This window comes from Eschrichtius robustus, chromosome 20 (assembly GCF_028021215.1).
Source record: "Eschrichtius robustus isolate mEscRob2 chromosome 20, mEscRob2.pri, whole genome shotgun sequence".
Classification (NCBI taxonomy): domain Eukaryota; kingdom Metazoa; phylum Chordata; class Mammalia; order Artiodactyla; family Eschrichtiidae; genus Eschrichtius; species Eschrichtius robustus.
Window position 1 is genome coordinate 53,550,676 of NC_090843.1, and position 101,068 is coordinate 53,651,743.

The 101,068-nt window shown below is 51.4% G+C and overlaps 5 protein-coding genes, 1 long non-coding RNA gene, 1 other non-coding gene and 1 pseudogene across 13 annotated transcripts; 3 read left to right on the forward strand and 5 right to left on the reverse strand.

Annotated features, from left to right (window-relative positions):
• Positions 1-268: 268 nt before the first annotated feature.
• LOC137754392 (scavenger receptor class F member 1-like) lies at positions 269-14,402 on the reverse strand. Of its 2 annotated transcripts, none has more exons than XM_068530027.1 (19): positions 13,959-14,402; positions 13,793-13,886; positions 13,601-13,707; positions 13,267-13,512; positions 12,869-13,014; positions 12,380-12,502; positions 11,610-11,699; positions 11,278-11,347; positions 10,315-10,361; positions 9,981-10,042; positions 9,632-9,733; positions 8,277-8,802; positions 6,762-6,980; positions 6,221-6,349; positions 5,321-5,424; positions 4,704-4,824; positions 3,296-3,420; positions 3,058-3,204; positions 269-2,386 (listed from the first exon to the last, which is right to left on the reverse strand). In XM_068530027.1, the coding sequence occupies exons 1-19, from the start codon at positions 14,184-14,186 to the stop codon at positions 1,527-1,529; spliced, it is 3,546 nt and encodes a 1,181-aa protein (XP_068386128.1). In that variant the 5' UTR covers positions 14,187-14,402; the 3' UTR covers positions 269-1,526. The 2 variants fall into 2 exon arrangements, with proteins under 2 accessions (XP_068386128.1, XP_068386127.1); XM_068530026.1 differs by having other exon boundaries at positions 10,315-10,586.
• A 534-nt stretch (positions 14,403-14,936) lies between these two features.
• PRPF8 (pre-mRNA processing factor 8) lies at positions 14,937-50,354 on the reverse strand. Its single transcript, XM_068529552.1, has 43 exons — positions 50,284-50,354; positions 49,976-50,086; positions 49,298-49,466; positions 46,427-46,591; positions 46,122-46,340; positions 45,778-45,990; positions 45,137-45,262; positions 44,936-45,041; positions 43,779-43,969; positions 43,522-43,641; positions 43,246-43,435; positions 42,993-43,112; positions 42,748-42,882; positions 42,270-42,399; positions 41,696-41,892; positions 41,361-41,567; positions 41,069-41,232; positions 40,805-40,931; positions 40,494-40,686; positions 40,032-40,219; positions 39,645-39,883; positions 39,282-39,428; positions 38,883-39,093; positions 38,570-38,686; positions 24,215-24,462; positions 23,934-24,113; positions 23,596-23,731; positions 23,311-23,480; positions 23,006-23,135; positions 22,745-22,891; positions 22,386-22,546; positions 21,890-22,081; positions 20,618-20,855; positions 20,352-20,480; positions 19,348-19,461; positions 19,090-19,263; positions 18,611-18,804; positions 17,637-17,876; positions 17,395-17,536; positions 16,020-16,160; positions 15,746-15,885; positions 15,438-15,640; positions 14,937-15,266 (listed from the first exon to the last, which is right to left on the reverse strand). The coding sequence occupies exons 2-43, from the start codon at positions 50,073-50,075 to the stop codon at positions 15,112-15,114; spliced, it is 7,008 nt and encodes a 2,335-aa protein (XP_068385653.1). The 5' UTR covers positions 50,076-50,086; positions 50,284-50,354; the 3' UTR covers positions 14,937-15,111.
• Positions 29,007-29,113, forward strand: LOC137755709 (U6 spliceosomal RNA). Its single transcript, XR_011072093.1, has one exon. It is a non-coding gene; the product is annotated as a U6 spliceosomal RNA (small nuclear RNA).
• Positions 37,639-38,051, reverse strand: LOC137754969 (small ribosomal subunit protein uS8-like; annotated as a pseudogene).
• Positions 50,355-62,363: 12,009 nt separating the features above from the next.
• Positions 62,364-67,075, reverse strand: TLCD2 (TLC domain containing 2). Of its 2 annotated transcripts, XM_068531179.1 has the most exons (4): positions 66,872-67,075; positions 66,565-66,647; positions 66,259-66,341; positions 62,364-65,705 (listed from the first exon to the last, which is right to left on the reverse strand). In XM_068531179.1, the coding sequence occupies exons 1-4, from the start codon at positions 67,045-67,047 to the stop codon at positions 65,253-65,255; spliced, it is 795 nt and encodes a 264-aa protein (XP_068387280.1). In that variant the 5' UTR covers positions 67,048-67,075; the 3' UTR covers positions 62,364-65,252. The 2 variants fall into 2 exon arrangements, with proteins under 2 accessions (XP_068387280.1, XP_068387281.1); XM_068531180.1 differs by lacking the exon at positions 66,259-66,341 and having other exon boundaries at positions 62,364-65,701.
• Positions 67,076-68,430: 1,355 nt separating this feature from the next.
• LOC137755339 (uncharacterized) lies at positions 68,431-73,090 on the reverse strand. Its single transcript, XR_011071992.1, has 3 exons — positions 72,931-73,090; positions 71,302-71,362; positions 68,431-70,950 (listed from the first exon to the last, which is right to left on the reverse strand). It is a non-coding gene; the product is annotated as an uncharacterized lncRNA (long non-coding RNA).
• Positions 73,091-79,018: 5,928 nt separating this feature from the next.
• Positions 79,019-90,119, forward strand: WDR81 (WD repeat domain 81). 3 transcript variants are annotated; one of them, XM_068530200.1, is made up of 10 exons: positions 79,019-82,946; positions 83,691-83,798; positions 84,053-84,243; positions 84,366-84,556; positions 84,807-84,972; positions 85,051-85,216; positions 85,902-86,591; positions 87,217-87,362; positions 87,645-87,824; positions 88,882-90,119. In XM_068530200.1, exons 1-10 carry the CDS (start codon positions 79,265-79,267, stop codon positions 89,200-89,202), a joined length of 5,841 nt encoding a protein of 1,946 aa, XP_068386301.1. In that variant the 5' UTR covers positions 79,019-79,264; the 3' UTR covers positions 89,203-90,119. The 3 variants fall into 3 exon arrangements, with proteins under 3 accessions (XP_068386301.1, XP_068386302.1, XP_068386303.1); XM_068530202.1 differs by having other exon boundaries at positions 79,042-79,096; XM_068530201.1 differs by lacking the exons at positions 87,645-87,824; positions 88,882-90,119 and having other exon boundaries at positions 85,902-86,605; positions 87,217-87,356.
• Positions 90,120-90,985: 866 nt separating this feature from the next.
• Positions 90,986-97,543, forward strand: SERPINF2 (serpin family F member 2). Of its 3 annotated transcripts, none has more exons than XM_068531040.1 (10): positions 90,986-91,095; positions 92,249-92,315; positions 92,459-92,497; positions 92,618-92,680; positions 92,960-93,161; positions 93,618-93,761; positions 93,908-94,111; positions 94,553-94,695; positions 96,191-96,395; positions 97,022-97,543. In XM_068531040.1, the coding sequence occupies exons 2-10, from the start codon at positions 92,253-92,255 to the stop codon at positions 97,432-97,434; spliced, it is 1,476 nt and encodes a 491-aa protein (XP_068387141.1). In that variant the 5' UTR covers positions 90,986-91,095; positions 92,249-92,252; the 3' UTR covers positions 97,435-97,543. The 3 variants fall into 3 exon arrangements, with proteins under 3 accessions (XP_068387141.1, XP_068387143.1, XP_068387142.1); XM_068531041.1 differs by lacking the exon at positions 90,986-91,095 and adding an exon at positions 91,612-91,632; XM_068531042.1 differs by lacking the exon at positions 92,459-92,497 and having other exon boundaries at positions 91,009-91,095.
• Positions 97,544-101,068: the final 3,525 nt, after the last annotated feature.

The window sequence follows — 101,068 nt, forward strand, 5'->3', positions numbered from 1 at the left end:
TTTAAGAATTTAAAATGTTATTACTTTAGTTATATTTTGTGCGTGCTAAAATAATGAGATATCTCTTTTAACCTATCAGATTGGGTGTGGGGAAATAGATGCCAACATAATTTATGAGAACACAAAGCCATTCAACTTTTTTTGGAGGGCCAATTGGAGTAAATACTCAAATGTTTAATTTTCTTACCCCATAACCCAGCAATTCCACCTCCAGGAAGCTCTGCTACAGAAAACCTAGCACTGATGCAAAAGGAAACGTAGACCAATGTTGTCCACTGCATCATTTATTGTATCAAAACGATTAGAAACAACCCACATCCCCATAGGCAGGGGATGGTTTAAATAACCTGTATTATTTCCACATGATGGAATCCCATGCAGCCATTCTTTATAAAAAGAGGTAGCTTTATACTTACTGACATCAAAAGATAGCCAGGTTATATTGTTAAGTAAAAAAGCAAATTGCAGAACAGTATGTTCTTTTGTTTTCACGCGCACAGAAAAACATTTGAAAGGAAGCATCTAAACTGTTCATGAGATTCTCTGCACACTGGGACAGAGGGACTTGCTCTTTATTTCCTGACTGGCTAATACAAGTATGTGAGGAGAGTATTCAGAACTAGACCAACAGGCATTCCGTGAAAATTAAGTCTGGCCCCTCCCTCATCCCCCAGAATCCTCTGGGGAGAAGAGAAACCTCATTTTTACTCTAGACATGTCTATAATGTTAGTACTTTTTATTTTTAATGAAGAATATTGCCTATTATAATTTTAAATATTCAACCTAGTGAGAAAAGTAAAAAGAACGTTCACTGTAGAAAATTTGCAAATTATTCAGAAATCTAAGAAGAAAATAAATATCTGCCACAATCTCATCTCCCAGAGAAAAATGCCATTTGATGCCTTTCCCTCAAATCTTTTTTATGCACATACATCTTTTTTTAAAAAGTCTGTAAAACAGTCACAAAATAAACACAAAATGGAAGAACTCTAAACATATATTCTGAGGCCAAAAGGAATGAAATTTGTAAAAAGAAAACTTACTTTTTACACGTAGCAGGATAGTGTGAACATGCTCCCATATTAAATATTCTTACACAACCTGATTTATTATGGTTGTTTAGGAACCTTTCATAAGGAATAGCTCTTTAATTAATCTTTTAGCATCAAACATTTAGGTTGTTTCCCATTGCAGAAAAATGTTTTGCAAATGAAGAAAAGAATAGCCTTTGGGGGCAAACAGAGTACAGGACAACAGAGAAAAAGTCCCTGCAGCCATCTCTTTCCCCTTCCTGACCCCATCCCGTGGGGTCTCTGCCCAGGCCTTCCAGACTGACTCCCAGAGCACGGCCAGGGCCAGAGCCAACTAGCCTCCAGCTCTGACACGTCCCGGTGGAAGTGGAGGGGCTCCAGCGTGTCTTTCCTGGCCCTGGGATCTTTTCCCAGCACAAAACACAATCTAATTTGGGGCAGTTCGGATGCCTAAGCACCATCCACAGTCTTCCCACTCACGAAATTCAAGGTCCTCAGGGTTCTGGTGGCCCAGAGATGAGTACGACATTCTCATACTGGGGCTCCTCCTGCCCTTCCTCGTCAGTCAGCTTCTGGGGATCCTGTTCTAGGGGACCACCCTCAGGGACCAGCTCCTGGCCCCTCCCTGAGCTCTTGATGCCATCCCCTAGCCCACTGGCCACTTCCTCTGGCCCAGTCCCTGCAGACTCCAAGGCCCCAGTCAGCTCCTCACTTGGGGCTGAGCTGGAGCTCTGATTGGCAGAGCCAGAGGCCAGCCCGGGGCTGCCCTTGTTCCGACTCAGGGCCCGGCGTGGAGGCTTGGGGATGGCACTCTTGACCTTGGGCTCTGCCTGGCCTTTCTGGAAGCTACCAAAACGGCGGAGGACAGACCGGACGGGGCCCTCAGATCCCCGGGGTGTCCCTGCCAGCATGTAGATTGTGGTCACAGAGCCTGCACTCTCCTGGACACTGCCCTCGATGGCTTCCACACGTTCAGCCACTGTCCGGCCACTAAGTGGGAGCCGGCGGCGGCCAATGGCTGAATCCCTGGGGCTGGCGGCACCAGGAGGGGCCCCGTTCATTTCTGCTTGCTCTGGGCCTGTGGACTCCTCGGCCTCCTGGCTTTCAGGACCTGGCTGGCCCCCCCGGGAGAGCCTCTTGGGCTTACGGAGAGGGCTGGAGAGCTCCCCCGAGCCTCGGCAACTCTGTGGTGCAAACTTGGTGCCTTCAGCAAAGGAGACCGACGGCCGCTTGGCCCGAGCTAGGCTGGAAGTGCGCGGGATGGCAAACGGCGTGGAGGCGTCCTCAGGGGGAGGGAAGGGACCTCCGGCCAGGCTGGCCTCTGGTGACTCTGCTTGGGCAACAGGGACCATCCCTGGCAAAGGAGACAGAAGAGCTTGGCCAAAGCTGGGCTGGCTACCCCAATCCATCCTGCTTACCCAGCTCAGCATCTTCTGGGAGGCCCCCCAGATGGGGCAAGGGAGAGGGTGAGGATTTAGAGAGGCAGGGGAAGGGCCTATTCAGGCAGATGCTACTGCTTTTACCCTCTTTTCTCACCACCCCCGCCTACTTTGCACTAATGTCACACTCTAACCATGCTAAAACTCCTTCAGTGCCACATGGCCATGTCCCTCTTACCTCTGGGCCTTTGGGTATACTGTTCGCTCTTCCTGAAACATCATTCCCAACTCTCCCTAACTTTCCCTGGGCCAATTGCTACTGATTCTGCCAGGCTCAACTCCAATACCACTAACACCGAGACATCTTCCCTGACTCCAGTCATCCCTCACGTGGCTGGATTCCGAGCCCCGACTTGCATGTCCCCCATGAAAGCACGTGTCACTCTGTCCCACATGTGTCTGATTACTGCCCACCAGACTACAGGCTTGGGGAGGACAGGAATCTATCTTGTTCTTTACTGCATCCCACCGCCAGGAACTGTGAAGGGCATGGAACAGGCGCTTGATACACGTTTGCTGAAGGAATAAAGGAGAGGCTGTGATGAGCAGGGCTGCTCAGGGGCTGAGTGGGCTGTTTGGGGGCTACCTTCTTGGGGCGGCACGCAGTAGGCAGGACCCTCGTCCTCTTCTCCAGACTCGGGATCAGTAGAGAAGGAGTCGTCCGAGGCCCAGCCAGCCGAGGGCGGCTCGATGAAGCTATGGTTGAAGGGGATCTCCGGATCATGGTGCGAGACTGAGGCGGGAGGGGGAGGCTCTAGGTCAGGCGCAGAGCCCCAGGGGAAGCCCTGTCCCCTTGCAGCCCCTGACCATCAGCACCCACTTACCTGTCACCCAGGGAAGCTTGTGGCTGCTGAGGGAACCGCAGGGCAGTGCAGAGCCCAGGCTGGAGGTCAATGCCCCCCAGACCTGCAGCTTCATCCTGGACATAGCGGTTCCATCTCTCGCTGGCCTGAGGGCACAGGAGAGTTGTCAGTGAGGGAGACCCCGGTTGGGGTGGGGCAGGGGCAGCAGAAAAGGGCCAGGACCATTCTGGTCCCAGGATTCGTGTGACAGAGTGACTGTGTCTACTTCAGTGACTCTCTATGACTACAGAGTAAAGTCCAAACTACTGACCCTGAGATCTGGGCCTGTCGTAGAGGGCAGCGCGGCTCCAGAGTCACGAGGTAGCAACTGTGGCTCAGACTCTGCCTCTCTGGGCCTCAGCTTCCTCATCCGTAAAATGGGGACAACTGCTATCTATCAGAACTTTTTACAGGACCCAGCACAGCACCAGCTACCTGGTGGGGCTGCCCCAAAATGCAGCAGTGTGTTATTATCATCCCAGCTGAGCCCAGCTCACCTACCTTTCTGGAAGTGGCACCACCTCCAGGAAGCCCACTCTTGTCCCTGCCCCGAAGCTGGAAGTGACCGCTTCACTCATTACCATTCCTCAGACAGTCTGTGCACATGTCCTGGTCTTCCTGTGAGGGGCTTCTCCCCACCTCCAGGCTCTATGCCCCGGGGTTGCGGGGAGGCTACTGGGTCTGCTGGTCTGAGGATGCCCCCCAGCACAGAGGGGGACATGATCAAGGGGTAGTGCGTGAACTAATAAGAGCACACAGGACAAAACAAAGAGTCCAGAGAACCGGCCACGGGCTCTGCGCGTGCCAGTGACTAGCTGGGTCACCTTGGGCCTGTGTCCTCCTGGGAACTGAGAACGCTAATCCTCCTGCCCCCACGTGCCCTGCTCCAAACCTCCACGCTGCTGTGAGCCTCCAAGGAGCTGAGAAGTACGAAGAGACTTTGTAAAGGAACAAAGCTCTGTGCAAGGAATATTCCCCGCTTCCCCACAGCAGCCCGCAAGCCCAAATCCCTCCTCGCCTCTCCTTTTCTCGAAAAGCCACATTCTCTGCCAAACCACTGCTCAGGCTTTTATGGCACTCTCCCTTCTGAGGCCTGGTCTCTTCCCCTCCCTGCCCAGAGCTGTCCCGTTGCTTCTGCCTTCTGCCATCCTGGTGCCCGGGGCCCCCTGCTCACGCGTGACTCAGAACCTCCCCCACTGAAGGCTTCTGAGGAGGGCAGAGGGCTGACCTGGTGTCTCCAGGCCACAGCCACTGCCAGCTACCTCGTTACCTCTGACCTACATGTGTGACAAGGCCAGCCCATCCCCACCCCTGAAAGGAAACCAGATGCCACCTTGCTTCCACCCATGTCCTGAGCTGTGGAATCGGGAAGGAAGGGGCCAGGGTTCACCTGTCCTTGGGGTCCAACCGGGCAGCCCAGCAGCAGCAGGCACAGCAGGCGATGGCCAGGAGGAGAAGCAGCAGAGGCACAAGAATGCCCGCAATGAGGGCGGCATCCTGACTATGAGATCCTAGGGAGAGCCAGGGACGGGCAACTATTCAGGGCCATCTTGTCTCCCGTACATCACGTCTCATCTCTAGCTCTGAATTGCCTACTCTGGGGAGATTCTGGGAACCTTCCACCTGTGGGTCCCTCCCGCTCTTCTAAGAGATGTAGACTCTGCTCAGCCTGGAGGCCCCCTCCTCCAGGCAGCCTCCCCACTGGTCTGTCCTCTCCCGATGGTCCACGGCCTGTTCCGCAAACTCTTGCCCTCAGTTCTCGGGCCTGATGAGACATCCCAGTGTCCAGCCCTGTCCGCTCATTTCCTGGGTGCTAGCCTGGTTTCCCAGGGGACAGAGGCTCTGTCACATCTTCAGGGGGCCCCAAAGCACCCATACAGATTTCAAGTAAAGAGAACATCTCTGAAGAGGGCCCAGCCTCTCTGGCAAGAGATGAGGCCCCGGAGCCCATGTAAAGGGCCACTCTTTCCCCGGTTACTTCTCCCTGTATCCTTCTTTCCACCTTACCCAGCTGGCAGGCCCCAGAGACAGGGTGGCAGTTTCCCTCTGGACATTCGCAGGGAACAGAGCAGTTGTTTCCATGGAAGCCAGATGGGCATGAAGCGTTGCAGCTTTGGGGTGACAGGAGAGACAGGCTGAAGGCTGGGTGAGAAGGCATGGAGGTGGGCAGGGGACAGGGGAGGGTAGATTTCCGGGCACTGCTTCCCACCCCCTGCCACACAGGCTTCCCTGGATGATGCCCACGCAGAGTCCTCTGACCTCTCAGCCACATTCTCAGCACGCCTGGCAGTGTTTGGAAGAATCCCTTAGCCCCTAAGCCCATCTTCCAGAGAGACCACCCACAAACTTCCCCCTGGCTCCCAGGCCCCCCAGGGTGTAAGCCACAGTCAGGGCCCACCTCTCATGATCCTCATCCCTTGCCCACCTGGCACTAATGTGAAATAAGCAAGATGCCAATGGAATCCAGAGACACTTCCTCAGGGTTTGGAGGTCTGAGCCATCCCCAGCCCTGCCCCTAACTCTCTGGGCCTCGGTCCTCTCCTCTATAAAATGAGGTCTCTTCCAGTTGATACTACATTCTATCCTACAGGTGGGAAAAACCTGACATTGGAGATAGTGACACTGATTATGTTTTTACCACCTGAAGACCTTAGGGAAACAACAGTGGGGTTTGGCGCCCTCCTCCTAAGTAGCTTCTAGTTCAGGAGCCAGGCCTTTTAGATTAAGCATCACTCTGACCCTCCTTTGGAAGAAGCAGACCCCACAACAAGAGGAATAACTTCTTAGTTATGAGGATGCGGGGTGGGAATCTGGGAGATGGAGAAGCCCAGGAAGGGAAGTTTGGGAAGCAGATTGCACAGAGGCCTGACCTAGGCCCCTGCCTCCTTCCAGGGCCCCAGTCCTCACCTGGGCCCCCAGTAGCCGGCGTTGCAGACACACTCCCCAGTCACAGCATCGCAGGCCCCCTGGACGCAGGTGGGGCAGGTAGAGCCACAACCCTCCCCAAAGGTGCCAATCGGGCAGGGGTCTTCACACCTGAGGTGAGGCAAGACTCAGAATGGGGAGCAGGGCAGGGCTGGACCCCACAGAGGGGCCTCACCCATCTGCCCACACTTGTAGATTCAGAGACCCAGTTGTCTAGTTTGCAGCAGTGAAGCTCAGGTGCAAACAGGGCCTTGAATTTGAGGCCAGACCCAGTAGGTGACAGATTACAGATCCCTGGACGAGAAGAGGGCGGGAAGCCTGAGTGGTGAGGGAGCTGGAGGAAAGCTGTGCCCAGAGCCCCGTTAGCACCCATCTCTCCCACCTCAGTCTTCCCCAGGAGGTGGGCCCCCAGGGCTGTGTGAATGTGTGCCTTGCGGGAGGGGCAGCTCTCCCTGAGGGAGCCCCTGGGGTGAGGATCTAGAAGGAAGGTATACCCTCACCCTGAGCAGGCTGGCCCCCTCACCTGGGCCCCAGCCAGCCAGGGTCACAATGTCGACAGTGCCCAGTGTCTGGCTGGCAGGCCTCCCCAAGCCGGCAGTGGGGGCACTGCTGCCTGCAGCTCTCGCCAAAGGTACCAGGAGGGCAGGGCTCGTGGCACTGAGTCCCATTCCAGCCCGGCTCGCAGGACTCGCAGCTGCCTGTGTCTGCAGAGCATGGCTCATGCTGCTTGCAGTGGCCACAGCTGGGAAGAGAAAGGGTACACGCAGCACTAGGAGGCGGATGGATGAGGCACCCACCCAGGCCGCCAGGGGCCGGACGGCCTCCCGGTGCCAGCTGGGTCACTCAGGCGGGTTTGAGCCTCAGTTGCCCCATGTTGTACAACAAAGAGGCTGGGCAGACTATCTCTGTGGGCTCTAGTAGGATTCCAGCCCTTTCCTAACCCCTGGTACTGAGCCCCATCCTCCCCTGGGTCCCAGGGTCACCAGGAGCTCCCAGCCCAGCCAGGGAAGCCAAGTTACGACCTCAACCTCTGCTTCCCTTCTGCCCAGTGTTCCCCTCCTCCCCTTTTCCCCTTCCTCAATTCCACCCATGCCATCTCGGAGGTCTGGCGTGAGCAGTCCTCAGTAGTGTATCCTCTATGCCATTTTATGCATTATGAAAATGCATAAAGTGTCTGTTTTCACCACTAGAATTTTATCTTACATTTTTTCCAGTTTTACTGAGTTATAATTGACATACAGCACTGCATAAGTTTCGAGTGTGCAGCATAATGACCTCCTCACATATATAGTATGACATGATCACCACAAAAAGTTTACTTAACACCCATCATCTCATACGGATACCAAAAAATGAAAAAAAAAAGGTTTTTTCCTTGTGATGAGAACTCTCAGGATCTACTCTTTTAGCAACTTTTCCAATAAGGTTTATCTTATCTTAATATCTCATTGATCCTTACTTGAAGTTTTTCCCTCCAGAGACTTAATTATCTGGGATCACATGCTTGGATCAGACTCATTAGTAGGGTGAGGAAGGGAGTTCATAAAATCAATTTAGCAGATCCTGACCAGTGTTAAAAAAGAGAGAGAGAGAGAGAGAATAGAAAACATTTCGGTGTACATATGTGTGTTGTCTGGTTAAGTTTTTACTTCAGTTAATATATATCGCATCATATATTATATATGATAGGAGGTAAAACATCTCTTACTGTGGGTGGAACTAGTCAAAGTTTGAAAGCCATTGAGTTTCAGAGGGACCTTGCAATCCTTTTGCCACAATGTTGATTCTGTATCTGTTTCTACGGCTTGCTAGTAGTAGTATTTTGTTTAACAGTAAGCGGATGAAAGTGGTGGGCGAGGCTGGACTTTAGGGCGTCGAGGGTCTCTTTTCCCCCTTTCACCCCAACCTTGTCTGTTTCTGCGCAACATTCTCCCTGCGCCCCCGGCTCATCCCCTTTCCCTCCCGTTCGTTCTCTCCCCTTCCTTCTCACGCCCTCCTCCCTCCCTTCTCTCCCGCATCCCCCGTTGCCCCGGCTCACCTGTCGCGGCACTGCAGCCCGTAGCGGCCTGCGGGGCATGGCAGCTCGCAGCGCGCGCCGCGGAAGCCGGGCGGGCATGTGCACAGGCCGGAGGCGGCGCTGCAGCGGCCGCGCACGCACTCGCAAGGCTGCCGGCACTCGGAGCCCCACCAGCCCGGCCGGCAGGCGCAGCGGCCCGACTCCTGCGCGCACGGCGAGCCGTGGCAGGCGCAGCGGAAGCTGCAGCGGCGGCCCCACCAGCCCGGCTCGCACAGGCAGGAGCCGGTGGCCTGATCGCAGCGCGCCGCCGCCGGGTTGCACTGGCACGGGCGGCGGCACGTGGGCGACCACCAGCCGGGCTCGCAGCGGCACGCGCCGGTCTCGGGGTTGCATCGCCCGTGGGGACCGCAGGCGCACGGGAACTCGCAGCGGTCGCCCCAGCGGTCGGATTGGCAGTGGCACACGCCCGTGGCCGGCTCGCACTGGCCGTGCGGGTGGCAGGGGCAGTTCTCCCGGCAGTCGGGGCCCCAGTACTGGCCCGGGCAGCCTGCGCGGTGGGGGGAAGGGAAGGGGGTCAACGGGCTCAGGGTCAGGCACCACCGATCCTCGCCCTGCGCCCCCTTCCACGAGGAAGGCGGGTGGCGGCCGGGCTCGCCCTCCAAGAGCCGGGTACAGCCTGTCCTCCTGGGGCACAGCTTACTTCCTGCCCCAGACTCTGAACTACACAAATCCCTACCACTGGCCCAGCCTCCCACTTCCACATTCTAGAACACACTTAAAGATCACGAGTGGCAAAGGGCCTTGCCCAGAGTCACACAGAGGTGGGTGTGCCTTCATTCATGCCCCTCCTCCCTCTCATTGGGTTCCCCCACTGTGTCTTCCCCCGCCTGGATGCTGCCCGTCCGGGTCGAAGAAGAAGCCACATTCCGCCCAGTGTCTCCTCTCAACCCTGACTCCTAGCCAGGCTGCCCTCTGGCTAAACTGCCCACCAACCCCTCTCCCATGCGCCACTTCCTGCCAGAGAGGGAGGACATTCCAGTCGCCCTGCACACGTGCACACGGTGTATGCGGGGGAGACCGAGAATGCATCCATTCTGCAGTTAACGGGGATCCACAGCATCTTTCCAGAAGTTGAAAGGGAAGATGAATGGCCCAGAACTGAACCTGTGGGAGGGCTCTGTGGATGGGATAAAAACCAGATGACTCAGGACATCCCCTTAGAGTGCGTCACTTCCTGTCTCGACCTCAGTTTCCTCAGCGAAGCTTGGAGGGATTCTGGCCCTGCTGTTCTAAGATTACATTCCTACATGCTTTGCCTCCCCTCTCCCCCAGTCCTGCCCGGCAACCTCATCCTTCAGGAGAGACTCAGGACTCACGGGAGTTGCACCGGGCCCCGAAGAATCCAGGTTTGCATCGACAGAGGCCTGGTTTCACACATACCTCGTCTTCCCGGCAGACGTCCAGCCCCTCGCAGATGGCTGAAAAACACCCCACCCAGGTTGGAAGGCCTGGGGTGCGGCCAGGGGACACTCTGCCCCTCTCACTGACTCCCGGTGGCCTGCCCCCCTCAAGAGCTGTTTCCCCAGGGCTGGGGGGCTGGGTCACAGCACGGACCCTAGCTCTAGGGCTCAGGAGGGCAAACAGACCCCAGGAGGCTAGGAAGGAAGGGTCACTGGGCTCTGTCCTCCCTTCTCCTCCGGTGGGGGGTGCATCCTGGCTACTCACGGGTGGTGCATTCTCGATCTTTCTGCCTCCAGCCTGGGCAGCACTGGGGCTCAGCAGAGGGGCTGTGGGGCAGAGAGGGGTCAGCGGGGGGGCAGCTTGGCTCTGCAGGTGGATCACTGTCCCTCTGAGACATGGGGTGCTGCCTCAGCCCCATCGGGCAGGCCTGGCCAAGAGTCACAGTCCCCGTGTCCCCGACCCCTTCCCGCTCTGTCCCTGGCCATCCCACCATCTGCCCCCATACCCACCACCCTCCAGGCTGTCCCTGCGCCCCTCCTGCTTTAGCCCCTCCTTCCTCGTGTCCTCCTCCCCCCCATCAGACCCCCAGAAGACCCACCTGCTGGCCATGCAGACGTGCCGCCCATTGGGGTCCAGCTCAGACCCCTGGGTCCCCCGAGTCCAGAGCAGCAGCAGAGGGAAGAGGAGCCCCAGCCCCATGGCGGCCAGTGCAGTGGGAGGGCTTGGGTTAGTCTGGCCCCCACAGCTCCCAACCCCCTCCCTGCTTCCTCCCAAGGCTTTTCCTGAGGAAACCAGGCCGGAGGGGCGGGCTGCCATGAGGCACCTCCCTGAGAGGGTGGGCAGGCGCAGAGAGGACCAGACACCAGAGTACTGAAAGGAAAAGGAAGGCCAATGGCGAGGGCTGAGCGGGGGCTTCAGGGGCTGGTCTCAGTCTGGAGGGGGCAGGAAGATGAGGCTGTAAGTTCCGGGTACTGGGATAGGCGAGGGGGTGAGCCATGGACATCCACGAGGTCACGCTCCCCACCGGAGGTCCGCGCTGGGAGAAGCCTCCCCAGCCAGTGACAACCAAGGGGAACTTCCTGGCAGAGCTGGGCCGGGACAGACCACTGACAGACAGACATGGAGCAGTTTCTGGGTATCACGGGCAGCTGCTTTATTACATTAGCTTAGGCCGTCCGTACAAACACCTGGGAGGGAGGTGGTCAACTCTCCATTTCATGGATGGGGAAGCTGAAACTCACAGAAGCAGCACTTTTATCTGGCCCCGGAGGCTTGGCACAGAGATACAGGAAGGAAGGTAGGTTGAGCTCCCCGTCACACCCCGGCTCAGGCCAGGGTTAGAAAAGAGCCCGGGGAGGGAGGGGAAGGAGGGAGCCCTGTCCTCATTTGAGGTCACACATCCACCCCCAGACAGACTCCGAAGTCAGGCCTCTGGGGCAGCTGGGACCCCAGATGAAGATATTCATCGAGAGCAGAGCAGGGCCGCTCAGGAGTTGGGGGCTGTCAGGCTGCCCACAGGCTCCAAGTGCGGTGGCTGTGGAGCCTCCTCTCCTCCCCGTACCTCACTGGTAGCCGCAATGCCGGCCTCCGCTTCAGGGGCCTCGGTTTCACCCCGATACCACAGGCCCAAGCTGCGGGGAGAGCCAAGAGGTGCTCTGAGCCTGGATGCCAGGGAGGTCAAGGATAGGGGCCGAAGGCAGGGGGTGCTGTAAAAAGGGGACTCAAGAGGATGAAAGGGCAGCATGAGGCAGGGGGAGGTCAAGGGGCCACCAGAGGAGCGGGAGGGGACGGGCATGCTCAGAGCTCAGGGCGGCTGGGTGAGCAGCAGTGGAGCGGGAAAGGTGGGGTCCCTCCACTCCCACCACATTTGTCCTTCCTCTTCCCCCAACATACAAACTCTGTATTCTGGACTCAGGGGGTGGGGGCTGGAGGTGGTCTCCCTTATCCCTGGAGAGCAGGAGCCATGAGCCATCCTCATCGTCACTGAGGCAGAGGAGAGAGGAGTTGTGAGGGTCATTTGTCAAGGCCCTGAGGGACAGCGGGACTCCAGCTATGTTCAGCCTTCTGTGCAGCCCCCAGGAGCAGACAGGGGAGGACAAAGTGACTTCAGGGCCCCCAAAGCTGGAGAGAAGGAAAAGCAGGGGAGACGGAGAACAACTAGAGGATTCTTTTTTCTTTTTGGCCGTGCCCCACGGCATGCGGGATCTTAGTTCCCCGACCAGGGATCGAACCCGTGCCCCCTGCAGTGGAAGCACGGAGTCTTAACCACTGGACCGCCAGGGAAGCGCCCTCTTGAGGCTTTTATTTTCTAGCCTGACACACAGCAGGCCCCTGACAAGACTGCAGATACAGCCTTACCCATCTGAGAACAAACAGATGCAGCCAAGACAAGAAACCGAAAACTGACTGTGGAGAAGCAGAATTAGCAGGTTTCTTCAGCAGGATGTACGGGGAGCATGGCAGGTGGGAGCAGTGCGATCCAGAGAGAAGGGTGGTGCGCTCAGGATGGCAGGCTCAGGGGGTGACCAGGCCAGGTTAGGTTCTAGAAGTGACTAAGTTAGGTGACAGGCTCAAGGTGTGACTAGATTGGGGTGACAGGTACAGTCTGAGGCAACAGGCTCAGAAGGTGACCAGGCTCAGTGGGAATGGAGGCAGGGACTTACCTGCTCTCTGCTTCCTCTGGGGTCCCTAACATCTTGGCCTTGATCTTCTTTCGTTGCTTCCTGATAGCCACCTTCATGGCTTCGAGCAGAAGCCCGGGGACCCGGTGGTCTGTGAGCAGCTCCCTACAGAGGAGGGGGAGGGGCAGAGAAAAAGCAGTGGGGATGCCAAGAGTAGGTCTCGTCCCAAGTACCTGTGCATGTTGTTCCCCCTTTTGGAAACACTCTGCCTTGCTAACCCCCCGACCTTAGTTTAGATGTCACCCCTCCTAGGAATACTTCCTTGATGGCTGCTGTGACCCTTTGCAATGGCCCACCCCATGTGGAAGAAGTTCCAGGAGGGCAGGGGCTTTGTGATTCTCGTCCTCCAGTGCCCGGCACACGACAGCGTGGCTATATCGATGACCCAAAGAATGAGGAGGGTGAACCGAGGCCTGGGAACAGGTGCAAGTGGTGCCCCCAAGCCTCCCGACCCCTGTCCTGCGCCCTCACCGCTGGAAGTAGGCCAACTCCTCCTTCAGCAGGAACACGTTGGCTTTGAGCTCATTCCTCTCCTGAAGGATCTGTTCAACCTCCTCTCGACTGAAGCCGCACTGCCCTACCTTGGGGGGGCGTCCTGGCGGCGGCAGCGCATCCACCTGCGGAAGGACAGGCTTGGTCAGGGGGGCGCCTCGGCTGGAGAGGGACGCTAGAGGGTGACTGGCAGGGAGACTTGGGAGGCCAGGGCGCTACAATAGATGCCAGACCGGTGCTCTGGCTGAGACTGGGGGCGGAGGCCGGCTGGGGGCGCACATTCGTGCCACCTTCCCACTTCCCAGTGGCCCTAACTACGCAGCACAGCAAACCTTTCCCGAGTGCCGGACCGGTCCCTGACCTCATCCGGCACTCACCCGGTCCTCATGGGTCCCCGGGGCTCCTGTGCCCGCGGCTGCCGTCTCGGGCTCCTGCCTCTGCTCGCACCCGGGCGCCGCGGCCTGGCCCAGCGCCTGCTCTGGCGCGGGCTCCAAGGTCGCTTCGCGCCGCCGCTCTGATTCGCTCTCGCGGTCCCGCGCGGCGCGCAACTGGGTTTGTACTGCGGCTAGCTTGTGCCGCAACTCCGCATTCACCAGCAGGAGGCGCTGCAGCTGCTCCTGCAACTGTGGGCGGAGCAAAGGGGGCTGGTGGGCGGGGCGCCGGAGGGCCGGGAGAGCCCCGCCCCCGCACGTCGCCCCGCCCTGCCCTCACCGCTTCCGTCTCCTGGCTGCGCTGCCGCAGGTCGCGGTTGTGCGCCCGGAGTTCATCCCGCTGGCGGTCGGTCACCTCCTTGAGCTGCCGCAGCAGAGCGCGCTCCTCTGAGGAAGGGGCGTTCTCAGCGGCGGCCCGCGGGGAGAGGCCCTGAGCCTCCCGGCCCCCGGGCCCCGGCAGGCCCGCACTCACCCTGTGGCCCAGAGCGCAACTCTTTGCAGAGGCGCTCGTTCTCCTCCCGCAGCCGCCGCAGCTCGAGTTCGGCCTGCTGCGCGGATACCTGCAGCTGGAGAGGCCGCGCCGTCAGGGCCGGGGCCCGCCAGCCCGCGGGCGGCTAAGGGAGGGCGCCATGACTCACCGAGTCCGGGGCGGGCCCCACGGCCGCCTTTTCCAGGAGCTCCAGCGCCTGCACCACCAGCGGCACGAGCCCGGCCGCCGCCTCCGGCCCGAAGCGGCGCGCCAGCTCCTTCAGCTCAGTGCCCAAGGCCCCCGCTAGGTAGTACACGAGCTCCGCAGCCGTCCCCGACCCCGCGGCCACCCGAGGCCCCCAGCAGTGCGCCCCAGGCCCCACCCTCCTGGGCTCCATGTCCCCCGAAGGCGACTAGGGCTGCGACACCCTCCTCCCCACAACTGGGGAAGGAAAAGGCCAACCAGTCCTGGCCCAGGAAGCAGTTTAGGACGGTAGAGGGCGGGGTAGAAGCGACAAGGGAGGAGGGATTAAGGGAAAAAGGCTGGGGAAGGAGAGTCTCAGTGCCCTGCTCCCTGTCCTGTTCAAGCCCCCAAGGTCACAGGAAGCAGGACAGCCAACTTCCAGCCAGGTGTCCAGGAGCTGAGGCTCAGGGCTGTAAGTGGTCACTTTCGTCAAGCCCTCCCCCCAGTGCCCACACCAGGCTCCACCCCTGTGTCTGGAGTCATGGGGCCTGACTTGGCTGCCAACTCTCCAGGCAAGAGGTGAGAGGTAGGAGAGCTGTCACTGGCCTCAACCAGAGGCAGCCAACTGTCCAGCCATGTGCCTGCTTCCAAGACAGATTGAGAGTGACACAAAGCTTAAAGGGCTAGGCTGGGCACCACAGCTGCAGACTGCTCCAAGAGATGTTGAAAAGCGGTGAGTGTTTCCAGGTATTTTGGAGGGAAATTGGCAAATGTCATCATGGCAGCAAGAGTGTGAAGGCCCAAGTCCCCTTCAGTTCTCTGAGTTTAGACTATATTTACCCCCATAGCTCTTGAGTATCAGGGGAGCCTCAAGGATCAGTCCAGCAGCTTGCTGTGAACAAGTCTGGCCTCTGCCATCCTTACACCCAGAATTCGAGCTGAGGGAAAGAAAAAACTCAAAAACTCCTATTTATACAAAATTTATTATACTTTGTTCAGAATTACAAGTCACCATGAGGTCAAAACATAAGCACAAAATAAGAGGAAAAAGGGGCCAAGCTGCTGAATGTCACCAGCTTGTCTGTGAGGGTAAAAGGCTCTGGCCTCTGGGGAGTCTGAAGCAGGAGGTGAGGAGACAACTAGGCATAGAGGTCCTCTCGGTCCGCAGAGTAGACCTCGCCCTCCTGCAGGAGAGCAAAGTTGAGGAAGTGGGAAGGTCTGTGCACCTCGTGATAGAACTCTTTGGGGTTTGCCAGCTGCAGCTCATACTTCATGTTGGGATCATGCCGAACACCTTGGAGTAGAAGGAAAGGGCCAGTGTTGACAAGGTCCACCTGCCTCACCCTGCTGGGTCCTGGGCCATCTCCAAACCAGAGTCCGGCCCCAAGTGCTACAGGGTGATGGCCGAACCCCAACCCCACCTTCCTGTGTGCCCCGCCACCACCCCACACCCTGCCTCACATACCCATAAAGTTGTAGTTCCATGAGGACTGGGCAGGGACCATAAAGAAGCCAAGGAAGCGGTCTGACAGTAGCATCTGGACCCTCTCGTAGTGCGAGGGTAGGTAGCCCTTGGGGTTGTTGCCCTTGTCTGTGTTCTGGCGGCCCCATTCATAGCCACTGGGGGTCAGCTTGTAGGCTGTCAGGGTGCAGGAGCCTGGTGTGAAGCTGCAAGAGGAGTGAGGACAGAGTCAGCGCTCAGGCCACCATTCCTGGGCCCTGGCCTGCAATGCCTGCCCCGTCGTACTTCCTCCCAAGGCGGCCCAACCCCACCTGCAGGTGATGATAATGGTCTTCTCGCCATCCCAAGATGGGTTGTCAGCCATGATCTTGGCATGGGTGGTGACATCCTGGGGTGACAGCTGGGGGGATTCATTGGGCTGAGTGTGGATCCAACCTAAGGGTTCCATCTCCTGTGGGTAGAGCAGTGAAAAGCTATTTAGAGCCCCGTCTGCAGACAGGAATCCCACCCGTGAGAGTAACACCCCTGCCTTCCCTCCACCACCTTGAGAGCAGAAAGCCCCGGTTCTCCCACACCCCCGCTAACCTTGAGGTACTCATGCTGAGGCAGCTGGCCAGGCAGGTGCACAGTCTGGTGAGTGCCCCACTGTGGTACCATCACGATGCAGCGGATCTCCTTCACCTGGGGGTTATCTGGTGGGCTCACCCCATAGAGGTACCCTGCAATCTGGAGACAAGGGTGTCAAGAACCAAAGAGATTCTTAGTACCAGCCCAGATTTGGGGCTGTCAGCGCTGTGTTTAATTCCCTTCTCCAAGAACAAGGACAGAGTTTCTCAAAATGTGGTCAGAATCTCCTGCATCAAAAACGCCTGGGGGTGCTTATTCAAAATGCTAAATGAGGACCTCATCTCAGACTTATCACATCAGAATCTCTTGGGTGGGGTCCAGGAATCGGCACTGCTCACACATTCCCCAGTTGATTATATAAGTATTTAAGTACAGTGTCCATAAACAAATGAGCACACAAGCACAGAGCTCATGCATTTCCACAAACTGAACACATCTATAAAATCAGCACTCGGCAGTACTTTAAATTTTACATTGTCATGAACAAAGTAAGAAAACTTGTGTTCCTATAAACTCACCCAACACAGGATACTAACAATCTTCAAATTCACCAAACTGAGGCCACAGATTGGTATTTTATAAAATATGATTCTCCCTGATTACTAGTAAAGTTGACCATCTTTTCCTATATTTTCCACCTTTAGTTCCTTTTCTGAACTACCTTCATACTCCTTTGCCCATTCTTCTACAGTTATCTTTTATAAAACTCAACTTCTGAGAATTCCCTATTCTAGATCCAAACCCACTATATCTTAGAGTTACGCAAATATTTTCTTCCTGTTTTTAGTTTGTCTTTTGTGGTACCCTTTGTCACGCACAAGTTATTAATTTTGATGATGGCTTTGTGTTTAAGAAGGTTATCCTAACTTTAAGACGATAAACATTTTCTTCTAATACTCAACTACAGTTTAGTATTTTACGTTCAGATTTGTACTCCACCTGGATTTGACTTCTGTAAGTGCTATGAGGCAGGGATCAAGCCTCCTTTTGCTGACTGTTTCAGTATCATAAGGCACGCTTAATCCCACAGATGAAGGGGGATCCTCAAGTGATACAACACATTTATTATATACACATGAATCTGTTTCTGACTATATATCCTCTTCCAATAACTTCTAGGCCAATAATACATCATTTCTCAATTGCCACAGCTTTATAATGTTCTGGTATCTGGTGGGGGCCGAAACCCTCCTCCCTGTTTTGGCTATCCTTGTATATTTACTCATCTATCAATTTCAAAACCAGCACCTCCAGTTCCAGGAAATCTCAGGTGAGTTTTAGGCACATAAAATGCCTGGCACACACTGTGGCCTAGTTGAACAAACATACTCACTTGGGCCCGAAGGTCAGATATGCAGATAAACTTCTTAAGCACATTCTTGGGAAGAATATAGGTATAACCAGTCTCCTTGATGTCATCAGATGAAACATAGATGTGATTGGTCCTTAGGTGCAGGTTGGCGGCAGAAATGGCCCTAAGAACAGGTAGGGAATATTGGCATTTCTCAACTCAAGCACCTCAGGTAGCATCAGTAGGCCTTTCCAAATCCCTACCCCTCTTGCCCCTTATACTACCTGACCCTCCATTCAGTCTTAGATGAGAAAGTCTGGGTCTCATAGTTGCTGGTGGTAGAGGTGATGATTTCGTCACCATGCTTGTTGACAGTACGAGTCTGGGTTGCAGTCAGCTGTGACTGTTCCTTGGTCTGCTTCTCAATCTCAGCTATCTGCTGCCGCTGCTGTGATGGTGCCGAGATCTCCATACCCAGGATGATGTCTCGAATTTCTGATTGTGTCAGTGATGCCACATTCACACTGTGGGGACAGTGTGGGTCACACCACAAGGATCCCTTGCCCTTGGTCACTTATGCCCCAATGGCAAGGTGTAACTTGGTGGGACAGGAGAGCCCATACTCTGACCCCAGATAATCTTCAAGTGACACTTGAAGTGTGAAGTGGAAATACACTAATACGGATAAGATTTGTCACATCCCAGGCTGGCCCTGTGCCTGTACACCTTTCAGCCATGCTCAAACCTGCTCAGCATTCATACCTCCCACTTTTCCTCAATAAAAAGCGCCCTGGAACCGGAAAAACTCTCAAAAACGGAAATCCTAGAACAAGTTCTCAATCACAGTTGGTGTGTCTGCACCCTTACTCGGTGAACATTTTTGGTTGCCACAATGACAGGGAAGGAGAGAGAAGGAAGGTGTGTGTGTGTGTGTGTGTGTTATTAGCTGTGGTACCTGGGGGTCTGGGATGTTAGAACTTCCTACAATGTATGGACAGTAAGGAAATGCCCCGTTCAAAATGGCAACAGTGCCTCTGCTGAGGAATAGCGCCGAAGTGTCAGCCCGAGCCCTGAGACACGGACACTTCCTACACCATCTGAAGACACTGCCTACCTACCTCTCCTCTATAGGCATCTCCAGGACAATTTCTTGAGAAACTTCTGAGCTTAAAATGTTGCAAAAAACCCAGAAGGCATATACTGAGCCACCCATTTTACCCTCTTTGGATCTCTCATCTGTATCCCCACCACTGCTCACTTGTTTTTCTTGCCATAGTCAGCCAAGATAAGGTCCTTGAGCTGCACCTCCACCTTGATCCACTCCTCGTCAGTCAGAGTGGGCCAGATGTGGTGTGGTTCTGTGATCGTAGTCTTGTCTGGCTTCAGGATCACCTTCGCCCGGTCGTTGTTCACATGCAGGGCACGCAGAATCAGGATGAGGCGGGAGAAAGCCTGGGGAGAGATGTGGCAGCATGGGAGGAGGTCAGCTACTTGATGTTCTTCCCCTCTCCTCCATCCTATCCTTTCAGGAGACCCAAGAACCCATTTCAAACCCTACGGTGCTCCCCTCACCATGAGTCAACCTGATATGCAGAGTCACTGGCCCATGCACAGGCTGAAGATGTGAAAATGGCCCCGTAAGAGGCCTGTGGGAAAAGCTAAGGCACAGGACCTTCTTGTGACCCCAAACCCACTCCTCTTAGAGTGACCCTCCCTCCTCGTGAGGTGGCCTCATACCGTGTAAGATGAGATAGTCTTGAGCCAGTCATCATAGAGGTTAAAGAGAACCATCTGCGGCTCAGTGGCTTTAAGGATGAGATCCCCAAACTTTTCCACCTTGAGACAAGCCTGGAAGGGGAGCTGGAGCTCTGATCCTTTGATCACAATATTGGGGAAGTCCAGCAAGTGCACCTGAGACAAGATCAAGTCCAAGTTTAGAAACAGAACCAGCAGGTCTCAGCCCTCTTTCCTTCTACCTCATTCACCACCTCTCACCTCCAATGGATCGAGCATGCCTTTCCTGGTGACAATGATCTGCTTGGGCTGCTCTTCCACTGGCAGAGATCGGATCAGGGCAGCCACCTCCTCAGCTGTCTTCCACTTAGCCAACTAAAAAGCAAGAGAGAAGAACATGGAAACTGAGTCCCCACCCTCCCAGGTCAACTAGAACAAAAAATCCTAGTCTTAAAACAATTAGACTGTTTCTATCGCACACTGCTATTGAATGTTAGGTACTTCAGAGGTACAGAAAAAACGTCCAATGGCCTTGCCCCAAAGGGTGTTTCAACCTAGCTGGCCAGACAAAGCTCACAGTGCCACAAGCTAGTATTTGATTATATACACGCTATGTCAGGGACAAAAGAAATTAAGGCTAAAGGTCATAAAAAGCTGCACAAAGAAAGAAGTCTTAAGGGATGAGTAAGACAGTGATTAACAGAAGAGAAGAGTTCATTCTAGAAGCAAAGACCTATAAAGCAAAGCCACAGAGGTGGAGATGCTCATCAGGGTTTGGGATACCAGGATCCTGGACTGACTGCCAGAGGAACCGTGCTACAGAGGAAGAGGAACTGTGGCTGGACAGGTTACAGGCCAACCAGATATTAAGTATCTAGGAAACCAAAAAGTTAATTCAGCAAAAAGAAAGGGGCTACCAAAGGCTTTGAGGAGGAGAAGAAATTTGGTGAAAATGACATTTTAAGAGTGCTTGTTCCCTTTAGAAAGATGATTTTTCATAGCCCTCTTCAAGATAGGTTAGAGACGGGAGATTCAGGAAGCAGAGACGCCAGCTCGTAGGTAATGAAGGACCTCAAATATTCTTGGACCTCTTATAGAAGAACACTTCCCAAGTTAAGTAATTCAGGAAAAAAGTTTAAATGAGATGTCCTCAATCTTACAAAGAGAGAAACAGGAGATTCTCTCTGTCACATACACACCCCCCACATACCAAAGAGTAAGAGGCAGCAAGGTTCTACAGCCTCTCCACCCTTTAACATGCTCACCTGCCCCAAACGCTTCTGTCCAGCCCACACAGATGTGTGAATTATCTTGAGAAACAGCTGCCCTGTGCGTGGGTTGAAGATGAAGATGGCCCCATTGATGGGCTTGGTGGTCAGGTTCCCTTCAAAGGTCTAAGGAATGATGACATCAGTTAGCACAGTCTAGACACAACCAGACCGCCTTCCTCCCAATATGCACACACTTGTCCGGCTGCCCTCCCACAGGTATATACAGAGCCCCACACCCGCACGCTGCATCTAACTCTCACCTTATGGATAGTCACTCTGTAGACATTCGTGTCATCCACAAACCAGATAATCTGGTTGGAAAAGAGCTCACCATAGTTCTGAGAGGACAGATAGGGCTCAGTGGGCTCAGATGAATAAAGCTGCAGCCCTTTACGGATCCGTTCACGTAACACATACAAGGCAGGGTTTGCCTTCATGATCTTGGCCATGGCCTGCTGTATGAGGGGCTTGCTGCCAGGGAACCAGTTTCCATAGGCACTGTGAGGGTGGAAGAGGCAAGAAAGGTTAAGACCAGGCTGGCAGTCCCAGGAACAAGGCAAACTGCGACTCTACAGAGGAAGAAAAGGCTGTTGGCCAGGCTGAGAATGAGTGCCTGCTCACGTACGTAGAGGCAGGGAAGAAAGAGTCAGTGACCCCAGTGGAGGAAACGGCCAACCTCACCTCACCTGGGCAAACTAAAAAAACACGTGTATATTAAAGTATGGGGCAGCGGGGAGGGATAAATTAGGAGGTTGAGATTAACGTATACATACTACTACATATAAAATAGATAATCAACAAGGACCTACTGTATATATAGCACAGGGAACTCTACTCAATACTCTGTAATAACCTATATGGGAAAAGTATCCTAAAAACAATACATATATATATACATATAACTAAATCACTTTGCTGTACACCTGAAACTAACACAACGTTGTAAATCAACTATACTCCAATGTAAAATAAAAATTAAGGGACTTCCTGGTGGTCCAGTGGTAAAGAATCCGCCTTACAATGCAGGGGATGCGGGTTCGATCCCTGGTCCGGGAACTAAGATCCCACATGCCACGGGGCATCTAAGCCCGTGTGCCACAACTACTGAGCTCTCACTCATTCCTTAGACCTTCGAAGGGAACTTGACCACCAAGCCTCTCAATGGGGCCATCTTCATCATCGAACCTCAACTAGAGAGCCTGCGTGCCGCAAACTACAGAGCCCACACGCCACAACTACAGAGCCCACAAACTCTAGAACCTGCACGCTACAACTAGAGAAAACCCGCACACCACAACTAGAGAGAAGCCCGCGTGCTACAACGAAGAGCCCGTGTGCCGCAACAAAAGATCCTGCATGCCTCAACAAAGATCCTGCGTGCCGTGACTAAGACCCGACGCGCCCAAAAATAAATAAAAATAAATAATAAATAAATCTTTAAAAAATAAATAAAAATTAAAATAAATAAATAAATACAATAAAGTGTGGGGCTGATGAAAAATATCAATACATGCTTCTGAGCCTCAACTTACCTATGCAGGTTATAGGCCAGGTCGATGGCAATGAGCACACCTGTGGGTGAAGGGTAGATACTCATGTTGTCTGTGGTGTAGTCCAAGAACTTGGCCCGGGCGTAGCGCTCAATGTCATGGGAATCATAGTCCCCCCAGCGCAACTGGATGTCAATCCAATACTTCTGAGTGGTGGTGCTGTCCATCACATCCCTGAGGGTGGAAAGGGGTCAGGAGTCTAGGCTTCCAGGAAGACACTGGCACAACCAATATCCCCAGAACCACAAGAACTCTCAATCACTATGTCTAAATCTCAAAACCAACCCCTCTGCCTGTTCCAGATCAGCAAGACCCACCATAGAATTAGGAGACCTGGCTGAGGGTGTTGACAGAATCAGGGGTAGAACTTGTTTCAAATTAGAAAGAAAGGCAGCCAGGGACAATTTCTAAAGCAGTGCTGCTAGAATAGTAAAACTAAGCTTCTTAGATGCCTAGGGCTGGGTCGTAAGGCACTTACTTAGAGTCTGCCAGCAATGAGGGCCGGGAGACATTCCACTTATAGGAGGCAAAGAGCAGGATATCTGCACAGGAAGAGTTCATCTTATAGGACTTTCGGGGGTGGATTGTCTCCTTTTGTACGGTCTCAATTTCCAGTGCATCCAGTTCCTGATCAAACACCTGGAGGCAAAGATGGAAAGGTTATGACTGGTTATGGAAGCCCACTTAGAATGAGGGCATATAGAACTTAAGATAATGTGGCACCTGGGACCACAACAGAAGTCTCATCCTTGGAGCTCTGAGGGTGGATTTCCCATACCCAAAAGAGAGAGCCGACTTGACTTTTTGTGGCATCCTCTCCCCTCGATTCTAGCCCACCTGACACAAGTCCATAACGATGCTCTCGTGGATCTTCTGCCACAAGTGAGCTCGGAAGATCTGGATGAGAGAGATCTTCAGTGTGGGGATCTTGCCGTGCATGAAGATACCTGTCAGGTCCAGCTGCACCTGAAAGCCTACGTATACCTGACAGGAAAAAGAGAGTGACACTAGAGACCGAGAGGTTCTCAGGACATAATTAAGGAAGTAGAAACCCTTGTTTTTAGCTTCCCATCTCCCATGTCTATCAATCACACTCACGTTGGCTCGGTTGATGGTCGGGGACCACCAGAGGGTGAATCTACGATTGGGAATCTGGTTCAATCCTGATCGCTGAGCATTGGTTAGTTTCTTCCACTTCATAGACTCCTCAAAACCACTGGCCTTCTCCCTGGGAAGCAGAAGAGACCAGGTAAAGTGACGTCCTGCCATCCCCCAGAGCACTGCTGACCACCTGGGGTGGCTGTGTGGGCAACACCGCAGGAGAACACAAAAGCACATGAGGGATGAGCTCAGAGGGCTGTGACGTGTGAGAGGTCACTGTAAGGGGAGAACAGAGTCCTCACCAGAAAAGCCCCTCCCAGGTAGGGAAGTAAGTGCCCTTGAAGAGAGTGTGTTCCAGAATGCCTTCCACACCACCCAGGGCCTGGATCATGTCTGTACGGTAGTTGTTCAGGTTCCACAGCTTTCCATCATGCCGCTGGTGTGTCCACCAAAAAGGGTTCTGCTTCAAAACCTAGATGGCAAGGCAGGAACAGTGAAGCTTCTGGGTGCCCACTGCTCCAGGTTCCCAGCATGGCCACAGACTCTCCTAATTCAGGGAAAATCTCTCCACTATCCCCTCCACGTACCTGGTACTGCTTAAAGTCAGTTCGGACACGCCAACCCTTATCATAAGCCAGCGTGTGCCGGTCCTTCTGGAAGAGGGTGTTGATTCGAGGAATGCCACGATCCCATGAATCCTCTAGATCTTCTAGGGTCAGTCGTCTGCCAAGGAAAAAAGATCAAAGTTAAACAAATACTCATATGAAGAGTCCAGCATTCCTCCCTGGCCAAGGATAAATTGGGTCAGACATACAACTTACTTCCTTGACTCCATAAAAATACGGCATGCTCTACTCCTGACCTCCAGGCAGGACTCAAAGGTCACCCCCCTCAACAGGACTGCTATGCCCTCCTGGATGCCCACCTGTTCTGCGCGATGGCCTCTTGTCTCTTGAGTGCATACTCAGCCCAGACCCGCTGAGAATCAATGAACTCACTCTCCCAGGGCTGTATGTAGCGATACAAGTTGGGAATCAGCTGGTCTTCTTCATGGCTCATTCCTGAACGAAAGTGTGTGATACCTACATCTGTCTGCTTGGACCACCTGTTTGGGGACACAACCAAGATTAGAGAAAAAATAAAAACTGAAAATAAAGAAATATCCCCTTCCCTCAGGGTCTAGCAAGATTTTCAGCCAAGTCCTACCTTAGGTCAGATTGGGGGATGAGCACATGGCCCATTGAGAGCATGCCAAGTCCACCCAACTCCTTAGGGGTGTAGAACACGACAGGCGGGAAGCGACTTGGCATCTTGGAGTTGAGGCCAATCTTGATTCGTGTCTGGATCTTGTTCTCACACTTCACCAGCAAGTCCAGGAGCTCCTGGGTGTTCACCACAGCCTCCCGAAAGTATGTCATAAGGCCAATAAGAGCTGTGTTCCACTTATTCACAATCTGAAGATAGTGAAAAAGAAGTAAATTATAGATAAGTCATTGCAGGGACAGGGCGTGTGGCTAGGAACCACCAGATACAATTAGTTATATTCTCCCTAGTTCTCAAGAAAGATTTGTGCTCAATGTCATTAGGGAAGTGTGTATAAATCAAAATCACTATGAGATACTACTTAACACCCACTGCAATGGCTATAAGATAGTTACAAGGATGTGGAGAAAATGGAACTCTCATATACTGCTGGTAGGAATATGAAATAGTGCAGCCACATTGAAACAGCCTGGCAGTTCCTCAAAAGGTTAAAGAGAGTTACCATATGACCCAACAATTCTACTCCTAGGTATATACCCAAGAGAAATAAAAACATATATCCACACAAAAATGCGTACACAAATGTTCACAAAAGCATTATTCGTAATAGCCAAAAAGTAGAAAAAAACCAAATGTCCAACAACTGACAAATAAATAAACAAAATTGTGTACAGCCATATTATGGAATATTTAGCCATGATAAGGACTGAAGTACTGATGTATGCTACAACATGGATAAACCTTGAAAACATTATACTAAGTGAAAGAAACCAGACGAAAAAGGTCACATACATGATCCATTTATATGAAATGTCCAGAAGAAACAAATCCATACAGACAGGAGGTAGACTAGGGGTTGCCAGAGGACTGGGGCAGGGAGGGACATGGGGAGTGAGTGACCGCTAATGGGTATAGGGTTTCTTTGTGGGGTGATGAAAATGTTCTGGAATTAGTGGTGATGGCTGCACAATTTTATGCATATAATGAAAACCACTGAATTGTATACTTTAAAAGTGTGAATTTCATTTCAATAAAAACATAAATTTGGGCTTCCCTGGTGGTGCAGGGAAGATTCCACATGCCATGCGGAACAGCCAAAAAATTAAAAAAAAAAAAAAAAAAAAGCTGAAAGAATTTCCTTTAAGATCAGAAACAAGACAAGGATGCCCACTCTCACCACTTTTATTCAACATATTATTCAAAGTCCTAGCCACAGCAACCAGACAAGAAAAAGAAATCCAGGGACTTCCTTGGTGGCGCAGTGGTTAAGAATCTGCCTGCCAATGCAGGGGACACAGGTTTGAGCCGTGGTCTGGGAAGATCCCACATGCCGCGGAGCAACTAAGCCCATGTGCCACAACTACTGAGCTTGCGCTCTCTAGAGCCCGCGTGCCACAACTACTGAAGCCCGCACTCCTAGAGCCCGTGCTCCACAACAAGAGAAGCCACTGCAATGAGAAGCCCTCACACAACAACAAATAGTAGCCCCCGCTCGCTGCAACCAGAGAAAGCCCACGCACAGCAACAAAGACCCAATGCAGCCAAAAATAAAATAAATAAATAAATATATTAAAAAAAAAATTTCCAAATTGGAAAGAAGTGAAACTGTCACTGTTTGCAGATGACATGATATTATACATAGAAAATCCTAAAGACAGCACCAAAAAACTATCAGAACTCATCAATGAATTCAGTAACATGGCAGGATACAAATCTAACATAGAGAAATCTATTGCATTTCTGAACACTATCAGAAAGAGAAATTATGAAAACAATCCCATTTATAATTGCATCAAAAAACCAAACCAAACCAGGGACTTCCCTGGTGGTCCAGTGGTTAAGACTCCACGCTTCCAATGCAAGGGGCACAGGTTCAATACCTGGTTGGGGAACTAAGATCCCACACGCTGCAGGGTACAACCAAGAAAAAAAAAAAAATAAAAATCTAAAAACCAAAAAACCAAAAAAACCCAACCCAAACCAAACCAAACAACAACTAGGAATAACTCAATCCAAGGAGATAAAAGACCTGTACTTGGAAAACTGTAAGAACTTGGTGAGGGACTTCCCTGGCAGTCCAGTGGTTAAGACTCCGCACTGCCACTGCAGGGGACATGGGTTCGAGCCCTGGTCTGGAAAGATCCCACATGCCACGGAGCAACTAAGCCCGCGAACCACAACTACTGAGCCCGCATGCCACAACTACAGAAGCCCACGCACCTAGAGCCCATGCTCTGCAACAAGAGAAGCCACCGCAATGAGAAGACCACGCACCGCAATGAAGAGCAGCCCCCACTTGCCGCAACTAGAGAAAGCCCGTGCGCAGCAACGAAGACCCAACACAGCCCAAAATAAATACATTTAAAAAAAAAGAGGGCTTCCCTGGTGGCACAGTGGTTGAGAATCTGCCTGCCAATGCAGGGGACATGGGTTCGAGCCCTGGTCTGGGAAGATCCCACATGCCGCAGAGCGGCTGGGCCCGTGAGCCACAATTGCTGAGCCTGCGCGTCTGCAGCCTGTGCTCCACAACAGGAGAGCCTGCGGTGGTGAGAGGCCCGCGCGCCGCGATGAGGAGTGGCCCCCACTTGCCGCAACTAGAGAAAGCCCTCGCACAGAAACGAAGACCCAACACAGCCATAAATAAATAAATAAATAAATAAAAATTAAAAAAAAAAAAAAGAATATTGACCACACCCCCAAGTCCATCTACAAATTCAATGGAATCCCTATCAAAATACCAAAGACATTTTTCACAGAAGTAGAACCAATAATTTTAATATTTGTATGGAAACACAAAAGACCCTGAATAGCCAAAACAATCCTGATAAAGAACAAAGCAGAAAGTATCACACCTCCTGATTTCAAATTATATTACAAAGCTACGGTACTCAAACAGTATGGTAGTGGCACAAAAACAAACCCATAGGTCAATGGATCAGAACAGAGAGCCCAGAAATAAACCCATGCTGTTATGGTCAATTAACCTACAACAAAGAAAGCAAGAATATACACTGGGGAAAAGACAGCTTCTTCAACACACGGAGCTGGGAAAACCAGACAGCTAATGCGAAAGAATCAAACTGGACTTTCTCACAACATATACAAAAATAAAGGCAAAATGGATTAAAGACTTAAATGTAAGACCTGAAACTATAAAACTCCTAGAAGAGGGACCTCCCTGGTGGTGCAGTGGTTAACAATCTGCCTGCCAATGCAGAGGACACAGGTTTGAGCCCTGGTCTAGGAAGAACCCACATGCCGCGGAGCAACTAAGCCCATGCGCCACAACCACTGGGCCTGTGCTCTACAGCCCACGAGCCACAACTACTGAAGCCTGCATGCCTAGAGCCCGTGCTCCTCAACAAGAGAAGCCACTGCAGTAAGAAGCCTGCGCACCTCAACGAAGAGTAGCCCCTGCTGGATGCAACTAGAGAAAGCCCTTGCGCAGCAACGAAGACCCAACACAGCCAAAAATAAATAAATAAATAAAAGCTTTTGCACAGCAAAAGAAATTATCAACAAAATGGAAAGAAAGCCCACTGAACAGGAGGTGATATTTACAAACGATATATCTGATAAGGGATTAATACACAAAATATTGGGTTGGCCAAAAAGTTCGTTCAGGTTTTTCCACATTTTATGGGAAAACCTGAATGAACTTTTTGGCCAACCCAATACAAAGAACTCATACAACTCAACATAAAAAAAAAAAAAACCAAAACCAAAAACCTGATTTAAAATGTCTATTCAGCAGAGGAGCTGAAGAGACATTTTTCCAAAGAAGATATAAAGATGTCCAATAGACACATGAAAAGATGCTCAACATCACTAATCACAAAGGAAATGCAAATCAAAACCACAATGAGATGTCTCCTCACACTTGTCAGAATGGCTATTATAACAAAAAGACAAGTAACAAGCGTTAACAAGGATGTGGAGAAAAGGGAACCCTCGCGTACTACTGATGGTACTGTAAAGTGGTGCAGACACTACAAAAAACAGTAAGTTCTTCAAAAAATTAAAAATAGAACCACCATACAATCTAGCAATTCTACTCCCGGGTATTTATCTGAAGAAAACAAAAACACTAATTCAAAAAGATATGTGCATCCCCATGTTCACTGCAGCATTATTTGCAATAGCCAATATATGGAAGCAACTTAAATGTCTATTGATAGATAAATGGATAAAGGAGATGTGGTATGTGTATATACACATACACACACAGAAATATTACTCAGCCATAAAAAAAGAATGAAATCTTGCCATTTGCAACAACACGGATACTTGGAAGGGTGGGGGAATGAGTGAAATAGATGAGGGAGACTAAGAGGTACAAACTTCCAGTTATAAAATAATTAAGTCATGGGGATGTAATATACAGTATAGGGAATATTATAATAACTTTGTGTGGTGAAAGATAGTAACTAGACTTATCCTGGTGATCATTTTGTAATGTGTAAAAAGAGCAAATCACTATATTGTTTACCTGAAACTAACATAATATTGTAAGTCAGTTATACTTCAAAAAAAAAAGAAAGAGATCTGCAAGTTCCCTGGTGGCCTAGTGGTTAGGATTCTGGGCTTTCACTGCTGTGGCGCCAGTTAATCCCTGGTCAGGGAACTGAGATACTGCAAAAGCTGCACAGCACAACAAAAAAAAAAAAAAGAGAGAGAGAGAGATCTTTGAAGACCCAGGAAGGGATCCCTTTGCAGGCTATAAAACTCCGAGGTCGTGCCTGCTTCGGCAGCACATACACTAAAACTGGAACAAGACAGAGAAGATTACCATGGCCCCTGTGCAAGGATGACACGCAAATTCGTGAATCATTTCATATTTTTTTGTTATACAGCAGCAACTAACACAACAATGTAAAGCAATTATACTCCAATAAAGATGTTAAAAAAAAACAAAAAAACAAAAAACCTCCGAGGTCAAAGAAAGAACCACCACCAGATCAGTAAGCTGAACAAGTCCTACAGCTCACATAAGGTTGACAACAGTTTGTGTTCTCGCCAGCCATACAGAGACTTTGTAATAAATGGGAATTAGGTATAGGCCATAGAAAGTTATCAACTTAGTAGTGGAGATAAATTAGCCCCAGAAGAAAGGGTGCTCTGGATTCACTATAACCAAGAAGCTTAAAATTAAAAGCAAGCCTCAAAAGGATCAGACTAAACCACAAGTTACTGAACTGTACACCAGAACACAACCCAACACTCTTTAAAGGAATATAACAAAATCCATAAATCAATATAAATTACACAATTTCTAGCATCCAATCAAACACTGGATGCATACAAAGAAGTAGGAATAAATTACCCATAAACAGAAGAAAAATCAATCAGTACAAATAGACCTGGAAACAACAGATGATGGAATTAGTAGACAAAGACCTTAAAACAGCTATTAAACGTTTTATAATTATGCTTGAATTCATAAAGAAAAACATGAACATAATGAGGAAAGAAACAGAAGATGTTAAAGACCCAAATGAAACTTTTAGAGATAAAAATTACAATATCTGAAATTTTAAAATGTACAGATGGGATTAACAACATTGTAAAGCTGCAGTAAAAATAATGAAGGCAAAATAAACACTTCTTCTGACAAACAAAAGCAGAGTGTATTCATTGCCAGTACACCTTTACTACAAGAAATGTTAATGGAAATTCTCTAAGCAGAAGGAAAACAATACCAAATGGAAATCTGGATCTACATAAAGTAATGGAGAACACCAGAAATAATAAGTATGTGGGTAAAATGTACAAGACATTTTTTTCTCATTTTGTAATTTCTGTAAAAGATAAAAAGGCTGTTTAAAGCCAAAACAGTAACAAAGTATCACTGCGTTTATAATACAGGTACAGTTAAAACATATGACAAAAACACTACAGGGACTTCCCTGGCCATCCAGTGGTTAAGACTTCTCACTTCCACTGCAGGGGGCACGGGTTTGATCCCTGGTCAGGAAACTAAGATCCTGCATGTCGTGGGGCGTGGCCAAAAAAACAAAACAAAAACAAAACAAACAAAAAAACACAAACACTACAAAGATTGAGGAGGAAAATGAAAGTATATTATTGAAAGGTTCTCGTACAATATGTAACGTGATAGTAGACTAGTGGTCACAGTAAGTCAGAGATATATACTGTAAACCCTAGAGCAACCAATAAAAAACAAAGAAGTGTATTAATAAAAGCGAAGTGTGGAGATAAATTAAAATCATACCAAAACTCCACTCAATCCAAAAGAAGGCAGGAAAATGAGTTAGTTTTCCTGGGTCTCTCCCACATATATATGTTATGAAACTTTCGTTTGATTTTCTCCTGTTTAAAAAATAAATAAAAAAGAAGGCAGGAAAAGAGGAAAAAAGCAGAATAAAGAACAGAGAACGAGATGGCAGATTTAAACTCAACGACACTGACAGTCATATTAAACTTAACTGGAGTGTTTAGACTATTTGTAAGGCAAAGATTGTTAAACTGAATTTTAAAAGCAAGAACCAATTAAATGCAATCTATAAGAAGTTAACTTTCATTATAATGACACAGATTAAAAGTATAAGGATGGAAAAAGACATCCATGCACACACAAAACAAAGCTGGAGGGGCACTACTGATATCAGACAAAGTAGACTTCAGAACAGAGAATATTACAAGGAATAAAGAGGAATATTTCATGATGATAAAGGAGTCAATTCATTAAGAAGATATAATACTCTAAATATACTACATACTTAGGGACTTCCCTGGTGGTGCAGTGGATAAGAATCCGCCTGCCAATGCAGGGGACACAGGTTCGATCTCTGGTCCAGGAAGATCCCACATGACATGGAGCAACTAAGCCCGTGCGCCACAACTACTGAGCCTGCATGCCACAACTAAAGCCTGCAGGCCTAGAGCCCGTGCTCCACAACAAGAGAAGCCACTGCGAGGAGAAGCCCGTGCACAGCAACGAAGAGCAACCCCGCTCACCGCAACCAGAGAAAGTCCGCGCACAGCAACGAAGACCCAACGCAGCAAAAAATAAATAAAATTAAATCTTTAAAAAAATAATAAATATATTACATACCTAATAACAGAGCTTCAAAATATACGAAGCAAAAAATCATGGAACTGTTGAAGCATCAGATTCAAAAAAAAAATTATATAATTATGCCCAACAGTATGAACAATACATATTCCTTGCTGGGGTGTCAACAGAGTTGCTTCTATCTATTGACATGTCTATGTGTGCACCAGTTGTAAAGTTCATTTCTAATTCTAGCTGTATCTTCAGGTACATGATACAGCATTCCACCTGGCACACTCCTTGGTCATCACCCATATGCAGGTTCTTGGACAAAAAGTTTGTCAGTTTGCATTTTGGTCTCAATGAGATGGCTCCCTACTCCCCTAAGCCTGCTAATCTCCTGATGACTCCCTTCTTGGTTTTCCACCTGTAAGCCAAGCCAATTATGCTTTGCCCAACTTTGACTAAATATTTAAAAGATACCAGAGCAGTCTGAACTTCAGACATTCTTCTGTGCTCAAAAAAGATATAAATTTCTGGAAAAATGTCATGTGTCTTTATGTTATAAGCTTGGATGTCTTTAACAAAGTGAATGGTGTCTCTAAAGCCAAAAATAAAAAGAGGAACCTGAAAAGGGAAATAAATCCACGACTTATGACAATCTTCTCTCAGTAACTGATAGAAACAGACAAAAGAAAAAAAAAAGACATAGGACTTGAACAACACAATCACTTGACTAAACTTAAATGACATTTGTAAAACCCAACAAAGCAGAATACAGATTCTTTCTCAAGTACACACGAAGACAGTCACCATATATGCTAAACCATAAAACAAGTCTAAATACATTTGAGAAAACTAAGATCAAAAAGAGTGTTTTCTGACCATAATGGAATTAAACTAGATACTAATAAAAGAAAAATACCTGGAAAACCCCTCAAATAATATTTGAAAATTGAACAACATACTTCTAAGTAACCTATGGGTAAAATAAGAACTCACAAGGGAGGGACTTCCCTGGTGGTCCAGTGGTTAGGACTCCATAGTCCCAGTGCAGGGGGCCCGGGTTTGATCCCTGGTCAGGGAACTAGATCTCACACGCATGCCGCAACTAAGAGTTCGCATGCCGCAACTGAAAGATCCTGCATGCCATGACTGAAGACCCTGCGTGCCGCAACTAAGACCCGATGCAGCCAAATAAATAAAATAAAATAAAATAAAATTTAAAAATACATATATAATTTGAGTAAAAAAAAAAAAGGACAAAAAAGGAACTCACAAGGGAAATTAGAAAACATTTTTAACTGAATGAAAATGAAAACCTATCAAAATTTGAGGGATACAGGGCTTCCCTGGTGGTGCAGTGGTTAAGAATCCACCTGCCAATGCAGGGGACAAGGGTTCAAGCCCTGGTCCGGGAAGATCCCACATGCCGCGGAGCAACTAAGCCCATGCGTCACAACTACTGAGGCCCATGCACCTAGAGCCCGTGGTCCACAACAAGAGAAGCCACAGCAATGAGAAGCCCGAGCACCGCAACAAAGAGTAGCCCCCGATAACTGCAACTAGAGAAAGCCCACGCGCAGCAACAAAGACCCAACGCAGCCAAAAATAAATAAATTAAATTAAAAAAAGAAAATCAATGAAACCAAAAGATCAATCTTTGAAAAAGAGAGCAACCACAAAATACCAAACGATATAATCAACACTTTACGGTAAGGAATATGTTTGCTAGGCAATTGTTGAAGTGAAAGATCACATTGGCTGGAGTTATCACAGGAATTAGCCTTGAGCAAATAGTATTCAGACAGGCAGGATGAAGTGACTCCTGGATGAGCTAACAGCCTGAATCAAATCACAAAAGCAAAACTGAGCATCTAGCTTGTGCTCAGGATGAGACAACCAAGGCAACAGACCTATAGCAACGAGAGCAGAGAGCTGGGGACCAGAATGGGCTAGATCTGGGAATAAAGCAAATAGACTTCAGTAAGACAACTCCGAGTCTTAGTAAGTTCTCTGACTGTATTTGGTCCTTAGAATCACAAGCTGCATGGTTTGTATCACAGAACACTCCAGTTCTGCTGCAGTTACCAGTGCTTTATTCCCAGAAGGGAGTAAGTATGAATTCCCAAGGAGTATCACATTCCTTTAAGAATAGCAGGAGTTCCTGGGGATGAGGGGAGGCAAGAAAGAGAATAACACTGAGTGATTCCATGTACTAGGTACCATGGTAAGAACTTGACACATATTAAGTCTTCATAAAAAAAACAAATTCAATTCACATAACCTGCCCATCATGGCACATGACCAACTTGGACGGGAATGTGGAAAATAAAACTGATGTTACGATGATGGGATTCTGGGTGTTTTCTGGGTTCTGTTAGTATTTAATTTCTTTTTACTGTAAGTGAAAACATAACTGGTAGAAAAATTAATGGGAACTTTTACTGTGTCCTTTTGAACCATGGTACATTAGACAACAAATTTTTTCCATCTAAAACTAAACATATAGCTGGGGCAGGGGAGATGAACAGGCAGAGAACAGAGGATTTTTAGGGCAGTAAAAATACTATGATATTTTAATGATGGATATGTGTTCTTATACATTTGCCCAAACCCACAGAATATATACCACCAACAGTGAACCCTAAGGTAAACTAAGGACTTTGGGTGGTTATGATGTGTCGACATAGGCTCATCCTTGGTAAAAAAAATATACCACTCTGGTGAGTAATGTTGATAATGGAGGAGGCTCTGCACATGTTGGGGCAGGGGTTAATGGGAAAGCTCTGTGCCTTCCTCTCAATTTTATTATAAATCTAAAGGTGCTCTAAAAACACAAAGTTTTCAAAAAATAAATAATGTAAAATAAAAATCAAAACAAAACAAGAACAGAGAAATACATCTACTGCCAGGCAAAGATGTTCTTTTCCTCTTGGCTTTAGACTTTAAGTCATCTACACATGCTTAAAGGGATTCCCTGGTGAAGGACAGAGAGAATGCTGTTTGTGGGAAGACAGGGAACTCAGCAGCAAGGTGGCCTTACGGTCCTTCATAAGCTAAAGCTAAGCAGGCTGCACCTTGTAAGTCAGATGATCTAATGTGGTGCATTTCTATTTTCCTTCTGTTATTCCTGGCCCATATCAAAAGTCTTGTTTAAATGTTCCAGTCTTATTTCATAGCTACTACTAGGTCTGAAGGAGTCCTGGCTCCAAGCCTGGGCTACTGCACTGCAGGTACATAAAGCAAGAATGGGGGTAGCACCTAAAGTGCCCCCATCAGTAATAATTACAAGTGAGTCTGGGGGGAAGGACAAGAATAGCGCCATAAGGTCCAGTCACCTCTAGCCCTACTGGAGATTTCCCTTCTATTATCAACTTTGGAGGACCAAGAAATTTTATTACAAGAACTGCTTTACCTTAACACACCTCAGGAAACAAATTCCAATACTGTACTATCTGATCATAATCTCTGAGATCCCTCTAATCAATGACAGCAAACATTTATTACAAAATCTGTTGAGTAATATAGCTTATTATAAGCATTTGTCGCAAAAGCCCTCTGAGCTAGCTAGCATATCAGTACCCCCATTTTATGGATGAGGTAACTAAGGCCCAGAGTGGGTGGGTGACTTAACCCAGATCCCAAGAGTAATGTGGTAGAACTATGACTAAACCCAGTTTGACTCCAGAACCCATTATTCTAAGGACTATATTAAACTGCCTCCCTGACCTCTGACATTCCTCCTTTACTCAGGCGCTTACCTCTCACACATATATTCCTTTGATCCCTGTACTTTTTCCCAAGGCCACTGGCCTCTTCTGGTCTCTTCCTTCTCTCACTCCCAATATCCAGGATTCCAACAGGGGCCAGCACCCTTGATTCCCCTGCATCCAAACCCTTACCACTCCACAACAGCCCTCTGGCAAAACCCTAATCCTAAATCAGCACTACAATCTATCCACCTTCTCCAGCCCGTTGCTGAGAGCTTGAGAAGCTGAGTAGTTCTGGGAAGAGCCCACACTCACTCACAGTTGTCTTCACTCTCTTAAAACCCTCAGTGCAGTTTCTTCAACAATCAAATCACACCCTCACCACTGTGCTCAAGTCCAGCACCCCCTGCCCCTCACTCCACCCCAGGTGAAGCTGAAAAATGCAAGGTTTGTTATAACTTCCCACTAAACTGATCTACGTTCACAACTATGCAGACCTCTTTCTACTAGGTTCAGAGGATGCTTCCCTCTGTTTTCCCTTTACTCTATGCCTGCTGAGCAGACACCGTTCCGTCACCTACCACACTTCTCTGCTGCACTCTGAACCGCTACTGGCTCCTTACTGTACACATACTCCCATCACTCCCATTTAAAAATACCTGCCTTGACGTCTATCTCCCTCTAGGTGGCGTCTAATGTCCCTCCTCCTCCTCCTCCTGCTCTGGCAAACTGACAGTCCTTGCCGTCTCCACTCCCTCACTTCCCATAAAGCCTCACCCACTGCAATCTGGCATTTATCCCCATGTTTCTGAAACAGCTCTTGCTAAGGTCATCCATGACGTCCTGACTGCCAAATCCAATGGATACTTGTCAGGCCTTATCTGACTGAAACACTCTTAGGCAACTGACACTGTTAAGTGCCCATCCCAATTCCTGACAGGCTTGGCATCCATGGCCCGGCACTCTCCCAGTCTGGCCACGCTGCTCAGTGTTCCCTACGGTTCCAAACTCATCCCTCTGCTCTTCTCGCTCCTGACACTTTCCCCAGATAATCTTGCTCACTCTTGAGTTTTCAACCATCTCCTTTATATTGACAGACTCCTAAATCTATATTTGCAACCCAGACATCTTCCCCAAGCTTCAGATTCCAAAGTTATCTCCACTTGGACATCCTATAGGAACCTCTAAGTTCCCCCTGGTCACTCTTACTTTCTCACCTCATTTCTCTCCCTGGAGCTTCAAACTCATAATGCTTTTCATCAAATCTAAGAGGTACCACTAAATACACACACACATATATTTATTTTGGAATTGAAGAAATACGATATAAATAAGTGCCTGCTGGAACCTCTATCTGGATGTTCTCAGGAACGTCAAACTTTTTATATCCCAAACTAAATCCATTTATCTTCTCTCCTAAACCTGCTCTTCTTCCTGTAGTCTTCCAGTTGATGGCACCAACATTCACCTAATCACCCACGCCAAAAACTGAATGTTATTTTGACTACCTTTCCCTCTGGCATGTCACCAAAATGAAGCTCTGCTGACTGTACCTACTATTTATCAAATCTGTTCCCCTCTGCGTACATTCACGGTTCTCATCATTTCTATCTGGGACTTCAGCGGTAGTCCCCAGACCTCATCTTTCCTCCTCTTTTGAATCCATCTTCCCCACAGCTGCACGAGTGAACCACCTAACACGGAACGGAAACCTGAAAAAGTCACTCCCACGCTCAAGACCCTTATGGGATTTTTTTTTTTTTTTTTGGCCACGCCATACAGCACGCGGGATCTTAGTTCCCCAACCAGGGATCGAACCTGTGCCCCCTGAATTGGGAGCGCAGAGTCTTAACCACTGGACTGCCAGGGAAGTCCCCCCTTATGGGATTCTTAACAAGGCACGTGATGCCCTCCATGATCTAGCTCTTGCTTACCTATCCAGCCTCCATCTCCTCCACAGTTTCACTGCCGTAAACCCAAACTTTTTATGGCCTCACATGTACCACGCTGGCTACCTCTTCATACCTCTGGCTGAAAGAATGCTCTCCCTCACCTGCCTCTCACGTGTTATTTCTTTCAGGAAGTCTTTCTCTCTTCCTCTCCCAGACTGGGCTACAGTCATGAACTTGAGGATTCTCACAGATTCCCAAGTAACACAAGAGCTCTATAAACACATTGTACTGTAGTTCTCGACTATGCATTTGTCTCTCTAACTAGGTAGTGAGCTCTTGGAAGGCAGAGACTGTATGTCACATATAGTGTGTGTGTAATGCCTTGAACACAGTGGCTATCAACAAACACAAATGCAATGAATGAGTTACACAATTCCTGTTATCTGACTCTTGGACGATATAAACCAACCTAAAAAGATAAACACTTTTTCCCTGCACTATACTCAAAAAAGAAAATGTATCATGAGAGACTTGAGGTAAGGAATATTAAGATAAAAAAACTGTATCCTTAACAGAACTATTACTAAAAAATTGGAAACCTTCTTTATATGCTGCATATTTAAAGGTATATAAAGGCCAGAAGGAAAGAAAATGCTACAGCTAAGAGCTATTCTAAGAGAAACCAGGATGATGTGATTTTTTTTTTAATCCACTGAGGCATTTTATTTCTATGTATGCATTACGTTCCTACAAAAAGAATTCCCCGTGTGTTTTTTGTTTGTTTGTTTTTTTCCCCCGTTTGTTTTTATGTCTTGCTTCTCTGTGGACCACAATGCCAGCTGAGCTGTCAGTACAATGAAACCAAACTGATGGGGCAAGAGCAGAATATTCTGCCATTTTTCTAGATCTTTGAGTTGCACAGCAAATCTGGCGCTGATCACATCACTACACTTGTTTAACTTGCCTGTGAAATTCACAGTTTTGCCCGTTCTGTGATCATCAATGATTTCAAATTCACCAGTGTAACCCTGCCTCATTATTAGAGTTAGAAACCGGACAGTGACTTTGGAACACAACCTAGTAACAACCTAGCACTTCCCTCTCTTTTTGGCATTACTGATGCTCTAGAGAGTACCAGCCAGGACATTCACGTGCACCATTAGTGGAACGGGAAGACAGCAGAAAAGAGCAAGGCGACTTTTTAAACCTTGCAGAAACTTAAGCACACACAGTTAACAAATCCTCAGATTACTTTTTTTCAATTCCAGCTGCCTTTGGCTGGGCCTTTGGAAACAACTGAAGGGGAAATAAACACTGAGATATAGCTCATTATACTTGCTTTTTAACATGTACATTATATTACTGGTCAAAACATAAACTGTATGATCTGGATAACAAGCCTGTGGACAATGCAAAAATGGTGATTTTTGTTCAAATTTAAAAATCCAGTTTCTACCCTTACCTTAACTTAGAATCATCACAACTACACAGAAGTAGGCTGTAGATTTCCTACAGGGAATTCTCAGGAAACAACTGTGAGGTGATTCGACACTCTAAGCTGCTGTACCATGAAGCATGGAGACTAGTACACTGGACACAGTTGGGAAGAAAGGAGAGCAAAGGAGGAAAGAGCTGAAAGGGATGTGAGACGGACAAAGGACACTACTGCTGTATGTACCTTGGTGAAGGTGGTGGAGCCAGAGGCCATCAGAATTTGACGCACACGGTTGTGGAAGCGCTGCATTGACTCATCATCCACACGCAGGAAACACTGAGCTGTTCGCTCCTTAGTAACCTAAACCATAAGGTCAAGGTTAACTATCTCTGGAACTGCCACAGGAACAAGAACCACCACTTAGCCCTACCCTCCCAACAGAGCTCAACCGACTGACAATGAAAAGGTGCGCAGTATACCTCACCCCCACCTACGCAGGATGTACAGGCATGGTAATGCTACTCCTACTACCCCCTGGTCCCACTCCAGGCTGTACCTCATTCTGTAGGTTCCAGACCCCATCCTTGTGGGTGAACTCCTCATAGCTGGTGCGGCATTTAGGCAGGATGCGGCACTCAAATCCACACATGTTGAACAGCAGGTTGGGGTTGTCCTTACTGTACACGGACACGAAGCTGTTCTCCCACTGAACTGTAGTCACTGAGCGTGGCAGACGGTTCTTGATGTCCCAGAACACTGCCCGACCCCTGCCCACAGAGAACATAGGGTCACATCAGTCTCCTAGAAGGAACTTCCCTTCAAAGGCCAGACTGATGATATCCTGACAGAGTACACCCTCCCACCCAGGACACCACCTTATAAATTCCCTCTAATTGTCCTCTGGGTCCCTCAGGTTGACATCCTTCCAGCTCCCACGGCCCCAACTTAGACTCACAAGTTGACATCATGCTTCATGAGGCGCATGCGGGCATCTCGGGGCCAGCATTTCTTGTTATTATAGCCAACGATGTTTTCATTGTTGGGGTCAGGGTGCTCTGTCAGGTAACGCTGGATCAGGTCCCGAGCCTCATCTGCTGTGAACCTACACCAGACAAGGTGCATTGCTGAGGGCCAAGTACACTGGGATCTCATGAGGTCTACAGCTCCACAGACGGGGGCCACCCCCAACCTGCACCCTACTCACAGGACTTCATCCCATTTTAGAGCCCCAACCCAGCAGCAAGTACAAGAGCTGCTTCCAGAAGCTGGGCATATACCTCAACACCCTGCAAGGATAAGAATCCAGGCAAGCCCTCACCTGAAAAAAATATGGATGCGATCGATGTATCTGCAGAAGAGACGGATGGGGTGGGCAGCCTCGGTGGCTATGTCTTGGAAACTGAGAAAATCGTTTGGCATCTGAGGGGGCCCAGCCATCTCACTGGCCCGGTGCAATCCCAACACAAGCAAATCCATAACCAAGCCATAGTACTGTACGATGAATGAGGCAAACTGCAGGCCTCTAATGATCCCATATGAATTCGTATGGTTCATGTCCTAGAAAGAAAGACAACTCTTATCCATGGCCAAGTCCCAGGCTTCTCGGGGCCCATCCTCTTTTGCCCTCCCCCCAGCAAATCCCAACTCAGTGGGCCAGACAACCACCCCTCCCCCAATTCCTTGCCACCCTGCCCCCAAGACACACCTTGTAGTTGATGACAACGTTGTTCTTGGCTGTCATGTAGTCGGCTATGTTGTGGTCTACGATGAGGCGCAGCAGCCGATTAAGCAGGGTCAAATCTATCTTCTCATACATCTTCTCAAATCGTGACTCCAGCATGACGTTGCACTCGCCCTCACTTGTCTCCCACACGTCCTGCAGGTTATTGATGCCTGAGGAGTAGGAAACACAGGTCTCCAGCAGGTTAGAAATTCCCTTTCAGAACTAGTGCCTACAGGAGCTATCACATTCATAACCCGATCACACAACCACTCCATTCATTCATCTGTATTGCTAGGAGAGTCAGCTGTGCTCAATGTAACATCAACACCGTTTCCTTGGTACCATGCACCAAGAAAGTAAACTAATTATGCTGACTGGATGAGATTTTTCACACAGAACTTAATTAATCTCCCTTCCTCAAGGGCAATCCCAGAAAAGTTTTACCTTGGCACCACTTGTAAACAAGCAGAGGAGGTGGTTCTGTGTCAGCAGGCTTGATCCAGGGTGGGAAAAGGCGGCGCTTGTCAGCTTCATACCACAGGTACTGGTCCAGGTAGGCATCAGTTATCTTCTCCAGTGGCTCCACATCATACACTGGCACCAGGTGGCTATAGAGATCCATGAACTCAATGCCCACCTGTGGGACAAGGAAGCTGGCTCACACCAACCCACCAATCATCTGAGGCAACCTGCCACCCTGGGTGCCATGAATGAATCACAAAGCCAAAGGAAAACGTGGCGGGTATCTGACTCACTTCTTTAAAGGCTCTCTGTGTGAGGAGGTGACGCTTGATGCGGGACAATGCCTCGTGGGGGTTGTCATAGGCTTGCTCGATCAGACCTAGCTCCTCCCTCTGCGACTGGTTTAACCGAGACTTCACACTGACAAGGCAAGAGTAAAGGTGAAAGGGAAAACCAAGAAGAAGCCATCCCCAGAAAGGCCTTTCTTTGGACTCTGACGCTGATGCCATTCTCCCCCCGTCACCTCCCCACAGGAGCCTGTCTACTCTACTTCTCACCTGTAAGCTTCCTTGAGCCGCTCCAAGGCCAAGATGAGCAACTTGGTGTCGTGCTTGTAGGAGAGTGGGGGGAATGGGATGGGTGAGAACCTACGGCTTTCCAGCCAATGCACAGTGGTGGTATATACTGCCACCGCTTCTTCTGCTGTGATGTAAGGCCCGTCCTGCAAGGTGGACATGAGAATTAGCTATCCACCACAGCCCAATCCCACCAGGGCAAGGTACGGTCCCAACTTTGCAGTCCACCCTCCTGCCCACCCCCGCACACCAAGCCCAGCCTACTCTGCCCAACCTTTAGGTAGTTGTGCTGCCGCTCTTGTTCTGCCTTCAGGTAGAGCCGAGTGAGGCGTCCCAGGTTCTTTTTGCAAACAGTCTTGTCTACAGTGGCCCCACGGCGGATCCGTTCTCGGTTGTAGTGCGCAGTGTTGGTCCACCAGTCAGCCTTGGCCTTCACGTATCGAAGGATCATATTCTCTATAGGTGTTGGCAAACCAGGGACCTAAAAGTGCAAAAGGCACAATGAGAAAGTGATGGGAGCCACATGGCCCCCTAAGACATTCCAGAAGTGGTCATCCTGAGCCCAGGAAGATGATGTCTATGCCTCCTCGGAGTTGGGGAGACACCCACCTTCCAGGGAATATTGGCCTTCCAGCAGCGCCAGGCTTCACTGAGGTGCTGCAGGATTGTCCGGGCCTTGTTCTGTTTGATCCCCTCAGGCATCATGTCCAGAATGTCATGCATCACAGCTGCCCGAAGCTCAAGGTCAAAATGTGACTCCACTCGCTGCTTTGTTACGGTCTTTGCCACCCCCTTTGAGTGTCGGCCTAGAAGTGAAAGTGAGTAAAAGCAAGATTTGTTGCTCCTGATAAGCGTCTCTACCTTCATGCTGCTGCTTACCATGGTTATAATGAAATCAGTAAGTATAAACAAAGCCCAGCACATGCAAGACAAGATACGTCAGATATTCAGAACTACGCTTCTGAGAAATTTCCATCCTGTAAATGCTCGATAGCCTCAAGGCCCCAAAGCGAAGCCCAAGACCCAGAATACGAGGTCAGACTCATTGGAGACTGGGTCTTAGAGGCAATCCAACAGGAAGGGATTCTCAGTCTCGAACAAAGACAAGGGACAGAACAGGAACACACATGATCTACCCTTGAAGTGATAATGGGAGAAGCTGGACACAGAGAAAACCACTTACCTTCAAACTGCCGGGCCAGGAGGTTACCCAGCCATCGCTCCAACAAAGGGGTGATGCCACGCATGAAAAACAGCCAGACCCGCCAGCCAGCAGCCCAGAAACCGCAGCCAGGGCCCTTCCCTACCGGGCCCTAGGATTCCAAGCAGAAGTCAAGAATACAAGTTAGCAATTCATTCAGACAAACAACAGAAAATTGGGCAGAGGTGGGGCAAAGAGCACATATATGGCAGTTAAGGGAAAAAATGGGAAAACTCTGAGACCTCCATATCTAAAATGGAGTAAATGAAGAAACCAGTCACTGAGATTCTCTATTTAGACCTAAAAGTGGGCTTTAAGCGGAAGTGTTGAGATTCACAACATGAGGGCAGTAATGAAACACTCAGAGCCTCTCTCCGAACAGGTGCCTGGAAAGAGTCCTGACTAGATGTAAAAATTAAGATGCATCTGAGAACATGAATATACGAGGGCAGGGTCCTACCGTGTTGAAGCGGTAATAGATGAGATGCTTCAGGTCCTTGCACATGCGAATCTGCCGCATCAGCTTATATTTGTACCGGTACATGCCTGTCAGCTGCCCCACGTGCGCAAAGATATACTGCAACCCATCTGCCAGCTGCAACACAATTGCCCCATCAGGCTTTAAGCTAGAGCCAGATCCACCATCAGCCCAGGCTTCACCCAGCTTCCCCACCTGGAGCCAGGACTGGGAATTCCTAGCCTCACCTGGAAGGCATCCACATTGCCCAACCGATACTGCACATGACTGTCCACCACCAGCTTAGTTAAGCGCAGAACCTCTCGACACAGATGGAAAGCATTCCCAAAACGAGATTTCTTTCGTTCCTGGAAAAGAGGCCAAGGACAGAAACAACGTTAGTCAGCAGTAGTCTGGACTGGATGTATGCCCTCCTTAGCGGCCAGGGCAAAGCCAGTCTACCCCTCAGCCCAGGAGACCCCTAAGGTCCAAGGCAGGTACCTTGGTGGTGAGCGTCTTGACGGGCTTGAGGTTGAAGTTGTAGTCCAGGTGCAGATAGTTGAGGTTTTTACGGTGAATGAGAAGGTTGAGCATGTTGTAGCCCTGGCGGCAAACCTGCAGCCCCACCTCCACCCAGTCCAGCTTTGTAGACTGAAAGAATTTGGTGGCTTTGAAAGAACGGAACAGATACCTGGGGTGGGAATAAGGAGTGAGAGTTAGACTCCTGATTATCTCTGGAACGGAAAAAGTCTGAGTAGGGGCCCTAGGGCACCTCACCTCTTCTTTTGCGCTTTAGGGGGCCGGTGCTTCAGGGCATTCAGCACATAGTACTTAAGCAGCTTCTGGTAGGAGACCCTCACTTTCACAGGCTGCCCAGCAGGACAATGCTCCCGATACCTGAAAAAACAAGCCCACCAGAGCCTGGCCCATCTCTCCTTCCAGCTGCTCTGCTAAAGGCTGTACGCCCACCCAGCTGGAGTCTTTCCTCCTGTACATCCACTACCATCCCCCCCCACCCCAGGTAGAAGCCTTACCAGTTCTTGACAAGAGGAATGTCTAGGGCCCGGCGGGTGCGACCAGAGCGTAGGTTGAAGGGCCGTGGGGCCCAAAGCAGGGCAATGCCATTGGCTGTATTGTCTGTGTAGAGGGGTGTGTCTTTCAAGAAGGGCTCCACAAACTCTGGGAGCTCAAACTCCTCGTCGTCATCTGGCAATGGTTCCTGACTCTGAAAGAAGAACCCCCGAGGGTGTATTTAGCTCCCACTGAACTGGGCAGACACTTGGGATCAGAGGGAAACTCTCTGGGGCCAAGTACAGTGGCTAGATCTGCCATGGAAACTGAGCTGCCTTACAAGAGAAGCCCTGAAGGGCCAGGGCAAAGGGGGCCAAGGGAGCAGAGAACAAGGCAGGGCCAACCAGGAAAGCAAGCAGCACTCCTCACATCCCAACCGGCTCACCAGCAAAAGGTCTCCCAGAGGACCCCCCAATACCAGGAAGAGGTGAACACTGCAATCACCTCCTGTCCAAGCTCCAAAAACTGGGCTTGGGGAAGGAGATCTGTTCATGTTAAGAACATAATGGAACGTGGATCAACATCAAAAACATTATGCTAAGTGTTAAGACACAGCCGCAAAAGACCACATACTGTATGATTCCATTTATATGAAATGTCCAAAATAGGCAAATCTACAGTGACAGAAAGCAGATTAGCAGTTACCTAGGCAAGGAAGATTCAAGGGAAATACAGTGACTACTAATGGGTGCAGGGTTTCTCTTTGAGGAAATGAAAATGTTCTAAAATTAACTGTGGTGATGGTTGCACAAGTCTGTGAATAAACGAAAAACCACCGAATTATCCACTTTAAATGGGTGAATTGTGTGGTAGTGAATTACAGCTCAACAGAGGATTAAAAAAAAAAAAAAAAAGAACACACTGGAAACAGACCTGAATAAGACCACGCAGAGTCCCAGAGGAGAAATGATAAAACCCAAATGGATAATCACAGAAACAAGATAATACCAATAACTTGGTCTGAGCCAAGTGCCAAACTCTCACGTTAGCTTACAGCTAGAGGGGAACACTTAAGGATGGAAAACATGTCTCCCTCTAGCTGAATTTTTATCTAGTAATGCTTCTGCCCGGACAGGAAGTCTCTCTTGAAGAGCTGAGGTCAAACGTCCCTTCCTCTCACCTTGACAGAGTGCCTATGGGAAATTGGGTTGATCAAAGGATCAAAGTAGAAAGCTGGCAAATCAGGATCCTCAGTTTTGATGAACACAACATTAGGAGTGTGGTACCTAAAATGAAAGAAGAGTCAGCCAAGGTACTTCTGCCCTGGGCCAACCTAAATGCCCACCTCTCCTTTCCCCCAGCTAGGTTCTAGCTCTCTCACCAGGTGAGGTGGACATGGTGTGGAAGGTTGTTGTACAAGTAAGGAAAAGCAATCTTGTACTCAGTGCGGATGGGCTGCCGGATGATGATCTTGTTAATATCATTGAATTCATTCCAGTCTTCATCCCTAGGGTGCAAAATCAAAGATGAGCAGACTAGTTGGGCAGTTTGGAAACTACAATGGCATCTTAAGGATCAAGATGAGATTTCATGGGACTTCCCTGGTGGCGCAGTGGTTAAGAATCCGCCTGCCAATGCAGGGGGCATGGGTTCGAGCCCTGGTCCGGGAAAATCCCACATGCCGCGGAGCAACTAAGCCCGTGCGCCACAACTACTGAACCTGTGCTCTAGAGCCCACGAGCCACAACTACTGAGCCTGCGGGCTGCAACTACTGAAGCCCGTGAGCCTAGAGCCCGCACTCTGCAACAAGAAAAGCCACCGCAGTGAGAAGCCCTTGCACTGCAACAAAGAGTAGTCCCCGCTCACCGCAACTAGAAAAAGCCCGGTGCAGCAACAAAGACCCAACGCAGCCAATCAATGAATGAATGAACAAATGAATGAATGAATAAGTAAATTTTTTTTAAAAAGATTAGATTTTATTTAACCCAAGGTACCTAAAATCTCTACTCTCTCCAACTTACTGTAGGTTGATGTCTCGGACAAGAGGCTCAAATTTGGGGCCTCCAGGAATGGCCATATTGAGTGCCTTGGAGGTAAAAAAGGCCTTCAGATCAAACAGATAGAAGTAATTGTCATCTACCAAGTCTGTCAGGAGCTGATTGGCCAGGCGGTAGAGAGTGGACATCATAGGCAGTGTGAATTGCCAGCGTTGGTAAGTGGAACCATTCACATACCTAGGGAAAAAACAGAGGCCCGTGTCAGGTAGATATACTAGCTAGCCAAGCCGTACTACCCATTGCTCTCCCAGGACCCCTTCTGGAGTTCCAAAACCCTCACAGGAGTGGTAACTCCGACCATCACTCACTTCCGGCTGTCCCTCAATGGCTGGTGGTCATAGAACCAGTCCAACACAGGGGCATCTTCCTCAGGGTCCAGCTCTAACTGAATGGCCTCCAGTGGCTCAACATCTAGGATGTTGTCAGCATAGTCCAAAGGCGGCTCCTCATCATCAAAAGGGGGGAAACGCATCCTCTTGAAATGCCTCCTGTCTCTTTTTTCTCGACGCATCATAATCCACATTGACCTGGAAGTCGACAATGGCACATAACGGTTTCTACCCACTGCCTCCGCAACCACCACCACCACACACCATGTTCCAGCCCTTCTCACCCCCACTGGGAGATGTAGACAGGTTCAATGACCCAGGGAATCTCATTGACAAAGGAAATGGCTCCAGTGATGTGGTACAGCACAGGCACATCCCGAATCTGCTCCCAAGGCATAGGCATGTTCTCCAGGAGTTTGAGGACTGCATGGGGCATGTACTTTAGGGCACTGCAACAACAGGAAGACAGATGATTAGAAGTGACAAGGTGTTCTGCTACCTGTGCCATGCAGAGAAGCCACAAGGTAGCACAGTATCACATTCCACAGAAAACCGGTCTTACAGTCCAAACCCCCAAAGTTAGTACACAGGCCCTCCGTGACTAGGAACTCTGCCTCCCCACCTCCAGCTGTGCCACTTTTCTTAAACATCACTGTCCCACAATACTGGGTTTCAGTCCCTCTAAATCAAAAGCTCTTCCCTTAACAGACAGCTTTTAGGCTACCTCACAGTCTATTCTCTCCATAGCTTTCCATAAAAAATAATAAAATATTCACCACACTTTAACCATTGTCTATTATGTCACTAGGCTATAAGCTCCAGAAAGGCCATTACTTCCCGTTCACTGCTATATCCCTGGCATACAGCACAGATCTCAAAAATATTTTTGAAATAAACAAAACTTCCACAGCTGTCTTAGACCAGTTCATTAAGTGGCTAACATTTTTTTAAAAATAAATAAATTTACTTATTTATTTTATTTATTTTATTATTTTATTCTTGGCTGCGTTGGGTCTTCGCTGCCGCATGGGGGCTTTCTCTAGTTGCGGCGAGCGGGGGCTACTCTTTGTTGAGGTGCGCGGGCTTCTCATTGTGGTGGCTTCTCTTGTTGCAGAGCACAGGTTCTAGGCACGCAGGCTTCAGTAGTTGCGGCTCGCGGGCTCTAGAGCACAGGCTCAGTAGTTGTGGTGCACGGGTTTAGCTGCTCCGCGGCATGTGGGATCTTCCCGGACGACGACGGATCGAACCCTTGTCCCCTGAACTGGCAGGCGGATTCTTAACCACTGCGCCACCAGGGAAGCCCAAGTGGCTAACATTTTTGTGTAAAAATGGAAAAGGGATCTGCTAAGGTATTTGTAGCTGTACTCACCCACCTTGGGGACACAGAAAAACAAGAGTACAGAGACCTCAAGAGTTAACTACCCCCGAACCTGAAGATTCTGGTCACTTAGGAATTACAGGAAACAGGAATGTACAGGTGTCCTGCTCTGGGCTTTAACCCACTCAAAGATAGAGACATCTTATCAAAGCATCAACAGGACAAATTAAAAGCTCCAGTCCCAGATCAGGAAAAAAAATCAGGGCAATAAAGAACACAACTGAGAACTCTCCTACACTGTTGGTGGTAATGTAAATTGGTACAGCCACTATAGAAAACAGTATGGAGGTTCCTTAAAAAACTAAAAATAGGGCTTCCCTGATGGCGCAGTGGTTAAGAATCTGCCTGCCAATGCAGGGGACACGGGTTCGAGCCCTGGTCCGGGAAGATCCCACATGCCGCAGAGCAACTAAGCCAGTGCGCCACAACTACTGAGCCTGTGCTCTAGAGCCCACGAGCCACAACTACTGAGCCCAAGCACCAAAACTACTGAAGCCTGCATGCCTAGAGCGCATGCTCCGCAACAAAATAAGCCACCGCAATGAGAAGCCTGCGCACCACAACTAGAGAAAGCCCGCGCACAGCAAGGAAGACCCAACGCAGCCAATACATACGTACATACATATATACATAAATAAATAACATTAAAAAAAAAAAAAAAAGTAAAAATAGAGCTACCATATAATCCAGCAATCCCACTCCTGGGCATATATCCAGAGAAAAACATAATTCGAAGATACATGCACCCTGATCCTCACTGCTGCACTATTTACAATAGCCAGGACACGGAAAAAACCTAAATGTCCATCGGCAGATGAATGGATAAAGAAGATGTGATACATCTATACAATGGAATATTACTCAGCCATAAAAAAGAATGAAATAATGCCATTTGCAGCAACGTGGATGGACCTAGAGATTGTCATACTGAGTGAAGTAAGTCAGACAAAGACAAATATCATATGATATCGCTTATATGTAGAATCTTAAAAAATAGTGGTACAAATGAACTCATTTACAAAACAGAAACAGAGTCACAGATGTAGAAAACAAACTTATGCTTACCAAAGAGGAAGTGGGGGAGGGATAAATTGGGAGACTGGGATTGACAAACACACACTACTATATATAAAACAGATAACTAATAAGAACCTACTGTTGGGACTTCCCTGGTGGTCCAGTATGTAAGACACCATGCTCCCAATGCAGGGGCTCAGGTTCGATCCCTGGTCAGGGGAACAGATCCCACAGGCATGCCGCAACTAAGAGTTCACATGCCGCAACTAAGAAGTCCACATGCTGCAACTAAAGATCCCGCGTGCCGCAACTAAGACCCGGCGCAACCAAAATAAATTTTAGAAAATTAAAAAAAAAAAAAAAAAGAACCTACTGTACAGCACAAGGAACTCTACTTAATACTCTGTAATGGCCTATAAGGGAAAAGAATCTAAAAAAGAGTGTGTATGTATATATATATATATATATATATACGTATAACTGATACACTTTGCTGTACAGGAGGAACTAACACAACGTTGTAAATCAACTACACTCCAATAAAGATTAATTTACCAAAAAAAAAGCAAAACTGGAAGATCTGGAAATTATGACAAAATTCTAGTGATTTTCTCCCTTCTTTGATAACCACTCAGATGAGCTGTCACAGAACATTAAAGTCCCAAAATGACAGAGCAGCTATCTAGGACTGAAACGTAAGAGACACGGAGAAGGGAAAGGGGCCAAACCCCAAATGAAATACTTCCAGCATGTTCCTTACCCCAAGTACACCCTTTTGTCATGGCGAAACTTCCTGTTGGTCATGTCTCCATGGTCTCGAATGATCTTCCTGACATGTTCTGGAGGCATGTCTTCCTTTTGAGCATCCACAAATCCAAACTTCCGCTTTTCCGCATAGCGCTTGGCCTGCAATTGCTGCCATTTTCGGGCTACAAGGACACCTCAGTTTAAAGACCTGCACACCCTTAGCCTAACCACCCCCGCCTCTTGCCCTAGGGTAATCTCCTGTCAGGATGTATGACAGAGGGCAGGCACCCGGCAGAAGCCCTCCCTGACAATTCTCTTGTCTACTCGCTCTGCTTTATTTTTTTTCTTCATCACATTTATCATCGCCTAGCATTTCTGTCATAACATAATTAAAGTTTTTTTTTTACTGTCCATCTCCCTCATTGCAACTTAAACCCTGTAAGGGAAGGGGTTTTGTCTGTATCGCTATTGTATCCTCATCGTCTGGATCAGTGCCTGCAAATGATAGACGCTTTTACTTTTTTTAAATAGGTGGTTTTAGAGACTTGATTAGATGTAAAAAATAAATGGGGGCCAATAAGCGCGCTAACACCTAGTGTTTTGACACTTGCCAAAACGGGGAAAGGGGCCAAACCCGCTGCGCGCACGCGCACACCCGCCCCCAGGCGCCGCTCCCGCACGCTTTCTTCACCTTTCTCCTGAAGCTTCTCCTCCGACATGTAGTCTGGCAGCGGGGCTAGAGGGCCAGGCACCGGGTTACCCGGCCCTCGGTAAGGAAATACTCCGGCCATACCCGGAGAATCTGGGGAGCAGCGGAAGAAAAAAATTAACGACAGGGCCCGGGCCCGCAAGAGGGGCAGCAGGAACACGTCGAAACCCACGGCCTGCAGTCCCGCCTCGCTCAGAGTGCGTCCAGCCCGGCCCGATCCCTCCGGCCGTTCAGCCCGACCCCAACCGCGCGCCTCCCGCAGCCCGACCCTTAAAAAGCCCGCCACGTACCCCTACAACCCCTCACACAAACAACCGCTTCCCTGCAGGGCAATGGCGGCAAGCCGACGTCCGCTCCGCGTTGCCAAAGCCAGGAAGTGCGCAACCCGGTTTCAGCAGTTGACCCAATAGGCACCGGTGTGCTCAGACGGATTAGAGAGCTCACCAATTAGAATTGCAATTCGTGCCGGAGGGGGCGGATCCACGGGCGGGAATATTTGGAGGCGAGGGGGTGTGGTCGGAATAGGCGCAAGCCACGCCTTCCGCGTTTCTGGAGCTGTCTCTGGGGCTTCAGCAGCGACTCGCGTCTGTCCGACGGAAGCCCAAGCTTCCAGAGTTTTACTAAATTTGTCGAAGTTTGCACATTATTCTGTGTCTAGTCTCATATTTACTAAATTTGTCGAAGTTTGCACATTATTCTGTGTCTAGTCTCATATGTGTAGACTTGAGGTGCAGTACTACGAGTCAATCAGTCTTTTGTTCATACATTCATTCATTCATTCAACAACCATTTACTGAATGCCTACTATTGTATCAAGCGTTGGGTGGGGGGGGGGGTGAAGAGGGGAAGGGACTGGGGGCGCCGGGAGCGGGGGGGTGGGAGGGGGAAGCCAACCTCAAGGAGCTCCCCAGGAAACTGGGTGGTAGACGAGAACCCAGGCTCTCACAATGCCCTGTGATGGGAATTCGGGGCCAGGGTATATAACCCTGCCTATCATGTCAAGGAGGAGTTAGTCAATGAACCTACAAAAGTAAAAGAGGCCTTGGGGAACAACATTGCTGGGTGTTTTTCCCCCTCCCTCTTCATTCCTATTTTCTCTCTCTGGCAACGACTACCCTATGAAGTGTATAATGAATACCCTATAAATGCTTCTTGACTCCCTCAGGCTCTGTCTATGTCTTGCTGCTTGAATTGCCCTCCATCTCCTGCCTTCCTTGTTTTAATTTTCATGCCTCTTGCTCTATTTTCTGATAACAACTTTGAATCTGACTTAACAGATTAGTTTGTTTGAACTCACACCAAGTTTATTGTGGAGGATGCAGAGGACTTGTAACCCACACAGGTTCTTCATCTAGTTGGGAATTTGGGACTCAAAAGAGAAAATGAGAAATATGCAAAGGAGAGTCCAGGCAAATATCGGCTGGTGTGGAGGTTCATATAGTTCAAAGAAGAGAGAGGAGTATTATTAAAGAGGTGATGGAGGTGGGGGATATGAAGGATTTGAGGAGGTAGAGAAAGAGGAAGGAAAGAGGCATCCCAGGTGGTGGTAACTACTAGGGTTAGAGTTTAGAAAGAGAAACAAGCATGGCATGTTAGGAAAACAGCCAGCCAGTCAACCTGGCTGCAATAGAAAGTGCAGCAGCATCTTTATGATGTTCATCATTGTCATTGTAGTGAAGCCCTTACCACTTGTATAAGGTCCACTATGTGCCAGGCATTATTCTAAAACCTGGTAAAATTCTAATATTGTCTGTTTTCATTAATAGTATTGTACTAATGTCAATTTCCTAGTTTTGATTGTCCTACTATCGTTATGTAAGAAGTTCTCAAGTGTGTGAAGAGTACACAGGAACTCTCTGTACTATTTTCTAAACAGCATTATTGAGAAATAGTTTGCATTCCATAAAGTTCACCTGTTGAAAGTATACAATCCCATGTTTTTTAGTATATTTACAGAATTGTGCAATTATCTCTACCTAGTTCCAGAACATTCTCATCATTCCCAAAAGAAACCTTGTACTCCTTAGCACTCACTCCCCACATCCTCCCACCTCCTACTCCTCAGCCCTAGGCAACTACTAATCTACTTTGTGTCTCTACAGATTTCCTTGATCTGGATATTTCATATAAAGGGTATCATAGAATAGTGACTCTTGTCACTTTGTGACTGGCTTCTTTTACTTAGCATGTTTTTGAGGTTCATCCCTGTTGTAACACATATATATTTTCTTTGGAGAAATGTCTTTTCAGATCCTTTGCTCATTTAAAAATTGAGTTGTCTTTACATATTTTAGATACAAGTTCCCTGTCATATATATGATATGCAAAATTTTTCTCCTGTTTTTTGAATTATCTTTTCACTTTCTGGGTGGTATTCTTTGAAGCAAAAAAGTTTTTAATTTGCATAAAGTCTAACTCATCAAATCTTCTCTTCTATTGCTTGTGATTGCAGTGTCAAATCTTAGAAATCATTGCCTAACCCAAGTCACAAAGATGTAATCCTATGTTTTCTTCTAAGAGTTTTATAGTTTTAGTTCTTACCTGTAGGTCTATGATTCCCTTTGAGTTCATTTTTGTGTGTGGTGTGAGATAGGGGTCCATATTCATTCTTTTGCATGTGGATATTCAGTTGTCCCAGCACCATTTGTTAAAAAGGTACTCTTTCCTCTCTGTCAAAAATCAACTGACCATTTGTTTGTTTCTGGACTCTCAGTTCTATCCCATCGATCTATATGTTTATCTTTATGCGCTCTGTGCTATTTTTGCAACTTCCATGTGAGCCTAAAAGGTATTTCAAAATAAAAAGTTAATAAATAAATCAGCTAATTTAACCCTCAGAACAACCTTACAAAATAGGTATTACTATCTTCATTTTACTTATGAGAAACCCAGACTCAGAAAGTTTGAGTAGGGACTTCCCTGGTGGTCCAGTGGTTAAGAATCCGCCTTCTAATGCAGGGGAAGTGGGTTCGATCCTTGGTTGGGGAACTAAGATCCTGCAAGCGGCGTGGAGAGACAAAAAAAAAAAAAAAAGTGGAAGTCCAACTCTCCCCTTGGCCTCTCGTACACATGTACACCCTTCCACTACCCCACCCTCTCAATATGATTACATTATTATTTTGGTGAGACTAATACTCAATATTTACATAATTGTGCATGCAGTAATAATAGCTAGCCCTTATATAGCATTTACTCTGTATTAGGCACTATTTTTTTAAACGCTTTTTATGGGTTTTGTTTTTGTTTTTTAAATTTTATTTATTTATTTATTTATTTATTTATGGCTGTGTTGGGTCTTCGTTTCTGTGCGAGGGCTTTCTCTAGTTGCCGCAAGTGGGGGCCACTCTTCATCGCGGTGCGCGAGCCTCTCACTATCGCGGCCTCTCTTGTTGCGGAGCACAGGCTCCAGACGCGCAGGCTCAGTAGCTGTGGCTCACGGGCCGAGTTGCTCCGCGGCATGTGGGATCTTCCCAGACCAGGGCTCAAACCCGTGTCCCCTGCATTAGCAGGCAGATTCTCAACCACTGCACCACCAGGGAAGCCCCTATGTTTATTTTTATTTTTATTTTTTTACTGAATTATAGTTGATTTACAGTGTTGTGTTTTTAAAATTAATTAATTAATTAATATATTTATTTTTGGCTGCCTTGGGTCTGCGTTGCTTCACGTGGGCTTTCTCTAGTTGCCGCAAGCAGGGGCTACACTTCCTTGCGGAGGTACGCGGGCTGCTCATTGCGGTAGCTTCTCTTATTGTGGAACACAGGCTCTAGGCATGCGGGCTTTGGTAGTTGTGGCACGCCGGCTCAGTAGTTGTGGTGCATGGGCTTAGTTGCTCCACAGCATGTGGGATCTTCCCAGACCAGGGCTCGAACCCCTGTCCCCTGCATTGGCAGGCAGATTCTTAACCACTGCGCCACCAGGGAAGACCCCCCCCCCAGGCACTTTTCTAAGCACATTAACATTAATTCATTTACTTCTCATGATAATCCTATTACTATCATTCCATTATACAGGTGAGGGTACTGGGGCACAGAGAAGTCAAGTAACTTGCCTAAGACCACATAGCTAATAAGTGGAAAATCTGCGATTTAAGTCCAAGTAGTCTGGCTCTAAAAGCCATGACCTAGTGTACCCTCCCCAGCTTTCTGTGAAAGACACAGTATTGGAGTGCATGCCCAGCCTCTGAGATGATCATTTATTTCCCAGGTCTTCAGATACAGCCCTACCCCTTGCTAAGGATCCAGGCTACAGGGAGGAAACCTGCACCTCCCCTCACCCTTCCCCTTAAGTTTTTTTTTTTTTTAATTTTTATTTATTTATTTATATATTTGGCTGCTCCGGGTCTTGGTTGTGGCCTGCAGGATCTTAGTTCCCTGACCAGGGTTCGAACCCAGGCCCCCTGCACTGGGAGCGCGGAGTCTTAACCACTGGACCCACCAGGGAAGTCCCCACCCCCCTTAAATTATTATCTCTCCCACCCCTCTGTCGAGTGCACTCACCCTCACTGCCTTCTATCTGTCCTCAGTAATTTACATGAGGTTAAAATGTAAAAAAAAAAAAAATCAATCATGCAAAAAACTTTATTTTGCCTGTCTATACAGATGGTACCCACAGATTTGCAGCTTATTCAAGTAGTAAGCTATGATTACATTTATTTTCCTATGCAACTGTTTGTTTTGCCCATAGTTAATAGCTGCATTTGCTTAGTTTTCTATGGACTCTGCCAACTTCTCCTCTGGCTCTTCATTAGTTTTTAAATCTCTTTTAAAATGTTCAGACATATAAGGTAGTCTATCAATTTCACCTTCCCCCTCAAAAAAAAGTCTTTCCCAGAGCTTTGTGACCTGCTGTAGTATATATCATTTTCCCTCTCTGCTGGTTGTACAGCTCTCTTCCTAGGATCCCCCTTCACCAATCGAACTGTGAAGTTCTTCTCTTCTGTGTTGGATCTCCTGTTTTCTATATCTGGGTCTTCCTTTTTCTTTTTTTACATCTTTATTGGAGTATAATTGCTTTACAATGTTGTGTTAGTTTCTGCTGTACAACAAAGTGATTCAGCTTTATGTATACATATATCCCCATATCCCCTCCCTCTTGCATCTCCCTCTCACCCTCCCTATCCCACCCCTCTAGGTTGTCATAAAACATCAAGCTGATCTCCCTGTGCTATGCAGCTGCTTCCCACTAGATATCTATTTTACATTTGGTAGCGTATATATATCAATGCTACTCTCTCACTTCGTCCCAGCTTACCCTTCCCTGCCCCGCCGTGTCCTCAAGTCCATTCTCTACGTCTGCGTCTTTATTCCTGTACTGCCCCTAGGTTCTTCAGAACCATTTTTTTTTAGATTCCATATATATGTGTTAGCATATGGTATTTGTTTTCCTCTTTCTGACTTACTTCACTCTGTATGACAGACTCTAGGTTCATTCACCTCACTACAAATAAGTCATTTTCGTTTCTTTTTATGGCTGAGTAATATTCCATTGTATATACGTGCCACGTCTTCATTATCCATTCATCTGTCGATGGACACTTAGGTTGCTTCCATGTTCTGGATATTGTAAATAGTGCTGCAATGAACATTGTGGTACATGTCTCTTTTTGAATTATGGTTTTCTCAGGGTATAAGTCCAGTAGTTGGATTGCTGGATTATATGGTAGTTCTGTTTTTAGTTTTTTAAGGAACCTCCATACTGTTCTCCATAGTGACTGTATCAATTTACTTCCCACCAACAGTACAAGAGGGTTCCCTCTTCCTTTTTCTTGATTGTCTCTCTCATTTTGATGGAGTGTATTTTCTAGCAGTTTTCTGAGAAGGGTATATGGAGGATAAAGGTTTTTGGACTTTGCATGTCTGAAAATACCTTTATTCTGCCCTCATACTTGATTGATGGTTTGGCTGGGTACCAAACTCTAGTTTTAAATAATTTTCTTTCCAATTTTTGGTGAAATTGCTCCATTGCCTTTTAGCTTCTGGTGTGATGTTTAGAAGTTCGATGTCATTTTGATTCCTGGTGTTTATATATAACTTTTCCCTCCCCTCTGAAGCATTAATCTCAATGTTCTGAAACTTAATTCTGTTGTTGCCTGATGTGAATCTACTTTCTTTCACTATTCTGGGAATTCCATGGATCCATCAATATGGCAACTCGTGTTCTTTGGTTTTGAACTTTTTCTTTCATGATTTCACTGATGATTTCCTTTTTATCTTTATTTTATTTTTAAGAAGGAATTTCCATCTTCAGGAAACAGCTTTATTTATTTATTTATAAATTTATCTATTTATTCATTTATTTTTGGCTGTGTTGGGTCTTCGTTGCTGTGCGCCGGCTTCCTCTAGTTGTGGTGAGCGGGGGCTACTCTTCGTTGCGGTGCGCGGGCTTCTCATTGTGGTGGCTTCTCTTGTTGTGAAGCACGGGCTCTAGGCGCGTGGGCTTCAGCAGCTGTGGCACATGGGCTCAGTAGTTGTGGCTCGCGGGCTCTAGAGCGCAGACTCAGTAGCTGTGGTGCACGGGCTTAGTTGCTCCAAGGCATGTGGGATCTTCCCAGACCAGAACTTGAACCCGTGTCCCCTGCATTGGCAGGCAGATTCTTAACCACTGCGCCACCAGGGAAGTCCTCTTTTTTCTTTTTTTTCCCCCCAGTTTTCTCTTTCTGGGATTCCCATTATTTTGATGTTGGGTTTCTTGGACTGGTACCATGATTGTCTCATTTTTGTCCCTAATATCTTCTTTCTGGGAGATTTTCTCAACTTTATCTTCCAACTCTTCCATGAATTTTTCATTTCCAATATCACACTTTTAAATTTCATATACTCTGTTTAGTTCTGTCTGAATTCTTTTTTTAATTTTGGTAGTATTTCATGCTTACGATATATTCCCTTATCTCTCTGAGGAAAATAATGAGTTTTTCTGAAGTTTTATTCTCCATGAATAGTCTTTGCTTTCTCTGTGTTTTCCCATTTTTCATATTCTACATGTTTCATGTTAGAGGCTCTCCTCAAGTGCTCATAATTGGTCCTTCAATTAAACTCGTAATAAATACTTCCAATGAAAAGACAGAAAGATTTGACCTAATTGTAGGGGGAGGGTCATGGAAATGTCTTTAGGAAAAGAAATGTTGGAAATGAGCACTGAGAAGTGAGAATGTATAAGATAAAGGGGGTGGAATAGGAGGAGGGGAGCCAGGAAGATGGAAACAGTGGAGAATGGATAGCTTACCAGGCATTGGGCATTGTCTGTGCAAGGTCCTGAGAAAGGAAGGAGCATGGCATATTTTATTTTATTTATTTATTTATTTATTTTGGCTGCATTGGGTCTTCGTTGCTGTGCGCAGGGCTTTCTCTAGTTGTGGCAAGCGGGGGCTATTCTTCGTTGCGGTGTGTGGGCTTCTCATTGCAGTGGCTTCTCTTGTTGCGTGCAGAGCACAGGCTCTAGGCGCGCGGGCTTCAGTAGTTGTGGCACATGGGCTTAGTTGCTTCGTGGCATGTGGGATCTTCCCAGACCAGGGCTCGAACCCATGTCCCCTGCATTGGCAGGCAGATTCTTAACGACTACGCCACCAGGGAAGCCCCCATGGCATATTTTATAAACTGAATAAAGTCACACAAAGAGTGAAACAGGAAATTCCCTGGCAGTCCTGTGGTTAGGACTCAGCACTTTCACTGCCGTGGCAGGGGTTCAAACCCTGGTCGGGGAACTAAGATCCTGCAAGCCACGTGGCGTAGCACAAAAAAAAGAAAAAAAGAAAAGAGTGAAACAGAAAGTACCATGAAATGAATCTGGAGAGTAGACAAGGGGAGACCATGAAGAGGCCTACAGGTCATATCGTGAATTATGCCCCTACCTAATAAAGGAGGAGCCACTAGATGGTATTAAGCAGGGGAATGACATGATCCAATTTGTATTTTAACAATCACAGGGGCTTCCCTGGTGGCGCAGTGGTTAAGAATCCACCTGCCAGTGCAGGGGACATGGGTTTGAGCCCTGGTCCGGGAAGATGCCACGTGTCGTGGAGCAACTAAGCCCGTGCGCCACAACAACTGAGCCTGCGCTCTAGAACCCACGAGCCACAACTACTGAGCCTGCGTGCCACAGCTGCTGAAGCCCGCGCGTCTAGAGCCAGTGCTCTGCAACAAGAGAAGCCACCGCAATGAGAAGCCTGCACACCACAACGAAGAGTAGCCCCCGCTCGCCGCAACTAGAGAAAGCCCGCGCGCAGCAACGAAGACCCAACGCAGCCAAAAATAAATAAACAAATGTATTAAAAAAAAAAAATCACAGACTGACCACTAAGTGGAAAATAGTCATGAGGCTATCATCATGTCACCCAGGGTAGAGATGATGGTGACTCCAACCAGGGTGGGATAAAAGAAATGGAAAGGAATGAATGAATGTGAAAGCCATTCTGAACTCGGTGATTAATTGGACTTGTTGGGGGGTGGGGGAGGTGGAGTGGCATGGCTTGAGGATGATTCTTAAGTTCCTGTTTTATACAGTGAGTTTAGGGCAGTGCTGGGCACAGACCAGGGGCATACAGGAAAGGGTGCAGGTCTGGGAGGAAATATGCTGGACATTCCTTGGATGTCAGGATACAACAATCCCCTCCTCTCCAGGTTGTCAGTTCATTCTTAGTCTGTGGGTCATTGGCTGACCCATTTCTACATCCCTTACCTCTGGTTTCCCTCCTTTGGATAACTCCAATTTTTCCGGTTTTCCACTTTAACAAAATCCTCATTGAGGGCTCCCTGTAGCCTGGTCTCTGACTTGTTTACTCACTATTATATCTCCTATGTTCGAGCACATAGTAGGATGTTCATAAATACTTGTTGAAAAGAGAAATAAAGTGGAGTGTGCCAGTAACCGTTAGAGCCACAAAATAGAATGGCACATCTTCCTGGATCGTAAAACTGACAGTTTCACTTGACATTTTGTAAAATTAAAAAAAAATTCAAGTATTATACTTTTAAGTTATTTCAAATGTTATTTTATATTAAAAGAGATAGCTAGGAAAAGATCTTGAAGCAGAATGCAAAGTTCACATGAATTTTTAAAATTCAATATATGTCAAGGAAATGCTGCTGCAGCTGCCCTAGGCTAGGCTCCCCCTCCATTTCCTCCATCCCCCCAGCCCCCCACCCTTGCTTGCTGCCAGGGTGGAAATATTTGGATTCTAGGAAGAGCCGGGGTTAGGGAAGGAAGGGCAGGAGCTTGAGGAAAATGATGGTTGGACAAGCTGCCGAGGAGAGGGAGAGAAGGGCTGACTGGCAGTGCTGCTCTGGGCCAGTGCAGCAGCAGTAATTTGCGGCATCCCTGTTCCTGGGCTTCTCTGTCCTCTAGCAGTGCCCTGACCTGGGATCCGGGACAGAGAGAGCCTCTGTGCCAGTCTCTCAGCCTCTGGGATTAGCAGTGCCAACCGGTGAAGTTCAAGGAGGTGAAGGAATCCTTCCAAAGGCACAGGCAGGCAGGCCAGAGTGAGGGGGCAAAGTTTAACCCAAAGGAATCATTTACCATCCCTGGAATGTCAGTTACTACCCCAGAGCCTGTTTTGGGGGGTTTTGGGTGGTGGTAGGTGGGGAAGAACCCCTGCAGGGCCCATCATTTCCACTACAAGAATGAACTCCCTTTCTTCTACTTCTAAATGCAGCCCACGTGGCCTGCATTCTTATCTCAGTTGAAAGAGCTCACTCAGTCTGAGAATCACTTCCTTGTCTACTTCCTGTGGAAGGTGTGGCCAGGGAAGTTTTGTCTCCCACCTGGTTAGAGGCAGGGAACGAATGTGCTCTCAACACTGAGTTAACACTGTTTGTTCACGTCTGCAGGGGAATGCCGAAACGGACCTCTGCCCTGCACAGTTACCGCATTCCTGAAAAGTGCAGAAACCGATACGATTCTTGGTGAATAGAAGTCTGGCTTTCCAACCGAACAAGCATCCTGACTTATAAATACCACCTCAGACGCAATTTATCTGATTTGATTGATCTTCAGTTGTCAACTTTCTACCTTGAAGTTTCTCCATTCCTCAGCCTTCCTATAAAGAAAGGGGCAAAATAGTGTATAAGAAGGATCCCTGGATTCTACTTCTGGATGTGCCACAAACTAGCTGGGTGTACTTGGATAAGTCACTTAACTTTTCTAGGCTTTAATTTTCTGTAAGGGAATTCCGTGGTGGTCCAGTGGTTAGGACTCGGCGCTTTCACTGCTGGGGCCTGGGTTCCATTCCTGGTCAGGGAACTAAGATACCGCAAGCCGAGCAGCACAACCCCCACCAAAAAAAAAATTTAAAAAAATGAAATGGTAAGATAATCTTGAAGGTGATGTATTAATAAAGACTCACTGTTAAAAAAAAAAAAACTCACTGTTACAAGTGAGAAAAATTAACTCATACTCAAGCAAATCTGGGAGTGAGTGAGTGAGTTATTTATTTATTTATTTATTTATTTATTTATTTATTTATTTTTGCCTGCATCGGGTCTTTGTTGCTGCGTGCGGGTTTTTCTCTAGTTGCGGCAAGTGGGAGCTACTCTTCGTTGTGGTGCGTGGGCTTCTCATTGCAGTGGCTTCTCTTGTTGTGGAGCACGGGCTCTAGGCGCACGGGCTTCAGTAGTTGTGGCTCTTGGGCTCCAGAGCGCAGGCTAGAGCTTAGTCGTGGCACACGGGCTTAGTTGCTCCGCGGCATGTGGGATCTTCCCAGCCCAGGGCTGGAACCTGTGTCCTCTGCATTGGCAGGCGGATTCTTAACCACTGCACCACCAGGGAAGTCCAAATCTGGGAGTTTTTTGAATTGTGTAACTGAATGGTCCAGGGGAAGTTCTTGCTTCAGGCAGAGTTTGATCCAGATATTTAAATGATGCTAGAAATCTCTCTCCATGTTTGAATCCTCTTTTTCTGTCTTGGCTTCATGCTCAGGGAAGCTGTCTTACATCAACCTACTGGCTTAGCGATGTTAGCACACAGTGCATCTCAGCCAAAAGTTGTAGCAGACGGCAAGGTGCTGAAACTCATAGCTTTGCTTAAGTCATGAGCTCATCTCAGGGAAAGAGGATATGGTGTTCTGATTGGCTACGCCTGAGTCACATGCCCTTTGAAGGGGGAGTGATAGAGGAGCTAGGCAGGTAAAAATAGCAGATGTTGGACACAGGTGCTATCATACAAAATAAACACACATATGGGCTCAAGTCCAGGCCCTGTCACTAACTAGCTAGGTAATCCTGAGGAAATTACCTTGGTTTCCTCATCTGAAAAACAGGATGTGTCTCTATTGTGTGGGATTAAATGAGAGAAGGTATCCAAAGGTACCTCATGAGGTAGGAGCACAACACATGTTCAGCCTAGGATGCTATGACTTTAAGTTGAAGATTCTAAACAAATACTTTACTTCAATAAAGGAACAGTTCTTTAAAGAATAATTTTCCTTGTGTAATCTCCTGTAGAGTGAGGGCTCCTAATCTTCAGCTGAACAAACACAGATTTGATATACAACAATGCTTTGACAATTCAGTTATGGAGATTTCTGTTTAGAAAAGAAAAAAGATTTTCTTATTTTTCTGGCCACACCGCGTGGCTTGCAGGAATCTTAGTTCCCTGACCAGGGATCCAGCCCTCGCCCTCTGCATTGAAAGCGTGGAGTCCTAACCACTGGACTGCCAGGGAATTCCCTAATTTTCTTGTTAACTCAAGATAAATTTAGCTAAAAGCTTCTTTTGGGTTCAACTCTTGGCATTTGAGAATCACTCTAAATTGTCTGAATCCATTCTCTTGCTCTAAATCCATGCTACTGAATACATTTGATTTGTTTTTTCATAGTAGAGGATCTTAGAACACTTTAGGGCTTTCTTTTTTTAAATACATTTATTTATTTATTTATTTATTGCTGCATTGGGTCTTCGTTGCTGCGTGCGGCCTTTCTCTCTAGTTGCGGCCAGCGGGGGCCACTCTTTGTTGTGGTGCATGGGCTTCTCACTGAGGTGGCTTCTCTTTGTTGCAGAGCATGGACTCTAGGCGCACGGGCTTCAGTAGCTGTGGTGCGTGGGCTCAGTAGTTGTGGCTCATGGGCTCTAGAGCGCAGGCTCAGTAGTTGTGGTACGCAGGCTTAGTTGCTCTGCGGCATGTGTGATCTTCCCGTGGACAAGGGCTTGAACCCGTCTCCTGCATTGGCAGGCAGATTCTTAACCACTGTGCCACGAGGGGAGTCCCCACTTTAGGGCTTTGTAGGTCAAAGAGTTAGTGCCAAGAGATCTTCTCACAGCAAATGCTGGATCTTCCATGATCCAGCATGCATTATAAACTAGGATACAACTGGAGCCAAGAAAAGTGACTCAAAGTAACCATACTCACAAACGACTGATGCTATTATTTGTATAGCAATTTATTAATTTTTGATCAGGATAGTGTTCTGAGACCATAAAATACCAATGTTTCCCATCCAGGAAAGCCCCTCCCCTGCACCAGAAGACAGAATTCATTAGCCAGTAGCTCAGTAGGCATGGATGGAATCAGTCTTGAGGACCACTTCACTGGGCCATGGTGAGGTCTGACAGAGCACCACCATGGTGACCCAACTCATTGTACCAAATACAGCATCTGCCAACCTCTGCAGTTTTGAGCTTCTCTTTTCCAGGCTCCCAGTTGACTACTGCTCTTTGATTCCCATCATCTCATCTCTATCTGGTCCACCATCTATAACTGGCCCAGTTGACAAGATGTCCATTTAATTATAATCACGATCCCAGTTCTGCCTTCCTGAAGTTTCACTGGGTCTCCATGATGGAAATTTGTGTGTGATCCCAAATTCTTCAAGTGTCCACTTATGTCCTACCTGCACAGGTAGCTAATCCCTTCTTGTATGGGTTTTACTAGTTAACCCATAGAAATAGCCATATTTCCCTAATGGTCAAGTTCTTGGGCACCCTTCATAGATACTACCAAGTTTTCCCAAGAAGGGAACTCACTTGGACCATGAATTCATGGCAGTGGCAAAAGAAAGGGTGTAGGGCTGGGAATGAATCAATATTGACATGAACACATAGGGAACAGATTCCTCCCGCGGGTCTGTCACATTTCTTTTTCTTTGAAAGCTGAAAACAATGTTTTCGTTAATCAAGGCATTTGGTTAAAATAGCAAATTGAGGTTTGAAGATACTACTTCTGTTAAGGACAAACTCTGACAGAATTCTGCTGTTTCTCTACCTCAGCTTCCACACCTTTGCATCTCTGGTTTCAGTCTGATTACATTCAAACCCTCTGCTCTTGTTTACTGCCTGCGTTTACTTCCAACTGTTGCAGTTTCTCCTCAGTCTCTTCATCATTTTCCCCCTTTGTGCTTTGGTTTTAATGACTCTCTGATGGGGATATCTCACAATCCCTCTCTTTTATCCCGTCTCTACGATGGTTTTTCCTCTCTCCATCTCTGTGCTCCTTCCTTTTCCTTGTTCCTTCCTCTGGATGTTTATTTCATCATCCTGCCATCCCCCACCCCCATTTTCTGTGCTTCTCTTCAGTCCCTTTGCTTATTCTTCTGTCATTTCACATCCCCGATTCTTACTTCTCATCGTCCTACCAGTCTCTGCCTCTCAGTTCCTGTCAACCCCTGTCTCTGTGTCGTGCGCCGTAGCTGTTTGTCCTTTGTCTTTCTGCCCGTCTCCAACTCAACATATTGCCTGCTTTTTCTGTCAATGAATCTTTCCATTGACTGCCTCCTCCACCTTCTGTTCTTCTGCTTCTCAGCTCCCCTGAATCATCCCCCTCATCTCTATTTCCACCTCTCTCTCGTCTCCCTCTGCTAATCTACCAGCCACTATTACCTCTGTCTCCCGGGAGTCTGGTGGTTCCTCCTTGTCACTCACTCTCCCTGTTTCACTGTCTAGACTATCTGTATCTTCCACCTTTGGGATCCCTTCCTGTCAGCCTTTATTTCCATTTTGTTTGTCCTCTTTGTTTATGACCATTTAAGCAATTCTATGATTTTTGTTCTTCTCCGCATCTGTAACAGACTTTCTCTATTTCTGCCAAGGATTCTGTCTTGCCCTCCATCTCTCTTCGTCTCTGTGTCTTCTCTGCAGCAAATCTTTTTCTTTCTATCAGTCCTTCAATCTGTATATGTCTGTTTCTTTCATTCCCTTTGTCTCTCTCGAGCTCCGCTTTATGCGTTCATCTTCCTGTCTCTTGCTTTTGCTCATATATCTTTTCTGTGGATAATTAAGGGTTATCTATTTCTGTCCATTGTTTAGTAGAATAGCAACTTTAATCTGCTTACACTTCCCATAACCTGGATGTTCTGCCTGAAGAAGGGAGGGGTCTTGTGCAACAGAAAAAAATGCAGTAGAAGCAGCAGGGGAGAAAGGGGAGCTTGCAAATGAATCCCAGAAGAGAGTCAGATATTCCTTAATTCCTCTGCAGCCAAGTGGAAGCCATACCTCATCTGCTTCTGCCTCTGCCCTCGTTCTTCCATGAAAGCCTGGCCTTGGGAAGACCCTACACTGGGCACCCAGAATGGGTGGTTGAGTTCCTGCTATGGCTCTGGACTTCAGTACAGTCCTGAGAAGACAGACCTAGCCCCGTGCTCATTCCTCTAGGAATCTGCATTTTCTTTGAAAAGGTCAGAAGACACTAAAAAAAAGCAAAAGGAACATGCTGGACACAGTAGGACTAGGGTGAAGTACAAACAGAATAGTGTGACTTTGAGAACCAGAAATACCACCAGCAATTGTTGTGGTCCAATTTCTTCTGTCTCTTGGCAACCGTTATGTCCATCCCTACTGTCTACGCATAGCACCTGTTCACCTGTTGTGCCCTCCTCCCTCTGCCATAATTTGGTCATAGGTGAGGTCTCTCTTCTCTCCAATCCCACCCCTTTGGTACTAGATCGCTCTCTGATCCGAGTAGGACTTCATCTTTCCTCATCCGTTCCTGTGCTAAAGCGAAGGGTCTCTGTTCCCATTGGCAGTTTCATCCAGCTTCATGCCTCCTGCCACCCTTTATTGGTAACACAGGCTATACTTCTGGAGTTAGTTTGCTGGAAAGGGTGGTCATCTGATGATGGGATTCAGTGAACAATAGCCCAGGTTCCCACCCACCCATGAATATTAGCATTTCTTCTCAGATCCTAGGAATGCAGAAGTTAGCTGGAAGAGGAACTGAGATACTGAAGACCCAGTCCAGGCCTTACCCCTGGGGGACAGTGCGTTGAAGACCACCATCTCCTTGTCCTGGTCCTACCTCCCCCAGGACTGGCAGAGGAGGAGCCCGAGGCTTCTCTTCAGTCTTTCAGGCTGAGAGTAGAATCATCCCTGGTGACAGGCTCACCATCGCAACATGTCCTGGTGCCCCTGGATTCCTTGTGCTCAGGGATGGGTGGGCGGGGCCGAGACTGCAGGACATCACTGACCAAAATGCGGACACCCAGTGTGATGCTCGTAGCACCCACAGTGACCAGTCCAGTTCCACCAAGGATGACCAGAGCAATAGGTACCTGGTGGTGTTGCCGGATCAGCCACAGACTCATCCATCCCAGCGGTACCAGGCGGAAGAGGGCCAGGGTAGCCAGGGTGGCCCAGCTGGTCACACTGAAGGCCAGGGATGGGGCCTGGCGAGAAAGCAGCAGCAGCTTTCGTAGGTGCAGGCAGGTGGAGTTCAGCTCCAGGAGCAGAGACACCACAGAGAAGCCCACATAGTGGCCAGAGAGAATGGCGGTGCTGAGGCAGCTCACTACCTGGGGAGCCAAGACCAGAGGTCAGAGGACCTTCCATGACCTACCACCCATCATGTTCCAATATCCCAGTCCTTGAGAGGGGCTCCCAAGCATTTTGTGGCACCCCTCCCCCAAACCCAACCTTATGCTTACCCTTATGGTAGGGGCCTGAATGGGCTTGAAACAACCCTTCCATAGAATTGAAGCAGCTTTGGCACCTAGGCTGTCTGCCCTGAATCTGCAGCATCTGCACGGAGCCCCACCCCCCTTCATTTGCATTCCTGTGCTTTCACAACTTATCCCCACGCCCTATACTGGGGCTCCCTCTTCTCAGAAAAGCTCCATAGTCAACGTTTCCCACACCTGTGGGAATACAATCTCCATAGACAGTGCTCAGACTCCCAGCAGTGGCCAGCAGTCAATCCCCTCCCCCCCAATTCAGCCTAAGGTTGGGAGGATCAAGCACCAGCAGGGCTCAGACTCTGGGAAGTCACAGGACAGAAAATTGGTGAGAGATTGGGGACCCCAGGCTAGGCATCCCTCCTTTCCTGTCTTGCCTCTCCCCAAGTCTCACCACCAAGTGGTGACAAAGAAGTTCCCAGGCCTGGCCCAAGGTCTGGTTCCACAGCATGTCAGCTCCATCGGCCAGGAAATAACCTGGGGGCAAGGAGGGGAGGGTGGTGTTAGGCTTCCCACAAGCCAGTGTACAGTCTGGAGAGGAATCTCCACTCCCTCCTTTTCCCAGCTCTTGAGTTTCTCTCAGTAAAGCCGCCAGAAACATTTAACCCCATCGCGGGCCGGGCCGGGGAAGGAGACCCGAAATTACCTTTGGAAGGTTGTCCCTCACCCCAAACTGGTCCAGCCTTCCCTGCAGACTCACCCACAGATATAGCCACCAGCACCAGGGCCCAGGGCGGGTGGCCATGAATCGGGTCGGCGGTCATCTGAGGGTACAGCGACAGCCTGGAGGAGACGGGGGAGCCATGGTCAGCGTCTGTGCAGACCCAGATCTTATTCTCCCGCCGTGGACGCATGCACACCGCCCACCCATCCACATCCCCACCCCAGTCTCAGACTCTCGAGGTCTCACATTGATTCTAAAGGTGCCGCCGGGTCTTCTAATCTCAGCCTTCCACCCCTCTCTCTCACCCTCACCACGGTGCCTCCCAAACCTCTAAGCCCCGCACCCGAGCAGCGCCCCGGCCCCCGTAAGCAGGCTGTGAACCAGGGAGACACAGATGTTCCGCCACTTCCAACGGTCCTGGGCAGCAGATCCCGGCGTGGGCAGAAGCTGCAGCCCCCAGTGCAGCCCCCGGAAGGCGGCAAAGGAGGCGCCGGTCACGAGGAGCCCAGAGGGCGCCATGGCCTGGCGGGCCGGCTAGGTCCGGATCCGTCCCTTGGGCTCCTGAGCTCTCAGCCCCGACACGTCCAACGCCCCCTGCGGGGACGGCGAACCAGCTTCCCGGTAAGGCTGCGCCCCTGGACTCCCCCGCCCGCCCCGCCTACGGAATCCGCCTTAACTTTTCCAGGGCTCGTCCACGCCCCCAACCCCCGGCTGGGTGGTGATTGGAGCAGCCGTGGGGCCACCGCCCCTGGAACCACAGCAACCGATCGTGTCCCTCCCTAGCGGGGGATGTCTGGTAGGGGGCTTCCTGGGACCAAACCCTGAAACGGAGCTCAGGGAGGCTTTCCGGGATGTCGATAGGGGTCTTCCCAAGCCCCATGTGTCCCGACGTCCTCGCAAATCCAGAAATGGGTGACTAATCTCACCTGACACTCCCAGAGGCCCAGCCCCATTAACTTTCACCTCCTTTCCCCTCTCTAACCTCTCACCTGCTGCTCCTCCTGCCCACCCCACCCACGCAGCCCTGAAGTTAGAGGCCAGAGCAAACCCACTCCCACGTGCTTAAACCTCGCCACCAATCTGCCCCGCGCCCCACCCCGGTCTTGGTTGTGGGGAAGGGGGCAGCTCACTTCCTTAGAGCCACCATTTCCCGAGGTTTCCAGACCTTTAACACATCCCAGCAACCCCGTAACTCCAGGAGTCCTGCCCCCTTACATAGTACCTCTCATAGGGAACAACAGCTCCCATTTTGGAGAAGCGACCCACCGGGGCTCCTCCCCTAAGCTCTTTTGGGGGCCCTCCAGAGGAGCCTTATTATTAGGAAGGGGAGGCAAAAGGGAACCACTCAGCCCTATAGCCTTGAAAAGTACCCCTCCCCCAGGGCTTGGTACCTGTTAGGGGGAAAGTGAGTATCTCTTCCAATCTGAGGAGGCAAGGAGAGGTCACACAGGGTCACCTCAAGATTGGGGCAGAATCAAAGAGAAAAACAAAGACCCGTGTTGCTTTTGGAGACAGGACTGTTAGGATTCTAGAACCTTTCGGCCTTGGGGGCGGGGAGATTTCCCTCTCCTGCAGAGTGACAGGTTTTTACTTGTTTTCCTTCTGTCTTACTCCACTCCACGCCTCTTTAGATGGCTGTCACCAATTCAGAGAGCTGTTCCCTGTACAGGAGAGAGTGGATTCCAGCCACTCCCAAAGAATAAAATTCATAAACGAATAGGTGCTCCCCCAAACGTTCTCACAACCCTCCTCCTCCACCAAAACCCCATTAAACCAATGGGGCTGGGGGCATCCCTTCATTTCTTCCACACCCACTTCTCCAAAAGTTTTAAACATTACACTGATTCTTTTAAATTTTATTATATGAAAGTCATACACAATTAATGTAGAAAATTTGGCAACTACAGAAAACCAAACAGGAAAATTACAACTACTTTATTCCATCATTCAAAGATAACTACTATTATTAACAATTTGGAGTAAGTCTTCAGTCTTTTTCAAACTGTTTTATGTATAAAAACAAAATTGAGATCACCTAATATACACCATTTTTATAACCTTTTTAATGTTCAAGGAGCATTTTTCTTTCCAGTCAAATGTTCTTCTACGTGACTTTTAATGGCTGCGCAGCACTCCACCCCACCACCCGGATGGATATACAGTAATTTACTTAAGCAACCCCCTCTTGCAAATTTCAATTATAGCAGAAATCAATTCCTAACCAGACAGTTGCTTCTCATTTTTCTCTACTGCAATGCTGGGATGAACATCATTTAAACTAATCTTTAATTATTTCCTTAGGATAAATTCCCAAATGTAGAATTACTAGGTCAAAGGCCATGGAAACTTTTAGGATGTTTGATACGTATTACCAAACTGACATCAGTAAGGCTGTACCAATTTGTATGCCCATATGCAATGTAGAGAGTGTTATTTTAGTACTCCTTTGCCAATAACTGGGTCTTATTTTTTTCTGTTATAGTTTGCTACGGGAAAAATGCTTTCAGCTATATTTGCCTCTCTTTAATTACTAATGAAGCACACATTTTTTCCCACACATTCAAATCCATTTGAATTTCTTTTAAGAATTTTCTGCATATGTCCTTTCACAGCTAAATGACATGGTGGGGAGAGGTGGAAGCAGCAGGATGAAGCCAAGGACGCTTTAACATGGTCCCACATCGCTGAGGGAGGCAGAACGACTGGAGAGCAACGGAGAATGAAGTAGATGGCTGGAAGCTTGTCCTCGATGGAGGCTGGCTGTCCTCCCTCCTCCAGGGGCTCTCCTGGCCTCTATGGGCCCCCCTCTGCAGATGTCCAGACAGGGCCCTGTGCTCTCCAGGCCTGGTCCTTCACTAGTCTTCTGCCTGCCTCTGTGTTCCCAGGCTGCTCTTCCTCATTTCTGCTCCATGATGGGTGAGGATGGCAGAGCCACATACCCAAGGCTGGAGGGAGACACTGTGCCCAGTGAAGCGGGAGGGGAAGAAAGGACGGAGGCAATGTCCAGGGACAGAGCGACCCTTGTGGCAGCCTATGAGTGGACTCAGTCTACCCACCCCCCTCTACCGCAGTCCCACACACATCCAGCTTAGGCTGCAGAAGGGTGGGTTCAGTGATCTACTCTGCCCTAAATCTGTTTCTCATAAATGGAGAATAGGACCCAGCTCCCTGCACAACTTCTGCCCCCAAATGGAACAAACAGCTTCCTGTAACCCCTGAACTTGGTCACCTTCAGACAGGGAGACTGGGCCAAGGCTGAACCACACCAGAGCCTGAGCCCGAGAGTGACATTAGATCAGGAGCTGGGGGTGGTAGGTTTACTCTGCCTGATGCCCCTAAAGGGATTACATCCCATAACCTATCTCTTCTGGTTGCTGGAGGGGAGAATTTCCAGCCTGCACAGGCCTGAGCTAAATCTCACACACTATCCTGGAAAAGTGAGTGGGGGAAGAGAGCAGTGGCAGCTGGAACCCCATCAGGGGCTGCAGCCCTGCTTTGGGAGGCAGGGGAAGCCTGGGCCACCTTTGCTTGGTGGGAAGTCAATGCAGAGACTGATTTCCCAGCAGCCCCTTGCATTGGTCTAACCCTAGTCCCTCCCTCCAACCTCCACCCCCAGCTCCTGGGGTTCTGGTCAGGGATGGGGGAAGGGCAATAGCTTATGTGAAAAGCTGTTTTGTTCCCACCCACTGCGGAGGAGAGCCCAGGCTCTGATTCCACACAAGTGGGCTTCTGATTCCCTCACGCATGCTCAACTGTGCGATTCCCCACCTCACAGGTGGAGAAGATGAGACAGGAAGTCTAAGGGTCTCACATAGAGGTAAGTATCCCTGAATCTAGAGTCTGGGCCAGACTAAGGAAATACGAGGAAAAATTAAGAGCAGGGGGATGACTACTCAGATGGGAGTCTCAGTACGACCTTTTCCCTGAAGAGGAAACTTACTTTTGAACTTGGAAAGGCCAATAGGAAAGAAGGGGGGATGAGGAAGGAAGGAGGGTCAGGAAAAGACATCTAGGTAAAGGGGTAGGCAGGGTTTTCTTTGCTCCACTTCTTCCCATTGTCACACAGAGACCAACTAACCTTGGGTGTAGTCAGAGCCATCTATTCCCCAATTCAGCCAAGGTCTCTAATCTGAAATTTTCTCTCCTGCTGGCTCAATCTGGGTGAAGTTTCTCCAGCTGAATAGGGTTCCCTTTCCCAAAGGTATCATCATGCTCGCTGTTCAGACCTTCCCAGACCCAGTTCTGTCACCTTCCAGATGAGGGGAAGGCAGCTCCTTCTCCTCTTCTTCCTCCTCCTCCTCGAAGCCAGGGGCAGAGGGCAACAGTTCTTCAACTGGCAGCTTTAGCTGGGTCAGGACATAAAGCTTGCCACTGAAGAACTACTGCGGCTCAGCCAGGTGAGGATGTGGGAGGTACAGGTTCCTAAAGGGAAAGGAAAGAAAAATGGGAAAGATCTGAGCAGGGCCATGTCACAGGGACACTGTCGCCCTGGCCATCAAAGTGCAGCCCCAGAAGATGGTCAACCTTCTAATGAAGGATTCTTGGCTCTGACCTGAGCCCCTCAGTGAGAGACAAGAGGCAGCTCTAAACCTATTTCCTTGCTCCTCTTTCCAGAACTGAAGGCTGTAGAAACCCAAATCTGCTCTCACCGCCCGCCCCCCCCTTGCCCTAGCTACCCACAGGGGCCCCCAGCCTCCTCAGCACTGAGAGGGCAGGACTTGGGAGCCTGGACACACCTCACCAGTCACCCAGGTATTAGGTGAGAAGTTGTACCTCAGATCCAGAAATGCGAGTTCAGGGATCAGCCCAACTGACTTGGTCCCAGGGAGTTCAGCTGGAAGAAGAGTTTTGGGGGGCTTACATCTGGGGAAGAGTGAGGAAGGGAGGAGGTCTAGAGTTTGGAAGAAGGTCAGCAGAGGCTCCTGGGACTGTGAGGAGAGGACAGGGGACCAGAGGCTGGAGGGGAGGGAGGTAGGGCACGGTGGTTGGGCAGCTTCCCCAGGACTCTTAAATGCCAGGCATTCCGCTTGCACATTCCGGGTACATCTGGTATGAATTCCAGGCTGTCTGCCGTCCCCTCCATGTCTGAACTTTGTTCCAAGTTCCAAGCCCCGCCCCCACAGTTCCAATGCATGAATCAGCAGGAAAAGCCGGGCCCTGCAGCATGGCCCAGGGAGGGGGCTGGGGGTGTGGCAGGCTTGAGGGCTGTGAGCTGGGGAGGGTGGGTCTGTGCTGACACTTAGTCCAAGGGCATGGCCCATGCCAGTTTAAGGAGCCAAGGCGGTCCTGCCTTGAGATTTCTATACTCCGAGGGTAAGAAAGATTAGGGTGGGAGGTTTTCAAATTACAAAACCCTCTTGGGAGGCATGAACTTTGTGGTATCTTCCTTCTCCCAGGTGACCAGTCCAACTCCTTCCCACTCCGGTCTGAGCAGGCTCTGTTCAGCCCATAGGACTCAGCTGCTGCTGAGAGTCTGTGCCAAGCAGGTGCCCTTGGCTGCAGGGCGGGGTGGGCCCAGGGCACTGACCCTCTGACCAGCTGCTCCATCAGCCCTTTGGCACCCTGACAGCTCCTAGCCCAGTCTGACAGCCAGGATGACAGGCCAAATGAGTTGGAGGCTGGAACTACAGCCGAAGGGAGGTGGGGGCAATAGCCTAGCCAGAGGCCACGGGGAGGGGCCAAGAGTTGGCCGAGAGGTGGGGAGAGAGGGAGCCCAGTGATGACTAACCCAGGCGCCCCACCCAGCCAGCCGGCTTCCCAGGCGGTCAGGGCCAGGCCTGGGCTAGGGGCCCCACAACCGGACAGGCTGGGGGGAGGTGCAGAGGTGACCTTCTCTCGGCCCAAGACGGCCAGTTAGGCTGGGGAGGGGGGGGTTAGAGTTTCCAGGCTCTCCTCCTGCCTTCTCCCCCCACCAACCCGCGGTGAAACCCTAACCTTTGGGTTGCATAAGGCCCCCGCACCGCCGCCCCCTACTCCTCTCCCCTCCCCCCTTACATAACATCCCCTGGAGGGAACGAGAGGAGGGGCCAGCCCGCCCAGAGACCCCTTCCCTGCCAGGGCGCTCAACTGGCCCTGACCCAATGAGTGCCGGTAGAGGCAAAGCACCTCCCCGCTACCCGCCCAGTCCAAATCCTCCCCAAGCTAGGTGGCCGGCTCCCGTATCCCGACCAGAGGGCGCCGAGGTTAGCCGCCCCCAGCCCTCCGGCCCCTCGTCTTTCTCCCAGCTACTACGCAAAACCCTCCGCACGACTACTGTCCCGGACTCCTTCTTTAAACCTCCTGACACACTACTCCAGCCAGTCCAGGCCCCTCTCCCCCGGAGCGCCCGAGCCTCCGCCGCCCCCTCTCCCCTCCCCCGGAAGGGCAGGGTGTGGCCGTCAGGACCCTACTTTCCCCCATTACCCCGTTAGCATGGTTCCCTCCTGTGCGGCCGGAACCCCATCTCACACCCACCTGGTGCTGGGTGGGGGGGGGGGTGCTGAGGATAGGGGAGCAAATCAGTGCGTCCGATCCCCACGGCCGGCGGCGCTGTCTCTTCCCAGCGCCCAGCACACACCGGCTACAGTCCGCGATCAGCTGGCGGCGTCGTGACGCACAAGCTGCGATTGCACCGCCCAGGGCCAATCACCGCCCACTGCTGGGCAGCGTGACCACACCCACTCGAGGGTGCCAGCGCTTAGCCCTGGTCCCGCCTCCCCGACCGTCTTAGCTCTGACTGGCAAGGAAGCCACCCCTTTGCCTAGTGGAGTAGCGCTAGGCCGCGCCCACCAAGTCGCGAGCTGGCCAATAGGTGAAAAGGTGTGGCTTAGCCCTCTGCCTAGGCTAACATGCTTAGAGGGGCGCTACGTCAAACCCGAGTCCTAAAAAGCAGAAGGAAGTAAAGGCGTGTGTGTTTGCAGTGCATACTGGTCAATGTAGTTCTCGGTCTGACACCTCGTTCCCAGAATCCAGCGCGCTCTGTGAGTTGGCATTTTTAAACTCATCTCTGAATCCATCCCGGCGAAGTCCTTAAAGGGCTACAGCCCCTCCTTTTTGGAGACGAGAGTGGTTCTTTTAGACAGCCCCCAAACGGATTCACTGAACTCTTGCAGGAGGCGATAGATCTCTCAGGAAAGGTGGAGGAGGAGAGGCAGCAGGAGTGAGGAGAACTGAAGGTGGAAATCAGCCCCCAGGGCAGCCAGACTCTTCCTTTGGAATGAAAACTCCTGGGGGCTTTTGGAGGAGGGAGGACTGCCCACCTCGGCTGGCCCCAGCTTTCAATGGAGAGATCTACTCCACCTCTCCTGGACCCTTCCTAATCAGAGGAGACTTCTGGTAGATGTCTCGCCCCAGTCACAGAGAGACAAAGCCTCTCAAGCAGCAGCTTCCTAACGAAAGATTTATAGCAGAGTCTTCACCTGAGGGTAGAAGGAAGACTTGTGGTCAGCAACTAGGGGACGGGCCGGGCCAAAGTGCAACTGGCCAGCAACCCCGTCCTCTGCCCTATACCCCCATTCTGCCCCGCCCCCCAGAAGCTTTTCACCGACTCAGGCCTACTTCGGGAAGAGATTTCAAAGGTGGAGACCAATGAGGAGGCTGCTCCTTCCCCAGAGGCCAATCAGAACATAGAGGGGCGGGAGGATGGGCCAAAGGGGGGAAAAAAAAAAAAAACAGAAAACGGAAAGGAACCCAATGACTTGGCAAAAGCTGCAGAACCGCTTAGTTAAAGGGGCAAGTCTGAGACCCACCCCACCTCAATCACTCGCATCTCTCCACCACCACCACCAAAGAGGAATGTGTGGAGAGGGATCCATGACTTTTCCATAAGCTCCCAATTGGCGGGGTGAAGATAACAGCCTGGAGTGTGAGCTAGTTCCTTCCGTATTAAAGAGGGGCTCCACCAAGTGATTGCTATGGCTCCTAGGAGCTCCAGAATGCCGAACCAGTGTTCAGAACATTGTGCCTTTAAGGAAACTTCCTGCCTTCCACCCCAGTAACAGCTGATTGTTGGGAAGTGTGACCTCAGGGGACGAATCAGCTGTTACCACATCCTCCTCCAGTTCTGCCCTCCCTTTATCCCTTTATCCCCACCCCCCTATGGGTGGTGAGGGAAGGAAGGAGATGAAACCCCAAATATGGGGGACCTGCTTGAGTGTTCTTTCCTCTTCCCTCTCACTCCAAGACTGTCTCCCTCCCCTGCCCCCCCCTTCTCCTCCCTCCCTCTTCTCTCCCCCCCTCCCTCCCCCAATCTGCTGGTTAGTTCCTCAGAGGCTCTGAGCCTGGAACGAGAGGTATTTCCTGTCGGCACTGTCTGCTCAGACCCGCCCTCCCCTGGTCTAGTTGGGAGGCCAGTACTGGGGAGGCCCAGAATGGTGGCTGCCTGGCTGTGTGGGTGCTCTAGGAATGGGTACTGGGGAAGGTCCAGTGAAGCTGCGGACCAAACCTAGAGAAGAGGAATGGCTGTGGAAACAAGCCTCCTCGGGGTCAGAACCCTGCTCCCCAGGCCAGCTGCCCCCTACTTCCTGCTCAAGTTCCTCCCCAGGGAGGGTCCTGCTAAGGGAATCCTCCTGGCTTTGCCCATTACTCCACTTCTAACTGTTCATAGACACCACCTGGCCCTTCACGGCTCCATGTTTTACACTTTCACCCCCCACTGCAAAGGTGCTAATGTGGAGCCTCCCAGGGGCTACAGGTGGAGCACAAGGGCCCCAGGAACCAGGGGCTTTGGCTGGGAAGTCCTGTGCCAGAAGACCCAGGTAAATATTTTGCCCCAGCCCTGAGCTGGGAGTCGGGGTCACTCCAGGACAAGCTTAGTATGAAGTCCCAGGACTGACTTGGCAAGGTTGGGAGAAACTGAGCAGGGTCTTGGCCAAGCTTGGAAGAAAGAGAAATCTCACCAGCTGCCCCCATTCTCCATTATCCTTAGCATAAAAGTCCCATTCCCTTCTCACCCAAGGCCCTTGGGGTAGGCCCTTTCCCATTTTGTTCTAACTTTCCATGTCCCCACCCTCCCACCCTATAGGGCAAAAGCACAGGCTTTGAGTCCAGGGTTTCTCAATCACAGCACTATTGACATTTTGGGCTGGCTAATTTCTTGTGGCGGCTGTCCTGTACATAGTAGCTTGTTTAGCGGTATCCCCGGGCCACTAGATGCCTTTAGCACCCCCCCACGACAACCAAAATTGTCACCAGACATGACCAAATGTCCCCTGGGGGCCAAAATCGCCCCTAATTGAGAACCACTGAGTTAGACAAACTTGGATTCAAATTCCAACTCTTACCAGCTGCAAGCTTGATGAAGATACTTAACATCTCTGAGCCTCAATTTCCTCATCTACAAAATTGAATGAATAATAAACTCATGGCTTATTGTAGGGTTTTAGAAAGGAATATGTTTGAAAACACCTAGCACAGTACCTGGCCTACGGTTGGTGCACTAAACACTACCTTCCTTCACTTTTCTCCTTGCCAGATCAGCAAGAGCTAACCTCACTCAGCATGCGCTGACTACTGGGGCTGCTGCAGCTTCCCTCCCTGACCCTCCAAGCCATGACTTCCCAGAAACACAATACTGAGTTTGGCGAAGGAGAGTGACTAATTTGGTACCCGATTCCCTAAAGCCCAAGTGTGCTTGGGTTGGAATTCAGGGAGCACTTGGGAATAGAGCTGTTACAGAACATTATATCTCAAGATGTGGACTGCAGATTGCCTGCATCAGAATTATCTAGTGCTTGTTAAAAATTCAGATTCCAAAAAAAAAAAAAATTCAGATTCCAGCGTCTCAATCAGAAGTACAAATAAAGTTTGAAAAACCATGGTTTTAGGGCTCAGACTGGGGAAGGTGTCAGTACCCCAGAAATCTTAGGGCACCAGTGCCCAGTATTGCAAGAACATCCCTGTTTAAGGGATGGAAAGAATTGTAAGAGATAAGGTTAGTTACACTCAAGGTCATTGCTGCATTGCAAGTCAAAACCACTAGAGGGCAGGGCACGCACAAACTTGCAGAAAGAAAAAGTAACTCCTGTTCAGTCTAGGTAAACTGAGAGAAGAGCAAAGATCATGCAGACCAAAATTTTATTGGTACTAAGAAGCACGCACAAAGGAACTTCCCTGGTGGTCCAGTGGTTAAGACTCTGTGCTCCCAATTCAGGGGGCCCAGGTTCGATCCCTGCTCAGGGAACTACATCCGCATGCCGCAACTAAAAGATCCCGCATGCCGCAACTAAAGATCCTGCATGCCACAACTAAAAAAAAAAAAAAAAATTCCACATGCCAAAACGAAGATCCTACATGCTGCAACTAAGACCCGGCACAGCCAAATAAATAAATAAGTATTAAAAAAAAAAAAAAAAAAAAGCAGGCACTACCTCCAGACCATCCTTTGGTCTCAGGTACTCAGACCAATGTTGGGGATACAAGATTGTCAAGGAACACCTAATTTCCCTGGTGAAAAAACAATAGTGCATGATGGTTACCAAAGGGGAAATGTCAGGGAGGGGAGGGATAAATTAGGAGCTTGGGATTATATATATATATTATATATATAAAATAGATAATCAACAAAGACCTACTGTATAGCACATGGAACTCTACTCAGTATTCTGTAATTACCTATATGGAAAAGAATCTGAAAGAGAATGAATATATGTATGTGTATAACTGAACCACTTTGCTGTACACCTGAAACTAAAACAACATTGTAAATCAACTGTACTGCAATAAAATTTTAAAAACAAAACAAATACTGCATGGCCAAGGAGTACGAAGAACATTGGTTTTAGAATGAGATAGGCCTGGGTTTGAATCCTGGTCTACCACTTCTTAGCTATGTGACCTAAGCAAGTTACCTAAGGTAGTCAGCTTCCTCATCCTAAAAGGGATCTAAAGCTATCTTCGTAAAAGGGGTTGTGGTGAGAGCTAAACAAATCAAAGTATGCAAAGTGCTTAGCACGATGCCTGGCTCCTAATCAGCGCTCATAAGGGGTGGTTGTGGGACTTCCCTGGTGGCTCAGTGGTTGGGAATCTGCCTGCCAATGCAGGGGACACGGGTTTGATTCCTGGTCCGGGAAGATCCCATGTGCTGCGGAGCAACTAAGCCCGTGCGCCACAACTACTGAGCCTGTGCACCACAACTACTGAGCCTGTGCTCTAGAGCCTGTGTGTCACAACTACTGAAGCCCGTGCGCCTAGAGCCCCGTGCTCCGTAACAAGAGAAGCCACAGCAATGAGAAGCCCACACACCGCAACGAAGAGTAGCCCCCACTCGCCGCAACTAGAAAAAAGCGCATGTGCGGCAAGGAAGACCCAATGCAGCCAAAAATGAAAAGTAAATAAATTTTAAAAAAAAACGGTGGTTGTAAGTTATTACTGCCCAAGGTCATGTGACCAAGCACATCAGGGGCTCCAGCTGCCCCTTCAAGAAAGATAGATGGAACTAGATCATGGCTGAGCCATTCCTGTCTCCTGTCTAATTAGGACTTTATTTTTTTCTTAAGTGCCTTTATGGAGCTCCCACATCTCCACGCCAGACTCCTACATGAGGCAAACTCTCCTTCTAGGAGTGGGACTCAAAAAACAGACAGTGGGTTCGCCGCAGACATCGGCCTGTCTATCCTGCAAATGAGTCAGAACCGAGACCCCTTGAAGCAGTCCTGTAGTTTTGGTGCCAGCTCACTGGTTTCCGCTCCCTGTCCGTGCTGCACCCTCCCCCCAGCCACCGTGGCATCTGCAAGGCTCTGACCACAGCAGGCAGGCTCTGTAGCAAAGCAGAGGCAGATCTTCAACAGGAAGTCTTGGGGAAACATTTCCTCCCACGAACTCCAGGCCTTTGAGCCTGGGCCTCTTCTCTCCCCAAGACTGCCCAGAATCAAAAAAAAAAAAAAAAAAAAAAGGCGTTAAGAGGTCTGTCAGTGGGGAGGACTCCAGGGAAAAGGATCTGTGCACCACCTTCTAAGTCTCCATTCTGCCCCTTGGACAAGCCTCTTTGGAGGCTCTTGGTTTTCACCTGTAAAATATAAATAGTAACCGTCCCTCCTACCTCACTGAGTGTTGTGAGGGCCAAATGGAATGTTACTGATGAAATATTTTGGAAAACTAAAAGCTCTTTTTTTTGGTAGGCAGCATGGAGGCGGTGAAGGGACTTATGTCAAAAGTCCCATCTCGGCTCCGGGTTTCTTCTCTGTAAAACCAGAGGGAGGTGGGGTGGTGGCAGGGATGATCAGCTACTTAAAGTGTGCCATCTCTAGGGAAAGCCTCCCTAGGTCCGCGACCCAGCACATGAAGGAGGAAGTAGGGAGGGGAGGGGAAATCCCGTGGGTCGCTCAGTATCCCCCTCCCCTGCCCCTTTCACCCCGAGGAAGCGAATCCGCCACCGGGCCCAGCAGAGCGCTGGGAGGGAGGGCGCCGAGGCCGGCCGGGCGGTGGCGCGGGCGGGAGGCGGGGTTCCCCGGACCAGTCGAGCCACGTGCGGTTGTTTCCGTGCCGGGGCGATCACGTGAGCAGCGTCAGCTGACCCGTCACAGTTGAGCCCGGCGCTGGCGTCCCGCATCCCCCGCCCTGCCGCTCCCGGAGTGCAGGACCTTGCTGAGGGGTAAGTGCGCCCCAGCGCCCCCTCTGTCCCCGGCCCACCCCCGCCTCCTCCGTCCCAGCCCCTGTCCCTCGCCCATCCCCACCCACCCGGCTTGGCACCCCGGAAGCTGTGGCGAGGAGGGCCGTGGCCGGGCTCAGCCCCGCGCCGCCCCTAGGCGGCCAGGAGGGGATGGACCAGGGGAGCAGGGGGCGGGAAGTCGCTCTTACCACCGAGGCCGAGGGCTGGTCGCCGCCCCCGAGCCCCGACATGGAGGAGCTGCTCCGGAGCGTGGAGAGAGACCTGAACATCGATGCCCGGCAGCTGGCTCCAGCCCCGGGGGGCACCCACGTGGTGGCCCTAGTGCCTCCGCGCTGGCTGGCCAGCCTCCGCGAGCGCCGGCTGCCCCTGGGACCGTGTCCCCGCGCTGAAGGCCTGGGCGAAGCGGAAGTCAGAACTCTCCTGCAACGCTCCGTGCAGAGGCTGCCCCCCGGTTGGACGCGTGTGGAGGTCCACGGGCTGCGGAAACAGAGGCTCTCTTACCCGCTGGGCTCCCTGCCTTTTGAGGAGGGGTCCGGCAGCCCGGAGACCCTCACTCGCTTCATGCAGGATGTGGCTGCCCAGAATTATCGCAACCTGTGGCGCCATGCGTATCACACTTATGGGCAGCCCTACAGTCATAGCCCTGCCCCTGCAGGTGTCCCTGCCCTGGACTCAGTACGACAAGCTCTGCAGAGGGTCTATGGTTGCCCCTTCCTGCCAGTGGGCGAAGCTACCCAGTGCCCATCACATGCCAGAGATAGCCCCTGTCCTCCTCGGGGCAACCCTGCCTCTCCCAGTCTTCTGAGAGCTGAGGCTCTGTTGGAGTCACCAGAGATGTTGTATGTGGTGCACCCCTATGTGCAGTTCTCCCTGCATGATGTGGTCACCTTCAGCCCTGCCAAGCTGACCAACAGCCAAGCCAAGGTGCTCTTCATTCTATTCCGCGTGCTGAGGGCCATGGATGGCTGTCACCGCCAGGGACTGGCCTGTGGGGCCCTATCTTTGCACCACATCGCTGTGGATGAGAAGCTTTGCAGTGAGCTACGGCTGGACTTGAGTGCTTACGAGAAGCTCAAAGAGGATGAGAAGGAGGAGATCTCTGTAGCAAGAAATGGGGCAGGCATTGAGCCTGGAGAGGAGGGAGGAGGGGGACCTGGGTGTCCCACCTGCCAGGAGGAACTTAGGGACCTCGTGCTAGACTGGGTCCATGGCCGCATCAGCAACTTCCACTACCTCATGCAGCTGAATCGGTTGGCAGGTCGGCGGCAGGGGGACCCCAACTACCACCCAGTGCTGCCCTGGGTGGTGGACTTCACCACGCCCCGGGGGCGCTTCCGAGACCTGCGCAAGTCCAAGTTCCGCCTCAACAAGGGGGATAAACAGCTGGACTTCACGTATGAGATGACGCGGCAGGCGTTTGTGGCAGGTGGCGCGGGGGGTGGGGGTGGGGAGCCACCGCACGTTCCTCACCACATCTCTGATGTGCTTTCTGACATCACATACTATGTGTACAAGGCTCGGCGCACACCCCGGTCGGTGCTCTGTGGACATGTGCGGGCGCAGTGGGAGCCCCATGAGTATCCCGCAAGCATGGAGCGTATGCAGAGCTGGACACCTGATGAGTGCATCCCCGAGTTCTACACCGATCCCTCCATCTTCTGCTCCATCCACCCTGACATGCCCGACCTGGACGTGCCGGCCTGGTGCAGCTCCAGCCAGGAGTTCGTGGCTGCCCACCGGGCGCTGCTGGAGAGCCGAGAGGTGTCCCAGGACCTACACCACTGGATTGACCTCACCTTCGGCTACAAACTCCAGGGCAAGGAGGCCGTGAAGGAGAAGAATGTGTGTCTGCACCTGGTGGACGCCCACACGCACCTGACCAGCTACGGCGTGGTGCAGCTCTTCGATCAGCCGCACCCCCGGCGCCTGGCCGGGGCCCCTGCCCTTGCCCCTGAACCTCCACTCATCCCCAGGCTGTTGTTCCAGACCATCCAGGAGAGCACGGGCCGGGAGGACTTCCCAGCACAGCTTACGAATGGAACGGGCAGGCCGGTTTTGGAGGCCACTCCCCATGAGGCTGCCTGGGCCAGGGACAGGCCCGTGGTGGGGGAAGATGACTTGGAGCAGGCCACAGAAGCTCTGGATTCCATCTCCCTCACTGGGAAGGCAGGTGACCAGCTGGGCCCCTCTTCCTCCTCCTCCTCCTCTTCTAGTCAAGCCCCTCCAGGCCTCCTGCCTTTCTCAGGGGCCTCAGCCTCTCGACCAGGCCGCCGGAACAAAGCTGCTGGGGTAGGCCCCGGGGAAGGTGAGGAGGGCAAGATTCTTCTTCCGGAGGGCTTCAGTCCTCTGCAGGCTCTGGAAGAGTTGGAGAAACTGGGCAACTTCTTGACCAAAGGCCTGGGGGGCCGCTTGGAGGTGCCTCAGCAGCCCCAGGTCCAGCGAGCCGTGCAGCTGCGGGACCTCTTCCATCGGGACATGCAGGCACTGGGTGTCCTGTTGGCTGAGATGGTGTTTGCCGCCAGGGTCCGGACACTGCAGCCTGATGCGCCTTTGTGGGTACGCTTCGAGGCTGTTCGGGGGCTCTGCACACGCCATCCCAAGGAGGTCCCTGTGTCTCTGCAGCCCGTGCTGGACACGCTCCTGCAGCTCAGTGGCCGTCAAGGCCCCGTGGTTGCAGGGAGGGGCAAGCTGGACCCGCTGTTTGAGTACAGGCCCGTCTCCCAGGGATTGCCCCCGCCCGGCCCGGCCCAGCTCCTCAGCCCCTTCAGCTCCGTGGTTCCCTTCCCTCCGTACTTCCCCGCGCTGCACAAGTTCATCCTCTTGTACCAGGCAAGGCGCGTGGAGGACGAGGCCCAGGGGCGGGAGCTGGTCTTTGCTCTGTGGCAGCAACTGGGTGCAGTTTTGGGTGACATCACCCCCGAGGGCCTGGAGATCTTGCTGCCTTTTGTGCTGTCACTCATGTCTGAGGAGCACACAGCCGTGTATACGGCCTGGTACCTATTTGAACCTGTCGCCAAGGCACTGGGCCCCAAAAATGCTAACAAGTACCTACTGAAGCCTCTCATTGGTGCCTACGAGAGCCCCTGCCGGCTCCACGGGCGCTTCTACCTGTACACCGACTGCTTTGTGGCCCAGCTAATGGTGCGGCTGGGCCTGCAGGCCTTTCTCGTCCACCTGCTGCCCCACGTCCTGCAGGTGCTGGCGGGTGTGGAGGCCTCCCAGGAGGAAAGCAAGGGCCTGGCGGGGGCTGCAGAGGATGAGGAAAGTGGGCTCCCGGGGGCCAGGCCTAGCTCCTGTGCCTTTGGGGAGGAGATCCAGATGGATGGGCAGCCTGCTGCCTCCTCGGGCCTGGGGCTCCTGGACTACACGTCTGGCGTCAGCTTCCATGACCAGGCCGACCTGCCTGAGACGGAGGACTTCCAGGCCGGGCTCTACGTGGCCGAGTCCCCTCAGCCCCAGGAGGCTGAGGCTGTGAGCCTGGGCCGGCTGAGTGACAAGAGCAGCCCCAGCGAGGCCTCCCTGGGCGAGGAGCGCGTGGCAGACGAGGGGGGCGCCCCGGCGGACAAGAGCAGCCTCAGGTCAGGTGACAGCAGCCAGGACTTGAAGCAAAGCGAGGGCTCCGAGGAGGAAGAGGAGGAGGAGGAAGGCTGTGTGGTGTTGGAGGAGGGGGAGGGGGAGCAAGATGAGGTCCCCGAGGCATCTGAGCTCACGCTGTCCAACACGGTGCTGTCCATGGACACGGTTGTGGCCGGTGACGGCGGGGCCGACGGGGAGGAAGAAGAGGAGCCGCTGACCGAGCGGTCGGAGGGCAAGGAGCAGGAGATCCTTCTCGGTGAGTCCTCAGGCCTGGAGATGTCGGTCTGAGAGTCACCGTGTGCGGAGCCCCTGCCCTGTGCCAAGCAGTGGGTCGAGCAGATCCACATGCAGCAGAGCCATGGGCCTGCCCTCCTGGAGCTCACGTCCGTGCTGTAGGCAGTCTTCCGTAAGCACGAGTTCTGTTAGTGCTACAAACAACGTGGCTGGCTACCATGAGAGAATATAACATGGGCTTAGATCTCATTTTCAGGGGTCAGAGAAGGCTTCCTTGGAAGTAGGGCCTGCTGAGGTTCAATGAGGAGGAGGTAGCTGGGCAAAAATGGCAGGCTTTGCGGTGGGAAGAGCATTCCAGGCAGAGGGAACAGCATGTGCGAGGCTCTGAGGCTGTCACGGTTCCATTAAAGAATCTGTGAAAGGCCAGTGTGGTTAGACTGAGAGAGTGAAGAGAAGCGGAAGGGGAAGAGGCCAGAGGGGGTGGTAGCCAGGGCCTGATTTCGGAGCTGGGGGAGATTCACTGAAAGGGTCACCTTCCTGCAGGGTATGCCCGAGTAGAGGTGCCTGGAGCAGCCCCAAAGCCAGACTCCCACAGGCCAGCTCTGCCGCTGCTAAAGGGAGGGTGGTGGCGTGGGGTGGCCAGGAGCTGGCTGGGCTCCTGGGCAGAGTTGGCCTCCGCGTCGGCTAGGCGGGGTCCGTGGGGTGGGGTGGGGGAGTAGTGAGCCGCCGTTATCTGATGAGCTCAGGGCCTGCTCCCGCCCTGCAGATACGGCCTGCAAGATGGTCCGCTGGCTGTCCGCCAAGCTCGGCCCCACCGTGGCCTCTCGCCACGTGGCCCGGAACCTGCTCCGCCTGCTGACGTCGTGTTATGTTGGTAAGGCCGGGGATGGGGCTTCCTCCAGCCCTTTGCCCATCTTCGGCCCCCTGTAGCGGATCCTTCCCACTTTTCATGTCGGACCACCTCCTGGCCCGGTCCTGGGTCCCGGTCTGTAAGCTCCTTCCTTCCTTGGGTGAGGCATGGGGAGACCCCAAGCTAGAGTGAGCAGGAGTGGCCACCGCAGTCCCTGAAGGCCCACCTCCCTCCTGCCTTCCACTAGCTGCTCAAGGCTGCTGACCCTTCCTTGGCAGGGCCCACCCGGCAGCAGTTCACCGTGAGCAGTGGCGAGAGCCCTCCGCTGAGTGTGGGCAACATCTACCAGAAGAGACCAATATTGGGCGATATAGTATCGGGACCCGTGCTCAGCTGCCTCCTCCACGTCGCCCACCTGTACGGGGAGCCCGTCCTCACCTACCAGTACCTGCCCTACATCAGCTACCTGGTCAGTCACCGTTTGGTAGCCGGGGTCTGGGCGGCTGAGGAGCCTGAGGGCCGACCCAGGACCTCTTTGGGTTCCCGGCGGTCTGTGAGGCAACCTGGCCCTCATCTGCTCTGTGGCCCTAGGTGGCCCCGGGTAGTACCTCAGGCCCCAGTCGACTGAACAGCCGCAAGGAGGCGGGGCTGCTGGCAGCGGTGACTCTGACCCAGAAGATCATCGTGTACCTCTCAGACACCACCCTCATGGACATCCTGCCCCGTATCAGCCACGAGGTCTTGCTGCCCGTGCTCAGCTTCCTCACTTCCCTCGTCACGGGGTAGGGCCCTGCACCACCCCACAGGGGAGCAGCCCAGCTGAGGGGGTGACCTGGGGTGCGGGGCGTCAGGAGTCCTGGTTCTCATCCCAGCTGGGTGACCCTGAGCAAGCCACACCTGTCCTTGTGCCTTCGTTTCCTCATCTGGTCTGGACCAGTTGGTCTTATAGCTTCTTTCGTTTACAGCTTTGGATAGATCTGGGGAAGCCCTGCAGAGTCAGCGGGGGCTGGAGCTTATAAGCTCTATTTCCAGGTTCCCAAGTGGAGCCCAGGCCCGGACTGTCTTGTGTATGAAAACCATTAGCCTCATCGCCCTCATCTGCCTGCGCATCGGACAGGAGATGGTCCAGCAGCACCTGAGCGAGCCCGTGGCCACCTTCTTTCAAATCTTCTCTCAGCTGCATGAGCTTCGGCACCAGGTGGGCAGACCTACCTGGCTGGGGTGGGCTGGCCAGGGGCCGTGGCCTCCTCTGACTCCCCGGGCTTCCTGCCCACAGGATCTGAAGCTGGAGTCCATGGGCCGCAGTGAGGGCCAGCTGCCAAAGGTGGCCTTCTCCGATGGGCAGCTGCGGCTGGTGGACCCCACCCTGCTGGATGAGCTGCAGAAGGTGTTCACCTTGGAGATGGCGTATACAATCTACGTGCCCTTCTCCTGCCTGTTGGGTACTGGCCCATCACATCCCTTCCCAGCCTCTGTGGCTACAGCTCTTCCCCTGGGAGGGCCCCATGCTCCCCCAGCCCCTAGAGTCAGGAGTGGGTGTTAAGCACAGTTCTTTGGGTCAGAGCAAAGGGATTTGGCCTTAGGCCCCTGAGTCCCAGTGACGTATAAACAGGGATTGAGCTTTGGCCAGCAAGGAGGCACGGGAGCAGCCTGGCCTGTCCCTGGGGCAGGCAGGGGAGTCAGGCTGCCGGACTGACGTCTTAGCAGCTGTCTGAGAGGAATGAGCAGCCCACTGTTCACGTAGCTTCCCGTATAGGCTGGGCCCTGTGCCAAGCGTCTACGTGTGTCATTGCCCTGAATAGGACGAACAGCCCTGGTCAGATATGTTGTCATCCCACCACTGAAATCTAGGCTGTGGGAGGGAGGGCATGACCTGTCTTGTTCACCGTTCTGTTTCTGATGCCCAGCATGGCACGCAGCACACGTGTAAGATGCTCATGTGTCCATACTGAAGGAATGAATCCACGTTTTCCTGGGGAGGAAACAGGCTCAGAGATGAAGAGTTACTTGCTTAGAGTTGCACAGACAGTACCTACCCTGCCTTCTGTGGTTCCCAAGCCCTTGGGTGGGTGGTAGCAGTCGCTTGCCATCTCCCCTAATCTCAGGACCTCTCCCACTCCCATCCAGGTGACATCATCCGGAAAATCATCCCCAACCACGAGCTGGTGGGGGAGCTGGCAGGACTGTATCTGGAGAGCATCAGCCCAAGCAATCGCAGCCCTGCCAGCGTGGAGCCCACCGCACCCAGCACCGGCCCTGAGTTGGACCCCCAGGGTGGGGGCTGCCCCCAGGACGACGGCCACTCGGGGACCTTTGGGAGCGTCCTGGTCGGGAACCGCATCCAGATCCCCGATGACTCCCAGCCTGAGAGCCCCGGCCCGCTGGGCCCCATCTCCGGGGTGGGTGGCGGGGACCTCGGCAGCCAGAGCGAGGACAACGCGCTGAAGCGGGAGCTGCCGCGGAGCGCGCACGGGCTGAGTGGGAACTGGCTGGCGTACTGGCAGTACGAGATCGGCGTGAACCAGCAGGACGCCCACTTTCACTTCCACCAGATCCGCCTGCAGAGCTTCCCCGGCCACTCAGGGGCCGTCAAGTGTGTGGTGCCCCTGAGCAGCGAGGACTTCTTCCTGAGTGGCAGCAAGGACCGCACCGTGCGCCTCTGGCCCCTCTACAACTCTGGGGACGGCACCAGTGAGACAGCCTCACGCCTCGTCTATGCCCAGCACCGCAAGAGTGTCTTCTTTGTGGGCCAGCTTGAGGCCCCGCAGTGTGTGGTGAGCTGTGACGGGGCTGTGCACGTCTGGGACCCCTTCACAGGTGAGCGGGCCCAGGTGAGGCCTGTTCTGTTGCTGCTGTCTGGTACTTCACCAAGGGTGGTGGGTTGGGGTGTAATGGTACGAGGTTGAGGGTGACCCAGTGAGGCCACAGAGAGGGGCGTCTAAGACTCGGAATCCGTCATACCCAAGTTTGAATCAGCTCTGCCAACTTACTTGCCGAGTGACCTTGAGCAAGTCACTCTGCTGCTGGAAGTATCAGTTTTCCTATCTGCAAAATGGGAATCAGAACAGCTGCTTTAGAAGATAACGCATAGGGGTTTGGCTTAACGTGGAGCACGTAGTACCTAGTTGGTAAACAGTTGCTCACTTATTTTTTGTCATCATTGTAGGCAGAAATAAGGTTAAAAAGCAGGGGGTGAGGAGGTAGAGTAGCATTGAGGTAGGTGGTGGGGAGGTAGCTTTCGGTGGGGTTGCTGTGTGAAGAGAGCGGCCTGGCTTGGCCATGGAAGTAGGAAGGTGGGAGGGTCAAGAAACATCTTTAGCAGCATTTATTGAGGTTTCCTGGGATGTGGGAGACAGGTACGGGGTGGGTTGGGGGGATACGAGGAGTCGGGGCTCTTCCATCAGTGGCTGGGACCCAGATCCACCGTGCCTTTCCTTCCCAGGGAAGACCCTTCGCATGGTGGAGCCGTCGGACAGCCGGGTGCCCCTGACCGCTGTGGCTGTCATGCCCGCCCCCCACACCAGCATCACCATGGCCAGCTCTGACTCGACCCTGCGCTTTGTAGACTGCCGGAAGCCTGGCCTGCAGGTCAGGGGCATCCTGTTCCCTGAGCCCTGGCCTGGGTGCCTGGCAGGGAGGAGAGACCCCTGAAGAGAGGAGACCAGGGCAGAGTTTCTCTTTGGTGACGGATCACACGCAGCAGCAAACCGTGGGGTGGGGGGGACTCTGGCCCGGGATTTGGGGAGCCCCCCCTGGATGGGGGACGAGGCTCAGGCCTTCCAGCTGTGTGGGTTGGGGATGAGCTGGACCTCGGGGAGATGCGGGTGGGAGCAGGCGGTGGCGCCTCAGCTTGTCTTCCTCTGCACGCAGCATGAGTTCCGCCTGAGCGGCGGGCTGAACCCTGGACTTGTCCGCTCCCTGGCTGTCAGCCCCAGCGGCCGGAGTGTGGTGGCCGGCTTCTCCTCGGGCTTCATGGTGCTCCTGGACACCCGTACGGGCCTGGTTCTGCGTGGCTGGCCTGCCCATGAAGGGGACATCCTGCAGATCAAGGTGACAGACCTGGTCCCCCTCCCCTCCTGGCTGACTGCTCCAGCCCTCACCTCTGCTTAGAGCCCACCCAGGACAGGCTCCAGCTGACCTCCCTTATACTTGCCCGAGGACTGATGGGCAGGGAGGGTCAGGAGCCAGCTGCACCACGGGGGCCTCGGCAGGAGGCTGGCCTCTGGGTGGAACCGGGGGGCCGAGCTGACCCTGCTGCTTCCTGGTGATGTTCTAATGAGTAACCCTTGTCCATATTTGTCTTGCTTGGAGGATCAGGGGTCGGGCCCTGTCCGTGACCCAGTCAGGTTAAATAAAGCTCAGCTGGGAGGCTGTTTACTGCCCCCAGACCACTGAGCAGAGTCCATGCCCCCAGCTGGGCTGTCCCGGTGCGGGCAGGGGCGGATCGGGCATGGGAATCCTGCCCCCACCTCCACCCCCAGCCCATTTTCAATCACAGACCTCAGGGAACTGCTCAGGGAGGTGCAGGAGGGGAGGAACAGGACTCTTTGTGGGAGGGTTTTTCCAGGCAACTGGGACTCCCTCCCCATCCTGAGTGGCAGCCAGGGGGACATGCACTGCCGCTGCTGGGGGCAGGCAGCCCCTGGTTCCCTCCAGGGCCCCCCCAGGGGATCCTGGGTTCTGGGTGCCTCTAAATTCTGACTTTCCAAGAAAGCATCAGGAGGTCTCTGGGGTCAGCCTGGGTGTTAATCCTGGCTCTGCCACTTATTGGTTCTGTGACCTTGTATGATTACTTAACTTTCCTGAGCCTTAGTGTTTTCCTCTGTAAAATGGGAACAATGACAACAGCTTCCTCCTAGAGTTGTTATGAAGATTAACCATGGTAAGACGTTTAGTATACCTAATACAATGCTTGACGTAGTAAGTGCCCAAATTATAATGATGACTAGGTTGATGACACTTAATATATTCCTTTTAACTAACGTTAATATAACGTGGGAGGGTGGCAGCCTGTCCCCGACTCAGGATGCCCTGTCTTCCTGGGAGATACTGTGGGAGGAAACAGGAAGACCCTGGGCCCTGCTGAGGCTCTGCTCTCCCCGGGCAGGCGGTGGAGGGCAGTGTCCTGGTCAGCTCTTCCTCTGACCACTCCTTGACTGTCTGGAAGGAGCTGGAGCAGAAGCCCACACATCACTACAAGTCAACATCCGACCCTATCCACACCTTCGACTTGTACGGCAGCGAGGTGGTAACCGGCACCGTGGCCAACAAGATCGGCGTCTGCTCCCTGCTTGAGCCGCCTTCCCAGGCCACCACCAAGCTCAGCTCTGAGAACTTCCGTGGCACGCTCACCAGCCTGGCCTTGCTGCCCACCAAACGCCACCTCCTGCTGGGCTCAGACAACGGGGTCATCCGCCTCCTGGCGTAGTCCGAGGCAAGAGCTGGCCAGGCGGAGGTGGGCACACGTCCTCCGGGAGTCCATCCCTCACCTTTGTTTCCCCAGCCGCATCCCTCCTGGCAAGCCTCAGGCCCCACGCCCCGGGTACCCACATGGCCTGCCAGCTAAGGTGGCGTGGAGGTCTGGGCTCCTGAACCCCCAGAGCCACTGAGGCTGCCAGAAGGGATCTCGTTCATGGCTCGGGGCGACGCTGCCCCACCGGGCCAGCAGGAAGCAAGAGGGGGAGCCTGGGGAAAGCATCGCTGCCCTCTCTTCTCCCCAGCTCCGCCCTCTGCATCCACATGGGGACAGGAGGCTCTGGGAAGGGGAAGGGAGACTCTCCCTGCCTAGCCAGCCTCCAGCCACAGCACCCCTTGCTGGGCTCTCTCTGCCCCTGTCCTGCAAGGACCGGGCCGCCACCCCAGTCCAGGACACTGATGGTGCTGGGACTTCAGCCTCTAAGGGCTGGCCATGGTCCAGGAGTTAGGGGCCTTGGGCGGGGCTTGAAGTGTCCTCCCAGCCAGGCCCCGCCCAGTGTGGGACCAGTAGGGGAAGAAAGAGGGCAGGACCAAAGGAGAGAAGATGGACTGGGCCCGGTGGTGCCTGCCAGGAGCGACCCCATGCCTTGCCTGCCCACCCGTCACCGCAGTGTTGGTGCCTTGAGCTGATGAGACAGCCCCTGGGTCCAGAGCCCCTGGGGGAGCAGGTCCGAGACCCTGAAAGAAGGGGCAAGAAGGATCATCTCTGCATCTCAGGTCTCCCTCCTCCAGGGGACAGGGAGACCCAGGCATCCCCGGGTCCTCACATTCTGGAGCAGAGATGAGGTCTGAGGCTGGGCCTCTGCTGCCTTCTCACGATTTGCAATAGTTGTAAATAGGATCAATAAATTCTTTGGAAGAGCCGTGGAACCGAGTGAGGCTTCTCTTTTTTTTCGGCCGTGCAGTGGAAGCACGGAGCCCCAACCCCTGGACCACCAGGGAGGTCCCTGAGTGAGGCTTTTCTTGATGACGGTGCTAGGGTGGGGAAAAGTTGAAACCCTGCAGCTTCCGGGACAGTGAGGAGAGGGGGAGGAGGTGGGGAGGCAGCCTGATCTCTGTTCTTCAGGCGGTACAGGGTACAGGGCTTCTGGTTCGTGCAGCCCCAGGCCAGTTTCCAGAACGCTCACCCTTGAGAAGTGTAAGGAGGTATTGCTCCCGATGAAGTAGGGTGCTGGGAGAGGCTGTATCCCTCCGCATCTTTTCTCTCCCCACCCCTGCCTTCTGGATCCAGGCTGCAGGCATCCAACCAGGAGCCTGGGCACGTGAGGGTTGAGGATGGGCATCCTATCCTGGGTTCCCTGCGTCGTCTCTTGCAGCTTCCGCTTCCCTCCTCTTGGGAGGGGGAGGCAGTTATGGGGGAGAGGAAAGGGCATTGGAAGTAGGAACCTGGATGTAACTCTGAGCCCAGCTCTGTGTCCTTGGGCAGGTCACACAGCTTCTCTGAGCCTGACTAAGACAGGGATAACCTCTCACTTCACGGGGTCACTGGAAGGCCCCTGTCCTTCCTGGATCTGCCCTCCGGCTGAGGACAGCCTCATCGACCGTCTCCTGAACCTCCTTTCTCTAGGCTCAAGTGGGACCCACATCTACGGGGGTTCCAGGTAGCTGTCCCAGTATTAGATGCCTTGGTGGGAAAGGGGTTTTTGGTCCCAATATCAATGTTTAACCGGATGTGCAGGTCAATATTTACCAGAAGAGAAAGCAATTGGAACAGGGGTTGGCTGAGAGCAAAGGTCCTGGTGGGAGGGGAGGGCTCAGCTGGGCTGGCTGGAACCCGGGCAGAGCGTGGGGAGCACCCAAGTGGGGCCAGAGGGACATCGTGTGCAGCAGCGAGGAGCCTGCCGAGGTAAGATGGGTGGCTTGGCCTGGAGCTGCCCACCTTGCCGAGGGGGTCTGGGCTGAGTTTATTCAGGAGGCCTGTCCCTTCCCCACCTCCTGGGGTGATGAGGAGCCAGGGTGAAGGTTCTGGGGGGAGTCCCTCTGGGAAGTGAAAGACTGGAAGCGTTTTCTTGGCAGGAAGATTCAAAAGCCCAGGTTGGAGATCAGGGCCCTGGCCAAGGGTCCTTGTGTGGGATGCGGATGGGGCCAGGGGTGATAGAAGGGTGCTTGAGATGGGGGCAGGGTGGGTGTGTGTGAGACCTGCTCCGAGGCCGGACCAAGACCTGCCCATCCCCGCCCGCCAGCCTGGCTTCCCGGAGCCAGCCTGGGGCAGAGAGGGGGCCAGGTCCTGTGTTTTCCATAAGTCCAAAGGTGGCTCTGGCCAGAGTCATTCATTGGGCTCTGCTGTTGGGTCAACAAGGCCAGTCTCTGGCCCAGCCCACCACCCCTGCTGAGACCACAGTCCTGTCCACCCTTGTGGGAGAGAGCAGACCAGCCAGAAAAGGTGGGCCGATGGACAGCCAGTTGGATAGGAGCTCTGGGGTGGGAGCCCCAGTACGGAGGAGGCTTCAGGGCAGGCCTCCCAGAAGAGGGCCCTTGGGCTAGACTGACAACAGCCATTGCTGAGTGCCAGGCCGTGTTGTCAGGGCTCACGAAGACTGACTTAGGTTGGTCCCCGCAATACACACGGGTACAGGTAGGGACTTTCGCCACCATTTTACAAGATGAGGCAAAGCCCAGAGGGGTTAAGGGAGATGTCCTACGTCCTCTGCCAAGAGGCACAGCCTGGATTCAAACCCAGGTCTGACTCACAACACCAGGTCTTGAAGAATGGGGACTTTTTTTTTGTTTGGGTAATATTTTCCCCCTATGAACAAGAACATTTTCAGTGCATGAAAAGTGAACAACCAGAAAACACAAAGGGGAAAAAGCAATTCAGGGAGGAGTTCAAGCAATTCACCGCTCAGAGTGCTGTGCTTTGGGCGTGTGTGCTGCCGCTGTCGCTGTCCCCTCCTTGGTGATGGCTCAGGACTTTGGCTGCCCGTGACCGTGAGGGTGGGATTCCACGGCGGGGCGGGTGTGGGCGCCAGGAAGGAACGGAGGCTTCCCATCCCGCACAGGAACATGGCGCTGCTCTGGGGGCTCCTGGTGCTCAGCTTGTCCTGCCTGCAAAGCCCCTGCTCAGCGGTGAGCCTGGGCCGCGGTCTGGGTGGGGCGGGGAGGCGGCTGCGGGAGAGGCCAGGGGTCTCGGGGAAAGAGGAGGGGGGCAGGGTCGAGGGAGGTCTTGGCTTTAGGGGTTCCCTCGCCTCTCCTCGTCCCTTTCTCAACAGTTCTCTCCTGTGAGCACCATGGAGCCCTTGGGCCTGCAGGTACTGGGGAGAGAGAGGCACGGCAGGGAGGAAGGCCCCAGGGGGCCTCGCCTGTGGCTGGTGCAGGGTGGGGAGACCTGCGGGAAGGGTTGCTCTCCATCTGCTTCCTCCTTTCTTCAGCTGATGAGCGGGCAGACCCAGCAGAAGCTACCCCTACTTTCCCTCCTCAAGTTGGGCAACCAGGTACAACCAGGTGGGGCTGGGGAAGAGTGGGCGGGGCCTGAGGGAGGAGGGCCATCAGCAGGGGCAAGGAAATGGGGGGAGGGTGGCAGTGAGGCTGAGGCCTGAAGGGAGAGGGTGGGAGGGACCAGAGGAAGGGACCTAGTCCCCTGAATGCCATTGCGCATGTCTGGACTGGGACAAGGCCCTGCTGTCCCCAGCACAGGCGCTTTGAAGGAGATCTTCAACACAGAACCTGGAGCTGACCCCTTGACCCCACTGACCCCTAATCTGTCCCTGCAGGAGCCTGGTGGCCAGACTGCCCCAAAGAAGGCCCCAGGAGACTGCAAGGGGTCCCCAAACCCGGAGCAGACCCGCAGGCTGGCCCAGGCCATTATGGCCTTCACCACAGACCTCTTCTCCCTGGTGGCCCAAAGCTCCACCAGGCCCAACCTGATCCTGTCGCCTCTGAGTGTGGCCCTGGCACTGTCTCACCTGGCACTAGGTACTGTGGGAGCACCTGTCCAGACCAGCAGAGCTGGGAGGCCAGTAGGAACTCATTACCTACCCCAGAGTTTACGAGCAGGTGCTTCCTCCATCAGGGTCACTTGGATGTTTGGTAAAAATGCAGACTCCAGTCTCTGTGAATGAGAATCCCAGGGATTGGGCCCAGGATGTGCTTCTGGTGATTTTTGTGCAAGAATATGATAGGTACAATGTCTCCGTTGGACTGGAGGGTCTCACTGTGGGACCTTCCCCAGAGAGGGAAGGCAATAGGATGAGGTTGCCCAGATTGGCAGCAGCAGAGATGAAAGTAAACTTGGGAGTCCTGTCCCTCAGACCAGTTCAGGATACGGGAGGAGAAAGTGCGGTCTCGTGGGCATGTTCACTGTAGGTATTCAAGAGGGTTGGGAGAGGGCAGTGGGGGCGGGAAGGACCACAGCTGCTGTGTCCCCTCCAGGTGCTCAGAACCAAACGCTGCAGAGGCTGCAGCAGGTGCTGCACGTGGACTCAGGGCCCTGCCTCCCCCACCTGCTCAGCCGCCTCTGCCAGGACCTGGGCCCTGGGGCTTTCCGATTGGCTGCCAGAATGTACCTGCAGAAAGGTAGGTGCTGATGGCAGACACTCCCTAGGCTGTGCCCTGGGGTGGACAGGGGTGAGGGAGACGGGTGTGGGCTCAGGCAGCCAGTCGGAGCACAGGTGGTTGTGGGGCCCAAGTCCAGGCAACAGCCTGTGGGCCCTTCTGTGTAGGATTTCCCATCAAAGAGGACTTCGTGGAACAATCAGAACAGCTCTTTGGTGCAAAGCCCATGAGCCTGACGGGAAGGAAGAGGGATGACCTGGCAAACATCAACCAATGGGTGAAGGAGGCCACAGAGGGGAAGATTGAGGATTTCCTCTCAGATCTGCCAGATGACACAGTGTTGCTTCTCCTCAATGCCATCCACTTCCAGGGTGCGCTCCTCCCCTTCTCGGGTCCCTGCCCGCAGACCCTACCCCTGCCCCGTAGGCACGCTTTTTTCTGAGGGTCCCTCTTCCTCCCCAGGCCTGGGCCGGGAGGGTAGGAGACAGGTAATGGTGTGGCAGGGCGGAGGCCCAGGAACTGGATGGGGCTGTTGTGGAGAGAGTTCCCTAGGAGGAAACCGAGTCTTAAAAGACCTAGGGGAGGTTCCTGGGAACATGGCAGGGCAGGGGAGAACGCAAGCCCAGGTTCTGCAATCGCTCCAGGGAGCAGACCTCAGATTACCTGGGTATCACCTGGCACAGCACCCCCTGGCACCTCAGCCTCCACCTTTCATCCCTTAAATGGGTTCTGGGTGGGATGGGGAAGAGACTGGTGGGGTAGAATCTACCTTGGTCCCAGTCTATATGGCCCCTGCCCTCTGCTGGATTCAGGCTTCTGGAGGAGGAAGTTCGATCCGGATCTCACGCAGAGAGACACTTTCCACCTGGACGAGCAGTTCACGGTGCCGGTGGACATGATGCAAGCCCGCACGTACCCGCTGCGCTGGTTTCTGCTGGAGCAGCCTGAGATCCAGGTCACCCTTGACTCCCCAGCCTGGGCTTGGGTGCTGGGAGGTGGAGAAGGGAGTGGGCACCTGTGGAACAGGCACAGGGGTCAGGGGTGTGCCCCACCTTCCTTGCAGTCACGTCGCTGGGGCAGGTGGCTCTGAAAGGTCTTGCTGTGCCCCCATCCGGGGAAACTGAGGCTCCAGGCACTGCGGGTTTAGTGGAGCACAAGGAAACCAGATCCCTGCTCTGGGGAGGGAAGACACACAGTGCACGAGCAAACATAAATCAACAGGATAATTTCAGATAGTGGGGGGAAAGGTATTTTAGCTAGAGTGGTCAGGGAGCCTTCTTTGAGGAAGGGACACTGAGTTGAGTCCCAGGTGATCTTTGGTTATGGGGGTTTATTACAAGGACCCATGGGTTGTGGGGCAGCACAGGGCCTCAGCACCCTGAAACCTGGGAGATGCAACCTGAGCTCTCACACGGTGCTCCTTGGAAGGGAGGATCTGATTGGGATGGATTTGTCAGCATCCTGATGGAACATTCTGATTAGAGAGAGTGCTATGTCAAGCTATCTCAGGTGCAGCCTCCCTTGCTTCCAGCCTAAACATGGTCCCCTTGGCCTAAGTGGCTGATCCCTGGGCCAGTCGGCTGTGGCTGAGACGGCAGTGTTGGTTAGTTTCACAAGGCCGCTTCTGAGAGGGGCTGTGGGCGAGGCAGGCCCTTGGAGCAGTGTTCCAGCTTCTCTCCGGTTCCCCCTGACACGTGGTCCATCTCGTTCACCTCCCCACCAGTCCTATTCCTGCTTCTCTTTCCCGCCAGGCTGTGTCCTACCCACACTTCCTTCACCCTTCTGTCTCCATCCTTGGCCCTCCTTGGTCTTCCTCTTGTCTCGCCCGCCCTCTGCGGGCTGGCCCGGGTAGCCAGACACTGGCACTCCCCTCCCGCCGCAGGGGTCCTGCCCCCTGGGTGCTCTGCCTGGAGCCCGAGGAGTCACATCCACCAGGGCCCATGGAGCCCAGTGATTTTCACACTTCTTTAGCTGCGGAAACTCTGTTCACATGAGATCTTACCCCAAATCACAGTATAAATACACAGCCAGGCAAAGTCACTGTTGGAGGAGAGAGGAGTGGATAGGGTACCACCCTTGGCAGCGGCTCCTCCGCTAGGGCAACCTGGTCCATTGTACGCATGGAAGTGAGAGGCGGACACAGGGGGTTCCTCACCCTGAGTCACGGGCTAGCTGGCAGCAGGGGAGGAGAGAGAAAACTACCAGTTACTGAGTGAGCGCCACCTATGTGCAGACACTCGGCCAGAAGCTTTAAAAGCTCATCTCTTTCCGTCACATGTCAGCCTGCAGTGTGTGCAGGTAGGTTACTCCACAGGTGAGGAAGTGGAGGCACAGGGAGACCCCACATACACCTGTGAAGGGTGGACTGTCTCATGAGCGATGCTGGCCCGGTCCCCCCCTCGGCCTGGGTGCTTCCTGGTCCTCATGCTGTCTCCTTGCCTTGTCTGTAGGTGGCTCATTTCCCCTTTAAGAACAACATGAGCTTTGTGGTCATCATGCCAACCCATTTTGAGTGGAACGTGTCCCAGGTGCTGGCTAACCTGAGCTGGGGCATCCTGCACCAGCCCTTGCTGCGGGAGAGGCCCACCAAGGTCCAGCTGCCTAAGCTGCATCTGAAATACCAAATGGACCTGGTGGCCATCCTCAGCCAGCTGGGTAAGGAGGCCGGGCATGGGACAGCTCCCGGCTCAGCTGGACGGGGTGGGTAAGGAGGAAGCCCCCAGCCGGCAGGTCTGAGTCAGAGCTAGACTTGTGTCCTGGCCTTTTCTGGGGCTTAGGGAGGTGAGAGGGTTTGATATGCACCCTCGGACTCTCTGTCCTGGGCAGGGGGTGGGGCAAGGGAATGAGGACCTGCTGTGCCCAAGACTGAGCATCGCAAAGAATCCTGGGTGGAGAGCCAGGGGTGGCAGGTGAGCCTCGCTGGCTCTCCTGCAAGAGGCACGAGGAGCCCACCAGGTACAAAGAGCTCAGTCTCACGGGGTCGGCAGAGGAGGAATCAGGTACTTACAATTCAGCGTAAGTGATAAGACAGAGGGCTTCTCTCTAGTCCACCCAGGGAAATATCGAAAAGGCATCTGTCTGGACTTCGGGGCAGGGGCTCAGGGAAGGCTTCCCGGAGGAAGGAACCTTTAAGCTGATACATGAAGGTTAAATAGGAGTTAACCGGCAGTCTGTGGGTTCAAGGCGTTCCCTGGCCGGGATGCCAGACACCCTCCCAGGCAGGTCCATGCAGCGTATGGGGCAGAAGGCAGCTCTGACCAGCCATCTCCTGGCCTGGGCAGGCCTGCAGGAACTGTTCCAGGCCCCGGACCTGCGTGGGATCTCAGACCAGAGCCTGGTGGTGTCCAGCGTGCAGCATCAGTCCACACTGGAGCTCAGAGAGGCCGGCGTGGAGGCGGCCGCGACAACCAGCACGGCCATGTCCCGCATGTCCCTCTCCTCCTTCAGCGTGAACCGCCCCTTCCTCTTCTTCATCCTCGAGGACAGCACAAGCCTGCCCCTCTTTGTGGGCAGCGTGAGGAACCCCAATCCCGGCGCGCAGCCGGAGCCCAAGGAGCAGCAGGATTCCCCTGACAACAGGGACTTTTTGCAGCACCAGAAGGTCTTCCCCCGCGGAGACAAGCCCTTCGGCCCTGATTTAAAACTTGCGCCCCCCTCGGAGGAGGATTACCCCCAGCCTAGCAGCCCCAAGTGAGGGGCTGTGGCCGCCAGCATCCCGAGTCCCTGTTTGGACCAGCCTCTCAACTCATGTGACTCTTTCCAAACAGCTTTGCGGGATTGCGGGCGGGGGCCTGGGGGGCAGTCTGGGAGAGGGGAGGAGGGGAGCCATTCTCTCGTCTCCTCTTGGGGAGTTTGGGGTGGGGTGGCGCTGGGAGGAGGGCAGGCATCAGGGAACCATGGGCCTTGATCCCGCATCATTTCTCCCAAAGGGGCTCAGAGGGTGTCCTTGTCTGGGGCTTGGGCGGAAAGGCAGCTGTGGGTTCATTTTTGTCAGGAAGGTAGGTAGGTTATTCCCGAAGTTGGCTGGGTCGCCTCCACGCCTGTTTACCAGAGAGGGAGGGACAGGGAGAAGTGGACACCCTGGCTGGGGAGACGGGGTGGCCCAGGGGTGCCGAGCACTGTCGTGGGGTTAAACATGTGGGTGGAGGTCGAGCACCCTGTGCAACTGCCTCTGCCCTGAGCTGCCCAAGGCCCACCAGCCTCCAGCCCCCCCTGTCGCCTCAGTCTCCCCGCTGGTCCTCGGAGGTGCCAACACTGCCAGGACTCCCCTTCTTTCCTCTCCCCTCTGTCCCCTCTGCCTGGTGTCTCAGTGGCTGAGGGGACGGGGGGCATTAGCTCCCGAAGGCTCTTTTGTAAAGTTTTTGTAGTGATTTTTATGCCACCTGAATAAAGAATGAATGGGCCTGTCTGCTTTGATGTCACTGTTTGGGGCGTGGGTGGGAGCAGGGGCGCTGGAGGAAGGCGGGAGGAGGCCACAGGCTGGGCCCCGAGGAGCAGCAGCCCTCGCTGTGCCACGTTTGGCCTCTGGCCACTCGCCAGCCCTTCTGAACCGTGCCGTCCCTCTGACTTCACCAGCCCTGTCCAGGGCCACCCCCTTGCCAGCCTGGATCTGCTCTCAGCCTGTTCCTCTCTACGGACCTCAGGCAGCCGGCAACAAAGGCGACTCAGAATAGCACCAGCCTCCCGGTTTGGGAGAAGAACTGGCAATTAGGGAGCTTGAGGAGTTTCTAATTACATGCCAGCCCTTCTGCCTGGAGCTGGCGCCCGCCAGACGGGGGCGGGCAGGCTGCCGGGAGCACCGGCTCCAGCTGGAGGCTGTCAGCGCCTGAGGATTTGGGGGAAGCAATTGGGGGCACCTTGGCACAGGGCTGGGGGCAGCATGGGTGTCCACGTGGGTGGGCCCTTGTCGGTGAGCGCAGGGTGTCCATGAGGCAGCAGCCACCTGCGGCCCTGTAGCGCGGTGGTTAAGAGCAAGTCCCTAGGATGGGATCTCACTTCTTACAAACCAGCAGTGTGTGGCGATGGGAAATAAATCAACAGTGAAATACATGGTATGTCAGAGGGTGGTGAGAGCTCTGGTGAGAAATAAAGCAAGGAAGACCTCCCTGAGGAGGTGACTTTTGGAGCAGAGACTAGAAGGAGGCAAGGGTGGGTACTACGGGGACATCCCGGGGAAGAGTGTCCTGGGCAGAGGAGTGGGAGCTGCTCAAAAGGTTCAGGATGAGCAGGAGATCCGTGGGGCTGGAGTGGAGGGGGTGAGGGGGGAGATGTAGGAAGGAATCAGAGAGAAACTGAGGACAGACCACTGAGGGATTTAGGGCCACTGTAAAGACTGTTGTTGTTATCTTAGGAGAGGTGAGAGATAACTGGAAAGTTAAATCAGCAAGCCCACCAGCTTAATTTTACCTCCTGAGTTTTTCTCAGCTCTCTCTTCCTCTCCATTTGGGCTCTAGCCACGGTTTGGATCTAGTCATCACTCCCGAGGGTCACTGCTGTTGCCTCCCGGGTTCTCCCTGCTGCTGGTCTGGCTGCCTTAACTGCATCCTCTGCCCTGTAAATACTAGTCAAGTGCTTTCTGTGTGCCTAGCAGCTCCCCAGGCTCTGGGCTGCAGCGATGAAAAAGCCAACAAGACCTCTGCCCCCCAGAGCCTAAATCTGGTGGTAGAGTGGTCTAGACAATAAACAAGTTAAAATTTTGGGTTGAAGTATAGTATGCCAAGTACACAAGTCATAACTGTACCTAAGCATAATGAATTTGTTTCACGAACCAAGTACCCCTGTGAAACCAGTACTCAGATCAACAAACAGTACTCACTCTCCTGGCTTCTGATAACAGACTAGTTTTTTCTGGTTTTGAACTTTATGTAAAGGAGTTGTGCAGTCTGTTCTCCCTCGTGCCTGGCTTCTTTCATTCAACCTCCTGTTTGTGAGATTCATCCGTGTCGTTGGGGATGGCAATTATTCATTCACTGTGGAAGGCTTTTTTAAAATTTATTTATTTGGTTGCGCGGGGTCTTAGTCGCGGCAGGCAGGCTCCTTAGTTGTGGCAGGTGAACTCTTAGTTGCGGCATGCATGTGGGATCTAGTTCCTTGACCAGGGATCGAACCCTGGCCCCCTGCATTGGGAGCATGAAGTCTTAACCACTGTGCCACCAGGGAAGTCCCTGTGGAAGGCTTTAATTGAGGGGCACCATGGTCTGAGGTAAGCTCTGGAAGGCTCATTTGGCTTCTGTGAGGAGAACAGACTTAGAGGCACAAATGCAGGAGGAGGGAGGCTAGTTAGCAGGCAAGAGACATGGGTGGCTTGGCCCAGGCTGCTGGCTCTGGAAATGCAGGAAAGTGGTCAGACTTCAGGTATATTTTGCAGGTAGATGTTATAGAATTTGTGCACAGACTGTATGGCAGATGAGGGAGAGGAAAGAGTCAAGGATGGTGGGGCTCATCATTCAAATCCCTGGATTTTTGTGTTGAGAAAAATGGGTTTTACTGAGATGGGAATCAGAGTGAGGGACAGATTTTAGGATTGATTGGAGATTTCCATTTTGAACATGACTGAAATGCCACACTAATATAGGGTGACCATATGTCCCAGTCTTCCCTGGGACGGTTCGAGTTATGTCTGTGGTTCCAGCTTAATTCACAGCACCCGCTTTTGTGCTTAGAAGTGTTTGGATGATGAATTGTATGTTCCTCTTACATGCTGGGCATCCATGTGGCTATGTCAAATTGGGCTGGAAGTGTATATTTGGGAGCTCACAGATGCATTGAAAGTTATGAAACTGGCAGAAATCACATAAGAGGAGATGTAGATGGAGAGAGAAGAAAAGGGCTGCCAGAATCAAGCCAGCAAGGAAGATGGAAAAGATGGGGCTTTTGAGGTGCGAGAAAAATGAGAGGGTATGGAGAGTCAGGGTTTCAAGGAGGGACAGTTTGCTGTCTGCTGGCGAGGGCAGAAATGTCCATTTGGTGGTCAACGCAGACGTCACCCGTGAACTTGGCGACAGCAATTTCAAAGGAGAACTGGGCACAGAAGCAAGTTGGAGAGTGAGGAAGGAAAGGCGCTAAGAGTAAATAGCTCTTTCCCGCATGTCTGGGAGGGAGGATGGAGAAATGGACGGTAGCTTTAGGGGATGCGGCAATACAGAAAGAGTCTTTAAAGAAGGGAGTAGCAGATGCTGTTTAAAGGCTGTGGAATGGTCCTTCAGAGAAGGATTACATTGATTAGGCAGGAGAGGGGGTACCTGCAGGGGCCTAGTCCTCGAAGAGCACCAGTGCAGGCCCTGTCCTTTGGCAGGCGTGGGACACACTGCTTTCACGCTACTTGGAAG

Excerpts from the sequence above, each read along its gene's own strand:
- SERPINF2 (XM_068531040.1), top strand. The coding sequence starts at position 92,253 with ATGGCGCTGCTCTGGGGGCTCCTGGTGCTCAGCTTGTCCTGCCTGCAA. Across the intron at positions 93,162-93,617 it reads ACTGTCTCACCTGGCACTAG|GTGCTCAGAACCAAACGCTG; the intron begins GTACTGTGGGAG and ends TGTCCCCTCCAG. Across the intron at positions 94,696-96,190 it reads TGGAGCAGCCTGAGATCCAG|GTGGCTCATTTCCCCTTTAA; the intron begins GTCACCCTTGAC and ends CCTTGTCTGTAG.
- PRPF8 (XM_068529552.1), bottom strand. The coding sequence starts at position 50,075 with ATGGCCGGAGTATTTCCTTACCGAGGGCCGGGTAACCCGGTGCCTGGC. Across the intron at positions 45,991-46,121 it reads CCATTGAGGGACAGCCGGAA|GTATGTGAATGGTTCCACTT; the intron begins GTGAGTGATGGT and ends TTTTTTCCCTAG. Across the intron at positions 17,877-18,610 it reads GACTATGGCAAGAAAAACAA|TGTGAATGTGGCATCACTGA; the intron begins GTGAGCAGTGGT and ends CTGTCCCCACAG.
- TLCD2 (XM_068531179.1), bottom strand. The coding sequence starts at position 67,047 with ATGGCGCCCTCTGGGCTCCTCGTGACCGGCGCCTCCTTTGCCGCCTTC. Across the intron at positions 66,342-66,564 it reads GCTGGTGGCTATATCTGTGG|GTTATTTCCTGGCCGATGGA; the intron begins GTGAGTCTGCAG and ends CCTTGCCCCCAG. Across the intron at positions 65,706-66,258 it reads TTCTTTGTCACCACTTGGTG|GTAGTGAGCTGCCTCAGCAC; the intron begins GTGAGACTTGGG and ends TTGGCTCCCCAG.
- WDR81 (XM_068530200.1), top strand. The coding sequence starts at position 79,265 with ATGGACCAGGGGAGCAGGGGGCGGGAAGTCGCTCTTACCACCGAGGCC. Across the intron at positions 86,592-87,216 it reads CGTCTGGGACCCCTTCACAG|GGAAGACCCTTCGCATGGTG; the intron begins GTGAGCGGGCCC and ends TTTCCTTCCCAG. Across the intron at positions 87,363-87,644 it reads GCCGGAAGCCTGGCCTGCAG|CATGAGTTCCGCCTGAGCGG; the intron begins GTCAGGGGCATC and ends CTCTGCACGCAG.
- LOC137754392 (XM_068530026.1), bottom strand. The coding sequence starts at position 14,186 with ATGGAGCCCAGGAGGGTGGGGCCTGGGGCGCACTGCTGGGGGCCTCGG. Across the intron at positions 8,803-9,631 it reads CGGGGCCCGGTGCAACTCCC|GCTGCCCGGGCCAGTACTGG; the intron begins GTGAGTCCTGAG and ends CCCACCGCGCAG. Across the intron at positions 5,425-6,220 it reads GCCGGCTACTGGGGGCCCAG|CTGCAACGCTTCATGCCCAT; the intron begins GTGAGGACTGGG and ends GTCACCCCAAAG.